Source organism: Syzygium oleosum, unplaced genomic scaffold (assembly GCF_021117445.2).
Source record: "Syzygium oleosum isolate NSW1041296 unplaced genomic scaffold, Sole_v2.1 Sole_v2.02, whole genome shotgun sequence".
NCBI lineage: Eukaryota > Viridiplantae > Streptophyta > Magnoliopsida > Myrtales > Myrtaceae > Syzygium > Syzygium oleosum.
Window position 1 is genome coordinate 11,150,736 of NW_026607486.1, and position 142,301 is coordinate 11,293,036.

The 142,301-nt window shown below is 39.6% G+C and overlaps 12 protein-coding genes, 3 non-coding genes and 1 pseudogene across 28 annotated transcripts; 1 reads left to right on the plus strand and 15 right to left on the minus strand.

Annotated features, from left to right (window-relative positions):
- The first annotated feature begins 299 nt into the window (after positions 1-299).
- Positions 300-3,475, plus strand: LOC115681484 (uncharacterized). Of its 6 annotated transcripts, none has more exons than XM_030605445.2 (5): positions 300-405; positions 736-1,404; positions 1,488-1,670; positions 2,810-2,899; positions 2,985-3,475. In XM_030605445.2, the coding sequence occupies exons 2-4, from the start codon at positions 745-747 to the stop codon at positions 2,828-2,830; spliced, it is 864 nt and encodes a 287-aa protein (XP_030461305.1). In that variant the 5' UTR covers positions 300-405; positions 736-744; the 3' UTR covers positions 2,831-2,899; positions 2,985-3,475. The 6 variants fall into 6 exon arrangements, with proteins under 6 accessions (XP_030461305.1, XP_030461304.1, XP_030461303.1 ...); XM_030605444.2 differs by having other exon boundaries at positions 2,988-3,475; XM_030605443.2 differs by having other exon boundaries at positions 2,991-3,475.
- A 1,447-nt stretch (positions 3,476-4,922) lies between these two features.
- Positions 4,923-7,218, minus strand: LOC115681483 (serine/threonine protein phosphatase 2A 57 kDa regulatory subunit B' beta isoform-like). Its single transcript, XM_030605442.2, has 2 exons — positions 5,724-7,218; positions 4,923-5,364 (listed from the first exon to the last, which is right to left on the minus strand). Exons 1-2 carry the CDS (start codon positions 6,771-6,773, stop codon positions 5,056-5,058), a joined length of 1,359 nt encoding a protein of 452 aa, XP_030461302.1. The 5' UTR covers positions 6,774-7,218; the 3' UTR covers positions 4,923-5,055.
- A 624-nt stretch (positions 7,219-7,842) lies between these two features.
- On the minus strand, positions 7,843-10,712 carry LOC115681481 (pentatricopeptide repeat-containing protein At4g35130, chloroplastic). The gene has a single exon (XM_030605439.2). It carries the CDS (start codon positions 10,446-10,448, stop codon positions 8,067-8,069), a length of 2,382 nt encoding a protein of 793 aa, XP_030461299.1. The 5' UTR covers positions 10,449-10,712; the 3' UTR covers positions 7,843-8,066.
- A 912-nt stretch (positions 10,713-11,624) lies between these two features.
- On the minus strand, positions 11,625-16,423 carry LOC115681482 (uncharacterized). The gene is made up of 5 exons (XM_030605440.2): positions 16,084-16,423; positions 15,066-15,317; positions 14,636-14,779; positions 13,518-14,216; positions 11,625-12,029 (listed from the first exon to the last, which is right to left on the minus strand). The coding sequence occupies exons 1-5, from the start codon at positions 16,225-16,227 to the stop codon at positions 11,796-11,798; spliced, it is 1,473 nt and encodes a 490-aa protein (XP_030461300.1). The 5' UTR covers positions 16,228-16,423; the 3' UTR covers positions 11,625-11,795.
- A 4,400-nt stretch (positions 16,424-20,823) lies between these two features.
- On the minus strand, positions 20,824-25,508 carry LOC115666437 (pentatricopeptide repeat-containing protein At1g62260, mitochondrial). Of its 6 annotated transcripts, none has more exons than XM_056307235.1 (4): positions 22,672-25,508; positions 22,408-22,453; positions 21,853-22,058; positions 20,824-21,598 (listed from the first exon to the last, which is right to left on the minus strand). In XM_056307235.1, exon 1 carries the CDS (start codon positions 25,398-25,400, stop codon positions 23,376-23,378), a length of 2,025 nt encoding a protein of 674 aa, XP_056163210.1. In that variant the 5' UTR covers positions 25,401-25,508; the 3' UTR covers positions 20,824-21,598; positions 21,853-22,058; positions 22,408-22,453; positions 22,672-23,375. The 6 variants fall into 6 exon arrangements, with proteins under 6 accessions (XP_056163210.1, XP_056163207.1, XP_056163205.1 ...); XM_056307232.1 differs by having other exon boundaries at positions 21,853-22,061; XM_056307230.1 differs by having other exon boundaries at positions 21,853-22,061; positions 22,408-22,573.
- Positions 25,509-29,865: 4,357 nt separating this feature from the next.
- On the minus strand, positions 29,866-33,748 carry LOC115681585 (mechanosensitive ion channel protein 6-like). The gene is made up of 5 exons (XM_030605566.2): positions 31,803-33,748; positions 31,556-31,679; positions 31,171-31,464; positions 30,856-31,058; positions 29,866-30,539 (listed from the first exon to the last, which is right to left on the minus strand). The coding sequence occupies exons 1-5, from the start codon at positions 33,530-33,532 to the stop codon at positions 30,254-30,256; spliced, it is 2,637 nt and encodes an 878-aa protein (XP_030461426.1). The 5' UTR covers positions 33,533-33,748; the 3' UTR covers positions 29,866-30,253.
- A 4,380-nt stretch (positions 33,749-38,128) lies between these two features.
- On the minus strand, positions 38,129-48,360 carry LOC115681588 (serine/threonine-protein kinase STY46-like). 2 transcript variants are annotated; one of them, XM_030605570.2, is made up of 16 exons: positions 48,095-48,360; positions 47,633-47,747; positions 46,429-46,529; positions 46,217-46,336; positions 45,641-45,695; positions 43,841-43,951; positions 43,496-43,546; positions 42,597-42,772; positions 42,364-42,471; positions 41,848-41,921; positions 41,506-41,681; positions 40,772-40,867; positions 39,967-40,047; positions 39,828-39,881; positions 38,978-39,112; positions 38,129-38,502 (listed from the first exon to the last, which is right to left on the minus strand). In XM_030605570.2, exons 1-16 carry the CDS (start codon positions 48,304-48,306, stop codon positions 38,425-38,427), a joined length of 1,743 nt encoding a protein of 580 aa, XP_030461430.1. In that variant the 5' UTR covers positions 48,307-48,360; the 3' UTR covers positions 38,129-38,424. The 2 variants fall into 2 exon arrangements, with proteins under 2 accessions (XP_030461430.1, XP_030461432.1); XM_030605572.2 differs by lacking the exon at positions 43,496-43,546.
- Positions 48,361-65,235: 16,875 nt separating this feature from the next.
- LOC115681590 (U4 spliceosomal RNA) lies at positions 65,236-65,387 on the minus strand. The gene has a single exon (XR_004005803.1). It is a non-coding gene; the product is annotated as a U4 spliceosomal RNA (small nuclear RNA).
- Positions 65,388-70,543: 5,156 nt separating this feature from the next.
- On the minus strand, positions 70,544-70,686 carry LOC115681591 (U4 spliceosomal RNA; annotated as a pseudogene).
- Positions 70,687-73,799: 3,113 nt separating this feature from the next.
- LOC115681487 (putative F-box protein At1g65770) lies at positions 73,800-76,814 on the minus strand. Of its 2 annotated transcripts, XR_008815908.1 has the most exons (3): positions 75,550-76,814; positions 74,590-74,824; positions 73,800-74,364 (listed from the first exon to the last, which is right to left on the minus strand). XR_008815908.1 is itself a non-coding variant. In XM_030605451.2 (2 exons), the coding sequence occupies exon 1, from the start codon at positions 76,751-76,753 to the stop codon at positions 75,569-75,571; it is 1,185 nt and encodes a 394-aa protein (XP_030461311.1). In that variant the 5' UTR covers positions 76,754-76,814; the 3' UTR covers positions 73,800-74,824; positions 75,550-75,568. The 2 variants fall into 2 exon arrangements, 1 of the variants encoding a protein (XP_030461311.1); XM_030605451.2 differs by having other exon boundaries at positions 73,800-74,824.
- On the minus strand, positions 74,473-74,624 carry LOC115681589 (U4 spliceosomal RNA). The gene has a single exon (XR_004005802.1). It is a non-coding gene; the product is annotated as a U4 spliceosomal RNA (small nuclear RNA).
- Positions 76,815-87,519: 10,705 nt separating the features above from the next.
- Positions 87,520-87,665, minus strand: LOC115681592 (U4 spliceosomal RNA). The gene has a single exon (XR_004005805.1). It is a non-coding gene; the product is annotated as a U4 spliceosomal RNA (small nuclear RNA).
- Positions 87,666-87,882: 217 nt separating this feature from the next.
- On the minus strand, positions 87,883-95,407 carry LOC115681533 (putative F-box protein At1g65770). Its single transcript, XM_030605495.2, has 2 exons — positions 95,273-95,407; positions 87,883-89,771 (listed from the first exon to the last, which is right to left on the minus strand). Exons 1-2 carry the CDS (start codon positions 95,399-95,401, stop codon positions 88,497-88,499), a joined length of 1,404 nt encoding a protein of 467 aa, XP_030461355.2. The 5' UTR covers positions 95,402-95,407; the 3' UTR covers positions 87,883-88,496.
- Positions 95,112-97,489, minus strand: LOC115681535 (heterodimeric geranylgeranyl pyrophosphate synthase small subunit, chloroplastic). Its single transcript, XM_030605497.2, has 2 exons — positions 96,933-97,489; positions 95,112-96,212 (listed from the first exon to the last, which is right to left on the minus strand). Exons 1-2 carry the CDS (start codon positions 97,287-97,289, stop codon positions 95,544-95,546), a joined length of 1,026 nt encoding a protein of 341 aa, XP_030461357.1. The 5' UTR covers positions 97,290-97,489; the 3' UTR covers positions 95,112-95,543.
- A 1,341-nt stretch (positions 97,490-98,830) lies between these two features.
- LOC115681534 (acetylserotonin O-methyltransferase-like) lies at positions 98,831-103,959 on the minus strand. Its single transcript, XM_030605496.2, has 2 exons — positions 103,106-103,959; positions 98,831-99,251 (listed from the first exon to the last, which is right to left on the minus strand). The coding sequence occupies exons 1-2, from the start codon at positions 103,901-103,903 to the stop codon at positions 98,952-98,954; spliced, it is 1,098 nt and encodes a 365-aa protein (XP_030461356.1). The 5' UTR covers positions 103,904-103,959; the 3' UTR covers positions 98,831-98,951.
- A 6,723-nt stretch (positions 103,960-110,682) lies between these two features.
- Positions 110,683-119,939, minus strand: LOC115681496 (transcriptional elongation regulator MINIYO). 2 transcript variants are annotated; one of them, XM_030605462.2, is made up of 11 exons: positions 119,756-119,939; positions 119,265-119,635; positions 117,687-118,833; positions 116,741-116,856; positions 116,387-116,574; positions 115,691-115,796; positions 115,355-115,612; positions 115,082-115,270; positions 112,670-114,982; positions 111,627-111,836; positions 110,683-111,190 (listed from the first exon to the last, which is right to left on the minus strand). In XM_030605462.2, the coding sequence occupies exons 2-11, from the start codon at positions 119,493-119,495 to the stop codon at positions 110,999-111,001; spliced, it is 4,950 nt and encodes a 1,649-aa protein (XP_030461322.1). In that variant the 5' UTR covers positions 119,496-119,635; positions 119,756-119,939; the 3' UTR covers positions 110,683-110,998. The 2 variants fall into 2 exon arrangements, with proteins under 2 accessions (XP_030461322.1, XP_056164140.1); XM_056308165.1 differs by having other exon boundaries at positions 119,751-119,939.
- Between the last annotated feature and the right edge of the window lie 22,362 nt (positions 119,940-142,301).

Sequence of the window (142,301 nt, forward strand, 5' to 3'; positions counted from 1 at the left end):
CCGATCGATTCGCGCGTCCGTAGCTGCCGGATCGGAGCTCCGGCGCCGTTCCCGGCCGTTCCCGCCTCGGGAACGGCGGCTGTTTCTCGGAGCACCTGAGTCCCGTGACGGAGTGAGTGCGGTTCCTCGCGATTTTGTTCCCCGTTCCGTTTCGATTTCTTGTGCGAGTGTTCCGAGTCGAGGTCAGTATCTCTCTCTCTCTCTCTCTCTCTCTAGCTCTGCAACGCCTCTGTTAGGGTTCGCGTTTGTGTTGGGTGTCTCTGATTGGGTGTCTGAATTTTGGGTTCAGGTGAGAAGAAGCTGTCAGGTGATAGTGCCGGACAAGTGGAAGGACGGAGCCAGCAACACCACCGAGGGCGGCGGCCGCAAGATCAACGAGAACAAGCTCCTCTCCAAGAAGTCCAGGTTACCCCCTCTCTCTCTCCCTCTCTCCCTCTCTGTCTGTACCTTTCCCTTTCTCTGGAAGACGAATTTCCATGGAGTCGCTGTATTGCGCTGTCGCGAACTAGCTGTGGTTGTTGAGATTGTAGCTTGGTGGTGGCCTTTTTCCCCCCATCGTACCGAAAAAAAAAAATCGAAATTTTGCGGGATATTTTGCGGGTTTCAGTGATCCAGCACGGCATTCTCGTGTCGCGTGTTCAGCAGTTTCTTTTTCTCGTCGCGGGGGTTTGTGCATCGGAAGTTTCGATTTTTTTTCGTGTCGGCTCATTAGTCAGCTGTTTGTTCCGTGGGCAGGCCGGAAATATGGACGTTGACGTGGATCATTACGGTGTTCTGGGGTTGCCTTCTGGGGAAGAAGGCGCCAAGCTGTCCGAGAAGGAGATCTCAAAGGCCTACAGGGCTAAAGCTTTGGAGCTGCACCCGGACAAGAGGCCCGATGATCCGGACGCGCACGCGAATTTCCAGAAGCTTAAATCGTCCTACGAGATTCTGAAGGACGAGAAAGCCCGGAAGCTGTTCGACGATCTTCTGAGGGTCAAGCGCGAGCAGCTCGTTCGCCGGTCGCAGCAAGATTCAAAGCGGAGGAAAATGGTCTCGGATCTTGAAGAAAGAGAGCGAGCGGCTTTTGCTCCTGACTCTGCTGCAAAAGCAAAAAATGAAGAGGAGAGGATCGTTAGGAAGCTTAGAGAAGAGATAGAAAGGATTCGGGCTATGCATGCAAATAAAAGCGCTCCTCCAGCGTCCTCGAAGGGACAGGCTGCTAGTGAGGGAAAGGATAGGAAGAGCAGTGGTGGGGTTGGTCTGGACAAGGAGAAGGTTCTCAAAGTTTCTTGGGAGATGAGTGGCCCTGACTATACCGTAGAGAGGTTGAAGGAGTTGTTTTCGGCGTTTGGTGAGGTTGAAGATATTGTCACTAGGAAGAAAAGATCTGCACTTGTCGTAATGGCATCTAAAGATGCGGCTGTATGTCTTTTTACCCTCTACCTTCATTTCATATTACTTGGCAATTTAGGCAATACCCTTATGATGAATGTCACTTTTTCTAGGTTGCTGCCACAAGAACCGTGTGTGGAGATCTTTCTAATCCTTTGTTGGTCGTCCCTCTTCAGCCAGTTGTAGCAACAAATTTCCCAAGCGTCAACAAGCCTGTGGAGAAAGATCTTCGCAATGATCTTGTGGGGGCTGGGTATCAAGATTTTGAGGACTCTGTGATGAAGAAGCTCCAAAAGGCAAGGACCTATTCTTGCTTTGCAGATAAATGCATTCTTTTCAATCTTCTACTCTATGTAGACTCAACTTTAATATGATGAAGAAGATTAAAGTTTGAGGTGAAAGAAATAGCATCAACTTAGCATGAGTATGTGGAAAAGCATATTCACTTCTAGTGTCTAAGCCATAAAAGGGTTTTTTTTCTCGTCTTTTTTGAATATGTCTATCTGTGTCTATTGGCGTAGCATGATTTTCTCACTACTCAATTAACCAAATTTACAAACATCCTTCACAACATTCATAGTCAGCCTTAAGTAGGGAGTGACAAATGCAAGGAAAGATTTGGAAGCTTTTACTTTGAAAATCCGTACCAAAAACACCGATTTGGGAATGTTTTCAGTAACATGGGTGGAATTGGCTTATAGCTTTCAGTTGCAGCATGTAAACTTATTAGGAAAATATTAATTATTAATTGTTAATTGTGACTCTAAAGAGAGATGACGGAGGAGCTAAGTTGGAAAACAAAATGAACGGGATCCCCATAGACATTGAAACTTAAAGCTAATCCTTTTTAACGATGCAAACTCAGCGGAAGGAGAAGAAATTGGCACTATCAGGTTGTGAAGCTCTAAAATCTTCATTTAGCATCTGTTTCCATATTAGTAATGGATGTTACTTTTGAAACAAAAAAGCCACCAAAAAGTACAACCCAAACTTTTAGTTATCCAAGGTTTGCAAAGTTCTTAACTTGTAAAGATGTCGCTATAGCTTTTCATTTCCCTGCCCTTTGGCTGGGGGTATAACATTAATTGTTTTGGACCAATGAACTGGTAAAAGAAGTTCCTCTCACTGGATAATTTATCGTTCATAGTTGCTATTCTATCATGGATCTGATCATAGTCTCATTAATGTTTAGTGTGGGGAGGAGGCATTTGTTGACGTGGTAGAAGTAGATGCATAAAGTACTGTTTTGGCATACAATATGGTTACATTGTATTGCCTTGCAGCAATCTGACCCTTAGTTGTCAATGTTTTGGTCTGCCTTCTTTTTGCGGTTATGGAATTGTTTTACCTGATACTACAGTAGAGCTCCCTTTCTTCTTTTGGTCTCCTTTTACTTTTCATATTTCTACATGTGTAACTGTGAGATCCTGGGCAGGCTGCAGCAAGGCAAAAGTGATGGGGAAAAGCATCTGAGGAGTACATTATGTACAGTGTAGCTTTGATATCCTCAGCCTATAATGTAAGGGTAAGGTTTCACTTCTTAGGTAGATACATCAGCAATCAGTCTTTATTGTTTCTCATTATTCTCTCTTTCTTCCAATCTGTTGAAGTAGCAGTGACTTGGGATGGTTAGAGCACATGATGGGCATACTTTGATGGTAGCAACTGACAGCAAATTTCATGTTGATGGTGTGCCATAGCGAATACTTGATATTGCATTTGATACTGGTGGGACCTGAAGGCTGCGATTGGCATATCTGGACAATGTTTAACATTATTCTCTATTGCTGAAAACAGTCAGAACACATTGCTCATAATTGCTGAGGTAACGCGATATGTTACTTTCATTAGGGGATACACCTGGCAATTTTCATACTGGACTGTAATTTTAGAGACTTCTTCTTGTACTGTGTAATTGCTTGGTCATTGTAAATTTGTAGGGGCGAGGTTTTTCTGGGATCAGCTGACTTTCTAATCCAGTAGTGGGATATGCGGTATTACATACTTTGTAGAAGGCAAATTCACAATATGGTGATGTAAGAAAACTTCAGATTTACTAACCCCCATTCGCATGACATTGTATTAAATTTCGATGCTGATATGTCTTGGAGCACGAGAGGACGCAAGATAGTGGTAGTAGTAGTGGCAGCACAGAGCGATCCTTGGCAGAAGTTATGTAGCATGGAGATATATTGGCTATGAATGTCCAAAACTTTACAGAAATGATGATTTTGCGATAATATTCTTCATTATGAGGAAATAAATTGCTTAGTGAGCAAAGGAAACTGGAATGGTGAAATGCTAAGGGTCGAATTAACACAAATAAAACTGAAAATTAAGTGCTGAAATATTAAATACTGAATTTTTAGTGCTGATAATCTTAATTGCTGAAAATAGAATCGAAAAGTTATTTGACGATAATTGAAAAGTGATAGCTAAATGTTTTTAATTTCTTACCAAAGATACAAGAATGACAATTATTGGTAGGTTTTAGAAATATAGTTGGCAATGAATCAAGTGATTCATTCAATAGCAAAAATAATTGATAGCAACTAAAATATTGCCAACTATATTTCTAAAACCTACCAATATTGTCAGTTTTCAACACTTAATTAGGTTATCAAACAGAACCCAGGTGTTCTGCTTCTATTGTTTCTAAATAGTATCCCGATATGACTTGGACATTGTTCATTTGCTTTCTCATCTGGATGAAATAAATGTACATCCCTGAAGTTAGAGTCTCGATGAAATTTAATCCTTTGTTGAATTGTATTGTCTCCCACATCTCCTTCCTCTGGACTTCCTCTTCGTCAGCTGTGGATTCTCATTCTGCAGTTCTAGTACAGTTCTAGCATAATGTTTTCTGTGTTGCCACATGGTGTTGCTCCAATGCGTCTTCATATTCTTTTTCATGCCTTCAACTACTGTAGGAAAAAATTCATCCAAACCCAGCAATGCCATCTTCACTAGCCGAGGTAAAAATTGTGTTTGTTTCGGGGGATTTACCTCTTGTTGTCATACGCGAGACTGCATTTTTGGAGCATATGGCCTGTCCTTAAAGATCCATTCTTATAATCTTGATCAGTCACTCAGTGACGGCAAATTAGTAGAGTCAAGGTTCGTTGCCACAATCAGCTGAAGTGCCTAAGAAAGAAGTGGGCTATGTAGTTTTACATGCTTTGTAGTAGACAAATTCAAGAAAGGGTGATGCAAGAGCATTTTTAGATTTATCTCCACACAAGGTTGGATTGTATTGACTTTTGATGCAGATATTGGAGTATGGGGGGATGCAAGATACTGCCAGGAGTCTTGGCAGCACAGACGGATCCTTGGAAGTTTGTTGGTGAGGAGGGAGGAAGATCGATGCAAAAAACTAAAAAAGAAACATGATGATAACGGAGAGTGGGAGCTGGAGAGATGGATTTTCCTATTGAGGTCTTAACTGGTCGATGGCCATCTAGGCACTCGGAATTTGGTGCCTATTAATTCAAACAAACTGCAATTTCAGCGAAACACTTGATCATGTTGCTTGCTGTTATCAGGAGAGGTCAAATTAGCAGAGACAGAGCTTATCTGTGTTACTGTGTTGCTAAATAATATCCTGCGATAACTTCAGCCAGTGATTGTTCTTTTGTATTATCTTCAGTGTATATAGATGTACATTCTTGAGGGTACAGGGGTTCACAAGAAGTGATTCTTTGCTGCTTTTGATTCTATTCTCTCCCATTTCTCCTTCCTCTTGACTTCCTCCTTGCGAGCTGTGGATTCTCGTCGCTCCATCTCCAGGATGCACTTGTAGTACAGTATCGGATCCATCTCTTCCAACATTTCCTTGACGTTCTCCGTGAGTTGTCGTACGCTGCAGCTCCAATGCCGCTTTAGATTCTTCTCCATGCCTTCAACTACCACAGGGAAGACTTCATCCAGGGTCAACAATACCATCTTCACAAATTGTTCATTGTTCCACACATAAAGTGCCCGCTCCGCAACCTAAACATGCATCGTCGATAAAATAAAATGGTCGGCAAACCTCAGAATTAAGAATACGGCAAACTGATGAAAAAAATATATGGAGCATCGAGTCTGTTGATTGCATGTCCATGGTACAAATTGGGGAAGCATTTTTGAAGGACAGGATACAAGGACATCTTAAGCCAGAGTGAGAATCATTTCAGAATTATAATCCAATTATATATTAAGGTTACAGGCAGCTTTAATCTGAAAGAAATTGTTCTCTTTCATCACAATGCGCGAGGCTTTTAAGGAAATGATGCTGTCATATGGAGAGGTGTTCATCAATTGACTCCTATTCAAATTAAAAGTGCAAGATTTAAAGCTATTCATTTTACCTGAGAATTTAAACTATTCAAGCACCTTGTTACATGCGTGCACAAGGGCAGAGCCAACTTCCTGTACTGATCAGGGTCAATATTCTCCACAAGCTCCTCCAGTTCTCCAATGAGCAAGACTTCCTTCTGAGAGTTAGTGACAGGCCAATACTTCAAAATCCCCCTCACAACAATCCCTCCAAGCACAGGCTCTTTCTGCACAAACTGAGACACACAATAGCTCAGTTGCTTGTGGTACATCAGCATGCCCTTTGGCTTGTGCATGGGAATGAGCACTCTGATCAGGAACAGCTTGTGCTCTTCTTTGAGAGGGACCGTGAACCCGTTTATGATGCTCCCGTAAATCTCGAGCAGCTCACCAATGCCACAGTGCCTCTCCGTCTCAAAAATATACTTCAGCAGCACGTCGTTCATTGACTTTCTCATGAAAGAACGGTGGAAGGTAAATCTTGAGTATATCATGTGGTACACATTCTTCAGGCTCTCGCGCTCTCTGGGATCCTCAGACTGAAAGAGCGCGAGAAGGTTCAGAAGGAAAGGTCGGTCGACTTGGTCTCGCAGCCTCTTTGGGTCTGCGGTTGTGACGAGCCGGAGGAGAATGTCGTACACGACCTGGAAGTGAATCCACGCAGGCGAAGCGGTTGCTATGAAGCCCTCATCGTCAGGCAAGTCCGATATGAATGAGAGGTTGGAAGGTGGAGGGAGCGGCCGGAAGAGGTTGGCCGAGATCATCGACATCAGGGGCTCCAATACTTCAGAGTCCAATGGCTTCTTCGAGGTCTTCACCAGGTAGAGGAGTTGGTTGAGCTTAAACCTCTTTTGGTCTTGCTGTGAAGGAGACTCTACAGGGTCAGTGAAAGTGAAGACAAAGGAACAATACGATATCAGTGAGAGCATCTCTTCTTCCACAGAGTGCTGCCTCCAATTGATGCTCTGAGATGGGCTATTGCTGCGCGATGGGCTTCGTGAGTCGTGATCGAACAGAAACTGCAGGGTAGTGGATCTCTTCCTTGGAGAGTTTATTGAGGTGATGTATCGATCAACACCCATCTCTCTCTCTCTCTCTCCAATGCCTATTTCTCTTCAGTGAATGAATCTACTCTTTGGGATTATGGAGTTTGAGAGCATTGGACTGCAGTTTTGCTTCAATGGGCTGAAAGGGGTTGCTTTGTTTTTATCTTTCCCATTTAATCATTCCCCACTCGCTTGGATGCGAAACAAAAGGACAGAAAGACAGCGATGTTTTTTATAGACTGGGAGAGTTTTCCAATGATTGAGAATGGAATCTCCTCTTTGTTCTTGGAAAGAGAGTTGTGATGTGAACAATGCTAATTTATGTCCTCGGTTAAAGTAAAGCTTGTTGAGGGTTTTCTTAGTTGTTGCCCCTCATGTAGGTGAATGCCACTTGGAATTCTTGGGTATGATAAAGTTGATAATAATGAGGAGCTTGGCTGGTAAAGAGAAGATGCTAGCAAGAGGACAAATCTTCCTCCGAATCTGTTTTGGTACATCATGCATGTGCCTCGCCAACTCAACAGTTGTGGACGGTTTATGAGGTGATTATGGAGATTCAATTGAAGCTCTCTGGGAGCCCCTTTGGAGGGGAAACAGATATCAAGAACTGCACATAATAGGATTTGAGAGGCCCCAAAAAAGGGATAAAATTGCTTATCTGGTGACAGGGAATATTTGGGTTTAGCTACAGTTACCATCTTGTTGTCTATTACATGATGTACTAGGTCAGAGCCTTTTATACACACCTTCAATTCAGTCTAATGGAGAGTTTACATAGCCAATGACCATCTAACTTGCACAGTAGACATCATGAATGATCCGTACAAGCGATATGAAGTACAGATGAAAGCTCTACATGCAGTTTCAAAAATGGCCTTTCCAATGTTTATCGAAAATAAAAGAACAGGCTTTTGCAAAACAATTGCCTTACCGGAGACATATCCATACTCAAGGGACAAAGTTGAACTCACAGGAGGATTGCAAGCCATTAGCTGCCATGCCGCAGAAAAAGTGACAGTCCCTATCGTTTTTTTTTTCCTATTTGCCATTCTCTGCAACCCATATATAGGCTTTGGAAACTAATTAAAGATGTAAAACAAAGATGACAGAATCTTGTCTGCTGAATAAATTCGTTGAGCAGTTATATGAATAGCATCGTTTTTGTATCATATGATACACACATAGCATAAAGATTGGACTAAGTTTGTATGTGCTTGTTTACCTGTACATGTGCATATGCTTTGGAATGATCACTTTTCTATTCCCTCGGACAACTATATTAGGCAATCGTTTTTACAATTTCTCCTACTTGTGTTTCATAATACTTTGTCACCAGTAATCATTGCAAGAGCAGCATCCATCTCTGAAGTGGTGAACAACCTTTGCATCGCCAACTATTATCTCTCTACGACTCAAATCCGATATTTTCTTTGCAGCAGAATGGCAATCTTCGCAAATTCTAGTATTCTGTCTGATAAGAACTGGGTTCCCTATCGTTGTAGAAACCAAGCCAAAAGATATAGCCAGCCTTACACTGTGAGCGGCAGCAGATTTTGCTCTTTCTTTTGCCAAATGAAGTGGTCTGAACCTAGTGACTCTTGTGAGATGACTATCTGCCCCAATTCCCTTGTTTAAAATGTCCAATACCTCATAGATCATGCTTGCGTGTTGACAGCATTTATCTTGATTGGTGAAGCTGTAGATTTTACCCCTACTCTCCATCATACTATATCCAACTGTCTTTGTGAGCCCCTCTTTTCTCATTAGCGATTTGATGCCTTCGAAATCTTCCCATCGCCCGGCTTCTGCATACATATTTGACAGTAAAACACAACACCCTGTATTATCATGTTCTAATGATAAGATGTGCTTGGCAGCATATTCAGCCATTTCAACATTTCCGTGCTTTCTACTAGCAGTCAGCAGCGATCCCCATATTCTAGCACTGGGGACCAAAGGCATTTGTGCGACAAACTCTTTGGCACGGTCAAGGTTGCCAGTGCGACCAATCAGATCTAGCACACATCCGTAGTGTTCTATACCAGGATCAATATTATAACTCCGTCTCATTTGATTGAAGTATCCCCACCCCTCATCAACCAAGCCGGAAATGCTGCAGGACATTAACAGGGAATAGAATGTGCTGGCATTGGGTTCAACACCATATGTTTTCATCTCTTTAAACAGTGCAATGGATTTAGCACCACATCCATGTATCGCATGAACCATGATAATAACATTCCATGAAACAACATCCTTAATCAGCATTTTGTCAAAAATTTGTTGAGCAGTCCCCAGATCTCCACATTTTGCATACATATATATGATTGAATTTGAGATGTAGGTATTTGAACCAAGACCCAACTTTGAAACATATCCATGAATCTGCCTTCCCTCTCTCAGTAATGCTACTTCGGCAAAGGCAGGCAAAATGCTTGCAATTGTAATTGCATCCGGTTCCAAAGGCTCACGCCGAAGCTTTTGAAAGAGTCCTAAGGCTTCTTCATTCTGCCCGTTCTGCACATGGGCAGCAATTATCGCATTCCACGAGATCAAACTCTTTTCAGCCATTTTACCAAACAAATACTTAGCCCCCTTCACCCCTCCGCTGGCTCCATACATATTAATAAGAGCAGTTTCCAAGATCATATTTGGAAAAAAACATTTTCTGATGGAGTGTCCATGGACAGATTTCCCTATCCGGAGGGATCCTAATTGTGCACATGCCGGTAGCAGGTTAATCATTGTGATACTATCCGGATTCAAATTACAATCGTCCTGCATACTCTTCATGCAAGCCAATGACTCTGAAGGAAGAGCATTTGAAGCATATCCATCTATCATTGCATTCCAAGTCACAATGTTCTCCTTAGAAGCACTGTTGAACAATCTCTCAGCATAGTCTACTTTACTGCATTTGCAGTACATATCGACAAGAGACGTCTCAACCATTAACTCCGATTCAAGCCCACTCCGAATCGCCCAGCAATGGATCTCTCTCCCGCTTCGCAAATAACACTCGAGAGAAGCGGCACCAAGCGCACTGATCAAGCTGTATCTATCAGGTCTCATGCCAAATACTTGCATTTCTTGCAAAAGAGCCAAGGAGCTCCAACGATCGCCCACCGAAAGGAAACCGCTGATCATGGAGTTCCACGAAACCACGTCCCTCGCACGCATTTCTCCAAATACCTTTTCAGCTAAGTCGGCACGCCAATTCTCTGCATACATGGATATGAGCGAATTGCCAACATACAAATCCAAATCCAGCCCAACTTTGAACAACTTGGCGTGAACTTTCTCCCCCTCCATCAAAGCCGACAACCCCCCACACGCCTTGACTACGAAAGGGAAGGTGTAGTTATCGGCCGTAATCCCTTCACGTGCCATCCTCCGGTAAAGCTCGATCGCTTCTCGAAACAACCCATTATTGACAAAGCCTCTAATGAGCACATTCCAAGTGTAGGCATCCGAGCGGGGCATATTCTCAAACAGGTGGACCGCATTTTCCAAACTCCCAGAATCCACAAACGCAGAGAGAGCTCTGTTGAGCGCGACATGGTCAGCTCTGCTCTGCCTTCTCAGCTTGCTGGGTTTGTTCCTGTTCGGGGTTGCGGGCTTGGAGATTCTCGGCTTGACGATGGGGTGGTGGCCTCTGGGTGTTCCGGAGTTACAGAAATGGGGGTAGTGAGCGAGCGGTGAAGAAGCCATGTTCGGGCTTGCAGAACGTCAAAACGTTCGTGGGACGCGCCGATAATGGCGGGGGCGGTCGGAGGAGGGAAGCTCAAACTCGGTCCGGTCTCACTTTGCCGGTGGACTCTGGAGTTAGCGCGAGCGACAGAGCATGTAAAGCCATCGAACTAGAATTTCGAACCGTTCGTTCATGTCCTGGACTTTCCTTTCGTGCAATTGAATCCTTAAAAGTACATAGGTTTCTTTGGCGACAATCATACAAAAACTTTGATTTAACGTAATATCATTCTTAAATTTTTAATTTATTTAACGTGATTCCCGAACTCATATGCAGTATTAATGTGTTGACGTGATAAGATATTGAAAAACTTTAAAAAAACCAAACCGCGTGAGAGAAAAAAAACAAGAGAGAAGAAGGGGAAGGTTGCGGGGAGCGGTGGCGTTGCCTCCCACGAGTCGGCGAGTGGTTGCCGTTGCCGAGCCCTTGCCGGCTGTTGTCGAGGTTAGGCCACCCAGGTTCGACCGATCGTGTGGAGTTGATAGTTATATCAGCAATTCCGTCCAAAACTTTGATGGAAGGACCAATTCAAGCAATAAGAACACAGTTTCAAGATGCAACTGCCAAAAAAAACAGTAGTTTGAAGGAACTAATTAAACAATTTTTAAAAGTAAAGAGACCTCTGAAACCTTCACACTCTGTCCAAGTAAATTTGTATGTGCCTGTTGAGTTTATTTATTCTGAGAAAGAACATGCTCCATTATCCATCTATAACGTTTTGGCATTGTCTAGGTGAGGATACATTTCTACTCCATACATTTCTTGGACATGGGGCACAAGAAACTTCTGCATAGCATGCCTCTCACCCTCAGACCCGCCGGAAATGATCGCATAGCTGAAGCCGCCGTATCGGTACCGACCACCCCAACAGTGGTTGAAAATCGACATTTCGATTCAGGTATGTTATGCAATTCGGACCATTGGTCCATTCTGTTGGCTGTGCAAAGACCTGGCAGATTTAGGACCGAGTATCCTTGTAGTGTATTATCCTGCTGAATAAGAGAATTTCTTCCATTGACATGTTTTCCCTCTCGCCCTGACACCGATAACCGAGAACAACATTTACCCGCAATTCCGTTCCTCACAAGGACACGGCTTTATCATCTCGACCATCATCCATGCATCAGATCCAAATCTTACTATACTCGATAAATTATTCATTGCGCAATCACAGAAAGCCATTCCTCATCAAGTACCAGGTCTATGGTGAATTTTTACAGGAGATTAGCCAAAGCAGGTCCATTTGAAAAAGGATGTACAGCGCCTAGGGAGTTTACCCAACAGGCAAGACGGACGATCCAAGGAGCTCAACTAAAGAAGTCTTCAGGACCAGATGCATTGCCCCCATCATCTGAAGAACTCGCATTGTTTCCATTAAATGTAAAAATAAGCTCCATGAGATCCCGACCAGTCGCGGAGCTAGAGGAGTCATCTCTATCATCTCCCGGGTCCGTTCTTCGCCTTTCCATCGAAAACAATTGCAACAGCAGGTCCTGGGGAGAAGATATTCTGTACATCCAGCCTAGGGCCTTCGGCCTCGTCTGAAGAAACGAAGTATCGAAACCATAACATTAATCATTGGAACCATTGTACTGACCAAATAAAATAAGCAGCCAGGATCACTATGATTGCCAATAAAATATCAATTGCACAATTTGTCCTAACAAGCACCACACATATCTTCACATTGTCTGCCCCTTGAACTCGATAAACGTTAGGGCGGAAAACACTGAACATACACAGACATGGATGGATAGGGAGAGAGAGCAAAAAAGCATGGGTGCTTGCTGTTGCACCAGGGGCGGTTGCACCAGGCGCCAAAGCATGGGTGTTTTGTATCCATTGAGCAACTACGGGTTGTAATTGTATAGTGGTATCAGAAAACATATCTTGGGGTTGCCATAAAGCACTCATGGTATCATTATGAATATACAAACCAAAACTGTGAAAGCCTAGAAATATACATACCCACTTGACATGTGATATGATTGCATCGCAATGCCTAAGGACAAGATCTAATAGATCGTTGTATTGAGTAGTTGAATCGTAATCTCTCAGCATAAAAATAGTTGCATGCGCGGCAGCACCAACTATGACAAATCCGCCAGTTCACATTTGATGCATTAACAATGACAGTTGTGTACCATAGTCATAGCTAGATATGGATAAGGGGGCATGGAATACATATGGTGAGCTACAAAAATGGTTAAAGAGCCTAACATAGCTACGTTAAGAGATAATTGAGCATGCCATGACATTGTTCGGGTCTCGTATAGGCCTTTATGGCCCTGGCCTGTAAATGGACCTTTATAAACCTCTAAAATATCTTTTATACAATGACCAATGCCCCAGTCGGTCCTATACATGAGACCTGCTATCAAGAAAAGAATTGCAATAGCTAAATGACGATAAGCAATATCAGTTAGCCATAGACCCCCAGTTACTGGATCTAATCCTTCACGAAAAGTAAGAAATTCTGCATATTTTGACCAATTCAAGGTAGAAAAATGGGGTTGCTCCCTAGGCAAAACTGGGATAAAGTTGAGCCAAATTATATACTTAATGGTTCCCATCCCCACAAGTGAGCAGCAAAATTGAGTTAATAACATTTTCCATGTTCTTAATAAAAATCAGAAGAGGAATGGCAAGGTGGAAAAGGCAAGAAGTGAGTGCAAGGAGAAATAGTGACAGATGCACATTTAAGCAACCAAGCCTAATTTCTTGCAGATATCTGAACAGAACTAGAAATACCACATAATGATTCCCCATCTTCTAATAAAAACACCGCTAACAACTTTTAAGGTTTCATGACACTGAGTTTCTCCTACACGTGCCGATATGTGAAATGATCTGCATTTTTTCTGGTCTCATTGTCTATATCCATGAAGCAAAGTATGATGAGAATATCTCAAGCATACTACATTTTGAAAATGACTTCAAGTTCACTAAAGTAAAATGCAGCAATATATTAATATCACCAGTGTCATTCCTGATGGACTGTAATGTTTTTTTCCGAAGATGAGCCATACCCGTTGGATATTGGTAGGTAGTGTAGCTTTTTCAATAGCCTTTGGTGTCCATAGCTTGACATCATCTTCAAGCCCACTGCTCGCCAACACTACTTCATGAGGATGAGGTTCCACACAGTTTACCACATCCTCATCTGCTTCCATCACACGAATGAGCTCTCCACCCTGTTTCCTCCAAATGAATATTCTCCCACAGTCAGACCCGCTTGCCACATACTCACATTTAGGACCAAAGAAATTCACACCCTTCACAGTCTCAGTGTTCCTGTGCCCTTTATAAACTTGGGGTTCAAATTTTTCCTTAAGATCTGTATTGGATGCTACTGCCTCACTTGTAACTGCATCAGGACCTAATCCCATGTCTTGAGTGAAGAGATAGATAAATTCATCATTGTAAGAGACCAGAAGCTCACTCTGATCTGAGAAGGCTAAGCCGGTTATTCCAACTTGTTCATCACCAACCAAATGTGGAGGACAGAAGTAATTGGCGGGTTGGCCAAAGTCCGTAGATCCATCCCACTTATACTTGCGGATATCATAAAGTCGGGTGAACTCATCTGACCCAGCAACTGCAAAGAGATTTGGATTCCTTGGATCAATTGCAATAGCATTTAACTTAATGACCGGCATGTGACTTCCCCTATCATCATTTGGATGGCAAGTAAAAAGTTCTGTGACACTCTTAGTCCTAAGATCAAACTGGAAAAGAAGAAAATGGCAATGTCACATAGCTGACAGGTCAACTAGATTACGCTTCTGCATAACCATTAGAAAGATATGAATAACATCCTATGAACAATTTGAGTATTGAAAATGCGACCATTTTTAATTTGATGTGTCAACACGTTTTAATTTCGTGAAGTACAAGAAGAATGGAAACAAGCAAATCTGTGAAAAAGTCTGAGTATGATCATCAAATGGTTCATGCATGTTAACAGCTTTGTATTTGTATTTTTAACTTCTCCAAAACACATATTTCATAAAGTATAATCACAATTTTTCTTCACGAATATTTCAAAACGCATAATTGTCAACATGCATCGCGGCTTTTCCAAGAGAGTAGATTTTATCTAATTAGAAAATATATCACAATATGTGTTTCTAGATAGGAAACTTACATGTTGAACTAACCCATCTTCCCCACACGAGTAAAATACATGGGGACTTCCTGGCTCAATGGCCAATCTATGGGCTCTACCCTGATGTTTGGCCAACAAAGACGTCTTGACAGGTCCACTCTCTGGAAGTTGAGCATGTCTCACCTACATTCGAATGAGGTGTCAAATCAGAAGAATTGCACATAATCATAACGCAACTATATCCAATCCAACCCATATTGCTAAAACATGTAGAAAGAAGGCATTACTTGACATAATAGGCTGTTAAAAGCACGAGGCAAATTACTAAACCTCAGCACCTTATGCCCAAAAGTTAGCGCAGATCACAAAAAACACCACTGCTTTTACCAACCACTAATATAAAAGAATTTAGAAGACGAAATTTCATTAAATGTCGCAAGAAATGATTTGCATCCTAAGAAGACCATACCTGCCCATCTGCAGCACAAGTGACAATACTTTGGTCATCTGTGTAAGGCATGATCTTTGCATTGAAAACATTGTTCCGATGACCAGAATGAAATGCGAGCTTAACATTTCCAGTTTCCCAGTCCCACAATATAACCCGTCTGTCATCAGAACCAGAGACCAGGATGTCACCACTTGAATTAAAGCTGATGGTATTCACACAACCCCTGTGGTTTTTTAGATTCCTGTAGATCTCGAACCGCAACACAAGATCCTGAAATATAGAGAAACAAGAAAAGTGTATCAACTTTTCGTCGCCATAATAAAAAATTAATACAACAGCTAAGGTTTAGTTTATTCTAAGCGGGGTTGGTAATGAAGGGCTAAAAGTGCACAAGTCCCCCTCTGATACAGATGGTCGTCTATCGTACAAAGTCTTCCCCTTCCATCAAACTTTTAGCAATATGAAGAACCGTACTGTAGTTGAATCCCCTAAGAAATGAATCCCGTCGTAAAACCGAACGCCCTAATCAAATCCTACAAGCTTTCATTCTGATCTTTCCCCTATTTGCCCCATCCGCCCATCGAATCGACGGACTGATGAATAAATTTCCCATATTTCACTTCCCACTCTCACACTTTAGGCTCTTGGGGAACAAGAGCACACGCACAGCCGCGCCGAGAGGGAGCCTATAATCACGGCCAAAAGCAAGTGCACATCTTGTCCGCGTGCTTAAGCAAACATAGCTTGTCAAAGGGAACTGACAACATCGACACCGAAAACAACACTGTCCAGCAGCAGCAGCAGCAGCAGCAGCAGTCTCTCTAAACCTCACCAAGAACGATCCGGTCAACCGGGTCAATCCAACCCTCGTCGCGACAATCAAACAAGAACATTCAAAGAAAAGGCGTATCTAGCCCCAGCAACCAAAACCCAGAAAAGGGAAAACCCAGAAAAGGGCTCGATCGAACCGACAAGAACAACCCAACAAAGAAAAACACAAGAAGCAAAAACCAAAAGCGCGTCAACACGATCGGACCTCCGACGCCCTGTGCCGGTACGCAAAGCTCCGGCTGCTGAGCCCGCCGATCTCCCGGAGCCAAAAGCCGGCCCCCGGCCCGTCCCGGCCGCGGCCCATCGGCCGCCACCTGTTCGCGCCGCCGGTCCCCACGATGGATTCCATTCGAGGGAGGAACTGGGTCGTCGACCGCGGATCGAAGAAGGCACCCGCCGGTGGCCGGGTTTCAGCGGGCTCCGCAGGGAGAAGCGGTGATGAGGAGGAGGATGAGACGAGAGAGGATCGAGGGTTCGCCCCCCCTTCAGGTCTCCGATCTGGGTTTCGGGCAGCAGCTTCTTCTTCGTCGTCGCCGTCTTCCTCCTCCTCCTTCGACCATCTCTGTGTGTGTGTGGAACTTCTGGTATCTTCAGCGTGCGCGCGTGCGTGCGAGCGAATGGATATGAGGGGAAGGAGTGCATGCCGATCGTCAACGTCGGCGTACGACCTTTTTCGTGAATTAAAGAAGTACTCGGATTTTGTTCGCGCAAACGCTCGATTGGTTTTTTTCTTTTTTTTAATTAAACTGTTGACATCTACGTTTCGAGGAGTAACGAAATAGTTACGTAAATGATTATTGAACTTTGATTTAATGTATAGGTCGTCCCTGAGTTTCTAATTTGTTCGATGTGATCCCTGAACTTTAGCCGGACGTGCAACGCCAGCCCCGAACTTTTAATCTGTTCGATGTGGTCTCTGAACTTTCCGGTACAAGTTCAATTTATTCCCTGAACTATACGAAAATGCTCAACGCCGTCCTTGAACTTGAATTAATGGAAGGTCGACGTTCAGCATCTTCCTTTTAGTTCAGAGATTAAATTGGACGTGTACCAAAAGTTCATGGACCACATTGTGTATTGGATCTTAATTCAAAAATCATTTGTGTCGTTACTCGATGAATAAATGATTGTTTTTGCTTGCTTCTCCATACCCTAGCTAGGCTAAAATTACCAAAGGATGAATTATAGTAGAGGGCATATAAATTAGCTCGAGACACAATTATAAAAAAAAAATAATGTCGCCGTCGATTCCTATATTATTTTAGTCTGTTTGATTTTGGACCATGTACTTTTCTATTGGCCGATGTAACCTCCGAGTTATTTTTTCTTTCCATTCGAACCGGTCGTTTCGTAAAAAAATGTGAAATTAAATGTTGATGTTGTCGTAGAATATTGACGTAACGTCATATATGGGTTTTTATATACATAATTTTTTAAAATTTATGAAAGAGAATAAATAAATAAATTTGAAAATACAAGAAAGAAGAAAAATTAAAGAAAAAGCCCAAATGATGGCCCAACCCAGCACCATTTGCCGGGTGGTGGCACTTTCGGCTTGCGGTCCATGTGCGGCGGGGGGCCTAGTTTGGGTCGCGCAACCCGAACGACCACGTTTCTTATTCAAATATTCATCAATTATAATCTGTATCTACATGAACCTTACATTCAACTACTTTCATATAAATAGAGTAGTTATAAAAAAAGGTGATTGGTCGCTCGGGTCACGCAACCCTAATCTAGAGGTGCTCCACCCAAGCTAGTGGGCGACCATGGCGACGGCCTGCCGCTGCTAAAGCTCTCTCCCTCTCTCCTATCCCTCCCTCAAGTAGGGAAAATGACACAAACAATCTTTAATTAGTTCAATGTGATCCAATGTACGATATAGTCCATGAACTTTTAATTAGTCCAATATGGTCCATGAACTTTAACCCAATATGTAATGTGGTCCTTGAACTTTTGGCACATGTTCAATTTAGTCCCTGAACTATATGAAAATGTCCAATGTAGTTTTTGAACGTGAATTAATAAAAGGACTACAATATAGTTCAAAGATTACATTGAACATGTATCAAAACTCCATGAACTTTAACCCAATATGTAATGTGGTCCTTGAACTTTTGGCACATGTTCAATTTAGTCCCTGAACTATATGAAAATGTCCAATGTAGTTTTTGAACGTGAATTAATAAAAGGACTACAATATAGTTCAGAGATTACATTGAACATGTATCAAAACTCCATGGATCATATTAAACAAATTAAAAGTTTAGGGATCACATTGAACATTAGGCTAAACTTCAAGGACTATATTGAACAAATTAAAAATTCGTGGACCACATTACATATTGAGCCAAAGTTTTAATAACTATTTGTGTCATTATTCCTTTCAAGTAAGAAGCAAAATAAATCCATATCTCCTCTAATGTATCCTATCAGCATCGATGTGGCGTGGTTGTCCACATCAGCATTTTCCATTTCTTATGTTTAACGAAAGGATTAATTTGGACAAAAAATCATGACTTTTAGTTATCACATTAGCTCCAAAAAATTACATAAATAATTTGAACAGATTGAAAAAAGTATAAAGACCAACGGTGTCAATATTGGTGGCAACAAATGACGAATGATTGATTGATTTTTTTCCCCTATTTTCCTGGCACGTTTAATTGAATGTTATTAGTACATGAAAGCTCGAAAATGCGAATGGAAGATTCATTAGTATTAAAATTATTCAAAAAGTTAAAAGAATTCAATCAAAGTCGTCCCTACAAAGTTGTAATTTCGCGATTCTCTCCTCCTCTTCTCTTTTCTCTTCGTTGCTTGGCTCGCGACGTACATCGAACTCGAGAAACTATGGTCACCGTGGATCTTGGAGACTCGATCCTCTGTTTCCTTTGCACATCGAGTTCATCGATTTCGAATTTTGTCGAGTGAGTGAGTAACGAATTTTTAAAATCTTTGCGCAATTCAGTCGAAACTTCTTTCAAGACTTTGTCGTGCAAATCTTAATGCATTAAAATTGACAGGTCGCCTAAAACTTGACCACACATGAAGAAGGGTGGCATTTCAATCCTATTCTCACCTTCATCCAAGCCCACCTTTTACTTCAACTTTCAAACTTCTTATTAAACTTTTTTTTTTTGTGTTTTTTCCTCATTTCATGTATTAGCTCTAGGATTATAAATTTTTTGGGTTGATACCATGAACTCAAATTGGTACATTTGTGATAAATTTACGTCAAAATAATTTTTTTGATCACCAAAAACCCCAAATCAATGCATCTGTAACAAATTTACCCAAACTAATTTTTTTACCACAAAAAATCCCAAACTAGTATATTTGTGACAAATTTACTCTAGGCCAATTTCGGTTAAATTGAATTAAAACCACGAAAAATCATAAACACCTGTGACAAATGGAGAATAAAACCCAAAATTGATATATCCGTCAACTGCCACGTGTCATACAATTCAATATTTTAACGGTAAAATTTAATAGAAAATAATGAAGGGTATGTGTCACAAGTGTATCAGTTTGAGATTTTTAGTGATAAAAAAAAAGTTTGGAGTAAACTTGTCACGGATGTATCAATTTAAGGTTTTTCGTGGTATTAACCCTAAATTTTTCATGCACTTAACTTTCATTTAACTCAAGAAACTACAATTGCGATGCACTATATGAGAATACAACTTGACCTCAACATGACAATTGCATATTCGACTTTGCGTTAATCGTACTTGTGGAAAAATGTATAACTACTCAGTATAACTTTTATCCTATGTGCAAGGAGTGTCGATTTCATGACGTGGTATGAACAAAGTGAGTTTCACAGTAACTGTATTCGTGCCACAAATCGTTTTCTATGATCCTATGTTAATATGGTGATGTCCGTCAAGTCATCCATATATTTCCAAATTTATAATATAAGAAACCAGTGATACATATCACGATAAATGAGTTATTAGCAACATTCGTTCCGTAAATTATCAACTTGAACAAGTGATGTCCCGGAATTTTTTAAAGATGCCTTATGTATTTGCAGGTATTTGTTTCACAAGATTAGAAGACAATATGATCAATGCATATTCACTCATCTCTGTAATTAAGAAAATAAGCATGTTTGGACGATAGATTATTGCAAAATACAAAATAATTTTTTAACAAAAATGGTAAAAATACGAATCGTGCGCTCATCCAATTATTTTTCACGTTTTAGTTATTTATTGAAAGATTATTCATAATACGAATTTATTAATCTTAGGAAAGAAAAAGGCTGAAAAAATTTACATGTATTTTGGCCCGGGTTTTATCACTAGTCAAATATAAAAAGCTTGAGCTCTGTGTTTTTGCTCTTTAATATACTCTTCCAAATTCCTAAGTCTACATTTGTAAAGTTTGCCGTCTCGTTTCTAAAGTTTCATACAAGGCAATGATCATGATTGACAGGTTTTAATTGCAGTTAAATTTTTTTTATGTTACATTGAATTAAGTACATCTGACACTTTCTTACCGCATCAATTGAATTGTTGACTTAATAGGTCTTTTAAGTCAACGATATCCAACAAGCTTAATCTTGTTAAGTACCGAATTTTCAATTTCAACATCTAATTGGGTTATTAAAAATGATCAAACTTAGCAATTGCAAATTCACCGAGACCCATTTTTCAATCCATATTTGATTAGTCAAGTTATCATATGGGTTAGTTATATTTAATACATAGTTATATTTAGTACATGGATTATAAATGGATTTAGAATGATAAAACCCAAAATAATATAGGCCCATAACTTACTTAGACCCAACATATCTTTACAACTATCTTTTTACTCTCTCTCTCTCACTAGATCTTGCGCTTGCTCACTCCACGCTCTCACCTTATTTTGGATACGAGTTTTCCTTAATTGAATTAAACATGGAAATATTTTAGCCATATGGATTGGGTCGGGCATAGGTCACTAAATTTGTATTACATGGAAATAGATCAAAATGGTTTAAATGAGTCAATTTAGATCATATCATTTTCGACCCGACCCAATCCATCCATTTGACGGGGGGGTGGTACCGAAGCTCAACACATGCATCCACGGAATATGAAAAGAACTCTACCATCCGCTTCGGAAGGTGAAGAACTAAGGCCTTGCTTTGAACCATACTTAGCCACATTTTCAGGAAGCTGCAGTTTTGGCTTCGGTTTCACTCCCGATCATGGTGTCCGACTCATTCTTGAGTAGAATCTCAATTCCGCTTGTCCAATGTTGAATCAAATCCATGCTTGCACAATGTTAATCAATCTTTTCATAGTCCAGGCAGGCTTTGGCACATTCCTAGTGTTCAGCTTGTACAAGCGATCAACTGCTATCCCTCCCCCCCACCCCCGCCCCCGCCCAACCACTCTTTCCAAACCGTACTCCAGAGAACTCTATGCTTTCCTCTAGGGGACTTCACTGAAGCTCTCCCCTCCCAATGTCCCTTGGAAAAGCAGCTGCCCCGAGATCTGATAGCATGGTCCTGCTTGCATTCTCCAATTTTTTAAGCTTAGCTGCAATTATATCCTCCTCTCCCTCTGTCCTAGGTATTTCCATGGAAGGTGGACCTGATAACATCTCAATCACATATTGGTTAAAACAAGATTACTGAATCCTGAAGAAATAGGTGCTCTCGTGAAATGACAACGCTAGCACCTAGATTATCAGCATCTTGATCAACCACAACAGAGTCCCTGCCAAAAAAACACACGAACTCTCAGTGACATACTTCAAGCTCTTACCTCGACTTTCTTATTAAACAGAGCATGCCAAGCAATCAAAACCAGCCTTGACCACAAACAATTCCAAACCACTTACCCTAGACCGTAGACGAAATACAATACCCTTTTACACAGCAGAAAGCTCCTCTCAATAGAGGATGCAACAATTTCTTATCATGGTCAGTGGATAATGGAAGATGAATAGTTAAATTCTGGTAACGACTTACCCTTCAAAAGGCAAAAGTCCTCTCTTGAAACTCACTGAACTTAATCGTTCCATCTCAATAACTTCCCTCGACCACCCCATCACTGACAGGTTGTCCAGGTTGGCAAGCCACCGATCAACATCGCCAATTGCTAGCTGCCAACACCTCTGGTCCCCAGTAACCACCATCACCCATCACTGGTCACTGGTCGCACCGGGTGTCTGTCACTGCTATAATCAGTAGTCAGTGACTCGTCATTGCTGTTTCAATTGATGGTAGTAATTAGTGAATCATTGTCACCCATCAACCTACCAGTTATTATTGTTGATTCATCAAATTTTGTTGGAATCTATGGAAATAAATAGAGACCCTGAAGATGATTTCAGGATCAGAAGAGTGACGCAGATCAGCAGTTATTATTATTGTAAAGCAAATTATTGTCCAACCGCTGATTATAAGCCAAAGCCCCAAGCATGCAAGTAGAAGCCCCTCAAATCCTTGAGTGATTAAGTGAATAAACTGCTTTAGGCCTCAAAACAGGATAAGTCGCCTTACGGCCTTAACAAAATTGCTAACCTCTTTCTTAATCTTCCTCTTCCTCCTTCTGTCTTCACTGAAGTTGCTGAAAGAGAGACATCACATACTAAAATTTCAAGAGACAAGTTCCAAAGAATAGCAGAGAATTCTCTCGGGAAAAAGTGAACGGTAAAGAGAGCCAATATGCAAGTGATCATTCTATTCTCTTCTGCCAAGACAAGATGACCTTCCAGAACTCAGAAAGAGGACACATCTTTGTAGATTATTCACTAATGTAGAGTAAAGAAGCCAAGATCAGGTTACCTGTTAAAAAGTTAAATATCTGTGTGCTTGACAAGCTATTCAGTTGCAGAATACCAAGGCTTTTCCTAGCATCAGCACGTAACATCTCCTCTTGTCATGGATCTTGAGTAAAGGCCATGTTGGCTAATGTACATGGACCGTGCAGGTCAACATCCCATGCAGAAAAAGTCATTGCTCTTCATGCGTTCAATTTGACAAAGAAGTAATCCATCAGCATGTATGATTCATACGAAAGTTGAGCATGCCAATTAACAGTCTAGATTGGCTTCAGCTCCTATTTGATCGTACGGATAAATCGTTGGAGTCATCGAGTTTCATTTGTAATAGGCCAGAAACTTGGTATTGTAACTACCTATAGATTTTTCACCATCTTACTATGACAGAGCTGAGAATTGCAAGATCTGGGGAATTGAAAAATGAGTTCGAAGTGACTCCTCTGAATCTAGTTCTCACTTTCCAAACTTCTATTCCATCATTCTTTTGGGATGTCAGCAAACGATTTGCCATGCAAACGAAAGTCCTCGTTCTTTCTACAGTATAACAAATATAATCAACCAGATGAGCCCACTATTTTCCAATTTTCTGGTTTTTTTCATCCTGTTGTATAGGACAAACAGATCTATTAGTTATCTTAACTCCTGACTTCATAAGCAAAAGGAGGTTGATGCAGGGAGTAAACCGAAGGTCGGCATATGAAACAAAAGCTACTGAGGGGAATCCACTCGACTATACCCCTTATGCTTCTTAATTGCATTTCTCTCCATCATCACGCGCACTTCGTTTGCATCATCCCAGCGTCCGGCATCTGCGTACATGTTGTATAGCAAGACATATGGTGCTGAACTTTCTGGCTCAAGTTGCATCAATGCTTCAGCTGCAACTCGAGCCAACTCAACATTGTCATGCACCCTACAAGCACCAAGTAAAGCACCCCAAACAGCCTTATCTGGCTTCATTGGCATGTCCTTTATTATATTGAAGGCCTCGTTAAGCTGCCCATGCCGGCCCACTATGTCCACGAGTGATGCAAAATGTTCAACCGTTGGTTCTATGTTATATTCCTTAACCATCGACAGAAAATGCCTCCGGCCTTCTTCTACTAACCCAACATGAGCACAAGCACTCAGAACAGATATAAAGGTTATATAGGTAGGCCTAACTTCAAATCTCTTCATCAAATTAAAAAGTTCAAGAGCCTCTGCAGCCAACCCATGAGATGCGTATCCTCCAATCATTGCATTCCAAGTGATCACATTCTTCTGTAACTTCACCTCGTCAAAGATAGTCTGAGCCTCGACAATTGCCCCGCATCTTGAGTACATAGTGATGAGGGAATTTTTTATAGGCACATCTGGGTTAACTGTTTTGGTGACCAGCTGGTGGATCTCCAAACCGAGGGAAAGATCAACAAGACCAGTGGCTACAGCTAGAATGGAAGATAAAGTATGTCGATCTGGTTTCTCCCCATTGGTCAACATCTGAATGAAGAGTCCAACCGCTCCTTTATAGTCCTCATTTTTCTCGTATCCTGCTATCACAGAATTCCACGAGACCAAGTTCTTTTGAGGCATCTTCTCAAATAAATCCCTCGCCAATTCAACCTTTCCAGTTTCGGCATATCCTAAGATCATCGTATTCCACGTAAAAGTATCAGGACTAGGCATATCTTGAAAAAGTTTGGACGCCTCCTCCATGTTAGACGTATGTACGTAACCACTAATCATGGTGTTCCAAGAAAATGTATCACGTTCTTTCATTTGATCAAAGAGTTCTCTAGCAGCAACAGTATTTCCTACTTTAACGTAGGACATGATCATGGTATTCCATGATACCACATTTCTCGCAAACTTCCGAGCACCCCCGTTTCCTATATCATTATTATATGGGATCAGGTCAAAAAGATAACGAGCCTCTTCAATGCGGCCTCTTTGGCCGTACCCAGCAATCAGGGTGTTATAAGCACTCACTATATCTTCCCCACCATCCGGATTCCCGTGTTCAAGAAATATCCTAGCAGCTTCATCTAACTTATCATTATGAATAAGGCCCGACACAAGGCCACTTAGAGAAGCCGAATCCCGCTCAGGCATCTCCTTGAAAAACTCAACCGCGCGTTCCACATCGCCGTTCCTCAGAAACCCAGTCACCATCGTATTCCAAGAAACAACATTTCTCTCCGGCATACGGCTAAACAGCCACAACGCCTCATCCATCCTCCCATCCTTCGCATACCCGCTGATCATCGTGTTCCACGAGACGCAATCCCTCTCGGGCATTCGCTCGAACAGGTCCCGCCCTTCCTCGACGAACCCACTCCCGCGGCACGCGACGTAGCCCGATATCATCAAGTTCCACGACGTGACGTCTCTCTGGGGCATTCCGTCGAACAGCTCGCGCGCCCTCGTCATCTCCCCCCTCCTCACGTAGCCCGTGATCATGGCGTTCCACGTCACGGTGTTCCGGCACCCGGCGGCGTCGAAGGCCGCCCTGGCATCGCCGAGGCGGCCCGCTCTGACCAAATGCGTGATCCGCTTGTTCAGGGCGAACAGATCCGGGGCGCGGCACCCTCTGCTCTGCCTCGCCGAGGCGAACCCGCGAGCTTGCCGTGGGTCTCCGGCGGCGGGTTGGTGGGTCGCGAAGCGGGGACGACGGAGCCGATACGGTGGCCGTCTCCACGGCAAGAAGGCGGGCCCGTGCAAGATGCCGAGCTTCCTCCAGCAGATTCTCATGTCTGGTGTGGAAGCAAGACGACGACGACGACGACCCAAGTCGAGCTTGTGCTGCAGGTCGTCTGCAGCCAGGTTCAGTTCGAGCTGTTTTTCTTTTTTTTTTTCTCCGGTTTTTTGGGTTAGTGAGAAAGAAAATTATTAGAAATAAAATGAAAGTATATTATATACATTTCAAAAAGTAAGATGTGGGACTTATATATAAAATGAATTATATTGACCAAGATTATAATTTTGTTTGGCTCTACAGTAGTTGAGCCATAAAATGATCCAGAAATACCATTCTGAAGACACCGCAGATTGTTTAGGAATATGTTTTTTCAAATACATTAATCGTTCGTTGAAAGTTATAATTGTACTTTAAGATATAAGGGATGATACCACAAAAAACTCCAAATTGTTACGTATGTGACAAATTTACCTAAGATTAATTTTTTGACCATCAAAAATCCAAAACATGTACAATTGTGACAAATTTGCCCTCCGTTAGTTTCCGTTAAATTTTACCGTCAAAATGCTGAATTGGATGATACGTGACAATTGATAGGGTAAACCGGTTTGGGGTTTTTTAGGATAAAAAAAATTAGTTTTTGGTAAATTTGTCACATTTGTATTATGAGATTTTTTGTGATAAAAAGATTAGCTTTTTTTAATTTTGTCACAGGTGTACCAGTTTAGAGTTTTTTTCGTGATATTAACCCAAAATATAATTATAGATTAGATATATTGTTGTGGTTGTTGTTGTTGTTTTTATAATTAAAGTCACTAGATATAACCAATAATATCAATATATGAAAGTATAAGGAATTTAAAAAAATGTCAATTATTAAATTTTATGTTCTTATTGAGTATAAACATTGGTTTAGGAATTAAACAACGACTAAACAAAAGAAATTACGTGAACCACCGCATTATTATTTTTTGTTTTTTCAAGTCAACAAAAAGTTTTTTCTGCTTCTTCTTTTTCTCTTTTTTTCTTCTTCTTCATAAACGATAACATGTAATGAAGAAAAAGTTCAAGAAATATTGTAATATCCCAAAATTTATGTAGTTAGATGCGTATTAGAAGCTTTAATTTATGATAATTTGAATGAGCATTAATGAGAGATCAATACGTTCCGAAATTCGTATTTGGTAATCGTTGGGAGTTATAGTAAATTAGTTTCTAAATTATTTAGCATTAGTACGGAGACCAAGACCTTCGAATTGTTATCAAAGTGTAGAATATGTTGTTCGGGAAAAATTACCCAATCAGTATTAAACCCATTGTACAGATGTCAATTCAATTCTAAATTTTTCAATTTTGCCAAATTGAGTTATAAACCTTCGTGGGAAATTTGTAATCCTTTTGGCCAATTTTCGCCATGAATTGCTAACGTAGTGATTCAGTCATTGCCGGCCTCCTTACGTGGCACACCACCACGTTAGCAATTTCTGGCAAAATTGGTTGAAAAGATTACATTGAAATTTCATGTTAATGTTAAGAATTCAATTTGGCAAAATTAAAAAGTTTAGGACTGAATTGACATCCGCTCAATAAATTGAGGGCTAATTAGATACATCGGACAGACTTCTAATTTTGATCTATAAGGACTCCTTATGAAAGTCAGGTTCGGCCACCTGCACCTCTAAATGTTTAATTTTCATTATTGGCCCAAAATTTTTAGTGAAAGAAATATATAGGTGTGATAACTTTCAGATTTTTCCATATTGTCTTCGCACATAGATCGAAATCTGTACACCCCAAAAGTTCTACATACGTTTCTATACGAATTTATTATAGTTATCTCGTCAGATTCCATATATGTAAGATCCTTTAAACCTAGCATGCAGTGCTCTTTCTTGCCTAAAGAAAATATCATGTATCATAATCTTATTATTATATATATATATATATATATATATACATTCCTCGTTTTATGGGTCCGTCTCTTGACACATTCTTTTTTCTTCTCTTCTAAGTTATTTCACAAAAACTTGCTGGCCCCACACAATACGAATCTACTTAAGTTATTAAAAAGTATACTTGATAGCATAGCCTAAGAAACCATTTTCATCTTGGCCAAAACCTGAAATGCACATATTGATTGAGATAGGCAACGAGCACGTAGCATGGGATTTGGTAAGATAAGTCTCTACTTATTTTGATGATATGCAATTATATTGTCTATGACAAATTGCGATTTCACCCGAAGAGTTAGAGATTATGAATGAGATACCCAATGGCGATTTATTTACACAAGTCCTTCCGTTAGCCGATGTCCTATATGTACTCGTAGAGATGGAACTGTTACATAATCTCTGTTGGTCACCGAGCATATACGTGCATCTCTATTCTTTACACATATACGATGGCTTGAATTGTTATATGGGATAGTTATATTTAGTAAATTGATCATACGTGGGTTTAAAATGGTAAAGACCAACATAATATAGGTGTTAAATGGATTTACAACTTACTTAGGGTGCGCATGACAACCATTCTGTGCCCGGGAACTATTTCTGAATAGAAATGATTTTTTTTGATTATGTGCCCGGAAACAATTTATGTGCACTTACTTACCAAAAAAAAAAAAATTTCTGTGCATTTGAAAGCGTTTGGTAAACTGTCCAAAATTTCTATTCCTGGAATAGAAAAGAACAGAAATGCGTTTGGTAACTACACACAAATTTCTTTTTATTAATAATATTTTGAATTGTTTAATTTTTTTTTCTGTCTACCCAGGCCATGGCCGGTCGCGGGCGACCGGCCACAGCCCAGGGCCGGCGAGGGCGTCATGGCCCTCGCCGGCTGCCGGCGGAGGCGAGGGTCCCCCCTGCCAGCGAGGGCGAGGGCTGGACCCTCGCCGCTTGGGCGAGGCGGCTCGCCGTCGGTCATGGCGAGGTCGGCCTCGCTCGAGATCGAGCGAGGCCGTAGCGACCCACGGCGAGGCCAAGCCTCGTCGTGGGTTGCGACGGCGAGGTCGGCCTCGCCCAGATCTGGCGAGGCCGACCTTGACATGACCGACGGCGAGCCGCCTCGCCCAGGCGGCGAGGGTCCAGCCCTCGCCCTCGCCGGCAGGGGGGACCCTCGCCTCCACCGGCGGCCGGCGAGGGCCGTGATGCCCTCGCCGGCCCTGGGCTACTGGCCACAACCCAAGAAGAGCAACACAAAAAGAAGAAAAGAAAAAAAAGAAAAAGAAGAAAAAAAACTGATTCTCAAAATTATGCCGAGAAACAAGAAGCAAATTTTTTTTACTTCTTGTTTCTCTTCCAAAACTGTGTCTCGGCACAAATATTTGCAAAAATGTGCCCGGGAACAAAAAGTTTACCAAACGCATTTCTGTTCCCAAACTATTTCTGGGAACAAAAGAACAGAAATTTTCACTGTTTGGCACGTTACCAAACGGGCCCTTAGAGTATCGCTCTCTCTCATAATGATTGATATCATTTTAACGATCTCTATACAATATAACTACGGGCAATATATGCAAATATAACATCTAAATATGCATGTAACACATTATTGACTTTGTAAAACACACGATTCTTTCATTTATCTATTTATTTCACGGAAAATGAATTGTTTAAACACCATCATGTCAGTGGCTTCCGGCGAAAATTGACCAGAAGGACTTCGGGCAAAGGTGTAGAACTAAATTGACAGAATCGGAAAGCTTATAACTAAATTAGCGTCCTAGATTTAGAATTAATTAGGTAATTTTTCCATTTATAGAGGAAGTGGTTCATCCCCTCTTCTAATGACTCATAATTTATTTTTCGGATAAGTGCATTAGAAGTCCTAAAACTTATCACGAAAGTGCAATTGAGTTCTAAAACTTTCAAAAAGTGCAATCAAGTCCTAAAACTTTCAAAAAGTGCAATTGAGTCGAGTCCTAAAACTTGTTGCGAAAGTGCAATTGAGTCCTAAAACTTTTAAAAGTGCAATCAAAAGAAGAACTTAATCGGACTAACTTGACAAGTTTTAGGACTTGATTGTACTTTTTGAAAGTTTTAGAACTCAATTGCACTTTGTGACAAGTTTTAGGACTTAATTGTACTTTTTGAAAGTTTTAAAACTCAATTGCACTTTCATGATAAGTTTTAGGACTTTCAATGGGCTTATCCCTTTATTTTTCCTTATTCCAAAATTCTTAAAGAGTTTTCTCCCCTTGTTTTTCCCAATCAATTGATGTTTTTAAGCTTCAGATAAGTTCAACTTAGTTTTGAGAACACAAACACCATTGGAGATGCATAAACATATGATTAATATATGTTATCTTGTCTGATAATGCATAAATAGCTTGTGAGCAGCTTTGCTGATTCTGATTTCGACTTTTGCATTTTCTTCTTTTGCCGAAACTAATCTCGTTTCTACTCATCGTGTGCATTTACATGCTGGAATCAAAATAGGGATCAGGATGTTACAAGCAAATTGCAATCGTTTTCTTGAGTAACACGATCCATGTTGGATAAACAAGAACAGCTGAAAAGCAACAGTATGACCATCAATAGACATATGAACATCTATATTCTGAGAACTCTCTCTCGAGTAACACGATGTATCCCCTCAATTTCAAAGCATCATTTGCATAACAACTCATTCTCTAATTACAAGTTGGCCTCGGATTAAGATAGGAAAAGAGTTCCGGAATCCCAGTTAAAGAGCCTAAGGTGCCGCGGGAAAGATGGAGAAACCAAATTTTCACTGTACTACGATGAATATGTACAATGAGAGAGGAAAACCTCAGAGTCGAAGAAGTAGCGGCTTGCCGGAGACTGCTACACGGTCCGCCATTCGCACTGCTACCGTGGAATACGACCGACCAATCTACTGTGCAGGTGAATGCAGCTCTTTGTCTGACCAGTTGAGCGACTCAGCCAGCATTTTCCCATGCAGGAGGAACCCGCGTGGAGCTCAGAGCAGGCATCGCGCGGACATTGATGTCGAGCGGTAGCAAGCGGTATTGGATGTCGAGCTCTCTGAATATTTTGACCATCTCCTCGATCAAGAGGGATCGCCTCGCGAACTTCTCTCCCATGTCCTGGTGGTTTATCCTGTGGCACAGCCACACGGCGATCCTCACCCTGTTCAGCTCTTCTATATCTTTCATTATGATCATAGGCGAGGAATACCAGTGCTCTTTCTTGCTGTCGACGTAACTGCAATCAGTAGAACAACAAAGAAGCATTCCGGATTAATTCTTGTTTTATCGATTCGTCGATGCAGATAGAACAGAAACAGACTGGCAATATTCAATGGAGCGAGCCCGAAAGTATCACATGGTTATCTACCTAGTTCTAAAACCCAAACACCCGCGATTAATCCTAGTTCTTATCACAGATTGACTAAAGAGACATTACAGTTCTCTACTTTTCGGGATTGTCATCTACGGCAGCAATCATTCCTTGGAAAAGATGCTTCAACAGACACAGAAAACTGAACGAAGTTTGAGAAACTCTAGATGTTTTCACTTGCCTGGTTATCTTGTGCTTCATGGCAGCAATCTTCTCTGCAGGAGTAGATATGTGCACACAGAATTCGATCGCGTCTCCCATGTCAGGGCTCCTATAATAGTTGCCGATGGCCTTCGTTGAAAGAGTGCTGTTTGGGTATGTAATCTTTTGATTGTCATACCTCAGAAACACGGTCGTCAAGATGTTCATCTCTTCTACAACCATCTAAAACGATTACAGCATATAAATGAGGCGATGAATAACAGAAGAGACCATGAAGTAGGTACAAGCGAAAGCAGATACAGCAGTGAATAAAACATGCGATATCGGTATCTACCTGGACTCCATCGATCTCACACCTATCGCCCACATCATATGGATGCATCACGAACAAGAAGATGATCGCCTCGAATATGGTCTTGCAGGTGTTCCCGAAAATAAATGCGACGAGGACGAGCTGCGAACTGAGAAAGAGCAGGAACTTGCTTGTTGCTATCCCCAGAATGAGAAGCCAGATGATCAATATGACAATGCCTACTATGACGTTGACCATCCGATGCAGCTTGTTGACCGCAGTCTTCGTGTCGTTTAAGGTCAAGGCGAGCGCTCTCCTCTCTCTGAAAGCATTGACCTAAAACAATTTGGTCAGTTCGATTAGCATTGACGACGAAAAAGTTATAACAGGCATGTCTAAGGACCTGATTTTACAGAATTCCACTTACCAGCCAGCTCTTCAGGCACGACTTGCTGATTCTCTTGCCTTCATCGACTCCTTCGAAGAGATTCATCGTCTTCGAGGCTTCGTCTTCCGTCATGAAGCGCATCAGATCTTCCAAGTAGATAAACCTAGCAGCAAGAAAATCATAACATTGAGGTGAATCGGAAAGAGATCTAATCGGGGAAGCAATTGCCTCATCCAAGGATTATGTCAAAAACTCAAAACATTGAGGTGAAGAACTATGGTCTTACTTTGAACCATGCTTAGCCACATTTCGAAAGATCTTCCTAGCTGCAGCTTTGGCTTCGATTTCACTCCTGATCATCGTTGCCGACTCATCCTCATGAGTAGTATCCTGTATCTGCTCGTCCAATGTCGAGTGAAATCCGTGCCGCACGATTTTAATCAATCTTTTCATATTCCAGGCAGACACATTCTTGGGATTCAGCTTGTGCAAGTGATCTATTGTGATCCCTCCCTCGCCCTTTCCTGGCAGCCCTCGAGAGAGCTTCATGTTCTTCACTTGCGGACTTCTCTGAAGCCCTCCGCTCCCAACTGCCATCCCACTTTTAGTCGGAAAAGCTGCCGCCCTTAGATCCAGCGGCACAGTCATGCCTGCTTTCTGGAAAGTCTGGAGCTCGGCCACAATGCTCTCCTCCTCTTCCTCCGTCCTCCGAATTTCAATCACAGGCGGACCCGACAACGTCTCGATCACGTATTGATTGAACAGAGACTCCTGGATCCGGTCAAAGTAGGTGCTCACGTGGAACGACGACGCCAGCACCTTGATGATCAGCGTCTTAACCAACCACAGCAGAGTCCCCACTAGGAAGCACACCAGCACCTTGGTGACATACCTCAAGCTGTCGCTGTTCGTCTCCCTCTCGACCTTCTTGTCAAACAGAGCATGCCAAGCAATCAAGACCAGCCCCAACCACAGGCAGTTCTGCACTGCCTTTCGAACGCCGTAGACGAAATACAGAACCCGTTTTCGCAGCAGAAAGTTCCTCTCGATGAAGAACACGACTAATCGAATCATCCACCCAGAGACCAACCTCCCACAAATCAAGACCAAGACCGTGACCTCCCACTTCCACAGTTTGAGATTCCACAATTCTCTACGCTTCGATGCAGGAATTGCAAGAGTACAAACTAAAGCACCAGTGATCAAGACCAAACTCACCCATTGTAACAGAGTAATGGCGCCGAACTGGGCCTTCTTGAACTTCTCTGGAAGGTCGTCTTCCAAGAAGAAGTCGTCCTCCTCCTCATCCCCTGCCCTCCCCAGCATTCCAGACCGCACTTGGCCCGATCTCCGAATCCGGCCCGATCTCCTGTTGGGCTCCTCCGGCGGGTCCATCAGCCGCGACCGGGTTTTCGTGCGGAGCAAGCTTGATTTCCCCTGGAAAGACCCGCTCGACGCGTATTTCACAACCTCCTCTTCCCTGTTACCGCCAGAGTTGCCATCTCCGCCGTGGCTCGGCAAGCCATTGTGCCGCCTCTGCAGCGTACCTGGCCCAGCCCCTGTCGAGATGGGCGGCTGAAAGGACACTCTCGAGCCGTCCTGGCTCTGCCTTGTTGGCCGTGGCGAGTCGGCGACCGGAGGCAAGTCCCTCCGGCTGCCATCCCCGCCGCCGCGCAGCTCCTCCATCTCCAGGTCCATGTCCAGCGACACGTCGCCGGAGGCCCGCTGCTCGTGGAGGAACCGCCCGATCAACCGCGACGGCGGGTCCTCCGCGGGAGCACCCTCCTCGCTCCCCTTCTTCCGGAACTCAATGCCGGGTTCCCTCGGCATTCCCGAACCGTCGCTCTTCCAATCGCCCGGCAAGCCGGGACCGCCGAGGCCGAGCTCGAGGTCGGCGGGGTCGACGGCGGCCGCTCGCTCGCCGAGGATGGGCAGGCGATCTTCGCGGGAAGAAGAGAAGCCTCGGGGGTGCTTGTGGGAGCCGCAGGACTTAAAGGACTTGCGCAGCGACTCCATGGCCAGCGAGGCAAGTGCTGGTAGGTCCCGGCCGATCAGTTAAAAGAAACCCAACTAGAAAGAGGCGAGAAAACAGAGAGAGGCCCACGAAAGCAGAAACAGGGCAAATTGGAAGACGTTGGTGCCTGGAGATCTGGGGAAAGATCGGTAGAATATGGGGTTGTGTGGGGGACGCGTGGAACAGTGTAGGTGGAACATCGAAGAAGGAGACGACTATATATATATATATATAAGAAGAGAGAGAGAGAGAGAGAGAGAGAGAGAGAGGCGGCGCCGGAACAGAGGTTATTGTGGCGAGAGGGCGGAGGGAGGGAGGGAGGAGACGATCCGGAATAGGAAACGAAGGTTGAAGAAGAAGACAGCAGCAGCAGCAGCAACGGGATTGTGTTGAAATTCGCTTTCCTTTATTATGCATGGCGGGGTTTCGTAAATGCCCCCTCTTCTTGGATGTTATTACGGGACTGCCCCTCTGCTGACGTCTGCTGTTGATGATGATCGGGAGCGACCTCCGTAGAAACTGCGCAAAAGTGTTTGAGATCGAAACGGCGTTTTGAAAAAGACAAGAGCAAAAAAACACGTTTTGAATCGGAGAAATACCAAAAAAAAAAGCCCTAAATTTATCGCAATTGTGTCAATTTAATCCGTAAACTTTATTTTATCAATTAAGTCTTAAAATCTTTTGTGTTTATGTCAATTCAGTCAATTCATGCCAATTTTAGCTAGAAATTACTGATATGGATGCCGGGCATCCTAGTGGCGCGGTCGACACTGACGTAGATAATTTTTAATAATATTTTAATATTTTTTTCGAATTTTTTATTATTTTTTTCTTTTCTTTCTTTTTTTCTTCCTCCTTCTTCCTCTAGGCGGCGAGGTTCTTGCCAAGGGTGGGTGAGGCTCGCCCTCGCCAATGGATAGCGAGGTCTCTAGTTGGTTGCGGAGGTCCGGTGACCAGCCAAAGGAAGAAGGAAGAAGGAAGACAAAAAAGAAAGAGAAAGAAAAGAAAATAAAGAAAAAGAAAAAATTCGAAAAAATATTATTAAAAATTCTAAATGTCAGTGCCGGCCACACCACGAAGAACGGTCGGCGCCCATATTAGCAATTTCCAGCTAAAATGGGCCAGATGGATTGGATTGGCATAAATACAAACGATTTATGACTCAATTGATAAAAAAAAAAGGTTTATCACCGAATTAGCACAATTGCAATAAATTTATTACTTTTTTGGTAAATTTCCCTGTTTTGAATCTACGCCGATCATGAACTCGTACCGACGCCCCTCCGGTGACATTCCGGCCATTGCAAACCCGTCCCGCCTCCGTCCTGCCTATATAGTTAAGTCGATATCGAAGAAGAGAAAGAAAGACAGACGGAAAGGAAAGAAATATAGGAAAGTAGGAGAAAGATGTGAGATTTCCACAGCTGCTGGGGGCTATATAATTTCCTTTCAAGAAGTATGGATATATGCACAAAATAATTGCCTTTTATTTGGTTACGCTGTATCGATAAAAAAAAAAATATTATGTGTATCAAATATTCTAACACGGCTTATCCACGCGATATACCGCTCAAAATATCATAAAAAAGCAAAAGTAAAAACGGACTGTTCAATTATAAGTCCCAGGAGCAATGCTGGCTACTAGATGAATAAAAATCATATATTTCGTGAGAAAGGACCCGCAGCGTCGCTGAAACTATCACTTTACATCGTGAATCTCTTATATAATATTATCGTCCGGCAAAAAGCCACCAAGAAAACACAAATTGTGCCCCCACTGTGACACACATTTACAACAAAATTGCGTGAACTTTTGCCATTCGCCAGGGTTCCGTCAATTAGCACATTCAAAAATCTGCCTACATAGACGATGAAAGGCAATCGGTGTTGACACGGCGCTCGCTCACACGGCTTAAATGAAATAAAAACGACGTCGTTTTGGCTATAAAGCCGTTTGATGAAATTTCCATGGAGGGTAATACAGGTATAAGTTTTGGGGTTTTTCGACGTCACAAGAAAAAGTTCAAGATAAATGCATCACAGTGAACCTAATTTGTGATTTTTTATGTTATTGTGCCACCGTGAGCATAATTCAAAGTTTTTTTTTCTTTGTTGGTTTTCTCCCTTGTTTTTTTTCCATATTTTGCCTGCCCTTCCAATATTGGTAATCGTGTCACATATATATATATATTTTTTTTTATGTGACTCTTGATAGCCCGGTCGAGACGTTGGCGTTTCGCGGCGTAGATGGTAGGGTCAACCAAACCCTAGTCGGACACGTGTGTCCTTCGACCATCGCTCCATCGCTTTCCACACATAATTAGATTTATCTACTTGACCTTGACGTCTCTCGCTCTCCTTTCCCCCCTATGTGTGAGCTCTCCATTGTTCTCCTCTCTTCCTTCTCGAATTGCTCTTCTCCCATCGATGGTTGTGAGCATCGAACATGGTTAGGTCCACATGTAGTTGAGCTATGTAGGATTACCAAAAGAATAGCCACATTATGTGCATGTAAACCTCGGGAAGAAGATGACCCGGAAAAAAAAAAAGAACCCTCGGAAAGAAAAGATTGTTGATTTGGGCTTCGTTTGCTCTGTTTAGATCTCTTAGGATAATGAGTCAACAAAAAATATTTTCCTAGCTAACAGAAAATTTATGCTTAAATTTAGGAGAATGATTTTTAAAAAATCGGAATTCATTTTTCAAAATATGACTATATATCGACGTTTGAACAAAAAACTTTGCGCTTGGATACGGGAATCCCAATACTCTTTCCTAGGCCCTTGGCAGTAGACCCGAGTCTAGAGGCTCGGGTCAAGTCCGACGAGTTCCATCAAGGCCAAGCATGAGTCCAAAAAGGTTGGGACCCGAAAAATGCTCAAGCCAGAGTCTATCGAGGTTAGGCTAAGGACACGAGCTCCCATGGTCGGGTCCCGATGCCCTTAGCCAAGGTTCATAGAGGCTAGGCCTAGGACCCAATATAGTACCCTTGCTCAGCTCCCTAGCGCCCGAGTCCATCGAGGCCCAGCTCAGGACCTAAATGCTCGTGCTTGGGTCCTTGGCGCCCGGGCTCAAAACCTTGTGCCTGTGGCTGAATCTTCCACACCCGAGCCTCGGTCCATGGAGGCCTACCCAAAACTCGGCAGCTATGTTCGAGACCCTGATGTCTGTGCCTGGGTCCATTGAGGCCAAATCTCGGACCTTAGCAATCAGCCTCGAAAGGCACCAGGGTCCTCAGCATGGGAACTAAGGTCCTGAGCCCATCCTCGATGGACCCAAGCACAAGCATCGGGTCCCAGGCTTGACCTCAAGGGACTTGGGCTCGAGCGCTTGGGATCAGTACACGGACATTGGGGTTTTAAGCCTAGTCTCTGTGGACTTGGGCTCGGGCACTGGGATCCTAGGCCTCGGCCTCGATCAACCCGGGCTCAAGCACGAGGAAATTGGGCACGGACATTAGGGTCTTGAGCTTGGATGTCAAATACCCGAGCACGGGTACCAGGGTAATGAGCCTAGCAATAGACCTAGGCCCAGACTCAGTAGACCCAGGCCGGGGCACTGGAGACCTTGGCCTGATCTTCGTGGACCCAGGCATGGGCATTGGGGTCTTGGACCCAACCTCGATGGATCAAGGCTCAAAGTGTCGGGAAACCGAGTAGAGGGCGGGCGGGCGGGCAGGCAAGCATGCAGACGAGGACAAAAAGAGAATGTCTATGAGTTGTTTCCCATTTATCATAATTGGTGGCTCTGGACTTAGATTGCTCAACGATCGATGTGGGCGTTTCGTGAGGTGTACGCTAGGGTCAACCAAATCCTAGGTGGACACGTGTCTCGTTTTGCCCTCACTCCATCACTTTCAGAGACTATCTCGTTTGACGTCTTTCACTCACCTTTCTCCTACGTGTGACCTCCATCGTCTCTCCTCCTGCTCCGCTTCTTAAGCTCTCTCCCATACAAAATTGGGAGCATCGAACATGGTTAGGTCCCGTGCAGTCGGAGCTATGAAAGGCTAGCCAAAAGAGTAGGCACGTATGCGTATGTCGAAAAAACTTTGGAAAGAAATCACTATGGATTTGTGGAATGTCGCTTCAAATTACGATTTCGCCTATTCTTTTATAAATATACATAGGTTAATTCTCACCCGCCTTAAAGCCGAGCCGATACGAGCTTCGAAGGTTGGTGCGGCCGAGGAGTGCTTCGATTTTACCAAGCTTGGTGTGGTCGAGGAGTGCTTCGATTTTGCCTTAAGACGTAGAGAGATGCTACGAGGAATATAAGTTCTTCCCTCGCATTTTTGGCGGGCAGGGATCGCGTACGATGATATTTATAGATTTTCCCGAAAATCTAGATGAATCGAAATGTTTTCTTCACGATGGGTGCCGGATTGTTTGAGCCATAAGTAGATGAGTCGTCCACTATCATTTTCTCTTTATAACTTCATTCACATGTCTCTCCTTTCTAGATGACTGTCCTAAAGACAAGAAGTTCATTTTTTATTCGTTTCGCTTCTCAAATCTACCAGCCAAAGAAAGAAGAGTCGAGAGCTTTCTCCAGATATCACGGTGGGCCGAAAGCGATTGAGCACGCATCCAGGGGAATTCGCGACGGAAAGATTTCATGGTGCTTTACATAAGGGGCGGTCGACATGACTATAACCTAAGAATACATGTCGCCGATGGAACGGCATTCAAAGGGGAACTGCAAGTCGTATGGGAAAAGAAAATGTCTTGGTAAGTGATATTAACTACATCACTAATCAATAATATATGCAAGGAGAAGCAACGATACACTGTGTGTTCCTCTCAGCTACCGGGACTGTACAAATCTTACATGCAGAAAAAAAATAAAGGCCTACTTGACTTGCGCTAAGCATCATGATACTTGCTCCTGCGCTTCAATGATATCCTCTCCGGAGGACCGACAGGAATTTACTCGGCTTCTCCTTGCACCGATCATCCCCCTCTTCCGCAACCTGTTTCACATAACGTCTCAAAGATCAAGCTGAGGTGAATTCGAACTGGCACTCGGGCAGCTCAGTTCAGTAAAGAAAGCAAATCAAAACCAAAAGTAAAAAAAATTGGCAAATCTACAATATGCGACGCTGGAAAACACTGTAAAGAACCCAGTTTGCTATTGATGCCGAAAGTAATCGGCAGTTAGAGAGACAAGACTAATAACAGGGCGTTCTTGAAGCCCCATTATTTTCCATAAGGGCAAAGAAATATTATCAGGGGGAATAACGAGCGGAAGCACAAAGAGAGGGCTAGGAAAGCCGAAAATTGTCAAACTCTTCACTAAACAGAACTTCCTATTTAAAGGGGCTTTTTTAGTCCAATCGCACTATTGGACTCAAAAGGACGGAACCGACCTAGTTACTTCAAATAGTTCAATCTATGAGAAGATTTTCATGGACATGGAATGGGTTCGTGCGAGCAATGATGACTCACCTCCTTGGCAATTTGCTGCAGGATTGTGATTATATCAACAAAGTCGGGTCTCATCTTTGCATCTGCCTGCCAGCACCTCTGCAGTAGCTCACCAAGCTTTGGGTGAGTGTGTTTCGGGATGGTAGGCCGGAGTCCCTGAAACAATGTCAAATTAACACGATCTCATTTATTCTAGAAGATACACAATATCCCAGTTCTACAAACTCATTTAAAAGCAAAGTCAATAGCACCATTTGACTAGTTCCGGATTTGATATGATTCTCAGTGGGTCTTCTTTTGGCTTTCTTTTGGGGTTAGGGAACAAAAAGTCCTCAAGGCAGTCTCAACTGATAGATTTTCTTTTTTGTCAGGGTGATCCATCAGTTTTGCAATGAATTGCAGTTTAGTCCACAAAGGCGAAACTTTAATTCTACCACATTTTTTATATGTTTCGCCATATATCTGTTACTCATTTAGGACTATATATCTGAAGTTGCATTGACGTATGATCTTTCTCTCATAAAAAAGCACCATGGCTTAATGACAACTAGAAAAGAGTAAGAAAACACAATGGGGGACATCTGGAGTTTTCTAACAACAAAAAGATTGACAGGACAGCAAAGTTGCAACTTTCCCAGACGCATGACATTTCTTATCAAGGTTTGAGATAAATATGTATGATGCCCACTAGTGCATTACATTCAGATAATAACAGTAAACAAGAGTAAGACATGAAAATTTCTTGTAGAAGGGCTAAACTTAACGATTCGAGATTTAAGGATCCAAGTCTTTTTTTAACCAAGTTGTTGGATATTCGGCTGAATGGAAGCATAGCCCGTAGGACTATCAATATTAAAACTTTTGTACATACCTTCTGAACCACTCCAACAGCTGCTTGTAACGGAGTCAAGTACTCATATGGAAGCTGAGGAGCAAGAAATTAAACTGCATGACTAAGGAAATAAAGAAGATGAGCATTCAATAAATAATTGTTTCTGTTAGAAATTTACCTTTGCAGTGAGTAACTCCCATAATACAATACCGAAACTGAAAACATCGGCCTTGTGATCATATGGCTTGTGTTCAATGACCTTAAAAGGAAATGGCATTAACTCAAATTGTAAGTATCATTGCTACTGAAAAAACAAACCGACAGTATCATTGACTCAGAAAAATGAGAGTAAAGAGTGAGAGTAATGAGGCAGAGGAACATGGCAAATTTTCATGGTTGGCTACTCCTTGTATGCCTTTTAACTCTATTGAGATTTGATAGAGACTCAGTTCACGGCACTCATATTAGGAACGAGAAAGGAAGATCAAATCACTGCACATTCGAACAAGCAACTCTATATCAAAAGTTCTTAGTAATACAACAATCCGACTAGTAAAAGACTAGAACTACTTTTGTGTGTAACCAATCAGCAAATCCTACAATCATATATTTCTTGTTGTTCATAATTCCATTTCGCTTAGATGAAATCAAGAGATCTCTTGCTGGCAGGTCCATGGGGATTACTGGACAAAAAAACGTTAATGTCTCTCAAATAGTACAAGTCAAGACTTCCAAGAAAACAAGCATCAAATTAAAGTGAAGTTCACCATGTAAACGTAATTATAATGTCATGGTGATGCGGCGCTGCTTCTCTAGATGATTAATGACAAGGTTGTTTATTTGACCAAAAATGGCCAAGGAGTGATTCTGACATATGGAAGAAGCCAAGTAGCTACCAGCCTCAGTAGAATACCTAGATATTGCTTTCATTCATGTAAAAAGATCAATGATAAAGAGAACTTAAGTTATCAGAGTGGAAGTACCTCTGGGGCCATCCATCTATATGTTCCAGTTTCAGCAGTCATAACTCCTGATTGAGCTTTCACTCTGGCAACACCAAAATCCGCAACCTTAAAAACCTGCAAGACAAAGGCAACATAAGTTTCATGATGGCAAAGGTATATTCCTATAGATTGAAGATGATTTTACCAAATAGCAAGTAAATAATATGCAACAGAGCATAAATAAGTGCCGTCAAGCCTCTCTTATCTCTAAACCAAGCATCCTGGCAACCTACAAGGCTTCAACAAAAGCAGAGCAGTATTTCATGTCCTACTTTTTAGTCAGAAGGCAGAAATTTATTTCCTAATTTTCTTTGAAAGACACACTTTCCATATGCTATCCTCACACATTATCTAAAGTAAGTGCAGTAAGTGCTCACTGGAATTTATTTCACACAAGAGGACCATCTCAGGAAATCGGAAGTGTCTCTCAAACTGCTAATGCAAGCCACCGTGCTTATCTTAGGATGAAGCACATTGGAACTCAGAATAATGCAACTGAACATGCTAGCCAAACAAGAAATTGGGATGAAAATTAGAAAACTAATTAAAACAATTGTTGAAAGTATCCACGTGAAATTTACAGAATAAATGGAGAAAGTCTATCATGATGTTTGATGTCATCTACATATAGATCATGTTGTAGATATTCGAGTCAGCAAAACATACATAGATGAAGGTACTCCTCAGAAATTTTAGGGGAAAAAGAAACTCACTTCATTCTCATCCATCAATAGATTGGCAGCCTTCAAATCTCTGTGAATAATGTTATTCTGATGCAAGTAATGCATTCCTTTTGCGACATCAATAGCTACTTTAAGCAACACAGGCAGCTTAAAGACACCTTTCTGCTTATGCAGATAGTCATACACACTTCCACCTGACATGAATTCTGGGAAAAGAACAAACAAGGAGCAAGTCAAAATTTGGAGTACTACAGAGCATTCAATTCTCAATCTAATGAAAGAAAAGAAAATTAATTCAGATTCACGAGACCAAAAACAAAATCTACCACACAAAGTATGTTCATATATCTATTACCAATGCAATGAATTTACCTGTCACAATATACAAGTTTGGAGGCTTGGTACATGCTCCAATAAATTGTACAACATTCTTGTGTCGAACTTTCCTGCATTTTATCAGAGCTTTGTCACAAAGGGAAAAAGGAAATGCCCAAATGCATGACAATGACCTTTTTCTCTTTCTACTTTTGGTTTTCTGTCTTTTTTTTTTTTTTTATTTCTTTTGGAGGGGGGGGGGGGGAGGGTGTGTGATTAATTGGAGAAAACCAAAGGACATAAAAAAATGAACCTATTCACGTCAAATAGTTCAATGTAGATTGGGTTGTTATAGAGGTAGAATTATGTTTTAATTACTGGCTTTGCAAAATGTGAACGGATGTGTGATTAATTCATCACAGAGCTTAAATTCGTGATCTGAATGCAGTTTGGAAAGGCGTTTGCATCGTCATTATTGGGCCACATAAGATTGCAGTATGAGGATTATTTTGAAGAAAAAATCCCAAAAGGAACTTTCAACTGGAAGTGAAAACAAAAAATAATTCGACAAACCTCATAATAAAAACTTCCTGTGCAAACTCGCTTTGCAACTCTTCATTTAGACGCTCAGGCTTGAGGACCTTAATGGCCACATCCTGGCTGCAATACGTGCCTTTGTACCTGCATATGAAACAATTAATAAAAACTCCAGCGAACTTGAAACTGAAAAAGAAAAAACCGATAGAAAAAGGAAAATCCAGCAACATTGGGATATGTATTAAAACTCAAAAGCACAAAAGACTTACAAGTCACCATAAGATCCTGATGCAACCTTTTTCCCAAACCTCAAATTACTTAGATCAATCTCCCAAACATCGATTCCATCATTTGGAATTGACAAGTAATCATACTCCTTCTTTATTCTTGTTTGCTCCACATTGCTCAAATGAGAGGATGCGTGAGATTTTGTCTGAGCATGCTTCTGTCAAAGAACCATCAGCTTAGCAAATAACACAACAAGATGAAAAATTGACAATAATACTATATATAAATTCCTTCCTTGCAAAGGGTGAAATGAAATAACGAAATCAATGCTCCCTTCCAATGGAACAGAGAGTTGCGGGTTTAAAGATTAGAAAGAACTTTGAAACCACCAGAGCTAATATTTACAGTATCCAAACACTGTGTTTTAACGTGGCGCAGATTTTAGAGATCGTTTCTGTGGATAGAGGAGAGATCTAAAAAAAATGTTGAAGAAGATTTTTCTTACTACACCAAGCCATAGTTATTGCCTGGTGCCTAGGTGGACCTATCATGTGCCGATATTGCAAAAACAATGAGTTGTAATTTGAGGCCTAATTTCCGTCCGTTTCGCTTGACCATTGAGTGTTAGAAAAAGGGGGAAAAAAACTACGTCAGATTCAAGTACTTCCCAACCAAGGACACATTCTTATTTCAAAACCAGTGGTCTATTAACTGTGAAGTGGAAGGGCAGAAGTCAAATTGAGAAAACTTATGGACATCAAATTCTTATTCTCAAACTTAAAATAGTGGCCTACTGAGTCGACTTTTCTTTTGACTAATTCAGATTTTGCTAGCCATTATCACTAAGTAATCACCCCGAATTGAACAATGTGCTTCAAGTTAAACATGTATAAATTGATAATCATTTACTTAGGTCGGTGGAATATTAGAGGCTAAGTACCTCACACTTCAAAGCTTCCTTCTTCAAAGCAATTCTGAGCTGCTCTGTTTCCTGAAATTTTTGCAAGCAATGGCTTCAGTGCAACTTCTCCCTATACTAATGCATCCTTGATAATAAGATGAAAAAAGGAAGTAAACCAGAGCCAGGACATGACATCATGCGAAACTTAATTTTAGCTTCTCACAACTTGTTAATTTATTTTTAAGCATTTAAGAGTAAAGAAAGAAAAAAATTCGATGTCAGGGAATAATGTAATACTTTAACAGAACCATGCGATCGGCAAGAATAGTAATACAATGTTTAATGAGTTATCCCAGCAGATTCAGTTAAAGCAAGAAAGAGTACCTCATAAGGCCAGCCATCGACCACAAAGACATCTAAAGAGTAACCGTCTATAGTAGAAAACACGTGTGCTTCTTGGATGTTCAGACCCACATCCGCAAGTATGGAAGTGAGCTGCAAATTCATACGAGAGCTAATCACAGGAGGAAATCGTTGATCTTCTAAGTAATTAGGAAAGAGATGTAGCATGCCCATGCACAACTCCAAATCAAATCTAGGCATTATTGAGTTAAACTTTATTCAGATTTTCATTTATTACCTGGTAATCAAGGATTCAACTACTGAGCACTTAGAAGAGTTAAATGCTAAGAGAAAAGAGTTCCAATTGGATGGCATTGTTTGTTCCCATTGATAATGTATCAACAAATATACCCTACTTTTTGTGATGACCCAATATTTTTCGGTAAGAGAGATATGCGGGAACTTTGAATTTGCAGGGTATCGTTTCATGCTTTGAAGGTTTATCAGGTCTAAAGATAGACTGCATTCATTCAATTGGGTGATGGTATCAGGTGGCTACATCTTAGTGGATGTTTTGTTACGTAAACTGGGAACTCTTCCTATGAATACTTTGGGGCTTCCTTTGGGTGCTAAAGTGAAGGAGAAAGCCCTATAGAAACAGATAATTGAAAGTTCTCATGAAGACTTGTGGTTTCGGAACAGCTTTACCCTTCAGAGGGTTGAAGACTTGCGCTCATTAAAAGTACAATATACCTCCCTATTTCTTACACGTCTCTTTATTCTAAGCCTAGTTTAGATGCAAGAAGATTAGAAAGCATCCAAAAGAGGTTCCTTTGGGGCCACCCATAAATTATTTTAAATATGATTAACTGAAAGTTGGTGGTCTAGACAGTTAGGGGTGAGATCCCCTCAACCCTAAAACAAAGCTCTTCTAGCTAAATGGGAAAGACGCTCTTTATCAGAAAAATGATGTTTTTGAGTCTTTATAGCAACGTAATTCAATACTTGTCACAACTGATGGATAATCAGTGTGCAAAGAGGGAGCATCGAGATGAGCCCTAGGAAGTGGATCTATAGAAATTGGGACGACCTTTTAGCATTGAACACAATCTCCTGAAGAAACAAATGCTGCAGAGTTCAATATTGAATGGTTTCATTTCACGGCAATTTTGGTTAGCAAGATAAAGGATGCTCTAGCGAAGGAGGACAATGGAACAGCAAATGGAAGGTTGGTATGGCACATTGAGTTCTACAGCAAAACTCAAGATTGGGAGGTCTAGCTTTTTCGTAATTGTTTGGCATGCTTTATGCCTTTCAGGGTTTTAAATGGGAAAGAGGAGGTGCTATGGCAGCACCGTAGGGTGGGATCTTCAATTTTATATCAGCCTATAAAAGCTATTTTGTGCAGACAATGGAAGTTGGGAAGGAGCCTTTCTTTTCTGAGAAAAATTTGCTAGAAGACTAAAGCCCATGCGAGAGTAAGTTATCTAATGTGTGTGTGCGCTTGGGAGAGAACTCCAACTACAAAAAAATTGAAGAGAAGAGGTTGTGTACATTTGTAAGCAGGATGCAAAGACACTGATTCTTTTCTGAGTTTCTTCAATATTTCTTGCTTCTAGGTTGTGAATCGTAGGCAACCCCTTGGTGCTCATTATACTCGCTAAAAAAAATCCTAAGAAGTTAACATCTATTGAATTATGCTCAATCAATTCAAGCCAACCAAGCATGTTAACAACATTCAAATCAATGAAATTGCCAATCCTTAAACCCTCATACTCTTTTGCCGTGGATGCATGATCCTCTTGCAATGGGGCTAAAGTTTCAGAGAGAAGTATGGAGTACCTGACTGAGAAGCTTCGGTTTATCTTCAGTCGAAAAAGTTATTTCGTGCATGGTTCTACATGAAATATACACAATATAAGTAAGGCTAAAATAAACCAGAATCTACCGTTTCGCAAGGTTTATCACATTGATGAGAAAAACCAAAACCACCTCCCTCCCAACCACCACTTCTCAAGGAGTAGGAAAGACACTTTGGGTTAAGTGAAACTAAAAAATTTAAAGTTATAGTTGAGAAGAGCATGCCCTCAGATGATCCAAATCACATGAATTGCATAAACCCACAAATCTTAGAAAAAAGTAAATCAATACAAGCAGAATTGTAATTAACTGCAGGTAAGTAAAGGCTTAACAAGGATTCCTCATGGCATTGCACCAGAAAAGAGCAAGATTCTAATGAGAAATCTCTGTTAACGAGAAATCATAATCAAATTATCACATTTATTAAACTAAAAGTCAATCCTTGATTGTGAATTTGTGATAATGGTAACTACACCTAGTCTTTAAGCAATACTAAATAGCATTTAGAAGGCATTCTTCAGCAATTAGAACTTGTGAACTTGAGTCTAAATACAGTACCGAGAAAATTGTCCATTGGCATGAACAGAGTCGTCTCCATCCTTTTGAAGAGATTCACTACCTTCTAAAGCAAGCAATTCGAGATTAGGTGATGATCCAAATGCGGGTGGAGGATGTATGCTGACAATGGAGCAGACAACCAAATGTCATCACCATGAGTTGTCAAAGTGTACGATACAAAACATGAAAGAAATTATAAGTCAGATGAATACCTTAGCCTGCTGGAGTAATATGTCGAACTCACATCCTCGCTTTTAATAGGAGAACCTGAATGAACAGAATCGGTTGTATGCAATTCGTATGTGGGAAGAACCTGGAAGAGAGAAAATTCAACTGAATAGATCTGTGCAGCAGATTTCTTGAGGATAAACAATGTGTATAATCTACTAATCCGATTCAGTAATTTGCAAATGAGGAATACGACAAGTTAGTCGACATATTCGGGCATATATTGATATAAGGACAAACCAATAGATTTAAAAGACTAAATGGTGTATGCACAAGAGCAAAAAGCAGATTGTGAAGTCAGATTTAATACTTGAAACACCCAAAGAGTGCTTCCGGCAAACGAGCAACTTAACCCGAGGAACCCTCACACAAAAGAAATAATGCCTTTCACAAATAAGCAACCTACAAAGCTGCTGCAGAAATTCTCCCCCTAAATCTTGTGTCTGCCACCAGCAAGTTTCTTTCGGAGCTGCTATAAAATCTAATTCTCCAATTACTTATCGAAGAATCTGGAATAAATATAGACAAAAATCGGCATAGTTATTTCTGTTTAAAAAGATAATGTTGACAAGTTGATCCTTGATTATCACCGTCCACAATTCTCTCAGCCAAAAGATTGCACTTGTGAAAGAGGTCAACTTGCCCTCTGTCCCAGTTCCGGAATTATAGAGACAGGCAAGCAGAACTACAAAGATGCTTGAGCTCAGAAGGTGGATCGTTTATAGAATTGTATTTCAATTCTAGCTCGCAGCAGTAAGATTTGAAGCAAAGCGGATGAATAGAGAAAAGAAAGAGGCCGTCATCCTTAGTAAGACCGGAACAATTGCTCGAAGAGTCAGCAGTGATGCATCGAACAGTTCCGCTCAGAAAGAAAGTCAAATTTGCAAACCCAAAAAGAAAAAGAAGAGAGAGAAAAAAATAGAGTCACTTTACTTAACCAGGAAAAGACAAACATGGCATGGCATGACCCTTGAAAGCAAGCAACGGGCAGACGCAAAGTTGACAGGCCAAAGCGGGTCTCGAACGCGGCGCAGAGAAATGGTCCGCGGGTTCAAAAACACCACATGCGTGCACGTTTACGTGCCGCCGCTACCGAGCAATCCGAAAAATAATATTTTGAAGAGAAGGCCTGATCGCTTTCGCGGATCTGTAGGAAACACAATATATATCGAGGGAGGCGAACATCACCTGCACGAGGCGAACATCGATGACGGGCCTATTGGCCGGATCGTGAGCCAGTTCCAGCAGTCGCTTGTGCATCAGCACGTCCTCGGCCCGCTCCACATTCACCTCCGAAGCGTACCTGAAATGCACTGACGGCGTTAGAGGAAGCGATCACGAGCGCGATGTCGTCTAATAACCTTCGGTCAGCGCGAACGAGAAGTTGCATGCGAGCGAAGAACCGCAGAAATTTCATGCTCTGGCCATCGCAATCAGAAGTCGAACAATAATGCGAAGAAATCAGGACGGAGAAAAACACAGAAGCAAATGCCGGAATCGCAAGCGAGCGCGATGCGCAAGTCCGCAATCGCCGGCGACGGCGCCGGGGAAAAAGCGGCCGACGGCGGCGGCGGAAAAGAGAGATTCGAAAATCGGAGATTTCCAATCGGGCGGGACCGGAGGGGCGCGCGAGGGGCTTGGGGCTTTTACCGAGTGGGGAGGCGAGCGAAGTGAGACCAGAGCTCGTCGTCGAAGCCGGGCCTCGCGGCCTCCTCGTGGCACGAGCGGTGGAGCCGGCTCAGGATCTCGGCGTAGACACCGCGCTTCCTCCGCGACGGAGGAGACGACGCGGCGGAGGCGGCGGCGGCGGCGGCGTCGGAGGCCTGGCTCACGCAGCTGGCGCTGTCCTCCATAACCACCATTGAAGCGCAGGAAGCAGGTAGAGAGAGAGAGAGAGAGAGAGAGAGAGAGAGAGAGAGAGAGAGAGAGAGATGAAGGAGGAGATGGTTGTTTTGCGTTGATATGCTTTTTGCTCTAGTGAGATATATATATACACACACATGAACAGGTTGACGGACGCATGCTTGCTTATTTATTTATTTATTTATTTTGTCAACTATGATCGGCTTCGGCTCTATGATTCTTTTTAATTATGTGCGATTAGGATATGTCTGCAAAAGTACATATATATTTTAATTTCTGAAAGGAAAACAAGTATTTTCGTTTGAAATTATTGTTCGGGTGATTCTATAAATAGCAGGGTTGATCGGTTCTAGGATGGAAACCGACCCACTCAAAACCGATCGATTTCAGGGTGGGCCGGTTCCCATCTTGGAACCTAGAACCGAACCGGGCAGGGTTGGTTCCCAATTTGTGGAACCGGGAACCGGCTCACCCGGTTCGGTTCCTAGGTTAGTCGCAGAATCGGTTCCTTCTTCTTCTTTTTTCGTTTCTTCTATTCCCTACGAGTGGAAGTTTCTCAACATTAAAAGATTAAAAATAATTTACTAATCAGGATTTTCTTTGAAATAAAAATTTAAGAAATTTTGGTTGGTCCATCTGTTCGGTCCGGTTCCTTATGTGGAACCTGGAACTGCACCTGTAATTTGGAATCGGGTGGTGGACTGGTCCCTGCAAGAACCACCCAATACCTACCAATTTGATCGGGTTGGCGAATTAAACCTAGACCGATGCACACCCGTAATAAATAGTCGGTTACTTCAAATATAAAAGTACAAGATCTTTAGTCATAAGAGTGATTTTTATTGTCTCTAATCTATTGTCTCTATCATATATAATTAAAGCTAAAGTTGCGAGAATATTCGCTCTTATATTCGCCATGTGGCATTTTATTTTACTTCTGTGATTGTCACTTGACAAGACTTCTCATAATTTTGCCGCTTGGCTCACTATCGATTCTTAAATTTTTAGTTTGTCAATCAGACATTCTCATTTACCTAATTGCAATTTTAAGGTTACTTTGATTCACAAAAGGTTGTACAAAGACAAAAAAATACTAAGAAGTTTGTTTCGCGGAAAATGAATTATTTAAAAAAAAATTTCCTAAAAAACGATCGCTTGTACCTCTTGAATAATTAGTAATGAAAAATATTTTCATGATCGACTACAATTTATGTCTACACATTTTCGTGGACAATAAAAATATTTATCATTAATTCATTTCTATAAATGATATAAGTGATCTTTTTTAGGAAAATATTTTTCAAATCAATTAAGTTTTACTGAAACAAACCTAGCTTGATATCTCTACTAAGACTACTATAATAACAAGTGCATAGAACTTACTTGTTTTTTTCGAGCATAGCTAACAATAATCGATTCATTTTTCAATTTCGACGACATGGATTGAAAGGTCGACAAAGAAGATGACATTGTTCTTATTGAGTGAGAGACTTTGTTTGAAATTTTCAAGAGTTTCCATAATGCAAAAACTGATATTGCGCATTACAAAATAATTTAGGAATTTAACCGAACTAATTAATTAGGATGATATTTCACATTTGGGACGAAAAGTACATACATAATCGAGCAAACTAAAATCCAATAATGATATAATACACCAGACAAAAGTTTAGTGAAGGTTTTTTCGTAACCATATAAATAAAGAGTTTGAAAAGCAGGTCATGCAATTTCATAAGTTTTGAGAGATTATCGAGTCAAATTAAACCAATGAAGTAAAACATCCATCCCAAAACAAGTGGTACAATTTCATCTTAGCTCAAATTATTATATTCTTTTAATAAATAAATTGTCAAATATATCATTTACCCAAATAATCAATTTATCTTTAGGGTCTAGAGAAAAAAAAATTGATTGTTTAATGTTAACCAGTGCAATATTTTGATTTCATAAGTGAACTTATAGCCAAAAGAATATAATCCTATGGCCGGTTCGACCATTTGGTTCGATTTTGGGGAAATGTATCAAAACCAAACAAGGTAATTCTATTAACACCTGGACATTTTAACAGGAGCGGATTTTAACCAATAGATAAAAGAATTTTATTAACGAGCGTCCCTCGATATATTTCACTCGTCAAATGCGTTTAATGAGAAAATATTTTATTTTCAAAATATCAATTACACACATCGCGATGACAATCGAGTGCATTAAAAAACCCGTTAACTTATTAATCTTTATTATAAGTAATCCCTAGGCGGTTATTAAATAATTACTTAGTTATCGGGTTTCTTAATGCACTCGACTATATATCGTGAAATGATGTTTTGAAAATCTTATATTTTCTATATATATCTTTCATTGTGCGTGGGTGCTTTGAGTTACCATCAATCAATGAAGATGGTTGGTGAGTTCATGAGGTAGATGAGGAATACAGACAACAGTCGCTACACGAGGAAAGGAGAGGAAAAGTGTGTTTGAGATGGCCCCCTTTTCTCAATTGTGTGGTTTGAGACATTTGCATGTGACATTCATTAATTAATTTTTTTTTTGGTAGAAGCACGAATATGTGGGTATGGTTGGGGCAATTCCTTTTCATAGAAAAGGTTGAATATTTGACCTTTTAAAGTTAAAAAAATTAGAGTAAAAATTGAGCATAAGAAGATTTTCTTTCCCTTTTATCAGTGACATTAGACACACAACGAGCAATCTATACAAGGGAATGAGCAAACGAGTTTGTTCAACCTGAGAATCGAACCGAACTGAACCCGTCTTACCTAACCAGTTCTAGGCCGATTCACAGAGGGACATAATAGGTTTCGAGGTGAAATAATTGGGAAACCAGACTTGGTAGGTTATGCTCCCGATTCTATACCGTAAAATGTTGATTCTACTTGAGAATCGACTTCAGAATTTGTTTTAAGAAAAAGACAAATATGTTGGAAATGGGTTTCGAGAAATCCATCAATGTCTATCGGGAAAGATAGGTTGATTCAATATGTGCTTTGAAGATAATTGCGAACGAAATCCTATAAAAATTTAGTGAACTGGACCGGGAAAGAGTCTGTGTGCAAAGACGAGCGAGATTTAAGCACTGGCCTCGGAAAACATATACTTATCCAACGAGCCTCAAATTATGTCCTAGTGTACATGTTAGTCAACGTGCCATGCAAATCTTGCCCGGAGGCATATTCCCAAGTTTATTCACAAAGACCTAATTTATTTAATGCATGGACCGACTAATTAATCCTACTCTTATTTTAATCCCCCGCCAAATTAAGCATGAAGCGCGCGGTTCTAAACGTGGATTAACCTTTATTAAAAAAAAAAGAGAAGCCACTGAGAAACTCGAGAGAAACAACATGGAAATTGTGATTCGAAGCATAATAATATGCAGGTTGCTAATTAAAAAATATTATCCAAAAAAAGAATAAATTAAACGCGAAAAAAATAATCTTAAAAAAAAGTGGGACATTATGGTGGGCAGGAAAGCAGATTCGGGTGGGTCTCCATTTATTTTGACCGATTCCAATTTCACTACATAATTATTTTTGTCCGAATATAATAATTCCGCGATCTATTTTTTTCTTTTTTCAAAAAAAAAAAAGACGATGGATTAGAAAATCCAAAAAATAGGAAATATATTATATGTCCGTTCGAAGCGCCAATGATCAAACGTCCTCATCCACGGGGATTACCAAGAATTCATTTAAATAAAGTTTAGAGGTTATATTTTTTGTTAATTTTGCAATTAATTAATTAATTCGAAATGAGATTTGGGTTGAATCGGCGGGGATGGGTTTGACCGCGACTCGTGGAAGGGGAAATTAGACTCCGTACGGGTGACGTGGCACGCGGAGGGAGCGAGTTTGCGTTGACTTTTTATGGATTGGCATCCTCCGGAGGATAAACCCTTGCTTTCGGGTCGATATGCACCGAGCTTTCAACTAATTTTGATATTTAATTCCCCTGCCCACAAAAAAAGATGCGTCACATTTTCGCGTATTAAAATTCTTAATAATATTCCAAAGAATAAACCTTTGTGTGTCATGTGGATGTGAATACATCTTATTACGATTTACGAGCGATCGATGTAGTTATCCCTCGGGACATTGTTATGAAAGCTTAACGTATGTTGGGGATTATATGGGTCAATTCTATCTGTTCATGGATTAGGATTATATCGAGGGTCGAGCGAGACTAACGTGGGCAAGTTATATATAGATTTACATGGAGCATGTGTGAAATAAAATCCTCAATAAAATCATTTGGATATTAATATAGAGACTTCTCAAATGCCTCGGACGGTTCAATTCTATCTATTCACAAATTAGGGTTACATCGATGGTCGAGACTGACGTGGGTAAATTATATATAGATTTACATAGATCATCTGTGAAATAAAATCTTTTGGACATCATTGTAGAGACTTCCCACGTGCCGCACATTATACGAGTCAATTCTATCTATTCGCAGATTAAGGTTACATCGAGGGTCGAGATTAGCATGCATAAATTATATAGAGATTTAAACGGATCATCTACGAATTATATAGAGACTTAAATGGATCATCTGCGAAATAAAATCCTTTGGACATTATTGTAGAGACATAGACTTCCCACGTGCCGCGCATTATACAGGTCACTTAAATCTATTCGCAGATTAGGGTTACATCGAGGGTCGAGATTAGCGTGCATAAATTATATAGAGATTTAAACGGATCATTTGCGAATTATATGGAGATTTAAACGGATCATCTGCAAAATAAAATCCTTTGGACATTATTGTAGAGACATAGACTTCCCACGTGCCGCGCATTATACGGGTCAATTAAATCTATTCACATATTAGGGTTACATCGAGGGTCGAGATTAGCGTGCATATACTATTTAGAGATTTAAACGGATCATCTGCGAAATAAAATCCTCTGGACATTATTGTAGAGACATAGACTTCCCACATGCCGCGCATTATACGGGTCAATTAAATCTATTCGCATATTAGGGTTACATCGAAGGTCGAGACCAGCGTGCACAAATTATATAGAGAATTACATGGAGCATCTGCGAAATAAAATCCCGTGGACATTATGATAAGAGACTAAACACATGACTCAATATTATACACGTCAATTCTATCTATCCACAGTTTAGGGTTGCAATGTTGCATCATAGGTCGAGACTAACGTGGGTTAATTGTACATAGATTTAGATAGAGCATGTGCGAATTCCAAATCCGTGAAAGGGAGTGGGAGAGCCCCCAAATCGTTGACTCTGACGTGGACGGTACTAGGAAAAAGGGCGATGACGTGGCGGTGGCCCTTCGAGGCTGCGAAGGGGCCAGTTTTGAGGTTAGGTATCGGCCGGCGTGATTTGCTGGCCCACGTTGTAGGAGCTGCCTGTCGTGTTGTCAGCTCCCCTCGTGCTTATCCTCCACCAAGTCCTTTGCAATGTCACGCATTTTCTTTTTCGGAAGAAAAGGTTCGATTGGATTAAATGTAGAAGAGAGAATATGATTGGATAAGGTTGGGGGGGGGACGTATATTATGCATCATGGATTTTTCAAATACTAGGAAAAGGAGAGAGATAATATAAATTATTTAAGGAGATCTTACCCGGCATTTATGAAGCATGAATACGGGAGTTGTGTCTCGTGTGGTCATCAAAACTTAAAACTTGTCGAATTGATCTGATTAAGTCATTTAGTTGATTGCAGTTTTTGAAAGTTTTATGACTCAATTATTTTTTCATGACATGTTTTAGGATTCAATTGCACTTTTTGAAAGTTTTAGGACTCGATTACACTTTTGTGACAAGTTTTAGGATTTAATTGCATTTTCTGAAAATTTTAGAACTCGATTACACTTTGGCTATAAGTTTTAGGACTTCTAGTATACTTATCCTAAGAATCATTAACAAAGTTCGAGGGGATTTGTCAAGACTCATTAGATCTCAAGTTCTCTTTTTTCTTAAAGTTTGGATTACACACCTAGAACGAAAGGCTACATGACAAAAGGAAAGCCGATGTTAGAGAGAGGGGGTCATCGGGCAGGCTCGGGCTCAAAGTTCGGGTTTAATCTATTGTCCAAGTCCACTCGTCACATTAAATTTAGATAGTAATTTTCAGGCTAGGCCGAGCTTGGGGTAAAGATTGGCGGGCCAGACTTTCTCATGTAAGAGTATTAGTCTAGCCTGCCCATTCACCTAGGGGTGAGCAAATAGAATTGCTTGGACAAGACCGGATGAGATCCGACCGAATCGGCCGGTTCTGTTCGGTTGTCAAGACCATCGGTCCGGTTCTTGATTTCAATTTTTTTGAACCAGTGATTTTCGGTCCTATTCCCGATTCCATGTGTGGAACCGCCCACTTGGGTCACCCGGATCGAATTGATTTTTTTTTAAAATTTTTGACAAATATGTAAAAATTAAACTTCCTAATCCTCTTCAGGAGGATGGGTTTTGTTCGTCCTGCCATACGTTGAAGGCATTTGTTACCTGAAGCCTCAAGCATTTGACTGTAATTTGCATATTGTCTTTCTTTTAAATCATGTAGCACAAGCATTTGTTTTCCACAAAACAATCATGTCTATGTCTAACAATTGGGTGGCTTGAACAGAAGCCAATATATTAGGAGCAGCTACAAATTCCAAAAGTTTTATGGATTACTTGCTTTAAAAAAAAAGAAAAAAGAACAACCATCAGTATCATTTACCCACCTGGGAACCGGACCAGACCGGTTGATCCCATTCCATGACATGATGGTCCCATTCCCGGTTCCCCCAGTTCCAAAGAATGGGGAACCGGTCCCACTGGTCCGGTTTTCGGTTCCTAGATTGGAACTAGACTGTTCGAGAACTGATCACCCCTACATTAACCTCTCGGACCCCTTGAGCTCGATCCACCGCCCATTGATCACTTCTAATTGTAGATAGAGCTTTTGAAGAGTTTTAGGTTTGCTCTAACGCATAGAGTAGAAACTTTTCTTGATTAGATTTATAAAAAAAGATCGATTTCTTCTTTATAATTTGGGGTTTGAGATGGAATACCGTGGCAGGTGATTAATTTGCTTGAAGTTTGTGCATTTTCGCAGCTATAATTATGAGATGTTTGAATTTTTTCGAGCATTCTTAAGTAACCCTTATGTGAGAGAGTTTTGTAGTCCCTAATTCACGAACTGTCCTATTTGTTTCTCAAAATCAGAGGAGCATGTACAAATATACTAATTGTGAGTTTCTATGGTCTTTCTTTTTGTCTATCATTTGGTTTTCGCTTATGAAGATTATTTTTAGATCGATCTAAGTGCTTGTACTTAGTTTCGAATGTATGAACAACACCATCACAATTGTCACTATTGTTGTTGTCGTTGTCATTGTCGTCATTAGTGTTGCTATTATTATCGTGGCGTGGGTTAGGCTCCATTTATTTCGGGAAAAATGAATAATTTAGAAATTTTTTTTCTAAAAAGGATTGCTTATATTGCTTACAAAAATAAATGAATGACAATTATCTTCATCATCCACGAAAATGTTTAGATACAAATCGTTGTTGATCTTGTTGGGACTAACTATGTAACCTAAAAGGGCTGTGAATAGATTGCTTTAGAGGTTTTGAAAACTTTTGCGGAAAACAGTGTGTAACAAATAGATATCGGGTTTCACCAGATGTATGAGAGGCAATATATCACTTGTATGCTAGAAATGATAAACAGAAGAATAAGCAGTTGCACACAAGGATATATAGTGGTTTGGCTTTGATTCTAAGCCTACGTCCACTCTCACCACTAGCAGCCATAAATTGGGCTGTATTGCACTAGTAATTTACTGAACAAGTTACACTCAGCGTACACCACTCCTATCAATTGATAGATCACACTATCAGGAGGTGGATGTAGCTATTACTTGGTACACTTGAACTTTCAACACAATTACAATGCAGCAAGTGCTATCGATAGACATGAGCTTTCTACTCAGTATACAGAAAATAGTGGATTTCGGAATTTTATGAGCATTCTCTGTTACTTGTTGGCTTCAAAGACTTTCTCTTTTATAGGCATCTTCAATATAGTCGTTGATGATGTCCTGGAGAGGCAAGATAGCCATTAGAGTCGTTGGTGCTGCTGTCCTCGGAACTGATCGCCCATACAGCCTATTCTTGAACTTCTGCAGACTTTCCTGAAATAGCTTCTGCTGCTGTACTGTAACTGCGGCTCTGACAACTTGTCAAACTACATGTTCTCCTTTCTACTGGATCTTTTGCTATGCAAATCCAGTCACCAACGACAATAATAGTGAGACAACAGTCATATTAAATGATCTGTTACCTAAACATTACCATTTGCTTGATCTCTTCAGCTTGAATGAAACATCGTCATTTAGCTGATCTTTGTGATCGATTGTGCTGTTTATATGATCCTTCAATGACAGTCTTGTGATATTTTCTTCAATAAATTACATCATGAGTATCACTTAGTCCCTTGAATATATCTGCACTTAGATAATGTAAATATTATATTAAGGATAGTTTTGGTATCATCAAAATTTATTTGAAGATGTTTCTCCAACAGATTTATTGACTAATTATTTCAAGTGATACAAAAGATATTTTTAAGAAAACGTTTTTTATATCATTTATTTTTCACAAAATAAACATAATCCAAATATGGATTTGAATAAGTTAAATTCACATCACACGAAAGTACAAAGGAATAAGCAAGTGGTGGGTGGCAGTCTGCCACCCTCGAGAATTTCCATAAATCGAAAGAGACACAAGAGACATATTCCTTGTATCTGGACATGATTTCCTAGTTAGATACATTGAACCTGGACATCACGTTCGTTTAGCAATTTGTTCGTTAAATACGTAACCCAAACACAACGTATATAATTGCTATATGACCACAATGTATATATTGAATACGTAAATCGAACACATTGTATGTTATGTATTCAATGAAAGAGATCGTTTCCATGAATACGTAACTTGAACACAATGTATATAAATTTATCTCCAAGATCGTTTACCAATTCGTTCCTTCTATGGCCATTGCCCTTCTCTCTTTCTTTTCTTGAAAGTTTTTTGTTATGTTTCTATGATCACCGGCTTAAATTGCCTTATGGGAATTCTTAATCTCATAGATTAAGGATGGCATTTGGAATGTCCTGTGGGTCATCTTCGTGCCGGACAACTTAAGGAGAGATCATGACATGGACTAAATCTGGAACCCAACGCTTTTAATGATCACATTAGAACCCAAATACGATCTGTTTGTTGAATACGTAACCCAAACACAATGTGTATAATGCGTTAATCCAATTTGAATGCAACTCTAACAACATTGTGGAGGTAAAATTCAACTTTTTATTCATGGAATTTATGTGTTTATTAAGTGTGTGTGTGATTATTCAAATACGATCGAACAGCTTTAAAAAAAATCAACAAACTTATGAACTTTTTTCTTGATTAATTTTTGGAAAGATCGACTTCCATTCTAGACAATCTATCTTAGTCTTAATTGAACAAAACTATTATTAATGTCAAGTTTAATAATATAACCTAACAGAAGATTACGTATCCAATTTCTTTCTTTTATCTTTCGTGATTTTCTTTTAAGTTCTTCATATCAATTTAAAATCATTATTTCAGTTGTAGTTTTCTTTACTCATTCAAACTTTAGGGTATAATGCAATTAGTTATAATTAAAGTAGGTTTCGTAAACAATATAACTAGTTTTTGCATTGAGTTAGTTTTGCCTTTAGTGTGATTAGCTTTTTTTTTTGTATATTTCATAATTAATAACTATTTACTTATGTGGAAATATTGACTATTTATATGTCTACGTCATTTCTTTAGTAATTGTTTGACATTTTTCATGACAGATCCAACTGTGATGAGAGCCTGATTTCAACGACTCTCACAGTTTTTTTGATCTATGTTGATGATATTCTGGTTACAGGTAATGCATCTTTTACTATCGGTGCAATCTTAGAGAAATTATCTGCAGAGTTCTCCATTAAGGATCTTGGCCCGCTCCACTTCTTCCTTGGGATAGAGGTTGTCTCTCACTCTAACGGGCTGCTTCTCTCTCAAGGACATTATATTGATGATCTTCTTCACATGGCTGGGATGTATGAATGCAAGCCTATTCAAACTCCTATGGCTACGACTACAAAACCATATGGAAAAGGGGGTGCTATGATGTCTGATCCCACTTTGTATCGGTCTATAGTTAGTGCCCTGCAATATGTGACATTGACAAGACCAGATCTCTCCTTTGTCGTTACTGAAGACCACTAGCAAATGGTGAAACGCATATTGTGCTATCTCAAACATACAAGGTCATTTGGTTTGCTTCTTTCCCAATCCAATGATAATCGCTTGCAAGCTTTTTCCGATGCGAATTGGGCTGGTAGATCTGACGACAGGAAGTCAATAGGAGGGTACGCTATTTTTCTTGGTCCTAATTTGATCTCTTGGAGCTCCAGAAAATAACGAATTGTAGCACGCTCTTCCACAGAGTCTGAGTATAGAGCTCTTGCCGATATTGCAGCTAAACTCATTTGGTTTGCGTCACTCTTTCAAGAGCTCGGGTTCCCTCTTCAAGGTCCTCCCATCCTTTGGTGCGATAATGTTGATGCCACTTATCTGTCTGCAAATCCGGTTTTCCATGCTCGTACCAATCATGTTGAAATCGACTTCCACTTTGTTCGTGATCACGTCGCCAAACGACAACTCAGTGTGTAGTTTATGTCCACAGCTGACATTAGTTGATGCTTTCACCAAAACTCTTCCTAAAGCACATTTTGCATTTTTACGAGACAAGTTGAAGATTCCTAGTCTCGACTCTTCCACTTGAGGGGGTGTATCAACCAAATATAAGGCTATTAGTTTTGGAAGATTTGGAATCTTATCTTTAGAAGTTAGAAAGTTTTCTATTTTATGTATTTCTTTTCTTGCTAGTAAATCTTCTAGAATGTACTCTTGGGTATATAAATTCTCAACTAAGCTTAATGGAAATATACAATGATAACTGCGATGACGGGTTCACCTAATAAGTAGTTGGTGTCCGGTTGGCGCTTTCACCGTGAAAGGAACACATTACAGATTCTAAAATTGCAAATTCCAACTTTGGAAGAAATCATCCATTAATTTTGTTTAGGACTCAATCGATAAAATTAAAAGGTTTAGGACTGAATTGGAAAAATTGCAATAGGTTTAGGATTTTTTGGACAATTTTCCCCAAAGAATTAAGAAAGTTCTTTTGGCGATAAAATTGCAATAGGTTTAGGTTTAGGATTATTTGTCTTAATTTTGTAAATGTAATTTTGTTTGTATCATGACTGTTGGTTAATAATTTCGGACGTATTATATTTAATATGTAATTTAGACATGCATGTAACAATAGTATTGACGGCCTCATTCTAACATCTTTATGAGAAAAAGTAATTTTTTTTTCAGATACGGGAAAAAGTATTTAACTAATACTTTGGACTCGTCACAAATTGTAAAATTCTTGCTTTGCAATAGTAATATTAGTTCAACATAAAATTTTGAAAATATAAATAAAATCACCAGAATGGCAATACGAGATTAGAAATATTTTAGCGTGCTCAGATTTTTGTTGGGTAGACTAAAATATGTAAATTTGCTGATGTTCATTTGTACGTAAAATATGCGTTAACATCTTATTAAAATTATATCTACATCATTTGTTCGTAAATGTAGACCATCATTTCACGTGATGTTTTGTCGTGAAGAACCCACTATATGTGTTCAAAACATGTTGGACTCGGTCAATAACACCTAGAAAGCTGACCACATGCATGTGTGTTCAGTGATTATCTTTGAAATAATAGGACTATAGTCATGGCAGAGTGAAAAAGGAAAAAAAAAAAAGCAGGTCACATTTTCCTTCGTCATCAATTGGAGGAAATTTCGTCTAACCATATCTATGATTGGTGGGTTACAAATATGAATATCACCCACTTCTAAATTTAATCAAACTGTCTTTCTTAGCGATTATCTATTGCATATGGATGGAATGCAATCGCAAATTGTTTCAAAACAAATCGATTGAAGCTCATCTTCCGTTGGCTAGGATTCGAAAGGTTGTAAGAGGTAGGGCGTCACTCTACCAACAGTGCAGGCCTTCCCAGGTAAATGTTTTATTGGCTATTATATGGAGGCTTCTTTCCTCCATCTTCTCGCATAATTAGTCTCTTTGAAATACTAAGGGTTTTCCCTAAGCTTTTGTACCTCATCTGATTAATGATATTCACATATTTACACAAAAAAAAAGTCTACATATGGTGATGTTTATAATATTGTAACTCACCAACCAGAGGCGTGGTCGGAAGAAATATCCTTCATCTAGGGATGAGGAAAAGGTAGAGATATAAATACAAGTGTATAAAGGAGTGCCCGCATAAAGTGTTAGGTGTTTGAAGATGGTCCATTTGTAAAAATATTGATTAATGGTATGTGATATCGATCATATCATAAAAATTTTATTTTGTAAATAATTTACATAATTATTTCTCGTGAATTCATGTCCAAAAGTTTTAATTGTGGAATAATGTTAGAGATTGCCTTCATAGATTTCATACAATTCACTAACATAGCAAAAACACAAATGAATTATTCACTTAAAAAAAAGTACCATTACCATTAGAGAAAATCTCTTTCTCTTTCTACAATATGTACTTACATTTGACTTGGAATTTTACCAGGTCCATCCACAGTTGAAAAAAATTTACGTAAAATTGTTACATGAGTGACATATAGGGCTAATTCCAAAAAAAAGCACAAACTTTAGGTCGAGTGGCAATTCTGACCCAAACTTTTTTTTGATCCGTAAAAAAACACCAACTTTAGGTTGAGTGACAATTTTGGCCCAAACTTTTTTTTTGTCTCATAAAAAATTATCAACTTTCACCCTTATCCCAAATCTAGCCCCTCGTTAACTTTCTGTCTGAAGTCACCGTTGTTTGAAAAAAAAAGTTATGATTGTGAGCTCGGCGGATCTCGTCCATGGCGTTTGTTGACGGGCGGTGGTCTATAACTTCAAATTATGACAAAACGATGAAGTCTGACCAAAGAGATTCAATCTGGAGATCTTTTTGATTTGCCGGTGAAGTGAGGGAGATGAACAGTTTCACCGTTATTCTTCAAGCTATGGCTTAGAGAAGAAGACAATGAATAGTGCTTTAAATACATTTAGCAAGCCACGAGGATTTATTGCTGAGGTGGAATAGTCAAGTTAGATAATCAATGGTTCTAAGTCAAGGGGGCTGGATTTGGGATTTAAGTGAAAGTTTGTGGTTTTTTATAAGACAAAAAAAAGTTGAGGCCAGAATTGTCACTCGACCTAAAGTTGGTGTTTTTTTACAAGACAAAAAAAAATTGAGGCTAGAATTGTCACTTGACCTAAAGTTGGTGCTTTTTTTTTTTTAAATTAAGCCGTGACATATATGGTTAGAGTTTTTTTTTTGTACGGATGTTAGAGTTAAAGTTAATTGGATAGTTGAATTTTCATGTGTCGCTTGCCCACAATATTCTTCCATAAAAGATAACACATAGTCAGCGCACAGGTTCCGTTTGACAATACGATCGGCTTGGTAATAACAAATAAGAGATGTACAAAACCCTGATAGATGTTCACTTGTTTTCATATTGATGGTTGATTCATGTGGGGTTTCTGAGATCAACGGCTGAATCGAGCGAAAGAATTGTTAATCAACAACTCATGGAAGAATTGCAAGCTTTATTGCACAAAATAAAACAAACGTTAAGACGGGCATAATTATGAGGTGTTTAATTTGCCTGAATTTTGTGGGTTTTCGCAACTATAATTATGAGATGTTTGAATTTTTTTCGAGCATTTTTAAGTAACCCTAACACGAGAGAGTTTTGTAGTCTCTAATTCGTGACCTGTCCTGTTGTTTCTCGAATTCTAAGACTAGCATATACAAGTATGCTAATCGTGAGTTTCTATGGTCGTTCTTTCTATCTATCATTTAGTTTTCACTTATGATGATTATTTTTAGATTAATCTAAGTGTTTGTGCTTAATTTTGAACGTATGAACAACATCATCACAATTGTCGCTATCCATGACCAAGACAGTGGTACACAAGAGACATCTTCCTTGTATCTGGACATGATTTCCTAGTTATATACATTGAACCTCGACATCGTGTTCGTTTACCAATTTGTTCATTGAATACGTAACCCGAACACTGTGTATATAATTGCTAAATAGCCACAATGTATTCATTGAATACGCCGAACACAATGTATATTAAGTATTCAATGAACATATCGTATTATAAATATGTAACCCAAACACGATGTATATAAATATTATTTTCAATATCGTTTACTAATTTGTTCCTTTTATGGTCACTGCCCTTCTCTCTTTTTCTTTTTTTTTTCCTTGAATTTTTTTTGTTATGTTTCTATGATCACCGGCTTAAATTGCTATATGGGAATTCTTAATCTCGTAAAGATTAGGTATGGCATTTGGTTGGTACCGAGGGTCATCTTCGTGTCGGAAAATTTAAGGATATTTTATTACATGGACTAATTTTGGAACACGGCCCATTAAATGATCATGTCAGAACTAAAAAATGATCCGTTCATTGGATACGTAACCCAAACACAATGTGTATAATGTGTTAATCCAATTTGAATTTAGCTCGATCAATATCTTGGAGATAAAAATTAACTTTTTATTTGTGGAATTTATGTGTTTGTTAAGTTAGTGTGATCATCCAAACTTGACCAAATAGTTTTAGAAAAAAATAAACAAAATTATGAGCTTTTTTCTAGATTAATTTATGGAAATATCGACTTCCATTCTAGACAATCTATCTTAGTACCTTATTTGAAAAAAAAAATATGATTAATATCAAATTTAATTTTTGAGGTTATTGAAGATTAAGTATCCAATTTTTTTTTTATCTTTAGTGATTTTCTTTTAAGTTCTTCATTTCAATTTCAAATCACTATATCAGTTATAATTTTTCTTTACTTATTTAGACTTTAGGGTATTGTGATTATTTAGAATGCAATTAGTTATAATTAAAGTAGGTTTCGTAAATAATATAACTAGTTTTTACATTGAGTTAGTTTTGTCTGTAGTGTGATCAGTTTTTTTGTGTGTATATTTCTTGATTAATAACTATTTACTTATGTGGACATATTGACTATCTATATGTCTATAGCAATTCTTTAGTAATAGTTTAACATTTTTCGTGACTGATCCAACTGTTATGATAGTGCTTTTTTGTGATCGATGGGAATTAAAACTTGCCAATTGTTTGTAGTACTGTGTGGTAAATCTTTTCAAATCGAAAACGGTTTAAACGGGGTTGGCACCTATCCACTTTTTACTGGAATGTTCGGTTTAAAACGCCGAAGGGACACCAATTACTTACTAGGTGAATCCATCATCGCAGTTTCACTAGGTGCAGGTAGAGAAACCCAAGACCGGCCATACCCTAAATCGAGGCCCGTTCTTCACAGATTGATCAAGTTTAACCAAGAACCGAGGATAAATTGGGAAATTGAACCCGTGATTTTCGACTTGCAAACATATAAAACTGCCAAAACACTATATTTAAAATGATTCGGCAAAGGCAAGTATAGCAGTTACTCACCTTCAAGGTGCTAGCTTAGCACAATGAGGGCCGTGCTATTGGGTGGTTTTCCTTCAGGTGATCAAGAGCTTGAATCTTGCAAGTTCGAAAATCGAACTCTGAGCCAATCCGTACTGAAAAGGGCTTATATCGAGTTGGCATGTTGGTGGAGCCATGGTGACGGGTTGGGCCATTTGAGGAAGACCCTTTTAGGGTCAATTTATGGCTTTGAACCATAATGGTACGGTGGGGCCGCTACAACATTAGACTCGACACATTCGTAACCCGAACATTATATACTAGATCGTGAAATCCTATGATATCATCCAACTGGCTAGCTCGTGCAATGGGCTCTCTTCAAATCTCTCGATTAATTAGTGGTCCCAGTTTTAAGTTCTCTTTAGGGTAAGTTACCAGTGAATTGAGAAAGTTCTTTCAACGATAAAAATTAATTCCGATTATCATGACTGGAGGATCTAAACTAATGACAAATTAGTACATTTTCAACCCATTGGAGTTCGTAAACTGTTGCTTCAATTTAGATTTCCTAAATGATGTCATCGATCCTTATAAAATGTTTGTCGTGTTTTTATTTCTTTATATAATTGAAGTGGAGAAAAGATAAAGGACAAATGCTTTGATGGGCTCATCGAGGGAACCCCACATGAGCAACATATAAAAAGCCAAATGCACAAAAGGGTGAAATCTAACTCGCCTAGTGACCGAGAGCGAAGCTCGCCGGAAAAAATGGGTTCTCACAGAGGCGCATTTGTCGCAGCTTTTGAGCGGAGAGCAAGAATCGTCGGAGCTCGCTCGTGCATCTGGATTTGAATCTAACGAGCTTAGTGGACTTAGATACTTCATCACTGTGATCCTAATTACTTCTATTTTCCAGGCCGTTCGAGTATTACACCACCACACATTACAGTCTCTTTTACTCGTTGCTTTGCAAGTCCCTGGGCACCAGGAAAGCCCTTTTCTTTTTGTTTCTTTCTTCGGGTTTGGGGTAGGATTATGGGGAAATTATAACGTTTATCTCGAATATCAGTTGTCACTTTAGATTACTAATGTACCTCTCTTTTTTAGTACATATTGGTGCGATGTCTCTATTAGAGAATCGTACATTTGTTCGGTTCATTAATATGTTTTGATGCAACATACCGTGTGGATACATAAATACATATTTGGACAATTATGAAGATAGCAATCCGACGAACCAAGGTCCCAGAATTCTTATCTGTAAGAACAGGCTTTGACAAATTTAATACCTCATACGAGTTTTGAACTAGAAATTGTAGGGCTTTACCCCATGAGGAGCCCTTCCAAAAATTCTCAGTGGCCTGAGCTCAAACGCAGGCCAAAGAAGGGGTTTGGAAAAAGTTTTCAACCAGCAATAGACGCGCCTCGATTAGTACCTCGCTAATTGCGTTATTGCCCCAAGCGCAAAGATGCTTCATCATCAAGGAAATCCACGCTCTTATACAGATGATTAGACATTTCCTTGTTCCTATTGTTGGGAAAAATGTTCACGTGAAGCATAACAGGAAGAAAATGGAATAAGAGGACCGTGAGGCGTGAAAACACTCTATTTAAGGAATTATTTGTCCCACAACATTGCTAATGGTTACTGGCAAAACTCCTCCAGAATACAACAAAGTTTCGAACGAGAATACCATATAGTAATTCTGGTATTTCTCTAGGGTCCCTCAAGAGAAACAATTGGAAAAGATGGCAGTATTGTTTTGAGAAAGTAGCATAAAAAAGTAAGTGGAAACAGATTGACAAATATGAATATATACAATAGTCTTTTTGAACCGAAGGCAACCTTTCGGGAGAAGTCGCATTGTCAAAAGATGCCTTCTCAAAAGACATAATAAAATTCGGATAAAATAATAACAAAATAAAAAATAATATTTTTAATTATTTTTATTATTTCGATTTTTATAAATTCTGAAAAAATATTTTTTGAACAAATACAACTTTTCAAAGATGAAGAAGTTATGTCCAAAAAGACATAATCTTCCAAAGGTGAAGTAGTTATGTCCGAAGGGACACAATTCTTCCAAAGGTTATAAGAACGCCTAATAACCGTTAGACAAAATAATAAATTTCAAAATTAATTAATAAAAAAAAACCGCAACTCTATTGCGAACAGTCACACTGTTTTAAGAGGATAAAATCGTTATTTTATAATAATAAATTCGAAATTTAATAAATAAAAATAATAATAAATGAGGATTAGTGATAATTAAAATAATAAGCTCGCGGAAAGTGCTAAGTGCGCCAAAAACGCGCACCGGCACGCGGATATTGTGTGATCTAGCCACAGTCCATCGTCTTCAATTGAACAAGTTATAAAACATTCACACTAATATAGTGGCATACACAATCAAAACTTTTTTACGTGGGACAATGAAAAGCACTATTTTATTTATTTGACAAACAAACAACCAACAATCTTCAATGTGGGACACTTTTCATGCCACTTCCTACTCACGCTTCTCATTGTCCGCTGAGGCTCGCGCACCAAGTCATCCCCCTCTCTCTGCACTCCTTTGCATTTTCCTGCTAATAACCTGGCAACACCGGTAAATCTTCACACACGGTTGTGTATGCAAAAGACGAAAATCAAAGGTGACGCACGACCTCTAGAAAAAGAAAATAAATGGGTCACATTTTCCACGAAATTTCATTTAACCATATCTCTGATTGGTGGGTTACAAATATGAATGTCACCCACCTTAAAATTTAATTAAGTCTACATATGGTGATGTTTATAATTTTGTAATCCACCAACTAGAGGCGTGGTTGGAAGAAATATCCTTCGTCTACGGATGAAGAAATATATAGCTCGAAAGAAAAGGTAGAGATATAAATACAAGTGTATAAAAATAGTGCCAAGATAGATTTTAGGTGTTTGAAGATGGTCCATTTGTAAAAATATTGATTAATGGTATGTGATATCGATCATTTCATATAAATTTTAGGGAAAATTATTAATAAGGGCACGGAGTGCCTTCATTTTTTCAAATAAAGATTTGAAGTGGACCTTGTTTCAAATAAGGTTTGAAGTGGTCATGTAGTTTCAAAAGAAGGGCCTGACTTTCCGACTGGTCAAGGGCATTTTCGTTCTTTAAGTTTTTTGAATTTTTCCATTTTTTTTTCCATTTTTTTTTTCCATTTTAATATATTTCGATGCGTAGAAAAAGTACGCACGGAGCTTATTTATGATAAGATAAACATAATATCTAATATAATCAATCAATGATATACACTATCAAAAGAGATATATGCATAATCTTGAGAAATATGTAGAATCAAATAAACATCCTAATATCACTAACACTATGTCTAAACTAGAGTATCACCTACGTTATGAGAAAACTGACCTATCATATTGATGCTCTTTTTGATCACGAGCTTGTTTGTCTACTATTCTGTTCTGGCGCAAATTGAGCAACCGAAGCTATAGCCTATTGGGTGATTCTCGTAATAATTGGATTTTTTTTATAAAAAAAGAAAAAGAAAAAGAAGAAGACAAAAATGGTTCGTTTGGACACCTATCATATTTGCATGATTTGACTAGTGCGCACTTGGACATAGCTTACATGACTAAGCAAATTGCACGTCCACTGCCAAAGAAGTTTATCCTATAAACATGAGTATTAATGGAATACTTTTCGCCTTCGTGAAATTGAGAAATTGGCACGGAGAGATATAGCCGAATTTCGAAAACAAAAGAAAAGAAAGCGAGATGAATTTTAAGTCCGTCAAGCTCGAGATTGTTTGGGTTAGTGGCTTTTATCTCTTCTTTAAAATTGTAAACTTATGTCTTGAAAGTGACATAAATTAGATTTATTATAAGTTATGAAAGGCATAACATGGAATGATAATATTTTTTTGTCAATATGGGATAATAATATAAAAAGGACAAAGTGAAATTTGAGCATATTTGTTGCATAAACTTCTGATGGAGCATTTACTACCCTTTTGATTATTTGAAATGACATAGCAACATATTTCTTGGAAATAATTGTGAAACGTTTCGAAAAATGTTCTATGAAAGGAATTGCAAAAAGGTTATATATTCCAATTGTAAACCTGGTTATACAATGTATTATGTTGTGAAATATTATATGTTTTGGTTTGTAAAATCGATTTATGATATGGATTATGAATTTGTTTTGTGGATTTCAGGATGATGTTAATGGATTGATCCAAATGAAGTAGCTTTGAGTGGTGTGGCTAAGAAGTGTAACAACTTCATCAGTTTGAAAATGAGTAGGCAGGGATTAAGCACATGTAATTCCTTTATTCATTAATAAGTATACGTGGATGCACAGATCAGAGGGCTTCTCGCTTCAATAGCATAACAAAGGGAATAAGAATCCGAATCATTTGCAACCCGTTGAGTATGCGAGTCAAGAGTTCTGAATCGGGTATAGTCTTTTAATTGCCGCAACTTTATCAGCAAGACCTTTCAAAAAAGCTTCCCTTGTGAATTTCTTCAGGAATAACCACCATATATCTCTTGAAATTAGAAATTGCATCCAAATTTCTCTTCTTTTCTCTATGGATGAGTGTACTGAAAGTCTTAAAACTTGTCATAAAAGTACAATTAAATCCTAAAACTTTTAAAAAGTGCAATCAAATTCTAAAACTTGTCGTGAGAGTGGAATTGAATCCTAAAACTTTCAAAAAGTGCAATCAAGTCCCAAATCTTATTAAGTTGGTGCAATCAAGTTGTTCTATTAACACCGTCCAACTTGACAAACGGAAAATACTAAAAATTTTTAGGACTTGATTGCATCAATTTCACAAGTTCTAAGAGTTGATTACACTTTTTGAAACTTTCAAGACTCAATTACACTTTCGTGACAAGTTTTAGGACTTGATTGGACTTTTTGAAAGTTTTAGGATTCAATTGCACTTTTGCGATAAGTTTTACAACTTTTAGCGCACTTATACCTTTCTTTATTTGAGCAGTCTTGTGGGAACGAAAGTACCATTTTTTACGATAGAGATTACAACACCATCGAGCACTTTTGCTGTTTCTCTTGCAAGGCATTTGCGTTATACAGGTGCAAAAACGTACGGTGCTTTTAGTTGCTCTCACTGTTTGGAGCAAAAGCAGGTAATTGGTCCTCTTCAGTGTCTATTCAATCTGTCTTATCCCATGGAACCATGGTGCGGTCATTAGAGAAACTCAAGCGCGCATCTTCCTCAAATCTATTCCACTTAGTATGTCTGAAGTTTGGAATTTAGGTTAAAACCACTCTTTGCAATTTCCAGAAGAGAATATACTTTACAGAAACACTTTCCATCTAATTGTCGGCGAGTGGAGCATAGAGAAGTAGAAGAGAGGAGCTTCTCTTCGTTTGTTACTGAACATTCGGTTGTGACCAGCTATGAACTTAGTCATCGCCGACGTAATGCTAATGAAATTTTCAGCGAAGCAAAGCTTACTCATTAACAATTTGCATTCAGATGTTTCGACGTGAGGCAGCAAAGATATTGGACTATGTGGAATGCTTTCCTGATGGGTACAAGAAAGGAACTAATATAGCCAGCAATATGCTGAAGTTCGTATAGAAGGCTTTCCTGCGTGGCTGATAAATGGTGAGGCATGGGGACTTCTTGATTTGAGGTTTTCTGGCTGGTCCTAGAAGAGAGAATGGCTTTATTCCAGTCAAAAACTGTTTATAGTCTGCTTAACTAACTCAAATACTCGCCAACATCTCTGGGCATTGACTTTTCTTCTGTTGTACTTTTTTGTTTTTGTTTTTGGGTCTCACTCGTCTCTTCTAAGTACATGTGTGTGCGGTACTCACAAAATCGAACCCTATACCTAGTACTCTCTAGCCCCATCCCCTAATCCCGTTACCAGCAAAGTCGCATGCCTGTTGGCTTCTATTGTACTTCGTGATGGCGTGATTCTTCAGTTACACTATGCTGAAAGGGGCCAAAACTACTTTATTTTATCCTTTGCTGCGAAGCATCTGGAGTTGATGCTATTCATATGGGGGAAAAATGGGTTCTTGCCGAAGTGCATTCGTCGCAGTTTTTGAGTAGAGAGCAAGAATTGTCGAAGCTAGCCCGAGCATCTGGATTTGAATCTAACGAGCTTAGCGGACATAGTTAGATGCTTCATCACTGTGATCCGCATAACTTCTATTTTCCATGCCGTTCAAGTATTAAACTGCCAAACATTACACGTAGTCTGAAATGGGACTTCTCTTTTACTCGTTGCTTTACAAATCATTGGGCACCAGGTAAGTCCTTTTCTTCTTTTCTTTCTTTTTTTTTTTTCGGTTGGGGGTAGGGTGATGGGAAAATTGTAACGTTTATCTCAAATATCAATTGTCACTTTAAATTACTAATGTACCTATCTTTTTCTGTACTTATTGGTGCGATGTCTCTATGAGAGAATTGTATATTATTCGGTCCATTGATATGTTTTGATGCAACATACTGCGTGAATAAAAAAATATATATTTGGACAATTATGAAGATAGCAATCCAACGAACCAAAAGTCCCAGATTTGCAATTCTAATCTGTAAGAACAGGCTTTGACAAATCTCCTGCTATTGCAAATAAATATTACCTCATATTGCAAATGTCTTAAAACTACAAATGGCCTGAGCTCAAACCCAAGCCAACGAGGGTGTTTGGAAATAGTTTTCAACCAGCAATAGACCCGTCTCTATTAGTACCTCACTAGCTGCGTCATTGCCCCAAGCGCAAAGATGCTTAATCATTGAGGAAATCTGTGCTCTTATACAGCTGATTAGACATTTCCTTGTACCTACCCTCGATGTGGGACACTTTTCATGCCACTTCCTACCCACACTTCTCATTGGCTGCCAGGCTTCTGCACCAAGTCATCAGCCACTCTCTGCACTCCTCTCTTTAGGCATTTTCTTGCTACTAACTTGGGAACACCGGTAAATCGTTACACACGGTTGTGTATGCAAAAGTTGAAAATCAAAGGTAAGGCACGGGCCTCTAGAAAATTGAATATCCATGATGTTTGTAAGCATATGCACGTGATGAAGAAGATTTTCGACATGGTCCACTATGCCATCATCAGAAAATCTCCAACTGATTCTGCTTTCACGTATGTGCCCGGAATTGACCGGGATGAGGTTGACAGAAACAACAACAACGAGACATGGCATGGCGGGAGCAAATAGTAGTATTTATAAAAAATGCAATTCCTAGCCTAACATGATTTCTACGAATTAATTAACAACTCTAATGAATCTTCTTTTGTTTTGTTTTTCCTTCTATTTATGAAGATTAAGTTACATGCAATGCATGTAATGCAAACCTATTCCAAATTATAGCTACATGTCAATTAACATGACATGTCCTAAACATGCAATCTCTAAATGACATGTCATAGATGAGATTGAATTGATGATGTGGCATTGATGGTGACATAGCAATGACATGGTAATGATGTGGCATGTGTGATGACCAGCATAGATGACGTAGCAAGGATGATGTGGCATGATGACATACAAATGCTTTTTATGGACTTTTTTTAATAAAAATTCGAAATTAATAATTAATTAAAAGAAATTATCTAAAGTGAGATAATCCAATCCGAACTAGGAAATAAACTACATTAAATCTTAATTTTAACTTGGAAAATTATCTTAAACTATTCGATAATATCTAACATGCAATCTTGTCTAGAAAAACTATCCTAATCTAACAAGAGGTGCAATCTTTTTATATTTTTTTAAGATATGAAATCTCACCCAAATAGATGAAATATATCGAAACCACATCAAGATATTCATCGCAATTCAAAACTACAGATCAAGATAACTAAAAAGTAATATGATGTCTCGCGGTTCAAATTTATGATTATCATAATCTTCATAAGACACTCACCAGGTGCTCAATATGAAATTAAAATAATAATAATAAATGATTCGACATCTCGCGGCTCAAATTAATGATTAAAGTATTTGGCAAATAAAACCATTGATTGTTGAGATATATTGTGTTTCTTGGATGGAGTTGTAATAGAAGAGCTTCCCTTGGGACTTTCTTCTGGAATAACCACCATATATCTCTTGAAATTAGAAGTTGCATTTACCAAATTGGTATTGGAAGGCATGCATGTGCCTGATTTCTCTCTTTTTTGTTTTATGGGATAAGTGTATTGAAAGTTCTAGGACTTATAGTAAACTTATCCCTTTCTTTAGGAAAAATTTCAAATAAGGGCTCGAAGTGCTCTCATTTTCTCAAATAAGAGCCTGAAGTGGACTTTATGTCAAATAAGAGCCTTAAGAGATCATTTCAATGTCAAATAAAGACATGAAGTGATCATGGAAGTTTCAAATAAGGGCCTGACCTCGTTGGTTGCTGGTCGACTAAATATTCTGTCCGGTCAAGGGCATTTTTGTCCAAAGATAATTTTAATTTTAAATTATTTCATTTCATTTTTTTCATTTTTTTCTTTCATTTTTCTTTTTTCCGATGATGCCCGGAGAGGGCTGGGCAAGGCTAGTCTCGCCATGGGGAGGCGACCCTCGCCTTGGGTGAGCCTGTGGCCATCGAGGGTGGCCCTCGCTAGATTGGGCAAGGGCAACCCTCGCCCAGCCCTCTCCGGGAATCACAGGTGACCAGTGACCGGCCATTGGCGAAGAAGAAAGAAAAAACCAGATAAAGAAAAAAAAAAGAAAAAAAAGGAAAACAATTCAAAAAAAGGTAAATGATAAAAATGCCCTTGACCATTCGGAAAGTGAGGTCTTTCTTTGAAACTGATATAGCTACTTCAGGTTCTTACTTAAAATAAGATCCACTTCAAACTCTTATTTGAAAATATAAAGACATTTCGTGATAAATTTGAAACAAGGTCCATTTCAGATTTTTATTTAAAAAAATGAAGGCATTTATAACTTTTATTTGGAATTTTCTTTTTTCTTTATTTGAGCAATCATGCGGGAGCAGAAATACCATTTTTCACAACCGAGATTACTACACCATCCAGCACTTTTGCTGTTTCTCTTGCAAGGCATTCGCGCTCTATAGGTGCAAAAATGTACGGTGCTTTTTGATGCTCTCACTGTTTGGAGCAAAAGCAGGTCACTGGTCCTCTGCAGTACCTATTCAATCTGTCTTATCCTATGGAACCACGGTGTGGTCGTTAGAGAAACTCGAGTGCACATTTTGTTCAAATTGATCTCACTTAGGAAATATTTAAAGATGTTTGTAATTTTTAAGAACAATGAATTTCTTTCCTTGACGTATATGTTACCACGTTTATTATAATGGAAGTATTCTTTTATAAATCGAGAAAGAGACCATGAATTCTTTCCATTTGAATTTTTTTAGCCAAAAAAACAATTTTTTTAATAAAATTGTTTACACGATATCTTTAACATTGTTGTCAATATTTAAATTTAAAAAATTGCAGACCTTATTTTTTTCAATTTCAAACAAGTAAAAATTAAAAAGCTTAAATTAATCACCCAAAGGGGCATTTCAAATGTGTTTCTACCAAACGACATTTCCTCTCAAAAGTGCTTCTCAAAACAAAATTTACTAAACAGTTTTTGCATTTCCCCAAAACGTTTTAAGCTAAACTGCTTTGCATTTTTCCAAAGTTCCTTAAAAAAGCTGAACCAAACGCAGTCTTAGTATATTTGAAGTTTGGAATTTAGGTTAGAACCATACTCTTTGCAATTTACAGAAGAGGATATACTTTACAGAAACACGTTCCGCCTAATTGTCGGCGAGTATAGCATAGAGAAGTAGAAGAGAGGAGCTTCTCTTCGTTTGTTAGTGAACATGCGGTTGTGACCAGCTATAAACTCAGTAATCGCCGGCATAATGCTAATGAAATTTTCAGTGAAGCAAAGCTTACTCATTAACAATTTGCATTCAGATGTTTGGAAATGAGGCAGCAAAGATATTGGACTTTGTGGAATGCTTTCCTGATGGGTACAAGAAAGGAACTAAAATAGCCAAGCAATGTGCTGATGTTCGTATAGAAGGCCTTTTATACGCGGCTTAATAAATGGTGAGGTATGGGGATTTCCTCATTTCTGGCTTTCTGGCTCGTCCTAGAGAGAGAATGGCTTTGTTCCTAGTCAAAAACTGTTTCCAGTCTGCTTTAACTCAAATAATCGCCCGCATCTCTGTCTGGGCACCGACTTTTTCTTCTGTTGTGCTTCATGATGGCATGATCCATCAATTACAAAATGCTGAAAGGGGCCAAGATTACTGTCTTTTATCTCTGCTGCAAAGCATCTGCAGTTGATGCTTCTCTCATATGGGGGAAAGAATGGGTTCTCCCCGAGGCGCATTTGTCGCAGGTTTCGAGTCTAACGAGCTTAATGGACTTTGTTAGATGCTTCATCATTGTGATCGGCACGGCTTATATTTTCCAAGCCGTTCAAGTATTACCCTGCCACACATTACACAATGTCCGAAAACTACAAAATTATAACCTCATACCACGACCAAGATTAAGTTTTGAACTAGGATCAGGATAGTTCTGAACTAGAATTTGTAGGGCTTTAACCCGTAGGGAGCCCTTCCAGAAATTCTCGATGGCCTGAGCTCAAACCCAGGCCAAAGAGGGGGTTTGGAAATAGTTTTCAACCAGCAATAGACGCGCCTCGGTTAGTACCTCACTGGCTGAGTCATTGCCCCAAGCGCAAAGATACATAGTCATGAGGAAATCTGTGCTCTTATACAGCTGATTAGACATTTCCTTGTACTTCCTGTCGATCTGGGACACTTTTCGTGCCACTTTCTTCACGCTTCTCATTGGCTGCAGAGGCTCACACACCAAGTCATCATCCACGCTCTGCACTCCTCTCTTCAGGCATTTTCCTGCTACTGACTTGGCAACACTGGCAAATCTTCGCACACACAGTTGCGTATGCAAAAGACGAAAATCAAAGGTGAGGCACGGCATGTAGAAAATTCAATGTCTGCTCATAAGCATATGCACACGATGAAGAAGATTTTCGACACAGTCCCACTATGCCATAGTCAGAAAATCTCCACCCGATTCTGCTTTCACATATGCGCCTAGAACTGACCAGGATGAGGTTGACAAAGACGATAGCGAGACACGGTATGGTGGGTGCAGAGAGCAGTTGGGCAAGCTCGATAGACTACATTGTCCCTTTCAAAACTCAGCTTAGATGACAAAAGAAAAAGAACCCTAAGCAGATCTAATTATAATGGACACACGTACCGGATCATGGTTGCATGAGAACTCTCCTTAACAGAAGTGCAAGAGATAAGAGGCAGCAACTTTCATTTAAGCATGTAACCCGCAGCAGGTTCTATCCACGAGCATCACCATTAAACTTGATTCTTCATCCACTCATGCCTCACTCAGTCATCAAGATAACATTGCATTCTATCAGAAAGCAAAACAAACATGCAAGTGTGCGCGCACACATTCACACTCAACAGTGATCCATGCACAACGGTACATGCTCATGCGCTCATGAGCACAAGGTATGTGATCATCAAGGTTGTATGCAGATGCAAGTTTGAAAAAGATAAACTCTTTCCTCTCTCTTTTCAACTAAGCAATCACAGACCAGTTCTAATTGTATCTCATCCAACTCACAAGCTCTCCTCTGAATTAACTAGAATAGCGGCTCCTTGAGCGAGTAAGGACTTAGGGCGACCCCGTTTGGGGCGATCCAAGCTGGGGGTGGCCACAGGATCCTCAAGCGAGCAGGCGAATCTGATGCCCTCTTGATGCTGCGATCCTCCATATCGAAAACTTTGACTTTTCCCCCTGGAGTCTCGTCAAACACCGTGAAATATATGCAGTTCCCCTTGCATCCTCCGAATCCTTTCACCGACACGGAGAAGCAACTGTGATTGCCCAGAAAGAGAGCAACATCACCGAGACTCCTTATCTCATCCCATTTCCCCCAGTCTTGATTCAGCCGATAAACCTTAAAATCAGCGGCCTTTCTCACAGCGCCTGCCCGAATCCCACTAAATTGACTCTCATCGAGATATCTATCCACGACATAGAGGTCTCCGCCCGACTCCACCAGATAATTCCGGTCCCCGCCATTGCCGTCACTGCAAACAGGAAGCGAGTACTGCACGATCTCAAAAGAAGGGTCAATCCACCACACGATGCCGAACCTATCGACGGCATAAAACTGCCCTTTGTAAGCAATGACATCGTCGTACTGGCAACTCGAATCACCCATCGCATGCCAATGCTCATCCCCATGTTTCCAACACGCCAACTTCCCTTTCCCAAAAATCCCGACGACCAAAGCCTCCTCAAGAACAGCCCGTGGAGAATCCGGAAGCATGATCACCTTCCTTGCTCTCCCATAATAACTTCCTCTATTCTCGCCGATCAGACAACGTTCTACAAAAATCTCGGTGACCCTATAATCCAAAGTACACAAAACCTTAGGAAAGGTCCCACCTTTGAACAATATGGGTCGGCTCGACAGCGGATTGAAGAGCCGAACCCTGCCGCCTCGACCACTTAGGTGGTCGTCCTCATCATCTTCTGCGATCTTGATCAGCCAACCCTCACGAGACGGAGGGCACCGCGATTCGTCCTCCGGAGACGTTGGCGGTGGTGGCTCGAGGAGGTAGACCCTGCGCTGACAGATGGGGTCCCCACCAATTCTGAGCTCCAACTCTGAGACGGGAGGAATCGAGGAACGCCACGACGAACAGACGCTGCGGCATCGGACGACGTCCATGTCGGTGTCGAGCTTTTTCCTGATCATCGACCAGATCATCGACAACAGCTCCGGCGGGAGTTCCGACCACGGGACCGATCTCTCCATCGCTAGACGGTCTGGTGATCGTAGAGAGACGCGAGGGCAAATGAGTTCGAGATTTTGATCGAAGATTTTAAATTTGTACGCTGATTACAAATTTACACCAAACGCCGAAAACCCTAAATTGATACATTTGTGATAAATTTATCTTTCATTAAATTAAATTAATATCACGAAAAATTATAAATTAAGTTAACATGTGAATAGCGGAGGGACAAAATCCAAAACCGGTACATTCGTTAATTGCTAATTATCATATAACTCAGAAATTTGACAGTAAAATTTAACGGAAACTAACGAAGGATAAATTTATCGTAAATGTACTAATTTAAGATTTTTGATGATTAAAAAATTAATTTAAAATTAATTTAAGATTTTTCGAGGTATTCACCATTCCAATTAATGGCATTTTCCGCAACTTTTCAGACAAAGTAGATGGACAGCTATGTATTTTTTTTCTCAGCATTTCGTTATTAATGTGATTTAACCTCGTAACTATTTTTTATCATTCGCAATTCAAGCACTGTCAGCCACCTATTTGACTTTTTCTTCTGTTGTGCTTCATGACGGCATGATCCGTCAATTACAAAAGGCTGAAAGCGTCCAAGATTACTGTCTTTTATCTTTGCTGCGAAGCATTTGGAGTTGATGCTTCTCATATGGGGGGAAAATGGTTCTCGCCAAAGCACATTCGTCGCAGGTTTTGAGCAGAAAGCAAGAATTGTCGGAGCTTGCCCGGGCATCCGGATTTGATATTTTCCAAATTATTCATTTCTCACAAAACAAACGAAACCCAAGTTAACAAGGACCCAAGCACAATGATTTCTCATCGCCTAAGTATTTCGAAAGCATTTGTCAATAAAATCATTTTAACTTTTTAACTCTAATAACATAACAATTACACTCATTACCAAAATTTTTTAAGAAAAAGAACATATGAAATGCTTGGTAATGATTTTTTTTTTTGTTTTTTGTGTTTCCAAGATAAGGTAGCATGTAGAGTTATAGTGGCATTACTACGTGGAAAAGCATTTTTGTGTTATGCTCACTTTTGGGTCGGCAAGCACTATGTTCTTATTCTTAGATTAATATCTTTTGCCCAAATCTTTTTTCTTAAAAAATGCGGTTACATTTTTCAAATGGAAATGTTTGGTTTTACACGTGTCGAGGCATCCCTATTTTTCTTTTGTTTTCTTTCGGCTTTCTCTTGGTTTTCCCGTTTGACCCGATCATGTAATGTGAGAGACACAATATGAGAAAACAACGACTCTGAGGCGGCCGAATGAAGAAGTTTGGGTTGATATGATGATATCAGCATGACACCTCGTCTCATTCATCATGCTAGGGTTTCCCCAGGTAATGTTCTTGCCCTCATTTCTCGGAAACAATGGTTCATCATGATGTGATCTTCGTGCAATGTCGATTAGTTCGCATATATGTCGTGCACGAAACGCATATTTCCCAAGAGATATGCCAATTTCGTTGTCGAAAATCCAGGTTGCGTGAAGCATATAATTTGAAGGTTAGTAATGCAACAGTAAACGAAGGGCTTAAGAAAGGAATTGAGAAAAGCTATGCTAGACCCGTTTCGCAATAAGAACGAGTAGAGGCAATACCTTTTCTTGATGGGTTATTCATTTCTTTTCTTAGAGAGAGAGAGTGTGTGCGTGTCTGCGCGTGCATGTGTGCATGTGTGTGTAGTCATAAGACCAGTACTAGGTGGCCGATAGTGGACATTGCCGGCCACCTCAGCCGGCATAATCTCGAGCAAGGTTGAAGCAGGCCAAAGTCAAAGATGTTGGCGTGGGGTGCAAAAGTCTTTGTGTTATATTCTTCACATAGATTGTCCGAGTTGTGTCCCTCTTTAGAAATTCTATCACTGCACAGTACTAACATGATGCCTTCAGTCCCCAAAAAGCAAATACTTTGCTAGGACTTGGCTAACACAATTAGTTCAAGAGATCGAGTCCAGACAAGAAATTACCTAAAAGTTGATCAATAATCGCACGAATCAAGTCAAGGGATGGGGTTACCTAAAAATTGATTGATAATGATAAGAAATGACAAAGAGAGGTTAGGTTGGATTACTAGTACAAAAGCATTCCATTCGTTTTTCAATTATCGAGCTAGATTGATAATGTAGTCAAAAGTATGCGTCATCAAGCAACATTAACTATATATGATGGGCAAAGAAAGACAGAACTACATTTACTTGCCAAACAAGTCAAGGGAGAGAGAGAGGGGGCACCATAATACATCGACATATAATACGATTTTTCCACAAACAATACGGTGTGGCTCTAGTCTAGCTGTTGTTGTTAGAGATAGAGATCGATGACGGCACTACGACAACTTATGTAAATAAATTGAAGCTATTTAATAGCGGTAAATATAAAATGTCCATAAAGTTGAGAAGAAAATAGTAACAGTTCGCCTAAAGTGGTTAGGCTGGCATACTTGTCCAAACAAATATTTTTTGACAATATATAAATAAATAAGGTAAAAATTAAGAAAAAAAAAGAAAGAAAAGAAAGTATGATTGAAGTAACGCTCGCGCTTTCTTCTGTCAAAAAAATTAATGAATATATGTTTTTAATGTGGAGATCAGATTTTTTTTTTTTGTCGTTAATGGCAATGTGTTAAGACAAAAATACATTAAAGCACTGACTATGAAGACAAGGTGTCTCCTCATAAGTTAGTCTTGATGGCTAAACGTGATCAGCAAGTCTTAATTACTTTCAAATATAAGTGAGCCGAGGCTCCGTTTATTTCATGGAAAATGAATAATTTGAAAAATATTTTCTTTGCAATAATTGCTTGAAATGATTAGTCAATGGAAAATATTTTTCGTGGATGATGAAAATATTTTTCGTTCATTTATTTTTATGAGACACAAGAAATCGTTTTAGGAAAATATTTTCTAAATTATTCATTTTTCGCGAAACAAACGGGGCTTTAATTTTTTTCCACAAGAAAATAATAACAACATGCACCCTCTTTGCATGGATAATGCCCATGATAGTTATAATAAGAACTTTTTCTACATGGTGTTCGATTTCTTCACCTCATTCTCGAAATTGAATTTTTTTCTACAATTTGTAAGCTCTGTGTCGCTAGTCCAATGCTAGTGTAGGGTTTGATTCCCTAATTCCTTCATCACCTGATTTTTTTCTCGTAATTTTTTGAGGAAAATAAAATGAGATTATATGTAAGCAAACTGAAGAGGGAAATTTTCCTATATGATAGATAACATGAGAAGTAAAAAAGTATAATAAATCACAAAAAAATTATTGTACTTAAGTTGGGGAAAAAAGAGAAGAAGAACGTGTCAGGCAGTCAAAAATTAAGAGAAGTTATTATTTTCTCTAGTTAAATTAACTATGCAATACCTATCCATCGCATATTGGTCTCCACACAATTAACATGTTATAAGGAGTGAAAATTGTATAAACTTTAGTAATCTGGCCAAACTTAATGAACTATACCTTATTGAAATTAGGTATTTCAGTACAACTTGAGCATTTATGCGATCCGTGATTGATTAGGTAGAATGTCACGCGGCATGAAATTTCCCCCTCCAACTGGAAGATTGGAAGGTTAGCTATACTAACTTGTCGTGCTAATGGAGTGTGAGGTCCGAAATACATCAGCATACCAGGACTTCATTTGTTTCACCGAAAATGAATGATTTGCAAAATATTTTTCTAAAAGTGATCGCTTGGATTGCTTGAAATAATTAGTCAATGAAATACATTTCAATTATCAATAATAATTTATGTCTAGATATTTTCTTGGATAATGAAAAAAATTTTGTTCGTTCAATTTTTTTAACGATATAAGTGTACATTTTTTGGAAAATGTTTTCCAAATTATTCATTTCTGCGAAACAAACGGAGCCCAAGTTAAGAAGCACCGAAGCACAATACTTTCCAATCGCCTAAGTATTTCAAAAGCACTTGTTGATAAAATCATTTTAATTTCTTAACTCTAATATAGTAACAACTTCACTAATCACCAAACTTAAAAAAAAACATATAAAATACGTAGCAATGATTTTTTTTTTGTTTCCAAGAGAAGGTGACGTGTAAAGTTACAGTGGCATTATTGCGTGGAAAAGCATTTTTGTGTTATGCTTACTTTTGGGTCAGAAAGCACTATGTAGTATGTACTTAGTATTCTTAGATTAATTTCTTTTGTCCAAATCTTTTTTCTTAAAAATATGGTTACATTTTTGAAATGGAAATGTTTGGTGTGACACTTCTCGATTTTCCTTTTCTTTTTTTGGCTTTTTCTAGGTTTTTCCATTTGACTCGATCATATAATGTGAGAGATATATAATACCATAAATCAACGACTTTGAAGCAGCCAATAGAAGACTTTGGGTTGATATGATGATATCAGCACGATAGCCCATCTCATTCGTCATGCTGGGGTTTCTCCAGCAAATGTTCTTGCCGTCATTTCTTGGAAACGTTGATTAATTATGATATGATACTCGTGCAATGTCGTTTTGTGCGGATATAGGTCGCGCGTGTACGAAACGCATATTTCCCAAGAGATATGCCAATCTCGTTGTCGAAAATCCACGTTGCATGACGCATATAATTTGAATATTAGTAATGCAACATTAAACGAAGGGCTTAAGAAAGGAATTGGGAAATGCTGTGCTAGCTAGACCCGTTTCGCAATAAGAATGAGTACAAACAATACCTTCTCTTGATGGGTTATTCATTTCTTTTCTTAGAGAGAGTGTGTGTGTCTGCGCCCGCGTATCCGTACATGTGTGTATTCATAAGATAAGTACTAGGTGGCCGATAGCATATATTGTTGCCCACCTCGGCCAGCGTCATCTTGAGCCAGGTCGAAGCAGGCGAAAGTCAAAGAAGTTGGCATGGGGTACAAAGGCCTTGTGTTATATTCTTCACATAAATAAAGTTTGGATGTGAGTGCATCTATCTGAGTTATGTCTCTCTCTAGAAATTCTATCACTGCACAGTATTAAGATGATGCCTTCAATCCCGAAAAGGCGAATACTCTGCACGGATGTGGCTTGCATGATCAAATCAAGAGATCGTATCCAGGCAAGAAATTACCTAGAAGTTGATCAATAATCGCATGAATAAAGTCAAGGGGTGGGGTTACCAAAAAATTGAACGATAATGATAAGAAATGACGAATGGAGGTTAGGTTCGAACACCAGTACAAAGGCATTTGATTCACTTTTAAAAATTGAGCTGGATTGATAACGTAGTTAAAAAGTGTGTTTCATTAGGCAACATTAACTATATGATGGGCAAACGAAACTAAAGAAGGGAGTTTTCGCTCCTACGGGAGCTTTCGCAGCTTGTCTCCATCTTGTGGGGCAAGCTCCACGGATGCGTTTCTTATTTTAACATGACGGTGTCCGGATGCCTTGCACACTCAATGTCCCTTGTATCTTTATCTTCCCCAAGAAAAGAGAATATCCTTTACATCCCAATAATCCCGAGAACTGGACGAGAATTAGATGGAGTATTGATAAGAAATGACTAATAGAGGTTAGGTTGGAATACTAGTACAAAAGCATTGATTTGTTTTTAAAAAATTGAGGTAAATCGATAATGTAGTCCAATCCAAAGTATGCTGCTATTAGAGATAGAGATTGATGATTAAGTTGCGATAGCTTAGTTAAATAAATCAAAGCTATTTGATAGTGGTAAATTTAAAATGTCCATAAAGTTAGTGTTTAGGTTGGCATACATGTTCAAACAAATAGTTTTGACAACATATAAATAAATAAGCGAAAAATTAAGGTTAAAAAAAAAAGTATGATCGAAGTAATGCCTGAATACAAGAAGAAGAAGAAGTAATGCTCGCGCTTTCTTATGTTAAAACAAATGTTTTTACTGTGGAGATCAGATTGTTTTTTTTGGTCGTCAATGGCTACGTGTTAAGACAAAAATACATTAAAATGATTATAGACAGAGATTGTAAGTGTCAGGATTTGATTCCGCCGCACGATTTTTGAGGTAGAGAGAGGTTTCGTGTTCCAAGCCATCATGCAGTGACAATTATATGCCAAGTAAGACACATTTCAATAAACTGTAATTTCAAGTATTAGATCTATAAGGTCCTATAGTCCATGATAAAGGGTAGGACTAGATAAGAGATAGTATATGTCGTATATGTGGCATCCCACGTTACATTATAAGCTTCTTATATGATTGATTTGACTCAGGCTTTTAGGAGCAATAATTATATACACATAATTATGGAAAAAATTGTTCAAAAATTCTAAAAATATTATACAGTGGTTAATTCAGTCTAAACAATTATATTTAGCTAACTTAGTCATAAACTAAGATCTTTCAAGCCAAATGACATAGATGCCGACCATTCTACGTAGCACAGTCGGTGTTGACATGATTGTCATTGATGTGGATAATTTTTTTCTTTTTTTCAAAATGTTTTGAACTTTTCATAATTTTTTTTATCTTTTATTGTCTTTTCTTTTTTGCCTTATTTTTTTTCCACTGTTCATCTTCACAAAATGGCCGACGGGGTTCACCCGGGCCTCGGCAATGGCTGGCCACCCAGTAATTGTAATATTACTTATATCACAACCTCGAATTAATATTATGCGGCGGAAAGCCATTTTTGTGTTATGCTTACCGTTTGGGTCAGAAAGCACTATACTGCTTATACTAAGTTAATTTCTCTTGCCCAAATACACTTTTTCTTGAAAATGTAATTACGTTTTTCAAATGGAAATGTTAGGTGCGACACATCTCTAGGCGTCCGTCCAAGTTCGAGTTTTCTAAGTTTTCCTATTTGACTGGATCATACAATGTGACTGAGAGAGATATGATATGAAAGAACGACGACTTTGAGGTGGCCAGTAGAAGAATTTGGGTTGATTTTGATGATATTGATATCTTTGATTTCGAGATGACGGAAGTATAGTGACGAAAAAACAAAAGGGTCAGCATAATGGATCATCTCGTTCGTCATGCTAGGGTTTTTCTCCGGCTAATGTTCTTGCCTACTTTCCTTCAAAACAGTGATTTAATTACGATATGATTCTCGTGCAATGTCGTTTGATGCGCATGTATGTCGTGTGCGAAACGCAAACTTTTCCCAAGAGACGTGCCGATTTTTGGTCGTAATACAAGTTGCATGAAATGTAAATATATACTTTTGGGTCATGGGATGATTTCTACACGAGAAATTACCTAGAAATCGATCGATAACGTGATAAGAACCAATGGATAGAGGTTAGGTTGGAATACTTGTGGAAATGCATATGATTTGTGTTGAAAACATTGAGCTAGATGGAACATGTAAGCTGTTAGACATATATTTAAGATATTTTGTGATTTTGTATATTTCCCTTGATTGGTCCCGATTGATTGTACCTAAAACTTTGTTACTTTAGATAGTCGTCATGTAAGGCCTATATATAGGCTCATGTATTCTTCACTTGGTATTAAATAGAATATTGCATCTTTCTGTTTCACAACTCTCAACTTGGTATCAGGGGCATCGTCATTAATTAGTCTAATAACATTAAATAGATGATGGGCAAAGGAAAAAGAAGTGCATTTACTTGCCAGACAAGTTGCACCATAATGAAACAAAAGAAGAAGCGGATAGAACGAATTTAAAAGAGAACTATATGTTTCTTTTTCATATGCGTGCGTGAGAGAGAGAATGCTTCCACGTATGGCATGGCCATGTGCCACGTAGGAGGGGCTGTTGTGGCTGTGTGCCACGTAGGAGGGGCAACAATAACTGAATCGTTACATTAGCGATTTCCAGCAAAAATTGACGAGAAAGATTATATTGAAATTTTGCTCAAAAATTAAGATTAAATTGGCAAAATTGAAAAATGTAGGACTAAGTTGATATCCGTAAATATGTTTAGAACTGATTGGGTAATTTTCCCAATATGCCATTGACTCGACAAATAACTCGCGCAATAAAATTTGACAAAAACAAACTTTATTGCTCTAGAGGAATCTTTTTGACAAGATATAATTAAATCAGCTGAAAAGTAAAAATAAAAATAAAATGAACAAAGTAATGCTCGCGTAAACACTATTGCTCTAGAAAGCACGCACGATATGTTGATGCCTGTTGACACAAAGATGCTTCCTTATTTTCTATTTAAAAAGCTGTCATTGTGTTTAGTCAAAATATATAGGACTAAATTGATTAAATTGTGGATTTAGGATTAAATTGATTGCCGTATAATTGATTTTTAACTTTTTGAACAATTTTTCCTATAAACATTCAGCGAATAAACATACCTCTACCTATAGATGTCCCGAGAGTAAGTTTTAGATGAGGTACGTATGTATTCACTTAATGGGCGTCTTCAATTGTAGAACGCGGGAACACACAAGCAACTCCTCAAGTGGTATTTGGTGTCTTCTAGTTTATGCTTTATGAAACTTCAACAAAAAGCCTTGATTGATGGAGAATATGTATATAAACACTTTTTACCATTAAGAGAGCCTTATCTAGATTAATAAATTTTACCTATAAATAGGAAGCTTAACCCAGTAATTTTAACATTACTTATTTCACAAACTCGAATTAATATTACGTGGAAAGCCATTTTTGTGTTATGCTTACCTTTTGGGTCAAAGAGCACTATAATGCTTGTACTGAGTTAATTTCTCTTGTCCAAATATTTTTTCTCTTGAAAATGTAATTACGTTTTTCAAATGGAAATGTTAGGTGCGACACGTCTCTAAGCATCCGTCCAAGTTCAAATTTCCTAAGTTTTCCTATTTGACTATTTAAGGAGCTTTCTCACTATTTTCTAACCCAGTATGTGAACGTTGAAAGTAAAGCATGCACTCACATCATTTAGTATTAACAATTCGGATCAGAATTTTCAGTTTACTTAGAAAGCATCTAGGCTCTTTACTATGCCTAAAAATTGGCCGCCCTGCTAAGTTCCCCCTTCTCTTATCCATGGCTTCTTTGTTGTATACATGATAAAGTTGTGGAGTGTAAACTCACAGGGATGTTGACCTATTTAATCTGACTGGACCTATCTATGCTGATCTAAGAATTTTTCTGTTGTATATTTACTTTCTCAACTTTTGGTCTCTTTACTTCTGGTTTTGTATTCTTTTTATATCCATTAATTACTTGTTGCAGAATGACTGCTTCCGTGGTAGTTGTTGTTATTGGTGAATGCATCTTTTTCTCCAATTTGACTGTCATTCCACATTTCAGGATAAGATACGTACGTTTATTACTTTTCTCTTCTATGTGCATATAGGGTCTAACCATGGAGGAGCGTGAGAATATTCATCCAGAGGCTAGGCCATTTGGAAGAAAGGTTTAAGAAGTTCATCGTCAAGGTTTGAGGGAAGGCGCATCCCTTGTAGAAGTGGTTTGTATCATTTACTTTGTATAATTGTGCGATAAGCATGATACACCGTGTTGAAGTTTTATCTGCTCGTTACATCCTCACAATGATGTTCAGATTATTCTCCATTCAAAAGTTTCTCTTTGTCCTTTATCTTTCATTGAAATTATCCTTGTCCCGGTACTTCTTCCTAGCATTGACAAGCCTGGAAGATGATTGAGATTGAGCAATGGAGGATATCAAGCAAGATCACCCTTATTGTATCTTTCAGGGCCAATTCTGCTTTCCTGTTGGAAATTTCCTACTTTCTCCCAAAGTTCTATGTCAACGTCGTCCTTTAACATTACAGGAGATTGTCCATCATAAAGATTGCAATTCTCATACATATGGATTTTCTCTTCATGAAAATATCTATCTTTTGACAATTGATTTGCATTATTGTGGCTGTTCTTCTCAAGATCCTAGGTACCTTGTGCTTGCCAGGTGCGAGAAGTCAAGCCTGATGTGCTACTTGGATTATCTGCAGTTGGGGGCCTTTTTTCGAAAGAGGTACATAACTTTTTGCCTTATAGATTAGTTTCCCAGGTTATATCTAGACATATGCTCATAAGAACAATAGCAGAAATACACTGAAACTAAAGCCGTGTAAATTTTTCAACTCTATAGTAGGAAGACAGAGTCTTAGGTTGCATATGTGATAATTTCTGATTTGTATTTCACGTAGAAAGCAATCTCTATGACATGCTCATGGATTTAAGTCATGTCACAAGACACCGGGAATCCACATTGTATGTAGAGGTCTTAGCCATTTCAGGTCAAAATATCTGATTTGTCTAATCATTTGATTGCAGAAGAGAAAAATTGGAACTCTTATGTCATATTTAACGGTACTAATAGTTTTTTATCCTATATCTATGTGCAGATGCAATGATTTCTTTTGATATAATGAGAATCTTAGAGGAGAGACGCTGGAATGGAACTCCTGTATGCCGACTGATCATTCATCGACAAAATCAAGATACACATCAGTAACTTCAAGGTCGTCTTTGGCAAGAGATATTAATCTCATGTGAAAATATTACATGACGACAAAAAGGTCGGTACTTGTACTGGTGTTTGTTTCTTTTGGTCAAAAAGTCTGAGGTACGTAGTTTATCAATGCAACCGTGCATAAGAATGAATTTTTATTTCTAATAGCCACAGATTTCATTATTTGCACTTTAACTTATCTGTTGTGGAGGGTAGGAAGTAGTCAAAATAAATTGATAGATTAGTTCTTCCATCTTAGTGGATAGATGCTTCATTACTGTGATCATCATGACTTCTATTTTCCAAGCCGTTCAAGTATTACACTGCCACACATTACACAATGTCTGAAAACCACAACAGCTTCTCTAAGACAAAAGCTGGACCAAGGTCCGCTTTACCCCCATTCTCGATTGCCTGAGCTCAAAACCCAAGCCAAAGAGGGGGTTTGGAAATAGTTTTCAACCAGGATTAGACATGCCTCGGTTAGTACCTCACTGGCTGCATCATTGCCCAAAGCGCAAAGATGCTTAGACAATGAGGAAATCCGTGCTCTTATACAGCTTATTAGTCATTTCCTTCTTCCTACCGTCGATGTAGGACACCACTTCCTCACCCTTCTCATTGGCTGATGCAAAACTCAAAAATCAAAGGTGAGGCACGGCCTCCAGAAAATTGAATATCAATGATGTTCGTAGCATATGCACATGATGAAGAAGATTTTCGACACAGTCTCACTATGCCATAATCAGAAAAACTCCACTTGATTCTGCTTCCACGTATGTGCCCGGAATTGATCAGGATGAGGTTGACAAAGACGATAGCGAGACACGGCACGGCGGGAGCAAAGAGTAGTTGGGCAAGCTCGATAGACTACATTGTCCCTTTCAAAACTCAGCTTAGATGACAAAAGAAAAAGAACCCTAAGCAGATCTAATTATAATGGGCACACACGTACTGGATCATGGTTGCATGAGAACTCTCCTTTACAGAAGTGCAAAAGATACGAGGCAGCAACTTTCATTTAAGTATGTAACCTGCAGCAGGTTCTATCCACGAGCATCACCATTAAACTTGATTCTTCATCGACTCATGCCTCACTCAGTCATCAAGATAACATTGCATTCTATCAGAAAGCAAAACAAGCATGCAAGAGCGCGCACACATTCACACTCGACAGTGATCCATGCACAACGGTACACGCTCATGCGCTCACGAGCACAAGGTATGTGATCATCAAGGTTTTATGCAGATGCAAGTTTGAAAAAGATAAACTCTTTCCTCTCTCTTTTCAACTAAGCAATCACAGACCAGTTCTCATTGTATCTCATCCAACTCACAAGCTCTCCTCTGAATTAACTAGAATAGCGGCTCCTTGAGCGAGTAAGGACTTAGGGCGACCCCGTTTGGGGCGATCCAAGCTGGGGGTGGCCACAGGATCCTCAAGCGATCAGGCGAATATGATGCCCTCTTGACGCTGCGATCCTCCATATCGAAAACTTGAACTTTTCCCTCTCGAGTCCCGTCAAACTCCGTGAAATATATGCAGTTCCCCTTGCATCCTCCGAATCCTTTCACCGACACCGAGAAGCAACTGTGATCGCCCAGAAAGAGAGCAACATCACCGAGATTCCTTATCTCATCCCATTTTCCCCATTCTTGATTCAGCCGATAAACCTTAAAATCAGCGGCCTCCCTCACCGTGCCTGCCCGAACCCTACTAAATGGACACTCCTCATCAAAATACCTACCCACGACATAGAGGTCTCCGCCCGACTCCACCAGATAATTCCGGTCCCCGCCATTGCCGTCACCGCAAACAGGAGGCGAGAACTGCACGATCTTAAAAGAAGGGTCGATCCACGACACGATGCCGAACCTATCGACGACATAAAACTGCCCTTTGTAAGCAATGAGATCGTCGTACTGGCAACTCGAATCGCCCATCGCATACCAATCCTCATCCCCATGTTTCCAACACACCAACCCCCCTTTCCAAAAAATCCCGACGACCAAAGCCTCCTCAAGAACAGCCCATGGAGAATCCGGAAGCATGATCACCTTCCTCGCTTCCCCATAACAACTTCCTCCAATCTCGTCTATGAGATAACGCTCTACAAAAATCTCGGTAACCCTATAATCCAAAGTACACAAAACCTTAGGAAAGGTCCCACCCTTGAACAAGATGGGTCGGCTCGAGAGCGGATTGAAGAGCCGAACCCTGCCGCCTCGACCACTTAGGTGGTCGTCCTCATCGTCTTCCGCGATCTTGATCAGCCAACCCTCACGAGACGGAGGGCACCGCGAGTCGTCCTCCGGAGACGTTGGCGGTGGTGGCTCGAGAAGGTAGACCCTGCGCTGATAGATGGGGTCCCCACCAATTCTGAGATCCAACTCGGAGACGGGAGGGATCGAGGAACGCCACGACGAACAGACGCTGCGGAATCGGACGACGTCCATGTCCGTGTCGAGCTTTTTCCCGATCATCGACCACAGCTCCGGCTGGAGTTCCGACCACGGGACCGATCTCTCCATCGCTAGACGGTTTGGTGATTGCAGAGAGAGAGTTCGAGATTTCGATCGGAAGACAGTCATGCCTTTCCCACCCCCATTAAATATTTCCGTGCTTCTTAACTGTACCACCAAAAATCTCGAATTAATATATTTATAATAAATTTACTTCGAATTAATTTTTTTACCACAAAAATCTTAAATTAATACAAATTTACTCTAAATTAATATTTTGATCACCAAAAATTTCAAATTGGTACACTTACGATAAATTTACCCTTTGTTAAATTGGATTGATACCGCGAAAAATTACAAATTGATTAAGATGTGAATAATAGAGGGGTAAAATCCAAAATTGGTACACCCGTCAATCGCCACGTGTAATCTAACTAGGAAATTTGACGGTGAAATCAAATGGAAATTAACGGAGAGTAAATTTACCACATGTGTACCAATTTGGGGTTTTTGGTGATCAAAAAACCAGTTTGGGGTAAATTTATCAGAGCTGTACCAGTTTGGGATTTTTGGTAATACTGACCATTTCAATTGTAATGACATTTTCCGAAACATTTCAGACAAAGCAGCTGGACAGGCTATGTACTTTTTGCTCTGCATTTCATTATTAATGTGATTTAACCACGTAACTTTTTTACCATTCGCAATTTAAGTACCGTCAGCCACCTATTTGACTTCAGAGTGGTGAGGCCACTCCACAATTTTTTAAAACTTTAGGGATAATGACATGAACAATCCCTAGATTTATGCCCAATGTGCACTTTGATCTCCGAACTTTTAATCTGTTTAATGTAGTTCATGAACTTTAGGTTAATGTTCAAATATGATCCCTGAACTTTTAATTTGTTCAATGTCATCCCTGAACTTTTGGTACACGTTCAATTCAGTCCCTGAACTATATGAAAATGATCAATGTAGTTCCTGAACTTGAATTAATGGAAATGATTGAATTGAATGTGTACCAAAAGTTTAGGGATGACATTGAACAAATTAATAGTTCATGGATCACATTGCACATTGGATTAAAGTTTGGGGACTACATTAAACAAATTAAAAGTTTATGGACCAAATTGCACATTGGGTTAAAGTTTAAGGACTGTTTGTATCATTTTTCCACAACTTTAATACATTCGACCGAGAGCAAAATGCAATAGAAGGATGGAAAATTAAGCGAAAATATAGCCTTGCCACCACAATATGTATTTAACACAAGAATATTTTTAATGAAGAAATCCAATTGAGATACCAAATGACCCTTCGCACATAATCGACGAATAAAGATGGAAAAAAAAAATCATAGCTAACCTTATCGTTAGCGAGAAGTCAATGACGGGAACACCTAACTTAGCTTTCTGCATCTAATGAGCAAAATCAACAAACATAATTTATCATTTATGGCATATCTGAATCCTATAGTCAAACCTTATCATTTATAGCATATCTAAATCCTACGGTCCCGATGTACGTGTAAGTGAAATCGGTGTGTTTCATACTAGGTTCCTGACTCCGGCACTATTCAACACTTAATTTTTGTTTTTTTTTATTAAATAGCCCTGAGTATGTTATAATATCCATAAATTATAAGAAACTCCAAATTGTCGACGTGGGATCTCGAACTTGAGCTCTATTTTGTCTTAAAATGTAAAAAAGCAACTTTTCTCCTTCCTTGTAGATAGATGTGGGATTTCACACTTGGGCTTTATTTTTCTTTTTCACTTTTAGTCATCCTAAAAATGTGTCTTACATGGATATGCAAGGAAAAAAGATGTGTTGCCATTTTTACTTTTAATCCAATTAGAGAACAAAAGGTAGACATGTATGCTTAGTCCCGAAGAAGAGAATTGGACCGGTCCTTTCTAGTTAGATTCCTGGTTCCAAATTTTGGTTTTGAAACTGGGAGCCATAGGGTCGGTTCCCAGTTCTAGGCCGAAGACTGTCCCACCCTGGAACCAATCACTTTTAATCTTAGTTGACCCATAACTCATTGTATCGCCAAGCTGTCGCGACTTTACATCAGGTTACTCCACCTAGGGTTTCACTAATGGATTACTAAGGGTGCGTTTGGTAACCATTCTGGTCCCGAAAATAATTTCTACTAAAAAATTATTCTTTTTTTTTTTCCATTCCTGGGAATAATTTCTAACCATTTGAAAGCGTCTGGTAACTGCACAAAATTTTTTTTATTAATAATATTTCAATAATATTTTGATTTTTTTAATATTTCTTTCTTCTTATTTTTCCTTTTTTTTTTCTTTTTTTTTCTTCTTCCCCTTCCTTGGCCCATGGCTAGGTCGCCGGCGTCGGCGACTGGCCACAAGCCAAGGCCAGCGAAGGCAACGTGGCCCTCGCTGCTTGGGCAAGGGTCGCCCTCCCCAAATCTGGCAAGGGCTGGACCCTCGTCGCCGCCATTGCCTAGGCCGGCAAGGGTGCCTAGCGGCCTAGACGAGGGCAGCGGCGAGGGTCGCCCAGGCAACGAGGGTCCAGCCCTCGCCCTTGCCGACCACTGGCGAGAGCCGCGACGCCCTCGCTGGCCCTGGCCTGTGGCCGATCACCAGTGGCCGGTGACCGGCCCCAGGCCAGGAAGAAAACTAAGAAGAAGAAGAAGAAAAAAAAATTATTTTCCATTTCTAATTCTTATTCCCAGAATCAAGAAAGAAACTTTTTTTTTGCTTCTTGATTTTGTTCCAAAATTAATTCTTGGAACAAATTTGTGCCCGGGAACAAAAAATTTACCAAACGGATTTCTGTTCTTTTTTTGTTCCGGTGAACAAAAGAACAGAGAATCAGAGAATCTGGAGCGTTACCAAACAGACCCTAAGTCTAAACTTAACTTAGGCTCTCTCAAGCCCCTACCAATTCGCAACTTAGGTTCTAATTCTTAACATGCAAATGATTTCATTTAGGATTCGCCACTAATCTATTTTTAGTGGGTCGATTAGAAACCTAAGTAAAGTAATGGGAAGATTACTTTACTCTTAAGAACCAGAGATTATGGGTATGGAACTTGTTTACATTAGATTACTCTAACGCCCTTTTGGTACCTTTCTCTTTAATTTCAGAAAAAATGTTTGTCAAGCAGCTTGTATTGATTTTAAACCTATTTACTAACATGTGAGGTGATTATACAGGTGCGCAATCAATAATTTAACAACCAATAATCATGCAATGAATAAATTGCAAAGGCAATGGAGTAAGCATTGTGAGCTAAAAAATCACATCAACAACTTAAATATAAATTCTAATTAACACGCAATTCACTCAATATTTTTAGGGTTTTCGCTTATTTAGGAAAACTAAACTATATGCAATGCATGCTACTAGTCTTACATGACAAGCGACGTACCATTTACCTAAATGTCCTATTTCTAATGATGATTAAATGGACTATTCTAATATGACGGGCAAATATGACTTTATTCTAATGACTGACAAAAATCATTATCGAACAAATAATTTCATGGACTTAACATATAATTGCTAAATGACACGCGAGCAATGACACATGACAAGTTATGAATGACGTGTCAAGATGACATGCAAGCATGGTGTAATTAATCTATATGACATGCACAATGCACATGACACATTTTTGGATTTTCCATTGAAATTCGAAATTAGAAAATAATGAATATTTATTATCTAGTGCAAGATATTATCTAATTCATTTTAGGAATTAAACTAGACCAAATCCTAATTTAAATTTAAATGTTATCCTAACTAGATAAACCCTATCCTAGCATGCAATCTATCTAGAAAGGAAAGATTCTAACCTATATTATAATTTATTTAGAAAGATTATCTAATATCTATTTAAACATGCGATGTTATCTATTAAAATTTACCATCATCCTATCTAATTTTTTGGGATTTCTTTTTTGGTAACATAGAATCAAATCAAATCAGAATAAAGGTCATACCAAATAAAAAATAGCATCCAATCACCCAAGATATCATCCATATCCATTTAAATTTGGAAAATAAATTGACAAATAGTATCCCATGCATGAGGATCGGATTGGCTAATATTCCGTGCAATCGCGAATCGTATCTCAAGCAGGAGACTGAATTGATGATTTTCTGTGCGAGAGTCGTATTTCGAGCATGAAATCGGAATAGCAATCATATGCATGTTGTGAAATTAGGAAAATATCCCAATTCACGGATTTCAAAATTTTTTTTGGATATGACAATATTGACACATCATGTAATTGGGATCACAATAAACTCAAATTAGGCAACTTAATATATCGAAATTGAATCGGATAATATATTACCTAATTACGAAAATATCCCAATTCACGGATTTTTCCTCTCTCTTTTCTCTGTGTTTTCTCATGTCTCTAACCACGGCTGTGAATCCGATCCAATTGAGCGACCTAGAAGCGTTAAGCACATCAAGATTTTGGATTGACTAGGTCCATTATCTGCGAGATTGTGACGATAGATTCTGGTATCATTACTTTTTTTCATATGTCCTACATTCAGCAACCTGTGTTTGTCGAGTCGAGTCAATCCGTCTCACCGTCGAATTACTAAAGCGATGAATTCTATTGAGAGCTTGACTGCAAGGGTCATGACCCCTCTTCATTTCCCGCGTCGACTGGGCCTGGGCGGCATTGACCGCATTCAGTAGCGCCATGTCAGCAATGCCATGCCATCGATCGAATAGACTGATATGGATGCAACCAAATATAACTTGACTGCCCGAACACAGAACGTTAGAAGACTCAATTGCACAGAAAGAACATATCAGAGGATGAAATTGTGTAAAAAAAATTACAAGTCTGATCAAAATTGGACTTTAACCTAAGAACAAACTATGGCCACATGAAAAAATTTACTGCTTTCAGTTAAGCTGAATGCACTCCATGAACATGTTCCCAACATAGATTGCATGACCCCAGGAGTAATTTATATGACAAGCACAATCTATGCTACAAAAGAACCTGCAAACTACTGGGCAATGCGATTGAAGATGACAGGTTCTCAGAGGTTGGGCTGCTGTAGCTTTAGGATACAAGGAATTTAGAGAATCTTCATAAACAGAGTCAAGTATTTACCAAAATAGCGTAGACAATGACAAACCGGATTTGTGAATTCGATTCAGCAGCATGTAATATATAATCAGCAATGAGTCCAATTGAAGTTTGCCATAACTTCCACGCTTGAAATTTTGGTAATACGCTTTACTCTGTGGCTACAACACGGGTTCGAATAGAAATTTTGGATGCTGATGAAGTGAATGTTAAATAGATGATTGAAATGTAAATTTCTTCTGCAGTGAAAATAAATTTCCTTCAAATACTGTTGTACTTAGAAAGCTACCAACATTAACGTAAACTTTTGGCTACTTCTTGAAAATCAGCTAAGATGCTTCGATTTTCGATGGCTTTTCCTTTTGAAGTCTCACCAAGGCAACATGCGCAGTTTTTCAGAAGTAGAAACTGCTTTGCCGAAACCACTTCCAAACACCCATGAAATGGGCCAATCAGATTTGTTCCAAGTACCCTCTAACTAAAAGCTACATACACATCAACATTAACCAACCATCTAACTGTGGGAATACTAAATTCTGGAAGAGAATCTTAGAACTTCATGATAAAGCATACCTCTCTTCTCAGATTACATAAACTGCAGAAATGAAACTGTAACCGTTTGAGTAGCAACTCACCAAACAACCGAATATCTCCAGCCATAGCCCCGTGACAGAACAGAACTCGCTCCTTGGTGCTTGACATAGCAACCCTACACTCATGTGGTCGAATACGTCGGAAGGTAGCACTCGGTGGCGCATCACTTTGTCAAAACATCAATCACCGGGCAATATTACGTAGTTCAGTGAGAAACCCTCAAATCTAACATTGGCCCATAAACCCGACATCAACTGGAACCGCCAAAAGTAAATCCCCTTTCGGCAGCATAATCAACAAAACTGTAGAGAGGTGCGACTCTGTCACCGTATTTCTCAAAAGCGCCAAGTTCCTTCCTAGCCTTGTCCTTAAGCTCCTCAGCAACCTCCAAAGCCTTCTCAATCCCATATAACCGCACGTAACTCTTCCCTTCTTTCTTGTTTTTCTCCTCATCGATCGTTCCACTCTTCGTTTTCTCTTTGAGTATGTCCTCTACTACCTGATATAGTACTCCAACAGCTCTTCCATATCTCCTCAATCTTCTTATCTCCTCATCTTCGGCACCTCCTAGTAACCCTCCACAAACTGCAGAACACTCTGCCATTTCTCCAAATTTCTTCTCTTGAACAAAGTCAACTGAGTTTGGACCACCTTCAAGATCCAAGAACTGCCCAGCAGCCATGCCAGTGGATCCCACAGATCGGGCAATCTCCGCTATCACTCGGAGGAGGCGAGGCTCTGGCACGAGGTCAGAGGGTGTCTGCGAGACTATGTGACGGAAACCAAGAGGAAACAGCGCATCTCCTGCTAGGATTGCCATGTCAACACCGTATACGGTGTGGTTCGATGGCTGGCCCCTGCGCGATGGATCATCGTCCATGCAGGGGAGATCGTCGTGTATGAGTGAAGCTGCATGAACCTGTAATCATCGAATATGGATTGTTGTATGACTATGCCACCAGGGATCAAATAATTTCTAAGAACAGTGGGATTTGACATACTCTGAGACAGAAAGGAAGTTTCTCTCAAAAATCAGCCAATGTCTCACTCAAATATTAATGCTGGCTGGAGTCCTAATCAGTTGATAAGATCCAACCCTTAGACTGCAACCATTTAACAGGCAAACACATCTTTATCAATTCTGCCCAAAAAACTAATGCTCCAGTGACTACTAAACTAAACTACATTACTTGCCGTGGAGTCCCCAACTCAGACTTCTTTGCCTTGTAAGGTTTCGCCTCAGCTTTTGGAGGATTAAGACTTCACTCGACTAATTAACTAGTCAGCCTGAAATCGCAAGACGGAAAATCATAATCTAATTGATGCTGCCCAGATCCTCTGCTTCTCTATATGCAGAATTCGGCTAACACAACCATTCATACTCTCAGGCAACACTCCATCTCCATCAAAACAATCCAGCTAACTTTTCCAAGAAGCTAAAACTCTAACCGAAACCTAGTACTTGCATTTAAGCCGAAAACTTCCCACCCACCAAAGTGACCTCGACCACACAGAACCAAAAGCGCGGGCTCAACCCATATATAATCCCACAATCCATCATTCCTAGATCCAGAACTCATCAGCAATCCCCAACACAACATGGACAATCACAAGGGCAGCTAAAATCCAGCATACTCACCATCTCAAGAGCACAGGCGGTGGGGAACGCGGCGAGGCGGTCGCCGCCGAAGAGCTCGCAGGCCGTGACGCACATCACGGGCGGCGCGCGCTTGGCACCCTCTGCCAGGACGGAGTACCTCATGGCCTCGTAGATCCGCGCCGGGTACTGGACCGGGATCGCCTCGTCCAGCTTCTGGTTGATCTCCGCGATCAGGGTCGCCCAGTACGTCCTCAGATCGAACGGCTTCGGCTTCGGCGACTGCGTCGGGACGGCGGCGGACGCGAAGCAGCGGATTGGCATCGTGGGTCTGACGCCGAGGGGCTTCCTCGCGAGGTGGAGGGCGGGTGACGGCGGCAGCATCAACGAAAACGCCATGGCAGAGAGCTTCTGTGATTGCTCTCTTGTTCTTGATTCTTGTTTCTTGTTCTTGAATCTTGTTTCTTGGTTCTTGTTCTTGAATCTTGTCAACGATGGTGGGTGGAGGAAGAAAAGATGAGATTGTGGAGGGAGAGGTGTCGCGTCGCAGACGGTGGTGTGTGCGTGGAAAGTGGGAAATGGTGGTGTGGGCGATTATCCATTCAATCATTTCCTTTGACGAGCGATGGCAGGCAGGACACGCCACGGAGGAATTGAAAACATGTTTCGCGGGGGACTATGTTATCATTTGGAGTTTCAACATCGACAAGATTTTAAGACAACCGAAAAAAAAAAAGAAAAAAGATATGTGCCGTGGAAATTCTTGAACTTGTTGAGAAAGTACAGTTGAGTTCTAAAACTTGTAGAAAGTGCAATCAAATCCTAAAAATTGTCATATCGGTTCAATCGACTCGTTCGGTTAATTTCGTCCAATTTGGCTAACGAAAAATGCTAATATAGCTTCTTCTTCTTCTTTTTAAGTTTCTCTATCCTACATGGCAATAACTAGGGGCGATCGGTTCTCGGACTGAGAGAATCGGTTCCTAATTTTGGAAACCAGGGACCGGACTGATTGGTCTTAGGATCGAGAACCAGTCACATTTTGAAACTAGAATTGTGTTACCTACGCCAACTACAAATAATGACAAAATCAAACATGCAATTCGAGCTAATGCGATGACAAATTGTGTTCTCTATGCCGACTACACATGCTCTAAATTTGGAATTGCACTCCCCATGCCGACTACATACAATCACAAAAAAAGTATATGTTGTCAGTCTGGTCCTGTCGGTCCGGTTCCTCTTGGAATCGAGAACTGAGAACCGGATCGCCAGGACACCGATTCTACTTTTAGGAATTGGACCGACACTCCCGGGAACCGGAACTAACCGGCCGGTCCGGTTCGGTCCGAGCAATTTCCAGTGTAGGCGGTCCGTTTTGCACATCCCTAGCGATGACGTGACTAAAACGATGTCATTTTAATTCAAATCTAATTTTTAATATAAATTTTATTTAAATTCAATTTTAAAAAAAAGGAGGGAGAAACTAGTGGGGGGTGCAGCCCTCCTTGCCCCGCCCCTCCCTTGCCGGGAAGGGTGGGGGATGGCTGGCGAGCTCGCCCGACCCTAGCCATGTCTAGACAAGGGCCTACAGGCCCTTGCGTGAGGTCGGTGAGGGTCACCGGCTCCTACCCGAGGCCCGGTGACCCTCGCCCGCTTGGTTAGTCCCCTTTTTGTTTTTATTTTTAAAATTTTATTTAAATAAAATTTGAATTAAAAATCAAGTTTGGCCAAAACGATGTTGTTTTAGTCACGTCATCGCCACGCATGATAAAAAAAATTAATAAAAATTACGTTTGCATTTTTCGTTAGTCAAATTGGACGGAGTTGATAGAATGATTTGATTGAACCAATTTGACAAGTTTTAAGACTTAATATAAGTTTTATGAATCAATTGTATTTTCATGATAAGTTTTAAGACTTTTAGTGCACATATCCCAAAAAAGGATAACTACGAAGATCATTTGGAGAATCCAAAGTTAACAGGCTTATTAAGGATACAAATAACACCCAAGTACGATAAACAATAACACAACCGATTTATTTCTGCAGATTATATTTTCAAGGAAACGCCTCGATAATGGATTGAATGGCGCGGACGGGCTTGATAGTGTACTTAGCGAACCCGGCATCGCGAAGCACGTGAGCCCAGTCCTTCTCGGTCCTCTCTTTGCCCCCGCTAGTGTGAGCCATCATCACCATGTCGAGGGCCAGCCTCGCACCGGTCAACTTGCCGTCTTCCTCTTCGCCGATCACGGCTTCGGCGATTATCACCTTCCCCGATTTGCTCTCCGAGATGGCTTCTCTGCAGTTCTTCAGGATTTGAACGCACTCGCTGTCCGACCAGTCGTGGAGAACCCACTATACATGTTCAGAACATTCTGGCCTCTGTCAATAACACTTAGAAAGCAGCAGACCACAGAAGCCGACGACATGCATGTGTGTTCGGGGATTATCTTGGAATTAAGAGGACTAGAATCACGGAGGGATAAAAGAAAAAAAAAAAAGGGGTCACATTTTCCTCCAAAGTGAAAGGAAATTTTCCCGAGGTAATGACACAAATGGTCCTTGAATTTTAGTCCAATATGCAATATCGTCCATAAACTTTTAATTTGTTTAATGTGGTCCTTGAACTTTAACCCAATGTGTAATGTCGTCCCTGAACTTTTGATTTGTTCAATGTGGTCCATCAACTTTTATCCAATGTGCAATATTATCTCTAAACTTTTAATGTGTTTAATATGGTCCCTGAACTTTTGGTAAATGTCCAATCTAGTCCCTAAACTAGATGAAAATGTCCAATGTTATCATTTCGTAATTCAAGTTCAACGATAATGTCGAACATTTTCATATAGTTTAGGGACTAAATTGAGCCTGTACCAAAGTTAAGGGACTACATTGAATAAATTAAAAGTTCATGGACGACATTGCACATTGAATTAAAGTTTAAGGACCACATTGAACAAATTAAAAAAACAAGGACGACATTATATATTGGGTCAAAGTTGAGGGACCATTTGTATAATTTTCCATTTCCCCTAACATACCTGGTAGATTATAAATACATATGTTACCCACTTTTATATTAAATTAACTTTACATGTGGATGATATTCACAATTCATAACTCATCAATCAGAGGCAGGGTTGGAAGAAATTTTTTCCATTTAGCGACGAAGAAAAATATAGTTCGCACGAAAGGTAGAGATATAAAGGCATGCATATAAAAGAGTGCCCAGACAGATTGTTATGTATTTAAAGATGATCCATTTGTACAAACCTCGATTAATAGCGGCGATTTCATATAAATTTAATTCTGTAAATCAATCACACAACTATTTCTCACAATAGAAGATTACACGTTGTCAATGCACGATTTTTGTTTGATGATATGATCAGCGGTTGAATTGGGCGATATAATTGTTGATGAAAATATATTTCATGTTTAAAAAGCCAACCAATCATCACTAACATAATAAAAGACACCTTTAAAAGTATGTATTATGTATATGGTTAATACTACGAAGAACCCCAAACTGAGCTATGACAAATTTACTTCAAACTAATTTTTGGTCACCAAAAATCTCACATTAGTATGCTTACAACAAATTTACCCCAAACTAATATGAATTTTCACGTGAACTTGCCATGTCAATTGAGTTATTGTCAGGTGTCATCCATATCAATAATTTGATGGTGAAATGTGATAGAAGCTAACGGAGGGTAAATATGCCACTAATGTACTAGTTTTGGGTTTTTGTGACCCAAAAATTAGTTTGGGATATATTTGTCACGGGTATACCAGTATGGGGTTTTCATGGTATTAACCATTGTGTTTGATAGATTGGAGCTAGGGGTGTGCATGGTCCGGGTGGGCGGTTCCCACCCCGGAACCGTGGACTGCCCGCTACAGGACCGGTTCCAAAAATTGGAATCGAGAACCGCCCGTCGGTTCCATGGACCCGCCCGAGAACCGGACCGCCGGTCCGGTCCGGTTCTTGGGCGGGTCCATGGAACCGGTCTCAACAAGTTTTCCTAGACAAATAAAAAAAAATCTATGGACCAACATCGGATCAACAGAACAAAAGGAAAAGAACATAATTTTTCATACAATTCCTACACTATAATCGATTATATTAACCACATCATCCATAAATCAAGTGGGTACCCATTAATTATTGGAAAAAATGACCAAGGTATCCCAACTACACAAGAGCTTAAGACATGATAATAAATTTTCTTCTTTTTTTTAATTTTTTTTGGTCAGATTTTTTTAATTAAAAATTAAAAAAATAAAATATATTATTATTATATTACCGGTCCGGTCCGGGTGGGCGGGTGGGCGGTTCCACACCAGAAACCGGGAACTGGCCCAAACAGTACCAGTTCCAAAAAATTGGAACTGGGAACCGGACCGGTTCCCTTGGGAACCACCGGTTCCAGTCCGGTTCCGGGCGGTCCGGGCGGGTCCCGGTTCTTTTGCACACCCCTAATTGGAGCTGTTGCTATGAGTGAAAATGAAGATGGGAGAATTCAGACCAGCCTGAAATTCCTTAGCTCGAGTAGTTTGAGTCGGATATCGAGCTCACTCTATTATATATTTTAGGCTGGTATGAGTTTTCGGTTTTCATTTTGTGAAGCTCGAAATGGCCTAGCCAGATGTGAAATTATATTTATAATATAGTATTTTTATAATTCTTGCTATATATAGATGAAGTTTTCTATCTTGGATGAGAAAAATGAAATACTACAAGTGAACCAATTATTTTCTTATTCTATTGAAATAATGAAATTTACGAGGGAACAAATTATTTTATTTAATATTGACAAATTGATATATAAATTCAGGCCTAGCCTGGCCCAAATCGAACAAGCCCAAAATATTTGGGCCTGAAATTTTTTTAGGAGGGCTAAGTTTGCCGTGAAAGCCCGGCCCATCATCGGTAATCAGATATACAAAGAGTAATTTTGTGAGCCTTAACTAAAGAAAATGTGGAATTTTTACAGCCTACTTGTTCTATTACCCACATTCAAATGTATAATATCATGCTATAAATCCTTGAATGAAGTGGCCTTTTGGCATGTTTGGTGTGTACTTCATGACCCGCAATTTCCCACCGAGCAATTAACACTAACTTAAGCATGACCACAGCAGAATTTATCTAGATATTAAGTCTAACATATTAATTTTAGTTTTGAAAAAATTAGACAAATCTGGGTCCTCCTAAAAACACTACTTAATGAAAAAAGTCTTATAGAAATTTCCTAACAAGGAAAAAATCGATGCTACTTGGTTTTACCATGATAAGACAAATTCCCACTTGGTATATACTCGAGTGAGTTAAATTCAAATACTCAATTTCAATCTTCCATGTTGCTTTATAAATCAATCTTATGGACTATTCTAAGTATGTCTAATTCTATCTTGAAGTATGAAAGCGTGCCAAAACGTGATTAGCAGAGTATGAAAACAATATTAATGAGCGATTTACACATTGGGTGTACGAATTGATGAGATGGATTATAAATGGGTGTTAAGCATGATCAGCTTTGGTTAAATATACACTTATTGTCATTATATTACTTAATAGGGTCAAGTGCAGATTTAATCCTATAATGTTTCGGGATTTTTGGAATTGATCCCCTGACTTTTATTTTGTGCAATTAAGTCCTCTTTCTTTTACGATTTGCACAATTTGATCCTCTTAAGTTTTATTTTGTATAATCAAATTCTCTAACCTTTTTGTTGTGCAGTTAGTGTTACTTTTAGCCCATGTAACTTGCACAGTCAAGTTAGGATTTCTTTTTTCTTCTCGTTTCCCCCCTTGTTTTCTTCTAATTTGGCGCCACATTAGCATATCTTTCTTCTTCTTTTTTTCTACCACATCAGGTTGCTATGTAATTAATTATTTGGACGGTTAGTGGTCGACCGAAGGATGTCAAACGCACTTATCGAGAATGTTAGAGGGCTTAATCGCGCAAAATATAATTTAGGAGGACCATACTGCATAAATTCAAAAAGTTTCAGTACTTAATCGAATAAAATAGAAGTTAGACTACACGAGCAAATCGCACAAATAATAAAACATAGATAGCTAAAATTGTACTCTTGTTTTTTTTTGGTCAAAGATGCTGAAACTGTACTTTTTTTTGGTCAAAGATGCTAAAACTGTACTTAGCCCAGTTAGTTTGTGGATGAATTTTGGACGTACGTACCATGAGGAAAGCAGCATCAGCCTTTGGAACGCCCTGGAACATATCTCCTCCGACGTCCACCACCCCCTCGCACGGCGGCAGCGCCCCGGCGACGACGTGCGGCAGGTCGAAATTAATCCCTCTGATCCACGGAAATGCCTTCCTCAGCAACCTCAGGGCAGTCCCGTTCCCTCCTCCGACGTCCACCACGGTTAGGACCCCCTCGAACACCTCCGGGCAATCCTCGGCGAGCGCTGGCACCGCCGCTCTCGCGTGGCACGCCATGGCATCGTCGATGAGCCTGCTGTGCCCGGGATTTGCCACCGAGTATGCCCAGACGTCGTCGCCGTGCGCCGTCACGAAGGGCGGAGGAGCTCCGGCGGATGCCCCAGCCACGTGAGAGCTCAGGTTGAGCCACGGGGCGAGCATCACGGGAGTGCTCTCGAGCAGAATGAAAGCGGCCATCGAGTTCTCTCCTCTGGTCAGGAGACGGCGAGAGAGCGGGGTCTGTGAGTAGGCGTCAGCGTCGGCGTGGTGCCTGAAGATCTTGCGGTGGACGAGGAAGCGGAGGATGCGACGGAGGGAGGAGGGGCAGCAGCCGAGCTCGGAGGAGAGCTGGGAGAGAGAGATGGAGGGCTCCGGGTGGCTCGCCATGGCATCGGCAATGCCGAGATCGATGGCACACTTCACCACCGCCATCTCAGTGAAGCCGAAGACGTACTTCCATATGTCCACCCCGGCTTTTGCTTCTTCATCGTCCTCGTAGCTAACGACTTGCGCCGTTGGCTTTGGTTCTGCTGCTGGTTTTTCGAGCGCCATTCTCTCTCTCTCTCTCAGTTTTGATAAACGAAGCTTGCAGATGGAAGCATGTGTGTCACATCCCGAAACCTACCGAGATGGGGATAATATGGCCGAAGGACGCAACCTCAAACTAAAAGTCAAGAGCCAATTTCCAAAAGTCCTCGTCGATGGTGCTCTCGCTCTATAGTCACTAACCGAGAAACCTGAAAAGGTTGGGGAAAGAGAGGAGTGAACAACCACAGCTCAGTGAATAATACATCCCTTCAAAGAATATCGAACCTCCACAATACACGTTTAAAACTCAAGGACATAACCCACTTATATCAATTCAAAATATAACAAACTTACAAGAATAAAATGAGTTATATAGCACTTCCACATAAATATATTCATAGCATAAATACCTATTCAGCCATAATATCAAAACCAGTATTATTGGTCCAATTCAATACAAATTCATCAAATATATGTCAATGGTCCATTCCAGGCTCAATATTCAACTCAAGGCTCTAGAGATGGCTCTCACAAATTTACGTTATCGTGTAGCACGTAGTTCTTGATCAACGTATATTAACAGTACAAGGCCCTAGAGGTGGCTCTCAAGAATTTACGTTATCGTGTAGCACTTAGTCCTTTACTGTGCATATCAATAATGCAAGGTCCTAGAGGTAGCTCCCACGAAATTACGTTATCGTGTAGCACTTAGCCCTTTTTACCAATCCATATTACAAATGGTTTCACAAACCAAAATATGTAACTCTTTAAGAGTTATCTCATAAATCTAATGCACAAAATAGTAAGCATAACCTTTCAGGAAAGGTTTATCGAACCATCCCACCATAATCCAAAATTAGTAAACATTCGATCCAGCTTTATGAAGCAAATATGTTCTTCTTACTTCTATATATATATACGTACCTTAGTACATGGTCTGACAAAACCAAAGAAGATATCAGCACCACTTACCTGGGAATGCCCCAAAACTATACAACGTGGCTAACCTTGTCGACAGTATCGTAATCTTTTCAATTAAATGATAATCGACATCAAAACCAAGTAAAATACTATTTTAACTAACGACTTGACTAATCCAAGCTTAAACACTCACAAATCGCTTGTCTAAAGCAATATTCAAAGCCGTTCACAACACGAAACTTGAACGCAAGACTCATAAATCTCTCACTCGAACCCCGTTCTAAGCGATCTTGCGGTCAAAATGAAGATCTTCCGAAGCACTAGAAGACCAACAACTTGGCCGACCCAAAATCGAGCCGAAAACCGACGAAAATTGGCCTAAAAGCCTCTGGTCGCGCACTGCTCACCATGCACGCTCAACTTCAAAATTTTGTTTTGGGTGAACCGTATGTCCAAATTGAGATCCGTAAAATCCTATGGCCCTACAACACCCCAAACTAGCATTTATATATATATATATATATATATACGCAGCTCGACAACTCAAAAATCGGACTTCACGGCTCGAATCTCACGTAACTCCGAAATTTGAGCCCTAAACAGGAAAACTTCTTTGATTGGATGAACGAGGAATGCAAGTACTTATCGGGCGTTGCGAGAAGAAGTAACTGAGGCTCCCGTGACGAGTCGTGACGAGAACGTGCAAAACCCTGCCTCTTCTTCCTTCTCTTTTCCTCTCTTTCTTTCTTTTCCTTTTCTCCTCGTCGGCCGTGCACACTCTCGGCTTAAATCAGCTAAAGCTTCAACTGTTCTGCTTTTTAACTTTTCAACTCCTCCTTTTTTTTCTTTTTTTTTTCCACCTTTGACCTTTTGACCTTGAAACACAAATATTACAATATGTGTGCACGAATTATAAAAATCCATGTTTGATGCTTGTGCAGTGATTATTATCCATTATAGTTATGGTTTTGGCAATTCAGTGAGAGTCTCATTATTTCTCAAAAAAATTAATTTTATATCATTAATTTGACTCGATCCAACATGTTTGTAAAGATGACTATATAATATTACACGAAGTAATTATGTAGATTGAGATGCTCTATAGTTATAAGATAACTATGATCGAATTAATCATGCTTAAAAAATCCACATAAAATACTAAAATTCCTCTCTCTCTATCTCTTTATTTGTTGTGTATGGGCGTGCGCATGTGCAAGTGTTTCTGGGAGAGAGATTTAGCTAGAAAACCCTCACAAATTTTATGCGGGTAGAGTTCCACGACCTCTGATTTAAGGCGGCGGACCTTCAAGTCGACGGAGATGAAGGTCCATGATTAGAGGTCATTGGCCTCCATCATCCTTCATCGAGAGGATGGAGGCCGCGGCCGTCGACAGCCTCGGCTTGAGGTCGTCACTCTTCCCCGGCAAAACCGAGAAATATTGTGTGATTTCTGTATACATGGTACGATCAGACGGAATCAATGTCAACATAGAGAATTTTTCAGAATGGTTTTTTTTTGCCATATGACCGGGTGTTGCCCAATTTTTTTTTTTTGTGTGAATATGATTGATTTGATTGGGTAGTAGGTGTCTATGATAATGGCTCAGTAATGCTACATGTATTGAGTTTTTGCATAGTGATTTTGCGATTCGTTCACAGTTAGGGGGTAACTACAGATGAATTGATGAAAAAGCTCCCATATGAAAATTCACAAAAATCCTAAACTCTCTCTCTCTCTCTCTCTCTCTCTCTCTCTCTCTCTCTCTCTCTCTCTCTCTCTCTCTCTCTTTCTCATATACTGCCTTCGCCTTCGCCGCCTGTCGCTTCACCGCCGCTCGCGCTCGATGCCGCTCATCATTGGTTGCCCTCCATTGTCATCTTCACTTGCACCCCGCTGTCGCTGCCCGTCATGAGCTCACCGGTGAAGATCGCGACTCTCTCTCTCTCTCTCTCTCTCTCTCTCTCTCTCTCTCTCTCTCTCTCTCTCTCTCTCTCTCTCTCTCTCATTTTGCCTTGGCTTCCATTGCACGTTGCTTTGCAGCCCTGCCATACCACTCGACTATGGTTGCTCTCCATTGTCATCCTCGCTCACGACCCCGCCATTGTTGCCCAATGCGAGATCCTCGAGGACCTCCATCAGAGACCTCAACGAGGCCAGCGATGGTTATCGACAAGAGACTCCATCGATCTCAAAAGTGTGTGTATGTGAGGATAGCAAGACAGAGGTAATCAATCGAACATTGATTAATATGTAATTGATCAAAGACTAGATTTTATTCTACTAGAATAGAAATCTATAATTCTACTAGAATAGAAATCTATACCAACAAACAAATATTGAGGTATGTTCTAAATTGATTTCGATTGGGGCAGCGACAGCACTTGAAATGGTGGCAACGGCACCAGTGGTTTTAAAATTTGGACTGTGGAATAATAACTTTGACATCGGTCAAGTCAAGCTCAGTCGGTCCAATCAAAGGCAAATCATTTACACCTAAATCTTGAGTTCTATTTCGCAACGATGCACACGACATGCAAATTTTTGTACCAAGTTCACGTAATAATCTTGTCCGCAGAGCCCACAAGCTCATCATAATGTAGTCGAAGGTGCATGGAGCCTCACAGGTCATACATATACTATAATAGGGGCCCTGCAAATTTCTTCTACTTATCCTTGCTAGCATTGTTTCTGATAAATTTTAGATCTGTCCGAAGTAGAATATCAACTGCCCTATGAAAAAGCCGATTGATGCAACCGCGTTGTCCAGCCTAAAAATTATTTTTTTTTTTCGTGTTTTTTCATTGACAAATTCGTTTGTAATAGTGCTTACGATGGCACGAATCTGAAATCCTAGAGCAAACTAATCGACTCGATTGGGTACCCAGTTCGGTACTTTTAGCTTATTTTCCCTGGTTCAACCGCGTAATATTAAAATATCCGGTTCAATATTTGATACGGTTTACCTATTATTTAACACTCTTAAAAGTTTCTGATGTTAGAGAGACTGTATTTACTATATCCATATCTCCAAACACGAGCATGAAAATGGTTCTTTTGCAGGTAAATTTCATGATATATCAAGGAGATTTTCATTTACACCCTACCACAAATTTTTGTCGGACAAGTACAACTGCGCATGGTTGGATAGATTAGATGGACAATCATGAAGAGTTGATTGCACACTGCAGTGTCTGCAATATCAAGAGCTGTCGTCTTTCAATCATTTTGACTTCTTCCTATCCCCCTTGGGTTTAACTTTTGGGACACACTCCACAAGAAAACAACAGTTGTATTAAGGCTTTCACTGGCTCTCTCTCTCTCTCTCTCTCTCTCTCTCTCCATCTTCATGCCATAGCAATTTGACAAAAAAAGAAACAATTTTTCGTACCAAACTTACCATTTTTTAGCGCACTTGGTTGGACAAGATTCTGGTGATAGAGATACGGACGAGCTTGCGTTGCATTGAGAGACATCAGATTCGGCATGTTCCACGACGATATTTCCCGGTCAAGATCGGTCAGCTAATACCGACCTCGGTTTTTGCACGTTCGAGTGAGCTGGTATCTTTCTTCTTGATGATCCACTCAACAATGTCACGGATTCTGCAACTTGGAGTGAAGCAAATTGGAGCCAACCGCTCAAACGAGCTGAGAAGATCAGGTCGCCAGGTGGGGGAACATCGAAATCGAATGATCGCAAGTTTGGGACGTACTGCTTTTGCTTATCGTCCCGGGGTTAATATCAAAGAAAGTTTTAAGATACCACGTCAAGGATAATGCATTGATATAATGTCAGGCATGCATCGGCAAAAAGATGATCTCGGATAAGGTTAACGCTGTGGTGATGTTGGACCAGTGCAAATTGAGGACTCACCTGAAGAGTATTTGTTAACTTTTGTAAGGGAAAATGATATAAATAGTTCATGAATTTTGACCCAATGTGTAATGTGGTCCATGAACTTTGAATTTGTTCAATATGGTCCATGAATTTTAGCTTAATGCGCAATATGATCCTTGAACTTTTAATTTATCTAATATAATTCTTGCACTTTTGAAACATATTCAATTTAGTATCCAGACTATATGAAAATATTCAATATTGTCCTAAATGACACCGCTTTTTGCTCACTCAGTCAAAAACTAAAATGTCATCGCATTGGCTCAAATTGAGGCAAAATCAAAGGTTTCGATTAGAATCGAAGTACATCTGCTAGCCAAGCGTTGCATCCTATGCAGGATAATTGACAGCCAATTTGAACATAATGCTAATGGAGAGATAAGCTTCAGGATAGCGCCACCACTTTGGAGGTTTTGTACGGTCGAAAAGTAGTTTGAGGGGAAATCGTCCAATTGGTACCACTTCAGATTGCTTAAAGTTACTGCATCAAGAAAATATAATGATACGATGTCATGGAACATGATCTTGGAGTCTTAAATCGTGGAGATGCAGTTGTAATTTCTAATTCGAATATTAATTGCTTAGGAGCGGTTAAATTTTGTAATAGGCTCTATAAACCATGTTGAATCCTTGTAGAAAAGGATTTACAATTATCAACACAAATTATGTATCTTTCGGTCTATCAAATTTATCTTTCGAGTTCCTGCATTTACTTTCCATTAAAGTAATTAGTTCTAAATCTTCTTTATGCATTCTGTTTTTTGTCTGAATTACCACCAAACCTGATTCAATAAAAATCAAAGATCAACCTTCAGGGAAAGCTATTTCGTCGCGTGGAGCCATTCCCGGTGAAATATGGTGTAATCATTCTCCAAAACACTTACAGTTTTTCGAATCAAATCACACAATGTCCAACCTAATGGCAATGTTCCAAGAATGATTGTGCACTTCAACATGCTCTAAAAGTCTGGGAATTTTTGTGAATTCCATTTTTCTAATTTTTCTTGATAAGTAAATACCTCGAATCATCAAGAAAATTACCAAAACAGTCATAAACCTATTGTAGTTGTACCAATTCAGTCCTAAACCTTTTTTTTTGTCCAATTCAGTCCTAAACCTTTTTGTAATTGTGTCATTTCAGACCATCCGGCTAATTTTGGCCTGCCGACACTGACGTGGACGCTGGCCGACGCTAACGTGGTAAATTTTAAATATTTTTTTTTCTTCCTTTTTATACCCCATCTCTTTCGTTTTTTTTTCTTTCCTTTTTTCCTTGGCCAGGGGCTAGTGCTGGCGATGTCGACCTTGCCGTTGCCGGCGAGGCTTACAGCGAGGGCAAGCCTCGCTGGCCTTGGCCTTTGGTCGGTTGGGCGACCATCTAGGGGAAGAAGGAAAGAAAAAAGAAAAGGAAAGAGTAAGGAAAAAAATATTTAAAAAATTGCCACGTCAGCGTTGGCAGACATCTACGTCAACGCCGACCGGCCAAAATTAGCCGAATGGATTGAAACGGCACAATTGCAAAAAGTTTATGACTGAATTAACCAATAAAAAAAGATTTATGATTGAATTGGCATGATTACAATAAATCTAGGACTGCTTTGATAATTGTCCCCTCAAAACTGGAGTCTCAGGTAGTGTCTGTGAGAATGCTTTACAAAGCATCATCGAACCTCCTGGAGTCCATTAGGTGAAAGTTATGGTATATGGTAAAAAAAAATTGAACTTCAGGTCACAGTTTACCTTGGTATAACCCAAAGCATTTGCCCCTTTGCTTTGGACTTTGGGCAAATTGAGGGGTTTAACAAATTTGTCATTAGACTATCAAATCACCAGTAGTAAATACCTTGAATCCTCAAAACTCAGCTAGTAGTAATTTCCCTCCAAATTTCATCAACATTATGCCGATTACGTCAAGCTGATGTTTAAATCCAAAACTGAGGAAGCAGTGAACATTTTTCAAAGTGGTAAAAAGAAGAAAAAAAAATGAATAAAACTTTCATTTGCCATTACTATTTTTCTCATTCCCATTTGACCAAAAATTACAGGGACGACAAGCTCTTCTGGTCCCTCCCAGTCCCAACTCCGAAAGCTCAAAAAGGTGTGAAAAACCATACATGTACACTGTACAGAGAGTATAATTAGGTCAAGTCACCTCTGGAGTTGGGGAAACTTTGAACTTTAGCTTTTCCACTTCAGCCAAGGGGGAGGGATTTCCTTCACAAACCTCTTCGAGTGCTTCGAGCCACCGGTGGACAGTGCTTGATTCGAATGCACCCTCCAGAGAGTATGATTAGGTCAAGTCACCTCTCAAGTTGGCGAAACTTGGATCTTAGCTTTTCCACTTCAGCCAAGAGAGACGTGTTTCCTTCACAAGCCGCTTTGAGTACTTCGAGCCTCCCATGGACGGTGCTTGCTTGCGATGCACCCTCATCTTGTGCAGTCATTTTGGATGGCGATGACTTATTGTACCGGATGAGATCCATCATCATTCCCTGCGGTAACGAATCCCATTGACAAGTCAAATTCATACTAAAAATTTCACTAGAACGATTACTTACATGCCTCTTCCTAAACAGAGAGATACTCGTAAAATTATAACCGTGATCTACTTTGCATACAAACAGTCGTTGCAGAAAAGGTATCTCCTGAACCCCACCATCCCCTCCCTCATAATTTTATCTAGAAAAAAACAGATAGTGAGTGTTTGATCTCTTTGCACAATTTCAACCTTTAACAATGGTGGCCCTAAATGATAACTGTCATATGAGTCGTACATAGTCATCCAGCAGAAAGAGGTCAACAAAAAATTGCCCTCTCCTCACACAAGAAAAGTAAGGCTAACCAGTAGACTGAACAAAGTAGTCAATAGTCACATCCACTTTTTACAAGATTTTGCTTAACATTCAACTGCTCTACAGAATTGCATACCTCATGTTGTTGCTTCCTGGAGCAATCTCGCAACAGGGACTTCACTAACTTATTTCGCAGCAAAACAAGATCTTTTCCATGATCAAGGAAAATGAATGATGAGATGTGGTGCAAGACAAGCGTTAATGCTAGTGATCCTCTAGCAGCAGCTCTTTCCAGTGCTCCAGAAACCCATGACTTTACATATGCTTCTAAGATGTGTTCATCATCCTGCGAATAAAGATATAAAACTCATCAAGGACCTCAATACAAGCCTGTGAGCATTTACACAATACCCTCAGATGAAGTTATTCCACAGAGAATGGTGTAATATGAATGGCACAGCAGCTTCTGTAATTTGAGAACTTCAGAAGTTTAAAAAAAAAAAAAAGCGTTTACCCATTGACGATATGTACCCTACATCTAGAGTTCATCATAAATCTAACGAGTCAAAAAACTGTATGTTTTTTTGGTCTGCCCAAAAAAAAAAGAATAGAGAAAAGCAAGTCACAACTGCATAGAATAAGATTCAGTTCAACAAGAGAAGTACTTGTGATGGCCAGCAGCCACTTTAGAACTGAATGGTTTGAAAGTCCAACAAAAACCCTGAAGCAATTAGGTGAAGGGAGACAGCATATAATAAGGCCCATTAGATTCCCATATTTAAGATCCCCTCTCACATGTGAACCGGAATGGAGAATGGCAAGACAACTATCTTGCACATGAAGTAGAAACCAAAACATGTAGAATACAAGACAATTTTTCTTGCTCCTAGAATGAGTGAACAGGGAATGAGATAAATAAATAAATACACACTCGAATTGACGTATTAAATGAGACATGAAGGATCAAAAGTAGGTAGAAAGTTCAACCCAAAAATTTAAGCTTACAGATGGAGGAGACTATACATATATAAGACCCACTAACCCCATTTTGAGCAATATGGGCAAAACATATACTTTAAGAAAAACAAACCATTACCATAGTTAAACTGCTTGAACATGTTCATGATGTTCGACCTAACAACAGAAGAAGAAAAGAACAAATATGTTCATGAATAATACCTCAGGAGGTTCAAGATAACCTTCAGCATTTGCTAGGCACTTATCCAAAGGAGGCAGAAGATCAAGAACCCGAGAATTAGACAGTGCATTCCATGCAGCGAGTCTTACAGAAACTTCCACATGGCGGTGAAGGTACATCGCGACTTGACGACCATACAGCAGATCACCATAGGATACTGCAGCAAATTGCTCCACAAGAGTTTCAATAAACGTTGAGTAACTATCATGAATTTCTGATCCAAAACTTAACAATTCCCATTTATTTGCGCTTTCCATTTCAGGCTTGTCTTTCAGAGAATGTCTAACACTTCTACTTAATATTTGTCGATCAAGAAACTGTCCAAAGAGTTCTTGTAAAGCTTCATAAACATCCCTACTTCTCTGCTCTTCAAGCACAGCCAACCCAACAAGTAAGATCATAGACAAGGAATGGAATTTCCAAACTAGTGACACATGTTGAGCAGGAGAAGTGATATCTGAGCATCCCGAACAAGACATTGCCTCTAGGCCTAATAGAAAGAACATTCCAGCTTTAGCAACTTCAGATAGATCATCATGATCCTGAACAGGATTAATGGCACCAGAAACTTTCTGATCTGTACTCTGCTTGCCATCCCCTAATGAACTCATTGGGCTGATGAACCAATGCATGGGAAGTGGCAGTCTCTGGTAAGCCCACTCCATAGTCAAATTAGTACAAGGCATATGTTCTGCTTTCTCATCTGACATGTCCATATCCTCATGAATGGTTTCAAGAGATATACTACCGCTTTTATTTGCTTTATGCATGGTAGTCTTACCGTCCTCTATGGATCTTGCCTTTTTCTTTGCACACAACCATCTTTTTCTGAAATGAGAAGATAATAATTTGCTAAAATGATGTAGGTCCTCTTCACTATACTCCCACATCAGAGACCTCCTGCTAAGAGAAAAAAAGTGCTGAATAGAGGTATTCAAGCACATTAGAACAGGGACTCGGAACAAAAAGTCAAATGCCTTCTCTACAACTACCCCATCCCTTGGCCCAGCAGTCAAACAAGTTCCTAAGGCACCATTAACTCTTTGCAAAACAATGGCTTGGCCCTCACTAAAGGCTACATGATCAACTGACGACAGTGGAACATTTCCAAGCAAGTATACGAGAAGACCTGCATCCTTTTGTGCCAAAAGGACCCGTCTTGACCAATATCCTCCATGAGAAGCACCCCACCCAACCCCAACTCCTGGAGCAAGACCTCCTCTCCCAAACGTCTCTATGGATTGGATTGACTGCCATTCAGAAGCAATTTTGTTCGAAAGGATGTCAAGCACCTTCTGCAGATCAACAAGAGAACCATTGAGCATACCATCCTCAAGAATTGTCTCTTCTGCTGACACGGAGAGTCCTCTTGTTGGAGGACTAGGCATTCCAGCCTTGGCTAACTGGATCAAGCAATCAATCTCAACCATCAACTGCACAAATCCATGGAGACAGCAAACAGAAGCCAAAGAGGTCTCACTTTCATTTTGAAGTCTCAAATGAGACAACTTTTTGATGAAGGAACCAACTCTTTCAGAATCTGTTCCATTTTCTATGCTGTCATTCAAAGAGCTAAATAACCCTTGCCGAATAATCTCTAAACCAACTTTTGGGACAAACTCGGGAAGCCAAGGCAGTAATTTGCCATCATTGGAGTTAATGATTGTTTTGTCTGGCCCCACTCTTTCAAGAACAACAGATAGCATGTGCATGACAGAAGAATAAACCCACAATAAGGATGTCAGAGATCGACTTCTCAGGTCATTTTTCATACCACTTTGCGACTCAAAGAACTGAGAGATGCAAGAATCATTCATCCATTCTATCCACTTTATTCCAAGATCAACCATTGGGGTAACGTGACTCCAAGACCATGATTCAGTGTTATTTCCAGTGCACTCTGTATTTTGATTGCCCGTATGCTTCTGTGAATGAAACATTGGAAGCCTACGAGCTAAAGCTGCCAGAACAAGGTATGCCTCATCAGAGATTGAAGCGACTTCTCTCGTGATATTGTTCTCCAACAGTTTCTCCATGGAAGGTGGATTCAACCACAAACACATGGAATGAAAGATATCTGAGAAGTGTGAGACACAATATCCATACTCTATGCAAGTCCTCCACAGACGCAATTGTTCAATCATCAGAGATGAGGAGAGTTTGCAGCGCTCCTTTCCCAGTTTAATCCACTGGTCAAGGGAATGTGCAGGTTGATACAACTGCCATATCATAGCGTGGAGTGTTCCACTGCTTATAAGATCAATGCAATACTTCCTATTAGATTGTGCCAAAACCTGTTCAAAAGTTAAACAGAAATGAGTTACTGGCTAAACACCAATTGTCCCGTGAAAGATTAAGACTAGTGCAAGATGTCAGATGAACTGATGACATACCCTTAGAAGTGTAACAGATTTTATCTTGGAAGGCTGAATTTCCATACTGCTTTTCATGGAAAATCTGTGGACAACTATTTGGATGAGCCTTGGACAGTCCATGATAGCACTTGAAGCAGTTAGCGAATGCCTTGCTATTGCAATTAGAATAGAGATCATCCGTTCTTCCAGAGCTTCGGCCGGATCTGTCTGAAACCATCCATTTGAAGAAACAAAATGATTTCTATACGAAGTAAACAGGCTGAAACTGACATAATAGTTAGATCATGCTACCTCCAAGATATAACGAATTCTTGGCAGAACTCCCATCCTGACGAAACCTGCAATAAAATCTTGACCAGCAACCACAATATCATCCTGAATAGTGCGCTTCCCCTCAGATTCATCATCAGGTATTTCTTCCATAGGAAGAACATTAGAAGATTTAGCACTGTACTTCCAAAACCCACCATGAAGCAAACCACCATCAATTTCTGGTTTACTCCGAAAAACTGGGGCAGTGTAGAGATACTTTCCATGCATACTCATTCTCTGAAAGAACATATATAACTTAAACTCAACCAAATGAAGCGTTATAAGAATGATAAGAATCTCTGAAGAAAATTTTACCTCCAATTTGTCAAAGAAGTTCTCGTTCAAATCAGAGCAGAGTATGCACTCAATTACCCTTGCACATGCCAAAACCACGGAATTGTGGTTGTCATCAAGACACATCCTACAAATACACATCATTAGAGTACATTTCTAACTTTTTTCAAATGGTTGCATATGATATAAAAACTTAGATATATGGAGCCTTTTGGGAGTGATAATCCTCGCTATAGAATGTATCATCCAAAGAAGCTAAAGAAAGCAGCATAAAATTAGTTAGAAGCAGCTCAGGCCATAACCAAGCAACCTTGTTACTTAGATTCCCGAAAGGTTCCCCCAAAAAGGAAAGGGATACTCAAATACTGACTAATTCCTATAAAGCCAATGTATAGACTGCCGACACTGGAAAACTGATTCAACATGTTGCGGAGTGTACCTATAACAGAACAACTATTGCTCCAGTAAAAATGTAAACAACAAAATAACAGATTAGAAGACTCTGCAATTTCCCCATAAGTGTAAGCTCTTTTTCAGGAAATACAGGAGCTCATGTCAGCAGTATGGCTCAGAATTTTTTGTATGTACGAGCATAGCACCAGAAAATTTAAATAAAAATCTTTCTAGTAATAACATGGAAGTCAAGGCCATATCCACTGCTCATTGACTAACAATATGAAGGAAGGACGATGACAAAACATATGCAATATAGATCACCTCAATGTTAAGACAAGTTCAGGTTCTGGACCGAGTGCAAATGCCCAGACAGCCTCCCAATCGACTGAATCCTCATCAACATTAGAATATCGAGTAACAAGATCAACTTGATCCCGACAAATAATGTGCATTGCCTTGTCAAGTACAGTAGCGAGAAGATGAAGTGCAAGGGCCCGTTGTCCCGGAACCTGAAGCATCAATTCATTATTTACCAAAATGCCAGTAGCGAAGAAGGTTCTTGTAACTTAGAAGCAAAGGATATGAACTTAAAAAAGAACACTAATGAGAAAGCAAAAACTATCTGATTAGCTTTGAGTCTATGTTAGCTAAGCACCGATATAAAAGGCAACTTACCACACTTCTTGTAAGTGCCACTGCTTCTTTGATAGTATAACCTGCAGCACCAGGGTCACCTTCAGTCCTCAAGAAGTCTCGCTCAGCAACACTATCAGCATTCTGCCTGTTCAGACCTGAAGAATAGTCTCAATAAGTGATATAATCACAGAAACTAGACATAACTCGAAATAATTCTTAAGCATTGAAAAATTCCTCTAATGCACACTTAGGACTCAATCATAGAGCACGCCATACTCTGATCCAATTATACGAGGGATCTAGACAAGAAAGTACATTATTGAAACATACACTTCAAAAAAATTCACCAAATGAAATCTGGGGAGCTAATCAGACCACACCCTGGTGCAGCTATCTGGGAACAGAAAAAAGTGGTTTTCGACCATAGGTTGACATAAGGGTGCGATTTAAGGTTGAAAGAGAGGGCACTTATAAAGAAAGCTCATCCTACTTGTTTTTATCAAGGAATGAAAGCTGATCCTAAATTCTATAGGCATCAATTTGAATCAAAGTTCTTATACAGGTCAAAGTCTATAGCAGCTCAAAAAATTGCAGTCTGCAGCAACATTCAGCCAAAAAGTGAATTTTTGGTACTCGAATCAGTTGCTGAAGATGCCCATGCAACATTCTTGCATAATTCCATGAAAAAGAATAGGTCAAGCTAAAGAACTTAAGCTATAGTACCTTAGGTACTATATAGAGACTCATTAGTGTGACTAGTGCATGAACTAGCTAAAGTCGTTCATCATCATCATTAAGTGACTGGTGCATTAGGGTGACCAGTGAATGTCAACCCCACTTGTAATGACTAAAAACATGTGAACTGACTGAATAACTATTTATCTTACTTCTGGAGAAGGAACCATCATCTGGACTCAAAAGGCACCAAAAGAGATGCATAGCAAGAGACACTGGCTGGAAGAGATTATATAAGCAATTTACTTACCAGTCCCCGCAACTGGGTCAATTTCACTCTGAATGACATATCCATCTAATGAAAATCTCAATTTTCGTACAGCCTCAACCCTAACAGTCCAAGCATTCCACAAACTGCCATCTCTTGGTCCAACATTCTGGACACCAGCATGATCCTGATGACTTTGGCTATCTTTTACAGTCTCTGATGATGCCAAATTAGATACTCTGTCCCTCGTATTCTGTGATTCTGCATTCTGAAGAGACTGATCCGCAACTAATGGACTACCCAATGTTGCATCTGTAGCTATCTGAGAGCCTGACAAGTTTTGCTTCTTAAATTTCTCTTGACCCCTTCTTTTTAGCAACTTAAGCAACGAAGGGTCCATCTTCTTCATTATCTCAGCCTGAGCTTCAGCAATTTCGTCAGGAGACATACTCTGTAATCTGGCGCAGTTCTCAGCATCGATTTGACTCTCGAGAGAAGAATGACTATGCCCATCATCACCGACGTTGGATCTAAACAAGGAGGCTGTAGGCAAGCTTGACGATTGGTTTTCCTTCTCTCTGGAATGATCAAGGAATGAGGAACTTAACTCTTTTGCCTCGGTCAGCATTCTTACAGATTCATTGCTTGAAACTTTCACTGCACCAGTTCCACTACTAATATGCTTAGACCCTGAATCTCTAAGTAAATAAGCAGCCTCAGCCTTCTTGTCACCATCAAGAGAACATCCCTGAACTTGAGTACCTTTACCCGTATCACTTTGCATTAATGCAGAAGTCTTACCATCTGTGATGGCCCCATCAGTTTTATACATAGGCTCAAATTTTGAGAGTGGTTTTGCATCTACTTCCATAGGAACTGCACCACTTAAAGATGTATCATCCATGAGATTTCGCTTATTTTCACTTTTGCTCACCTCTCTACTACTATTTCGCGCTTCAGCCCCTGTGGATCGATGCTTTATATTTTTACTACTGAAAGAGGAATCATTTCCTGCGGCAATCTCCCTCCAATTGTGTAAGTTCAATTCCTTCTTCTCCTTTCTTTGAACTGGTCTAGCAAAAGCTGCAATTCGCTCAGAAGCAGCAAGTCTCCTATATTCTTCAGCATCCTCATTATGATCATCACTGTCGTGATCTTCATCCCATCTCGTGCCAACTGGACCCCAATGCTGCAGATTAACATTTCATTATCAACAAAAAATTGAATACAAAGGAACGTTCCTTGTTCTATCATTTCCCCCCCAAAAAAAGGAGCCTCAAACTCAACTAATAACCAAATGCCATACTAGGAGTTTACCTTCTTCAGGCTCCCTACTCAAAACTAAAACTCCAACAATGCCTTTCCTCCTACACATTCCAACCTATTTGAAACACGTTCCAAACCTGCCCTTAAACCGATGGCTATATATATGGACCAAAAACACTAAATTCCCGACCTTAACACTCATCCATTTCCCTCACTTCACTGAATCAAGAACACTGAAGCAGGACCAATGACGTGTCCGAAGCTCCCTGTATTGCTTCCATTGCTCAATAAACCAAGAGAGCAGCAAATTTTCAAATTCCATTGCCCAGAAGAAGCATAAGCTCAGGAACTTACGGGGCCGTGAGAACGGTGTCGCGCAACCGGGAAAGGAAGGACGGTGGCCCTCGGAGGAGGGGTTGGGGCGAGGGTCTTGGTCTCGGGGACGTCGGAAACGCCCTTTTCGACTATGCTTCCGATGAGCATCGAGGCGTTGTCCTCGTTGATTTGGGGCTCGCCGGTCCCGGATATCTTGTGGCGAGGTGGGATTTTCTGTCTTCCCGACCCGCTGCTCTTTCGCTTGTCCATGGCCGCCTTCTTCAACGTCCTCCGCGCTGCTGTTCTCGAGCAACTCCGACGTCTTCTTCAAGTTCGAACCAAGCTCTGGCTGCTTCTTGCCAGAGGTGGTGGCGCCGATTCGAGAGAGCAGGAAGTGCAGAGCTCTTCACCTGGGGAGGCAAGACATTGAACAGTAAGCGGTGGCGTGTTCTGGTTTAACTTGAACATTTCGTCGAACGGATGGTGGGCGTCTGGACTATGCAATGCTAGGGCAACGTCTTCAACCTTACCTTGCCTTGCCGAGGAGGAATCCCGACCGCGATCACTGGCCGGACCGCGCGACGAGGCTCCAGACGGCGTCTCCGGTGAAGATGAGCACCGGCGACGGACAGGGGAGGCGCGGCGGCTCGGAGACGGCGGCGGAGGAATAGGCAGGGCAGGAGCGAACGCGGCTCGCGCTCTCTGCTTTGAGCGTGTTTGGCCACAATTTTTTAGGTCTTTAAAACAAGAACCATCTCATGCCTCTTTTTTTTTTTTTTGGTCGGTCATCTCATGCCTCTTTAGGAAGCTAATTGATGAATGATTTAGGAGTTGGCCTAACACAAGGAGAAAATATTCGGCGGTTTGCAAGCGCCATGTCACCGGATGAGATGGCGCGGGGATGTTAATTTATCGCACGCATTGCTGATAAATCTATGGCACGCTTGCTGAATGCTCGAACTTCAGACTTCTAGTCCTTATAGATCGGTTTCCTTAGTTTGGCTTCCTTAAATGTCCAATTGAGATTTTTCGAGACCGATCGATGACAACTCTGGTTTGGTTTGTAAATTTTTACCACATGTATCCTATAGACTACCCCCATTCTAAGTATCTGGAAAAGATCCTGGAAACCGTGGGCGCTACTCACCTGTCACCCTAGTAGCTTGCATAATCCGAAGTGCTACATTAGAAGATGTTGGTTTAGTTACTTAACCTGGAATAATTCAATCTTTCGAAGCATCGATTGTGCATAACACAGGAACAGTTAATGTATTGAAAACTATAAAATTTTATTAATTTATTGCTTAGCAAACGTCCCTAAGACACTTAAAACGAAATTGTTATTTAAATGGTGAAAGTAATTAAAAAAGCACTCTATAGCTATTCTTAAATCTATTTCTCGAAGTGGGATTAACATGTTGTAGGTCGAAATTCGCGTTTCTCTTGTCATGAAAATGAAGCTTTTACTTAAAAAAAAATGTATAACATATGAGGTTTATTAATAGTATCACCTTTTAAAAAGGTCGAACATTTTACTAATTTGTAGGTTTCTTCACAAGATTGAATAGTATATTATTGGGATAAGTGGATTTGAAAGTTCTAAAACTTGTCACAAAAGTGTAATTGAATTTGAAAACTTTTAAAAAATGCAATCAAGTTTTAAAACTTGCCAATCAGTGTAATCGAGTCCTAAAACTTGTTAGCATTTTCCATTTATCAATGAAAAAAAGTTGGACGGATTTAATGGAAGCACTTGATTGCACCAACTCAACAAATTTTAGGATTTGATTACATCAAATTTGAGAGAGACGCATTGGATAGAGATGTAGCTTCAGATGTGGCTGATCCACGGGTTCACCTAAATTGAATTGATCACAACAATTAATCATATCGGCACACGAATTATCTTGTATAAACAAACTAATTGGTCGAGGAATGAGACTGAGCTCACATAGCACATTTAACTACATTTATATAGTTTCATGTGAATTGGACATGTATCAAATTTCCATCCTCAGGCCATTAAATCTGTTGGAATCGTTCTGGTTTTGAAAGTAAACTCTATAAATGCAATGCTACAGATAAATCGAACGTGATTTGATTATTCATATGCAAATTGTTCCTCCAATGAACATTTACCTTTTACTTTTTAATTTTTCTTTAATCTAAATGTTGCGGTGCACGCCTTTTGACTTTTACTAAATTCAGAACTCCCGAAACTTTCACCATACTTAAACTGTTGGTACGTTGATTCACATATAACTTTTTTCGTAATTTTCTAAGTTTTTCAAATGCAAACAAACATGCCATTTCTAATTCCATCGTTATTTTTTAGTGACATGCCCTTTTAAAAAGAGTCTATCACAAATAAAAGCACACGTGCTCTAGGCAACATCAAACAATTCTTCATAATTATCGTAAAATTAAAGGCCGGATATATCTCAGGAGATCAATTACCCGCTTTATCTCATGGAATCTACTCATTTATTTACAACAGACCAATTCTTCATAGTTTTTTGTCTCTCTCATTTTCTTTGACGGGTCCAGTTTAGCCATAACAACTTTCATTTCAGGTTTGTATTCTAATTTGTCATGTCGTGCTGCAAGCACATATTGGCATACCATTTTCATTCAAAATCTCTATGTCATGCTGCAAATACGTATAGCCATGTAATTGTTATGTCACATTTACACCACGATACTAGTTTACATTGCCATGTCATGTCCTTCTCATACTGCTTTTGCAATTTAACTTGCCATGTTATGCCGCAAGTATAAATTGCCATCTCATGTCATACTTGCAATCTCGATGTTGCAATATCTTTTTTGGTTCTTGATTTTTCCTTGCTATTGCACGTCATTCGTTTTTCATTTGTGTCTCATGCATCCACACTCACGCAGAGTCATGCCACTACACTAAAAATGTGTTGAAATATGATAAACAAGTTGAATAAGTGTTTTGGCGCTATTTTAGGTCTTTAAACAAAACATCATGCCTACTTAAGAAGCAAAATGATGAGAGATTTAGGACTACACCAAAGTATGGATGGAAAGGGCGTCATGGGATGTTAATTCTTTGGATGCATAACCAAACCTCTTAATCATAACCGAACCTCGCACTTAAGACTTGTAGTTCTTGTAGACTAGTTTCTTTCATTTCCTTAGGTAATTTGACTTCCTCAAATGTCCATTCTGACTTAGGATTTTCCCAGATCAATTGATGGAAACTCTAATTTGGTTTGTAAATTTTTATCATATGTATTCTATAGACTACTCAATTATAGGATTTGGGGAGATCCTACAAACTGTGGATGCTACTAGGTTGCAACCAAGTTTGCAAATCCGAGGTGCTACACTAGGTGCTGGCTAGTTAAGCATACTTATGGAACATTTTTCAAAGTACTGATTGTGTATAGCACAAGAACCGTTAATGTATTGAAAACTGTAAGATTTTCTTAATTGGTTGCTTAACAAATGTTGGAACACTTAAAATGAAATTCTTATTCAAAACTTGAATTCTTATTCATGGATGCTACTCAATATTTTACAATGCACCCACGCTTATATCAGTATAAACTCTTCTTGATTAGTCCTTTGTCTCACATTTTCTTTTGACAAATCCAATTTTTTCTTGGCTGGAATTCTTCTAAGAGAACCAATTTGTTATATATTTTTCCAAGTCACGCTAAAGGATGGAAGAAGTTAGCATTAATCCCTCTATCAACTAATACCCAGATCGCTGTGACCACCATCACCACCCACAACACCACGCCAATTTTATCTCCGCCGCACATGGTCTTGAAGAGAAGCTCCATGGCCCCGCCTCCGGTGATGACCATCATCACGCACGTGCCCCCCGATAGGTACATCACGGGGAATATGGCAAGCAATTTTCCCAACCCTGGTCCTGAAATTTTATTTTGAAGATACCATTAAATTTAATTATTGTTACATTAATTTGCCTAATTATGAATAATAATCGTGAAAAACTTACAAGCAAATGCACCCCAAAAATCAAAACAACGTCAGAGTGGACTTACACTAACGATTCTTAAACTCCCGCGTTAAAATAGAATATTTGGAAATACTAATCTTTTTTATTGTAATTATTTCACGTGATAACAAATATTTAAATACATAACGGCTTACCGGAGGCAGCAATGGAGAGGTGGAGGAATCTGCTGTAGCGGGTCCCAGGAACTGATTCATGGAGCTGCACGAGAGCCCATACGGTGTACAGTTGCCATAGAAAACCTAAGGACAGAATTATGATTCCCCAGACCCTTCAAAATTAGAAAAAAAAAGAATAATGAGATAATATTCAATAATAACAAATTCGATAGATTAACAAATATAGGTAATGATAAGTTAAATAGACATTTTTATCCAAATTCATTAATAGCAGTTTCGCTTTTAAAGCATGATCATTTAATATATTGGATATTCTCCACTTGCAACTATGTCTTTCTCGACCTTTAAATAAAAATAACGAAAAAGACCCAAAAGTCAATTTATTTTATAGTCAAAATTTTCTTTAAAATTTTTTCTTTGTAGCGGCCATTTTTTACGGGAAAAAATATCTATATCTTGCTGTCTGAACTTAAAATAATATTCGACAAAAAAAAAAGAACTTAAAATAATAAAAATTGATATGGGTAGTCTCTGAACTTTTTGACGAATTGATGAAACTGGTTCTAAATATATAGAACTCGATTGTTAATGGTATAGTGAAAATATGGCTGTTGAGGTTTTAATAACATAAAAAGGGGCGAGAATCAAATCAAGCATGATTCTAGGCTAGCACCACACAATGTCTACAAACACGAGGACATGCAATCCAAATTTTTGGGACAAGTGGTACCGACGAACTTAGTGGGAGTACATGGATGTGTGGCCATGAGAAAAGAGCGTAATACATGGATGAGGACCTTTTTGCTATCACATGATCGCATTCCTAAATACACGAATTTTTTCTTTAGAGATATCATCAGGTGCGGTGCGAAGAGAAAGATCATACGCGAAGTCGAGAATGGTACGGCCAATAAAAGGGAGGTAGAAATGCCAAAAGCTAAAAATCAGCCCTTCTTTTGCGGATGAGAACATGAACCTCAAAAAATGCTATTTTCTTTAAAAAATAATATTAGGTCCATCGTCAGTGCAAAGAGAAAGATCGTGCGTGAAGTCGAGAATTATTTTGCCTCCAATTTCCACAATATTTATTAACAGCTTGTTTTTTTTTGCGGATGAGAACGCCAAGAGGAAAACCACCGGAATTGAAGAGATATCGTTAGCAAGATCATCGATCTAAGAATTAAAACAAAATTCTAGTTCATAGAGTTAAAATAGGGTTAATACCATAAAAAATGCCAAACTGATACATTTGTGATAAATTTACCAAAAACTAATTTTTTGACCACGAAAAACTCTAAATTGGTATATATGTGATAAATTTATCTCAAATTAATTTTTTGACTACCAAAAATCCAAAGCTGGTATATTTATGACAAATTACTGAATTAATACCACGAAAAATCACAAACCGATACAAATATTACAGACAAAGGATATAACCCAAAACTGGTACACCCATCAACTTACACGTGTTATCCAACTCTAATATTTGATGGTAAAGTTTAATGAAAACTAACGGATGGTGAAATTATCACAAGTGTACCAATTTTGGATTTTTTGTGGTTGAAAAATTAGTTGGGAATAAATTTGTCACAGAGTTTGAGGTTTTTCACGGTATTAATCCATGAAAATATCCATATAAAGAATTCACACCTTAAAAAAAAAAACTCACCCAAAGTTTTTGGTCTTCTTGTGTTGATTTCTCTAAGTCCTGGGTTTCCAACCTGTCGTAGACTCAAAGACTTCGGGGAGTGCAAGTCAATGAATAAACTTTTATCAAACCCCTAAAGAAATCGAAGATTCTTCTTCTCTCATTTTCTTTTCGCTTAAGCAAAATCAAGAAATTAGGTAAACACATATGTGACATTGTACTCCCCAAAGAAGTCTGGGCGGCGGCCGAATTCTCCAACAAGCAACAGACAAAGTCTCGTGCAGCCAGATCTAGAATTCAAGAGATGACTGAATCCCCAGTCACATCTGAATTACAAAATTGAAAATAATTCAAAGGCCACGACATGACTTTGGCTTACCAACCAAGAGAAGCGAAGGCAACAGGAAGCATGAGCGCCTGGATCCCCATCCCGGAGCACAGGGCGTGGAACACCGCGGACACGGTGCTGCCGCCCCTCGACTCCGTGATCGGGAGCCACCCGTCCCAAGGGTTCGCCTCGCGAGTGGCAGCCATCGCCACGGCTGTGGCCTCATCCGCGACGGAGCTGGTCTTGATGGCGACGATGACATGCGTGACCTTGGTCAAGACGGCATTGTCGTCGAGCGTCGAGTCGCGGAACCCGTGATCGACTGTTTCTGCTACTTCCCCCATTAAGATTCGATATCTCCGACCCGAGATCCGGAGATCTCGAACTGCAATTACACGGAGCGAGAGAAGATGGATTGGTGGGAGAAGTTTAGTGGTGAGCTGTGACCATGATGCAATGCATAATCACGAGCAGAGGAGACTGGAGATGGAAGATGTCACAACTGACGAAGGGTATCGCGACTGTAATGACGATGCTGGAGCAGTTGAGAGCACTGGCCTTGATGTCCACTTTATACTTGTTCATGGCCAAGATTCCGCATGTTCAACATTATATATTCGAATTTTTATTACACGAAATATTTAGTTTTTATTTTCTTGGTCTTTGTACTAAAAAATACTAACTTTTGGTTATTATCGATAATTAATAGACTTGATCGATGAGAGCAGAGTCTGGTAAACAGCAAAAGCCATCGATGAACTGAACAATCGACAACTTGAAGAGCATCGATAACTCGACAGTGAACTCATCGATGACACAATAGGAAAGTTATCAACGAGAACCTTCAAGACTTCAAAAACTTATCATCAGCCATCGACGGGAGCAATTGACATTGGTCATTGCCGCTATCTTAGAGTTTTTATAACTTTTCGTGGATAAGTGTTCTAGATAATAGGAGTTAGTGGATGAGGTAACTTCTTGTAACAAGTTATTTATTTATTTAAATTCCAAAGTTGTAACCACCGTTTGTAACCGTTGATTGTAGGCTTTAAATAGCCATATCGTACTCTTTGTAAAGTCTATAAGAATTAATCAAAGATCTAAACATTCTTGCAAATTTATCTTTATATTTACTTTTTCGCAATTTAAATATCTTTCAATTCTCGTACTTTAGTCGTAGTTTCAGATATCTTATTGTCGATTAATTTCGGCATGTATCTTAGTTATAGTTTCCGAATCTTTGTTATCGATTAATTTAGACGTTGTAGCTTTATCATCACACTTTTGATTAAATTTTGGCAAAACTTTTTATGTTATTGAGCTTCATCGGTGATTAAATTCCATTAAAACGTGTTTATTCCTTGCCTTCCATTTATATAACTCTTGTCCGGAATCGCTACAAGAACTCGTTTGAATCTTAAAAAGCCTAAGAACAAATTTCAGTGAAAGATAATTCATCGATGATCGAACTTCGGCAAAACACTTGGTTAGTTGGTGAATGGAAGTTTGATTTCTCGAGGCATTTTATGCGGGGTGATACACATTGTTTTCTGGAATTTTATGTTTATGTATTTATCGAGAGCAGATATTGACAGTCCACGGAAGGTGTACATTGAAATATATGCGCCTAAATCAGTTTTTTTTTTGGTATAGTTTGACCTAGATTCATTTAGCTCATAAAAGTAATTATATATCAGCTCAAGAATGAAACATGTGAACGGACAAATATTATGTAATCTAAATATTTGGTCAATTCGATGCGTCTTATTGTACCGAATTTCATAAAGATCGATTTCCTTTCGGACATAATCGTTAAGAGTATCTCTAAATAATTATCACGACGGGTTTTTTCTTTAAGAAATCGTACTATTTAGAGTATATTTAAATATATTATATTACGTCTGTCAGAATATATTATCTAATAATGTACTTTTAAAAAAATTAGTAATGTATTTCCTACATACAATGACAAAACCGGTGCTTATATTATTGCGTACAAGCATGCAACTCTCTGTCTCTCTCAATTGAAAAGATCCCTTAGAAAAAAATTTGGTTTCAACCTCCGAAAAGAGTGGAATAAATTTCACTTAACGCCTAAAACGGACGGCGATGGCGACGGACCACCGGACGACGTCAGCGTCGTGATCTCATCTCGTGACGTCATTTGATGCCGACGCTACCGTGAAGGTCCCCGCTCGTTAGGTTGCTCAAATAAGATAAAAAGAATTAGGTCTTATTCCAATTCATCTTAGTCCATCAAATTACGTACTTTTATTTTTTTAATGTCCAACTTGTGTGGAAGGTCGATTATACTATTAAAAGAAACTGACGTGATGGCCTCCCCAAATAGGAATATTTTATTTATTTTTTATTGCCCCGTTATATTCTTACCAAATGTGCTACATGTACTAAACGGTAGGACAGCCGAATCGGCATCGATAAAAATATCTTCATCTCCCGTTGCCAATGAAGGAGAGAATCGATCTTAATGTCTGATTTCACCATGTAGGATATACTTTTTTCTAGGGCGACGTGAAAAATTTGAGCAAATATCCGATGACAATTCGTGGGGCAACTAATGATCGTGAACCGTTCAATTTATTCTTAGCTTAGTAATTTGATTCTAACGTCTGACAATTTCTAAACTTAGGGTCTGTTTGATAAAGTTTTTATTCCTCCACTTATTCATTTAATTCAATTTTTAACTTTTTAGTATGGTATTCGATACCCATTAGTATTGATTAATCAATCATTATATATGTGAGTTGTCGGGGTAAGTACAGTGCAAGTGCCATAACTTTTGTACGGAGGACACTTAAGTGCCATAACTTTTTTTTGGCTCACTTGAGTGCCATAACTTTAAAAAAAAAGATAACTTAAGTGCTACTTACGAGCTGGTCGTGAGGGCCCGAAACCGCGGCTTTTCCGGCCGAACAATGACCTTCCCGGTGAGGCGAGCACCACCAGCTTGAAGAGGGGGTGTCGGTGAATCATTCCATGGCCTCCGTTCATCTCGAAATTTCCGTTTTAGCCTCCGTTGACGAAGGTAAAAATGCTTCGTAATCACACATTTATCGAGCCGATTTGTGTGACTACGAAGCATTTTTACCTTCGTCAACGGAGGCTAAAACGGAAATTTCGAGACGAATGGAGGCCATGGAATGATTCACCGACACCCCCTCTTCAAGCTGGTGGTGCTCGCCTCGCTGGGAAGGTCACCGTTTGGCTGGAAAAGCCGCGGTTTCGGGCTCTCACGACCAACCCCTCTGACAAGCTAGTCATGAGGGCCTGAAACAGCGGCTTTTCCGGTCAAATGGTGACCTTCCCGGCGAGGCGAGCACCACCAGCTTGAAGAGGGGGTGTCGGTGATTCATTCCATGGCCTCAGTTCGTCTCGAAATTTCCATTTTAGCCTTCGTTGACAAAGGTAAAAATGTTTCGTAGTCACACAAATCGGTTCGATAAATTGTGTGACTACGAAGCATTTTTACCTTCGTCAACGGAGGCTAAAGCGAAGATTTCGAGACGAACGGAGGCCATGGAATGATTCACTGACACCCCCTCTTCAAGCTGGTGGTGCTCGCCTCGCCGAGAAGGTCACCGTTCGGCCGGAAAAGCCGCGGTTTTGGGCCCTCACGACCAGCTCGTAAGTGGCACTTCAGTGATCTTTTTTTTTTAAAGTTATGGCACTCAAGTGAGCCAAAAAAAAGTTATGGCACTTAAGTGTCCTCCGTACAAAAGTTATGGCACTTGCGTTGTACTTACCCCGTGGGTTGTCACTTGTCAAATGAGTGGATAGGATGGATTTGGGTGAATCGAAAATTAGTCCTATCCAAATTAATCAATTTAATCCAAATCAACTCATTTTTATAGAACACAATTTTTGCAACACATACCCAACCCGACTCAACTCAACTCACACCTAACCCTAGGCTCCAATTTTGAGTAATTTTCCCCTAAAATATGAAAAATTAGCATACTGAAAAAAAAAACTAATCAATCAAAAACAATTTAAACATTGAATTAAATTAGCAGATGAGAATTTACTATAATACTTTACGAATCAAACTAGAAAAATACATCTCTTGTTATTTCTCCTGGTGTTAGAAATTTAATCAAATTTAACATAAGAGACCATGCCTTGGAAGATATCTATGACATAAACTTTTACTATCGTAAACATTAAAGGATCTGCGAATACTCAAATATTTTAGAAGTACTCAGATCCATCAATATTTGCAACATTAAAAGGGAAAACAAGGAAATGAACCAAATACAACAAAAATATAGGCTGAAAAATAATATAAACAAAAAACTAAAAAACGAAGAAGTTTCACCATTGCAGATGTTCTTGAAATTTGCATATTAGCACTAGAACTTTGGTCCAATGTGCAACGTCATCCCTGAACTTTTAATTTATTCAATGTGATCTTTAAACTTTTGATATTATTATATTCTTAGATTCAATTTAGTCTCTAGATTATCTAATTCAGGGAATAAATTGAATATGTACCAAAAGTTCAGGATTCATAGTGAACAAATAAAAAGTTCAGGGATGACATTATACATTAGTCCAAAGTTCAAAGACTTTTTGTGTCATTTCCCCCTCTAGAAACCATTAGCAAGCCGTCTTTGCCATCAAACCGTGCAGGAGCATGAGTCAGGTCGAAAGCTCAACGCTTGAGCACGACCTCATTGTAAGGTCACGATCAAATCGGAGCTAGAGAGACGGTGAGACCTAAAGAGCGATGGAGTTTGCTTTGCTCCATTGAACCCTCCGGTATTATAGGCTAGTTTCCATCCCTAATGTCGTGGACCGATCTTTCTAAATTCCTAATAGGCTAGCGGTCAATTTTTCCAACCAAAAGAAAAGATGCCATTTGGAGTAGTTGTTACATGATCGTTAATGTTATGTTTTCACTTTCCATTTTCGAAATTTTAATTTTCATTCGACATCTTAGATACCTTAAATTCGTAAAGAAAATAAATTGACATTGTTAAAGATATGTCTAATTGCCCATTGCTAGGTAATTTTTGTCAATGTAGATGGTACTTTGGACTCGCGCAAAACACTGACCTTTTCTCCTTTGGCTTGCCATGGGCAGTCAAATATTTTCTTTACGAGCTACAACACTTGAAAAGCTGGAAAGAAAAGGAAACTTAGAGAACTGCATTCTATTCATCTTTTGTGTCCGTTGCTTTCTCAGTACTTTGATAGACAAGATGAGTTGCGCATTTTAATTTTCACGAAAACCCCGAGTACTGTAATTTTCGTATAACGCTCACTTGAGTGCCATAACTTTTTTTTTTAAATCGCTTGAGTGCCATAAATTTTTTTTCTAATCACTTGAGTGTTATATAACTTTTTAATTGATCACTTGAATGACATAACTTTTAAAAATATTTACTACAAATGCTACATTACGTCGGATTTTCGACATCTGTTTGAACGTTTTTAAAAAATAATGGCACTCAAGTAATTGGTTAAAAGTTATGGTACTCAAGTAAACATTCTATATGTTGAAATTCGCGTTTCTCTTGTCATGAAAATGAAGCTTTTCCTTAAAAAAACCAAACATATGAGGTTTATTAATAGTATCACCTTTTGAAAAGATCGAACATTTTACTAAAGTTCAGGTATCCTCACAAGATTTTCGTTTTGTCAAATCTTCACGAGATTAAATAGTACACTACTTATACAGATACGGGAGAGAGGCACTAGATAGAGATGTGGCCTTACATGTCAAGAGACTCAGGGATTCACATAAATTGAATCGATCACAACTGTCGATCATATCGGCACATGAATTATCTTGTATAAACAAAGTAATTGGTTGCGGAATGAGATTGAGCTTAGCACATTTATATACATTTATATAGCTTCATATGAATTGGTAATGTCTCAAATTTCCATCCTTAGGCCCTTAAATTATTGGAATCGTTGTGGTTTTGAAAGTAAACTCTACAAAAGCAATGCTACAGATAAGTCCAACGTGATTTGATGATTTATATGCAAATTGTTCCTCCCTATCTCGATGAACATTTAACATTTACTTTTTACTTTTTCTTTAATATAAATCTCACGCCACACGCATTTTGACTTTTGCTAAATCTAAAACTCCCAAAACTTTCACAACACTCAAACCGTTGGCATGTAGATTCACATGTAAGTTTTTTTTTTTTCATAATTTTCTAGATTTTTTAAATGCAAAAAAACATGCCATTTCCAATTCCATCAATTTTTGGGTGACGTACCCTTTTAAAAAGAGTATCGCATATAAAAGCGCATGTGCACTAGGCAACATCAAACAATTCTTCATAATTACCATAAAAAAGGTTGGATATATCTCACGAACATCACCCGCTCTATCTTATGGACTTTACTCATTTATTTACAGTGGACCAATTGTATTAGGGGAAAAGGACATAAGAAACATTATAATTTTTGTATGGCGCTTACTTTAGTGTTAAAACTTTTTGTGGGATTAGTTAAGCGCTATTTAATATAAAAAAATGATCACTTAAGTATCAATTCCAATTTATGATGTCAAATCCGACGTGGTAGTATTTTAACTTTTTTTTTCTGACCTACGCGATTTGCCGGAAATCCAACGTGACAAAATTGTATGAAAAAGCCATTAAATGACGTTGTTACGGATGACAAGCCCCGAATTTCCCCTCTTCTTTAAATCCAAACAGAATGCTTCCCGATTTGTACCGAAATTCACCTCTCCTTGAAACCCAAATTCAAACCGATGATTGTGGGGGCAAAATTAAGATTTAAATCTTGCAATGGAGAGGAGAATAAGAGAAAGCAGCTCAAGTTCATATCAACAAAGCCGAGAAAAAAGTGAGAATAAGCAAAATACTTGCCGATTTGTCCTAAATTTAACTCTTCTTGCAACCCTAATTCAAACCGACAATTTTGGAGCAAAATTAAGATCTCAATCTTCAATGGAGAGGAGAATAAGTAGAAGTGGCTCAAGTTTGAGTCAACAAAGCCAAGATAAAGGTGAGAATAAGTAGTATGCTTGCCAATTTGGCACTGAGCCCCAATTTTTCCCCTCCAACCACCAAACTGAGCCATAATTTTTCCCTATGCCTATTGAGTGTGTAGCAACCTGTGGTCATCGGGGGTTATTGTTGCGATGTCCCAGGTTCGTTGCCGTCCCATTTCTTTTATCTCGTTAATCATACACATGTGGAAACATGTACAAACAAACTCCTAGACAACACAACAAACAAGCAGCTAGGAAAACACCATATATAACACACTACTTCCATATTGCCTCAGTACATTTACAAGCCCCTTTTTTTTTTTCTACGGGCACTTCTTGTTTACATTATCCTCCTATCCAAAAACGTAGGCTAGGAATTCCTATCTCCTCTAGTAAGGGTGCAACTCCAGAATCGGTACACCATGACGAAGAGAAGGTGAGGCGTCCATCCCTACGAGTATGAAAAGACAACGGAGTGAGTCGAAGACTTAGTAAGTAAAATCACTAATCCTGAGTTAGGAGGACGTCTTGTCGTCAAACCTAGCGTGCAAACATCACTCGCACCACGGCATCGATGGCAGATCAATAGCAATACTATTGTTGTACCTCGATTATATGCATGTGATCAATTCTGGCTTACCGTCAAGGCACAATTTACCTTCGGCTTATCAATAAACTTAACAACGACACACATCAACATGCATCAAAGGTTTATTAACCGTCTCACACGGTTCTTCCCATACTTTCAAGGGCTTCTAGCCTCAGGCTGGGCATCCGGAATCCACCGGGTATCCCATACTCTCAGGGGCTTTCTGCTTCAGGTCGAGCATCTGGAATCCACCGGGCATCCCATACTCTTAGGGGCTTCTAGCCTCAAGCTAGACATCTGGAATCCATCGGGCAACGTCACCAAAATCTATTAGCGACGTCTATTTTCTTTATGTGACCACACAATAAGCATTCATGCAAGCCAGATTCTTATCTTTGTTTCTTAACCAATGCAAACAAAGCCCGAAGGCGTGCTCATACGAGTGTGTGTGTGTGTGTGTGTGCTCATACGAGTGTGTGTGTGTGTGTGTGTGTGTGTGTGTGTGTGTGTGTGTGTGTGTGTCATGACCCTCACTATATGGTATGCCGGGAACAATCCTTGATTCATGGCTTGAACCGAACGCCTAACACCGATTCCCGTACCGAGCAAGACTTGAAACCGGCATGCCTAAATGCCGACCAAGGTCTTGCAGCTTGGTTATCTTGCCTCAATGTTGATTCCAAGCCGAGCGAACCTCAACCTTGTCCCGGGGCGTGAACGCATTCAAGCATGCAACATGAGCAAACCATAGCAAATATCTTCATAGCACTTTCATGGCTTTCACGGGTGAGCACACAACTAACTCGATGACGTAGCCTATCACTCTAGCCAAGGGTTAGTAATTTCACTTACCTAGAGATGAACTAGAGAGGGCTTGCCAAGAAATGGCCTAAAAGGAGGAGGTGGCGTGCAAGGGAGAGGAAGATGAGCTAGTGAGCCCAAGGTGTGGAATTGAAAGAGGGGTTTAATAGGTTTTCTTGAAGTGGCAAGCCTACTAGAATGAGATGGCAAGTTTATTGGATGAGTGGCAAGTCTACTAAGGAGAGGTGACATGTCTACAAGGAGGAGGTGGCATGCCTAAGTTTTTAAGGGAATGATGGAAAGCTAATGTGTGCCATTCTAATTGGTACACTTAGGCCATGAGTCGCTTACTTCTTCTCCAAGTCAAAACTTAGGCCATCATAACCAAATTTCTATAAGGCCACCTAAGTCATGAATCACTTGCTTCTTTTTCAAGCCAAATCTTTTTGCTATCATTACCATATCTTACCTTGCCATCTAAATAGACAACTCACACCTTCATTAAATGCTCAAGATATGGTCATAATGGGGTTTTGATTTTGTCACATGTTTCTTGCCTAGCTTGCTCTCCAAGCCAAATCTTTGGCTATCATTACCAAAACTCCATAAGGCCACCTATGATGATGATTCATCCCTTGCATTAATGGTTAATGTTATAGAGTCTTCTATTATATCTCTTTTCAAAGAATATAGCAAACATGGGAATTAGGCCATTGGAAACGCTAACTTGGTCGGATATAAGTTTCTCATGTTCATCCACGATTGACTGTACCAACCAAATCGAGGTTGGTAGCCGAATCACCATTGGATGAGGCTGGTCATGGCCAAACTTGCCTAGTAAGGCTAAGTCGATGGCCCATCGTGTGGGATTCATGGCCAGCACTGGCCGGGCGTAGGGTCGAGTGGACCGGGAACATGGCCCGTGCCTATCCTAGCTCGTGGCCTTATAGCGGGGTCCACGAGCTGGCTAGGCACATGGCCGGTGCCTGTGCTGGCTCGTGGCCTTACGGCAGGGTCCAAGTTTGGGCACATGGTCGGCTCATGTGGCCGGCTCATGGCCTGGTACAAGGCCTAGCTCACAACTTGGCACATGGCCTAATCGGCAGGGACGCCAAGCCAATCCATGACTGATCTATGATCGGTCCGTGACTCGTCCCAAGTGGCCCATGGCCAGTTCATGACCGGTCCATCCAAACATACTTGCTCCATGATCAACTCTCAGTTGTCATATAGTTGTGTGGGATCGATTGTTCCGTGATCGACCTACAGTCGCACGGATCGATCCATAGTCGTTTGCGATCGATACATGACCGTGCGAAATCACTTGCGATTGGAATAGGACCATGCGGGGTCGGTCTATGATCGTCCATTGATATGCGGTGGTACGTGACCGTCCCACGACCAACCCTTTTGGTCGAGCAGCTGACCCATGGCCGAATAGCTCGGGTCACTTGCGTGGTCATTGGATTGGTTCACTACCGATCCCTTGATCATTCCAGGGCCGATCCTTCGATCAGGCCATGGCTAATCCATTGGTCACCATTCCGATCGGGTTGATCGGTCTATGATCGTTCCTTGGATTGGTCCATGGTCGATTTCCCCCACTATCGGCACACCCGTTCCATAGCCATTTCTCATGGCCAGAATCGTGGATGTTACGGAGTGAGTGAATGAGAAAGGATGACGCCGAGAGAGAGAGAGCAGAATCGTGGATGTTACAGAGTGAGTGAATGAGAAAGGATGACGCCGAGAGAGAGAGAGAGAGAGAGAGAGAGAGAGAGAGAGAGAGAGAGAGAGAGAGAGAGAGAGAGAGAGAGAGAGAGAGCGCACCAGCGAGCTAGTGATGGAACATGATCATTGAACGAGAGAGAGTACAATTCAACTAAAAGAGAGAGAGTTGTTTATTTGAGAGAGATTTTTAGGTACACGTCATTTAGGTGTGGAATGGCTAGCTCATCGTCAACGTTGGAATTGTTTTTTTAATGAAAAGCCACGTCTAATTTAAAATTTTATTAAAAAGAGTTACGTAAAAATTTTTGCCAGAATTTGTTATCGGAGGCACCTAAAATTTCATTTAGGTGTGGAATGGCTAGCTCGGGTTTGTATTCTAACTTATCATGTCGTGCTGCACGTACATATTGTCATGCCATTTTCATGTCACATTTTCATTCAAATTCTCTATGTCATGCTGCAAATATGTATTGCCATGTAATTATTATGTCACATTTACATCATTGTCAGGTCATGTCATTCTCATATTGCGTTTGCAATTTAACTTGCCATGTTATGCCGCAAGTATACATAGCCATCTCTTGTCATACTTGCAGTCTCGATGTTGCCATCTCTTCCTTTGTTCTTGATTTTTACTTGATATTGCATGTCATTCGTGCTGCATTTGTATCCCATGCATCCACACTCACACCCGCAGAGTCATGCCACTAGACTAATAAAAAATGTTGATAATTGATAACCATCTCCAATAAGTTTTCTGGCGTCATTTTAGGTCACATCGTGCCTACTTAGGAAGCTAAATGATGAGTGATTTAGGACTTCACCAAAATAAGGATGGAAAGGGCGTAATGGGTGTTAATTCGTCGCATGCATAACCAAACCTCTCGATCATAACTGAACCTCGCAATCAAGACTTGTATTCTTGTAGACTAGTTTCCTTCATTTCCTTTGGTAATTTGACTTCCTCAAGTGTCCAATCGACCTAGGATTTTCCCAAATCAATTGATGGCAACTCTAATTTGGTTTGTGAATTTTTATCATATGTATCATATAGACTACTCGATTATAGAATTTGGGGAGATCCTAGAAACTGTGGATGCTACTAGCCTGCAACCAAGTTTGCAAAATCCAAGGTGCTACACTAGGTGCTGGCTAGTTAAGTATACTTATGGAACATTTTTCAAAGTACCAATTGTGCATAGCACAAGAACCGTTGATGTATTTGAAAACTGCAAAATTTTCTTAATTGATTGCTTAACAAATGTCTGAAACACTTCAAATGAAATATTTGAAAGTTGAAAGTAATTGAAAAAAGTACTCTGTACTTGAATGGATCGCAACCGTTGATCATATTGGCAATGAATTTTCTAATATAAATAAATCGATTGGTCGAGGAATGAGATCGAGCTCAATCATAACATATCTAGCTACATTCATTTAGTATTACACCAATTCGGCATGTTCCAAATTACCGTCTATTGAGAGAAAAACTGAACTGATTGCTTGGTTAGGTCGATGTAACTCCAAGCTATCTATTTGTAATAAAGCCAAGACGCCAAAATTATAATATCACCCTTATTGCCCAAAACTTTAAATAACAAAGGAAATAGACATATATTCCCCCATCAGCCAAATACTCTCAACACTCCCCCTCAAGTTTGAGCATAGATATCACATATGCCCAACTTAACTAAATTAGGATGAAATGATTTACCCTTTAAAACTTTGGTGAACATATCAGCAAGTTGATCACCGAATTGAACAAATGGCATACAACCACTCTCCAACCTCTCTTTGATAAAATGTCTGTCAATCTCCACGCGTTTCATATGGTCATGTTGTACAGGATTGTGAGCACTACTAATGGCAGCCTTATTATCACAATATAACATCATAGGAATATGAACAGATACACCAAGATCTTCAAGTAATCCTTGAAGCTATAACAACTCACAAACTCCTTGTGCTATCGCACGAAACTTTGCTTCAGTACTACATCGAGCAATCACATTTTGCTTTTTGCTACGCCAAGTCACAAGATTCCCTCCTAATAAAGTACAATACTGAGAAATAAGTGTATTTGAGTGTAGGACAAATGAATTAACTTTCCCACTAACAACTAATAACGACCCTTATCCACTAGATCACCATCCTTTTCTCGAAGACGAGTATTGACCTCAATAAGTGTATCAGAGGGACGGCATCCAAATAGCCCAACTTCTGCCAAAAGATCAAGGACACACTTTCTTTGGGATAGAAAGACACCTTGAAGATCTGGCAACTTCAATCCTAACAAAGTATCGAAGCTTTCCAAGATCCTTTATCTCGAACTCTTATCCAAGAATTTTCTTCAACCGGCTGATTTGATCTCTATCATTCGCTGTGACAATAATGTTATTTACATAGACAATGAGAATAGTGACTTTAGCACGTAATCTCTTCACAAACAAAGTATGATTATCATTACTTTATTTATACCCAACGGAGCCCATAGCTTTCTGAAACCTATCAAACTAGGCTTGAGGTGACTGCTTTAAACTATAAAGTTTATATTGAGTTTTGTTGCAAGAAAAACCTGGAGGAATCTCCATATACACATCATCTTCTAACTCTCCATGAAGGAAGGCATTCTTCACATCTAACTGCTAAAGATCCTATCCTTGGTTAACAGCACACGAAAGTAGCACTCGAACGGTATTCAACTTAGCAATAAAAGCAAAGGTTTCTTGATAGTCAATCCCATAAGTTTGAATATTCCTTTTACCACCAACCGTACTTTATATTTGTCTATGGTATCATTCATCTTCTGTTTGACTACAAACATCCACAAACATCCTAGCGATTGTTTCCCAGGAGGAGGAGCGACAAGATCGCATGTTGGAATTTTTCTTCAAAGCATGCATCTCCTCCACCATTGCTACCTTTCGCTTCTCATATGCAAAAGCTTCTTGCCAATCCCGTGGAATAGAGATTGAAGATAGAGAAAACACAAAAGTACGATATAGGGTATTGAGTAGTTCTAGTACCCTTTTGAAGTGCATCACTCCAATACTGAGCCGAGATATGATGGGCAAACATAAGAGACCTAGCAACATCTAATAAATGTCGGTTCCTTCTTTCAACAAGACTATTTTGTGCTGGGGTATGAACACAACTGGTCAAAGAATAACACAATGATTAGAGAGATATCGTTGAAACTGACTCTCAACGTACTCAATGCCATTATCACTACAAAGAATTTTTTATAGTAGCGGTAATTTGAGTTTGAATCATTTTGTGAAAGATTTGAAAACAGTGAAAAACATCACTCTTATGTTTCAATAAATAAACCCAAGTTGTATGAAAATGACAAATGATAAAAGTGACAAACCATTGATGACCAGAAATAGAAGTATACTGAGAAAGACCCCACACATCAGTATGAATCACATGAAAAAAGAAACAACTTTTATTATTTGAAGATGAATATGATGAACGAGTTTGTTTAGCAATCCACTCTACCATATCCGATCGCCTTTTCTAGTTATTAGATCCCGAAGAACATAATAAGAAGTAAAAAAGGTTACTTTACAGTTCAAGTCTCGAGTCAGACTACCAACAGAAAGGAGATTAGTAGAGAATAGTGGAATATGTAAAACAAAAGACAAGAGAAGAGTGGAGGAATAATTGATAGACCCTCTTCCAGCAATGGAAGAGTGGGTTCCATTAACTACACGAACTTTGTTACAAGCTTCACAAAAAAACTCAATATTTATTACAAGCTAAGACAAGACTAGGAAAAACTTTTTCTAAAGTTCGTAAAGGCGGACGACCTAATCTGCAATGCCATTGGTGGAGATCTGTCAATGTCAAATTAACTTGATGAGGCGTAAAAGACGAAGTAGAAGTAGAAACCCCACTACACTCAAACGGATAAAGACTACCATCCACTCCACCATATCCAATCTCCTTTTCCATTATTAGATCCTGAAGAACACAATAAGAAGGAAAAAATGTTACTTTACAGTTTAAGTCTCGAGTCAGACTACAAACAGAAATGAGATTAGAAGAGAATGATGAAATATGTAAAACAAAAGACGAGAAGAGTGAAGGAACAGTAGATAGACCCTCTTCCAGCAATGGAAGAAGGGTTCCATTAACTCCGTGGACTTTGTCTTTGCTAGAAGTAGGGGTGTGTTGATGAAAAAGACTAGAAGAAAGCCCCTATATCAATGATCCATGGGTTGGAAACAACTGATGTATTAAACCCCCTGTCATGACCTTACCTCGGGGTGCACCATCTAAGGTTTCGATTAATGGATTATTAAGTTTAGATCTAACTCGGCCTCTCTCAAGCCCATATCAAATTGCAATTTACGGTTCAAGTTCTTAATATGCAAATGATTTTCAATTAGGAATCGCCACTAATCAGTTTACGGCGGGTCAATTAGAAATCCAAATAAAGTAAAAGGAAATATACTTTATTCTTATGAACTAGAGATTATAAGTACGGGGACTTGGTTATGCTATATTACTCTAACGCCCTTTCCATACCTTTTCTTTCCATGAAAATGTTTGAGCTGGTAGCTTGGATTGATTTTATTACTTCCTAAAATGCGAGGTGCTCATGCGAGTGCACAAACCACCAAATTAACACTCAATAATCAAAGCATTAAATAAATCGCAAGATAGGGAGAATTACTTACCTCGAAGCAATATAAGCATCTGCAATGTTAGCTAGAAAATCATATCAACAATCCTAATATGGTTCTAATTAACATGCAATTTCACTTAATGTATGTTTTGGTTTTCTCTTGGTTAAATGAAAACTAACATATATGCAATGACGTGCAAAATATGACATGCGACTAAATAAACCTCATACGCAAGCTATATGACATGTGATTAAATGACCTAACTATGATGACGAGCATATGAAGTATTTTTAGTATTTTCTATTAAAATTCGTAATTAAAAACACTAATTAATTAAACATGCAATTTTAAACCAAGGAAAGCTAATTATCCTATTCTAAAGCAATGTTTCTGGTATTTCTTTTTATAAAATTCGGAATAAATAAATAACCTAAATTAAACATGAAATCTATCCTAGAAAAGATAACCTAACCTATTCTAAAGTGATTTTTTTTCTTTATGAAAATTTAAAATTTAAAATTACCCCAAATAAACTATCAAGATTAAGATAATATCTAACTTAAACAAGGAAGTAATTCACGTTAAATCCTAATTTAAATTAGAATAATCATCATATCTTTCGAGCAAATCTAAATTATTCTATTCTATTGAAAGAAAGTTATATAGTTATACTCTAATCATGCAAGATTATCCAAAAAAAATCAATTCAAATCCTACCTAATCCTTTTGAGATTTTCTTTTAAAGAACCAAATCAAATAAGAGATAAAAACCACCATCGAATCAATCCTCGCAATCCGCAAGATTTGCTTTATCTTTTTAAATGTGGAAAAACAATATAAACCAACGATTATATCCAAATGGTTATGGATAATGATGGGAGGTTTCTCGTTTAATTTGGAAACAATATAAAATCAATTATCGTACCCAAATAATTATGGATAGAATGAAAAATCTTCTTTGTCGACGAGTATCATATCTCATAGTTAGAGATTGGATTGTCATCCAAGCATGTTGTCAAGTTAGGAAATTCTTAACTTGGGGTGATTTTTAAATCTTACGAATATGCATAATTATTCAAATATATCGAAGGATTCCGTAGAATATGATAATATCATCCACATTAGGAATTTAAATATTCAAAACGACATTGGATAATATTCTTATCTAATTTGCGGCTAACTTTCAAATTCAAACTCAACTCTGAATCGGGATTGTGAATCACGGGATGATTGACGGTGGTGGATTGACAGTGTTGACGGCACTCGCAGTGACTCGACGATGGTAGTTTGACGGTGAATACTGAGCCTGAAACCTACAAATAAGAAAAGACAAGGCAACGGCTTGTCAAAGAAGCAACGGCTTGTCAAAGAAGCTCCTCGATCCGGCGTGGCGAGTTAGGAGTGGCGACAATGATGCTCGGTCAGATAGCAGTAAGCGGGATCATCGTCGGGCGGTGCAGTAGGGACTCAGACAACGACCATAGGCATCACGGGAAGCAGCAGTTGAGTCGGAGAAGTAGTGGCAGCATCGGGGATGTCGAGGGAAGCAGTAGCTCGCGTCGGAGGGCAGTGGCGAGTGTCACGGGTAAACCTGCTAAACGGGAGGGTCGAGTCATAAATGGTCCGATCTAACTTGACCCATTTAACCCTTTTATAACCCATTTATTGCAAGGTAAAAATCTTGAGCCATACCCGACCCGACCCTTTTAACTAAATCTAGGAAAGCTTATTTTTGATAATTATTTTAAAAAATTGTATTGTTAAAACATCTTCATGCAATACAAATCTTTTACAAAAAATTAAGGCTCTGTTTGTTTTGCAGAAAATATAATATTTCTGGAAAATGTTTTTAGGAAAATGACAATGTTTTCCAATATTTGGCTGAAACCTGGAAATGAATTAGAAAATATTTTCCGCCGTTTGGTATGAAAAATCATATTTTCCTCTATGCATTCATTTTAATATTTTTATTTTTATTTTTAAAAAATCATATTTTAATTATTTTTCTTTTTTCTTTTCCTTTTTTTTCATTTTTTCATTTTTTTCTTTTTTCTTCTTCCCCCCGCCGGCGGCCGGCGGTCGTGCCGCACTTTTGGCATGCTAAGGAGGTATTTCCATTTGTCACGAATGGGGAAACTGTCCTTGAATGAGTTATTAGGGTCCGATACGAATATTTCGCCCAAACGTCTCACAAACATCCCATCGCTAGACAAA

Bases quoted from the DNA above. Each gene is read 5' to 3' on its own strand.
- LOC115681484 (XM_030605445.2), top strand. From the start codon at position 745: ATGGACGTTGACGTGGATCATTACGGTGTTCTGGGGTTGCCTTCTGGG. The intron at 1,405-1,487 runs GTATGTCTTTTT...CACTTTTTCTAG, and splicing joins TGGCATCTAAAGATGCGGCT to GTTGCTGCCACAAGAACCGT. The intron at 1,671-2,809 runs GCAAGGACCTAT...GATCCTGGGCAG, and splicing joins TGATGAAGAAGCTCCAAAAG to GCTGCAGCAAGGCAAAAGTG.
- LOC115681483 (XM_030605442.2), bottom strand. From the start codon at position 6,773: ATGGGTGTTGATCGATACATCACCTCAATAAACTCTCCAAGGAAGAGA. The intron at 5,365-5,723 runs GTAAAATGAATA...ATGCATGTTTAG, and splicing joins TGAATAGTTTAAATTCTCAG to GTTGCGGAGCGGGCACTTTA.
- LOC115681496 (XM_030605462.2), bottom strand. From the start codon at position 119,495: ATGGACAAGCGAAAGAGCAGCGGGTCGGGAAGACAGAAAATCCCACCT. The intron at 118,834-119,264 runs GTAAGTTCCTGA...GTTAATCTGCAG, and splicing joins GACACCGTTCTCACGGCCCC to CATTGGGGTCCAGTTGGCAC. The intron at 116,857-117,686 runs GTAAGTAAATTG...ACTATTCTTCAG, and splicing joins TGACCCAGTTGCGGGGACTG to GTCTGAACAGGCAGAATGCT.
- LOC115681585 (XM_030605566.2), bottom strand. From the start codon at position 33,532: ATGGAGTCGCTGCGCAAGTCCTTTAAGTCCTGCGGCTCCCACAAGCAC. The intron at 31,465-31,555 runs GTAAGTGGAATT...AAATTGTTTTAG, and splicing joins CGTGCCTGAAGAGCTGGCTG to GTCAATGCTTTCAGAGAGAG. The intron at 31,059-31,170 runs GTAGATACCGAT...TAATCGTTTTAG, and splicing joins GTGAGATCGATGGAGTCCAG to ATGGTTGTAGAAGAGATGAA.
- LOC115666437 (XM_056307236.1), bottom strand. From the start codon at position 25,400: ATGAGAATCTGCTGGAGGAAGCTCGGCATCTTGCACGGGCCCGCCTTC.
- LOC115681533 (XM_030605495.2), bottom strand. From the start codon at position 95,401: ATGTCAAGCACCAAGGAGCGAGTTCTGTTCTGTCACGGGGCTATGGCT. The intron at 89,772-95,272 runs GTATGCTTTATC...TTGGTGGTACAG, and splicing joins TATGTAATCTGAGAAGAGAG to TTAAGAAGCACGGAAATATT.
- LOC115681535 (XM_030605497.2), bottom strand. From the start codon at position 97,289: ATGGCGTTTTCGTTGATGCTGCCGCCGTCACCCGCCCTCCACCTCGCG. The intron at 96,213-96,932 runs GTGAGTATGCTG...CGATGATTACAG, and splicing joins CCGCCTGTGCTCTTGAGATG to GTTCATGCAGCTTCACTCAT.
- LOC115681487 (XM_030605451.2), bottom strand. From the start codon at position 76,753: ATGGAGAGATCGGTCCCGTGGTCGGAACTCCCGCCGGAGCTGTTGTCG.
- LOC115681534 (XM_030605496.2), bottom strand. From the start codon at position 103,903: ATGGCGCTCGAAAAACCAGCAGCAGAACCAAAGCCAACGGCGCAAGTC. The intron at 99,252-103,105 runs GTACGTACGTCC...GAACATGTATAG, and splicing joins CTGATGCTGCTTTCCTCATG to TGGGTTCTCCACGACTGGTC.
- LOC115681588 (XM_030605570.2), bottom strand. From the start codon at position 48,306: ATGGTGGTTATGGAGGACAGCGCCAGCTGCGTGAGCCAGGCCTCCGAC. The intron at 46,337-46,428 runs GTATTCATCTGA...CTCCATTGTCAG, and splicing joins TATTACTCCAGCAGGCTAAG to CATACATCCTCCACCCGCAT. The intron at 40,048-40,771 runs GTACTTCCACTC...TTTCCTTTTAAG, and splicing joins ATAGATGGATGGCCCCAGAG to GTCATTGAACACAAGCCATA.
- LOC115681482 (XM_030605440.2), bottom strand. From the start codon at position 16,227: ATGGAATCCATCGTGGGGACCGGCGGCGCGAACAGGTGGCGGCCGATG. The intron at 14,780-15,065 runs GTATGGTCTTCT...ATTCGAATGTAG, and splicing joins CTTGTGCTGCAGATGGGCAG to GTGAGACATGCTCAACTTCC. The intron at 14,217-14,635 runs GTAAGTTTCCTA...CTTCTTTTCCAG, and splicing joins AAGATGGGTTAGTTCAACAT to TTTGATCTTAGGACTAAGAG.
- LOC115681481 (XM_030605439.2), bottom strand. From the start codon at position 10,448: ATGGCTTCTTCACCGCTCGCTCACTACCCCCATTTCTGTAACTCCGGA.